The sequence below is a fragment of the Salvelinus alpinus genome, chromosome 30 (genome assembly GCF_045679555.1).
Source record: "Salvelinus alpinus chromosome 30, SLU_Salpinus.1, whole genome shotgun sequence".
Lineage (NCBI taxonomy): Eukaryota > Metazoa > Chordata > Actinopteri > Salmoniformes > Salmonidae > Salvelinus > Salvelinus alpinus.
In genome coordinates, this window is record NC_092115.1 from 27,571,475 (window position 1) to 27,715,653 (window position 144,179).

At 42.5% G+C, this 144,179-nt stretch overlaps 4 protein-coding genes and 2 long non-coding RNA genes across 7 annotated transcripts; 5 read left to right on the forward strand and 1 right to left on the reverse strand.

The window, feature by feature from the left end:
- Nucleotides 1–12,840: 12,840 nt before the first annotated feature.
- LOC139559624 (cullin-1) lies at nt 12,841–26,206 on the forward strand. The gene is made up of 22 exons (XM_071375774.1): nt 12,841–13,061; nt 15,063–15,414; nt 15,636–15,813; nt 16,014–16,181; nt 16,275–16,325; nt 16,450–16,540; nt 16,643–16,806; nt 16,938–17,100; nt 17,817–17,947; nt 18,092–18,199; nt 18,290–18,396; nt 18,588–18,636; nt 22,605–22,736; nt 22,960–23,077; nt 23,282–23,358; nt 23,477–23,608; nt 23,971–24,063; nt 24,358–24,405; nt 24,526–24,608; nt 24,836–24,941; nt 25,117–25,230; nt 25,489–26,206. Exons 2-22 carry the CDS (start codon nt 15,275–15,277, stop codon nt 25,567–25,569), a joined length of 2,334 nt encoding a protein of 777 aa, XP_071231875.1. The 5' UTR covers nt 12,841–13,061; nt 15,063–15,274; the 3' UTR covers nt 25,570–26,206.
- A 9,618-nt stretch (nt 26,207–35,824) lies between these two features.
- On the forward strand, nt 35,825–69,576 carry LOC139560004 (aryl hydrocarbon receptor repressor-like). The gene is made up of 8 exons (XM_071376514.1): nt 35,825–35,886; nt 36,855–37,036; nt 62,226–62,359; nt 63,848–63,937; nt 65,414–65,549; nt 65,865–65,998; nt 66,395–66,597; nt 67,088–69,576. The coding sequence occupies exons 1-8, from the start codon at nt 35,825–35,827 to the stop codon at nt 68,106–68,108; spliced, it is 1,962 nt and encodes a 653-aa protein (XP_071232615.1). The 3' UTR covers nt 68,109–69,576.
- Nucleotides 69,577–70,104: 528 nt separating this feature from the next.
- On the forward strand, nt 70,105–79,250 carry LOC139559694 (exocyst complex component 3-like). Its single transcript, XM_071375911.1, has 13 exons — nt 70,105–70,388; nt 70,995–71,159; nt 71,316–71,535; nt 72,909–73,590; nt 75,016–75,133; nt 75,317–75,442; nt 75,649–75,749; nt 75,892–76,002; nt 76,093–76,234; nt 76,359–76,481; nt 76,634–76,795; nt 77,007–77,128; nt 78,517–79,250. Exons 2-13 carry the CDS (start codon nt 71,016–71,018, stop codon nt 78,710–78,712), a joined length of 2,247 nt encoding a protein of 748 aa, XP_071232012.1. The 5' UTR covers nt 70,105–70,388; nt 70,995–71,015; the 3' UTR covers nt 78,713–79,250.
- Nucleotides 79,251–83,234: 3,984 nt separating this feature from the next.
- Nucleotides 83,235–104,486, reverse strand: LOC139559700 (zinc finger CCHC domain-containing protein 2-like). 2 transcript variants are annotated; one of them, XM_071375921.1, is made up of 13 exons: nt 103,438–104,486; nt 101,917–102,031; nt 101,287–101,354; nt 97,259–97,330; nt 90,615–90,715; nt 89,404–89,489; nt 88,633–88,716; nt 88,330–88,384; nt 88,121–88,244; nt 87,769–87,919; nt 87,531–87,653; nt 85,955–87,307; nt 83,235–85,574 (listed from the first exon to the last, which is right to left on the reverse strand). In XM_071375921.1, the coding sequence occupies exons 1-13, from the start codon at nt 104,227–104,229 to the stop codon at nt 85,516–85,518; spliced, it is 3,183 nt and encodes a 1,060-aa protein (XP_071232022.1). In that variant the 5' UTR covers nt 104,230–104,486; the 3' UTR covers nt 83,235–85,515. The 2 variants fall into 2 exon arrangements, with proteins under 2 accessions (XP_071232022.1, XP_071232021.1); XM_071375920.1 differs by having other exon boundaries at nt 101,287–101,357; nt 103,438–104,485.
- LOC139559701 (uncharacterized) lies at nt 103,537–115,509 on the forward strand. The gene is made up of 7 exons (XR_011671808.1): nt 103,537–103,673; nt 110,971–111,200; nt 111,355–111,742; nt 112,203–112,374; nt 112,548–112,625; nt 112,761–114,083; nt 114,197–115,509. It is a non-coding gene; the product is annotated as an uncharacterized lncRNA (long non-coding RNA).
- Nucleotides 115,510–132,680: 17,171 nt separating this feature from the next.
- On the forward strand, nt 132,681–143,914 carry LOC139559887 (uncharacterized). The gene is made up of 3 exons (XR_011671841.1): nt 132,681–133,706; nt 134,314–134,364; nt 142,556–143,914. It is a non-coding gene; the product is annotated as an uncharacterized lncRNA (long non-coding RNA).
- The last annotated feature ends 265 nt before the right edge of the window (nt 143,915–144,179 follow it).

Here is a 144,179-nt window from a genome sequence, read left to right on the forward strand (position 1 = left end):
CTGAAATCTCTGGAAAGACTTGAAAATAGCTGTGCAGTGACGCTCCCCATCCAACCTGACAGAGCTTGAGAGGATATGCAGAGAAGAATGGGAGAAAATCCCCAAACAAACTTGGCTATTATTGTTGGAAATAATTATTTTGTGCTAGCTAGCATACTAGCTAACCATAATAATGGGTTTGGTTAGCTAGCCAATTTAGCTAGCTAGTGTTGTCAACCAGATCAGCATCTGAATTGAATTATTTTGAGTGTAATGCGTTGATTGGTGACAATGGTATGATCATATATTGAGCATTATATGAGCATTATAACATGAATACAACCCCAAATAAATGTGGAATGGCATGTATATTTAGACTTTGGCTGGGCTTGCTAATTGCAAACTTTAGCCAGTGGAGCATTGCATGCTGGGATTTGTAGTGTAACTGGTTATATTCTAAAGCCGTGGAATTTTATTTTTCATATATTTAACACTTGACCTCAGAAAGCAGTTAGCCACGCTTGTAGAATATAAACTCTGTGGTGGCATTGTATTTGGTAGGCTTCCCAGCTGGCACCACGGATAGGGCCGAACTCAGTTGAGTGAAGGTACGATCTGCGTCAGCCAACGTTGTCAGGTCAACAGCGCGCCGACTTTGATGGTGTTGCAAGGGTTTGGGTTACAGCAAGGAAGGGAAATACACTGAAAAAAATATATAAACGTAACATGTAATGTTGGTCACATGTTTCATGAGCTGAAATAAAAGATCCCAGAATTTTTCCATATGCTAATTTCTCTAAAATGTGCAGTTTTGTTACACAACACAATGCCACAGATGTCTCAAGTTTTGAGGGAGCGTGCAATTGGCGTGCTGACTGCAGGAATGTCCACGAGAGCTGTTGCCAGATAATTTAATGTTAATTTCTCTACCCTACGCCACCTCCAATGACATTTTAGAAAATTTGGCAGTACATCCAACCAGCCTCACACCCGCAGACCACGTGTTACCACGGCAGCCCAGGACCTCCACATCCGGCTTCTTCACCTGCGGATCATCTGAGACCAGCCACCCAGACAGCTGATGAAATTATGGGTTTGCTCAAGCGAAGAATTTCTGCACAAACTGTCAGAAACCGTAACCGACTTCAGTGGGTAAATGCTCACCTTCGATGGCCACTGGCACATTGGAGAAGTGTGCTCTCACTAACGATGCCTTTTGCCTATTCCCTGCTTGTACCTATCGGATTTCCTGTTATCAACCTATTGCCTGATCTCCCGGACTACGTTACTAGCCTTTTCCCTGCCTGTACTGTTGCCCTTTTGGACCCTCTGTGTATGACCTTCTGCCTGCCCCTGGACCCAGCTACCTGCCTCCTCTTGCGCTCCCTTGCAATAAACACCTGCTGCGCCCTGCGCTTGAAACCAGCTCTCTGTCTCCCTTCGTGTTCGTTACAGAATACCTCACCAAAAACGACAGATGGATTCAGCAGAGCTGCAGCTACGTCTGACCCGACATGAGGAACGAATCGATGAACTCTGCGACCTCCTTCGCCAGTCCATTCCTGCTTCACCAATTTCAGGTGCCACAGCCTCCTCTCGTTCATCTCCCCCATATCCATGCCTAATAAATACGACGGCTCCCCAGGGAAATGTCAAGGATTTCTCATGCAGTGTAACCTGTACATAGACCATCACCCAGTTGACACCTCTGACGAAGACAGGGTGGACTTCGTAATCACCCTACTCACAGGCAAAACTCTGGATTGGGTCACAGCCTTGTGGGCCACTCAAAGTTCTGATCTGTCCTCTGAATCACGTTTCCACGCCCTCTTCAAGGAGGTGTTCGACCATTCAGTTTCAGGTCATTACACAGGGAACCTGTTATGTGAGCTGCGACAGGGCCGTCGCTCCACCACTGAGTATGTCCTTGAGTTCCGTACCATGGCTGCCGGCTGTGGATGGAGTGTACCAGCTCTCCTTACAGACTACCAGAGGGGTCTTAATTGGGAGTTACAGACCAAACTGGCCTGCAGAGGAGATTTAACGGACCTGAACCAATATATCCGGATGTCTATATACATTGGCAACCTACTGGTGGACCGCAGACCTATACAGTCGCTCATGGCCTGCGAGTCTTCCACTCCCTTCTCTCGTCCACCACGGTCCAATAGCCCCGAACCCATGCATCTCGGCCGCGGCACTTCTTTCTGTTAATGGGGTCACTCAGTTTGTGGAGGGACTAGTGGACTCGGGGGCTGCAGGAAATTTCATCGACAAACAATTGGCACAACAGTTAAGGGTCAAGCTAATCCCTGTTCATCCTCCCTTTAGAATGAGTGCGCTGGATGGACAACCTCTCGGAACTGGTCTTGTGACTAGCATGACCCGAAAGTATCACCCTTCTGATTGGCCTCTGATTGGCCTCCTTCACTCAGTTAATGGTGTTGTCTTCACCTATAGAACCCATCATCCTCGGTCACCCCTGGCTAAGCCTTCATGACCCTGCCATCTCCTGGTGGCAAGGGGAACTGCTGTCATGGTCTCCCGTCTGTTTAAGCACTGCTTCAGTCTACCATGTTGAGCCACCTCTACAGAAGGATCAGAGTCTGCCATTCCAACCCACATCCCAACTGTATATGCCCAGTTCCTGAGTGTCTTCAGCAAGAAAAAGGCGTCCATTCTGCCCCCTCATCGCCTGGAGGACTGCGAGATCAACCTCCTTCCTGGGCCATCGCCCTCTAATGGTCGGATCTACCCCTTGTCCATCCCAGAGAATGAGGCTATGGACACCTATATAGAAGAGGCTCTCGACATGGGATTCATCCGTCCATCCATGTCTTTGGCTGCATCCAGTTTATTTTTTGAAAAAAAAGGATGGTAGTCTCCGTCCCTGCATAGATTACCAACCCCTCAATGACCTTACCATCAAGAATCGCTTCCCTCCTCTTCTGATTCTGACTGCACTAGTCTACCATCTTCTCCAAACTGGACCTACGTAGTGCTTACAACCTGGTCCGTATCTGAAGTGATGATGAGTGGAAGACGGCGTTCATCACCGCTAGGGGTCACTACGAATACCTGGTTATGCCCTACGGTCTCACCAATGCTCCCGCAGTCTTCCAGTCCTTCACGAATGAAGTTTTCCTGGACATGATCAACCAGTTCCTCATTGTGTATATTGACGATATCTTGATCTTGATATGTCTCACTCCTTTGCAGAACACGTACAGCATGTGCAAAAGGTCCTCCAACAGCTACAGGACCAGCCTCTTTATGTCAAGGCTGAGAAGAGCACCTTTCACGTTACTACGGTAACCTTCCTAGGGTTCGTGCTGACACCAGGAAGGGTCAACATGGATGAAGGCGGGGCCTCCCGGGTTGCGCAGTGGTCTAAGGCACTGCATCGCAGTGCTAGCTGTGCCACCAGAGACTCTGGGTTCGAGCCCAGGCTCGCCATGGGGCGGCGCACAATTGGCCTAGCGTCATCCGGGTTAGGGAGGGTTTGGCCGGCAAGGATATCCTTGTCTCATCGCGCACTAGCGACTCCTGTGGCGGGCCGGGCGCAGTTCACGCTGACCAGGTTGCTAGGTGTACAGTGTTTCCTCCAACACATTGGTGCGGCTGGCTTCCGGGTTGGATGCGCGCTGTGTTAAGAAGCAGTGCGGCTAGGTTGGGTTGTGTTTCGGAGGACGCATGGATCTCAACCTTAGCCTCTCCCGAGTCCGTACGGGAGTTGTAGTGATGAGACAAGACAGTAACTACTAACAATTGGATACCATGAAATTGGGGAGAAAAAAGGGGGTACATTTCAAAATAAATTTTAAAAAAATAATAAAAATTTAAAAACATGGACGAAGGCAAAGTTATGGCCGTGCTTAACTGGCCCAAACCTACCACCGTAAAGGAACTACAACGTTTCCTAGGATTATCCAACTACTACCGCCCGTTCATCCAAAACTGCAGCAGCACAACCGCTCCTCTTTCAGCTCTCACCAGTCAAAAAACCTGTACCCTCCAATGGACCGACACCACCCTTACTGTATTTGAGACCTTGAAACGCCTCTTCACCTCCGCACCCATCCTTAGGCAGCCAGATCCTACCCTTCCTTTTGTTCTGGAGGTGGATGCATCCGAGGTTGGTGTGGGAGCAGTTCTCTCTCAGTGTGTCGGGACACCTTCCAAATTACACTCATGTGGCTTCTTTTCCAAGGAACTGTCACCCGCTGAGAGGAACTATGACGTCGGGAACCGAGAGCTCCTCGCCATTAAATTGGCTGTCGAAGAGTGGCGCCACTGGTTAGAGGGAGCTTATCACCCATTCCTTGTCCTTTCCGACCACCGCAATTTGGAGTACTTAAGAAGTGCTAAGAGGCTCAACCCCAGACATGCTCGCTGGGCACTCTTCTTCACCAGATTCAACTTCAACTTCACCGTCACCTATCTTCCAGGCAAGAAAAATGTGAAGGCTGATTCCGGCATCTTGCCTATGCTGTTCGGCCATCGCTCATCCATATATTTTTTTATGTACATATTCTTATTCATTCCTTTACACTTGTGTGTATAAGGTAGTTGTTGTGAAATTGTTAGATTACTTGTTAGATATTACTGCATGGTCGGAACTAGAAGAACAAGCATTTCGCTACACTCGCATTAACATCTGCTAACCATGTGTATGTGACAAATACAATTTGCTTTGATTTGATTTGAATGCTAAATTATGTTAGACCTTCTGAATATCTTTTCACCTAGACATGTATGTGACATAGGGTTTGTCCTCAATCTTCTAACAGGTTTTTCACTTATGTCAAAAATAGTTCGAGAGGTGTCTGTGACGAAGGGCAATATGTTGAGGTATCATATTGAGAATGACATTATAAGGGTTTAGGATGTTTAGTTCATTGATTTCATTGTTTACTATTTTTCTTGTATTCAACTGAGATAACCTCAGGTAAGGCTAAGAAATGCACATGCTTTAACACTATATGTACAAGGAGATGTTTGGTCCTGACTCACCAGTGTGAATGAGAAACTGGAGCCAAGGTTGTTGAAATGAATGAGAGGTAGATTACCTCAATAGCATTACAGAAGGTGCTCCCCTTCCTGGACATTTTTGTTGTGTGGAACTGTGACAGTTCCATAGTGGGGATTATGTGGGAGAATGTTCCAGTCATCTGGTGATTTTCAGTAACCTATACTGTTCTCTTTGAAGTAGAAAGAAGAATCGATATAAGTTTAAATACTAGACATGTGTTAACAGAATGAAGGCTGAGCCCATGTGAGTGTACAAAGCTGGATCAACATCAAATTGACCATTGGACATGTAAAAAACAGAACGTAAGCAGAATCTGTGTGGATGAGTGATAAGAGAATTATGTTCTCCAGGTACATAACCCAATTTAATTATATTACTCAGTCTCCAAACCAGAATTTGTAAGATCCTGGTCGAATGAAACAGACGGAGGCCCAGCTAGAATAGTCAAAAAGGTTTATTCACGGGAACGTTCTGCCGTCAAGAATACAAAACAATTCATTTTATACTGACTTCCCACGCACACACATTCACACAACCATATGCACACACATACACACAAACAGACGCACACAATGTCCTGCTACGCACACACTGTCTCACTACCCAGCCGACAGAGATTAGGGAGACCTTGTCCTTGAGACGTACTCCCCGTTCTCTCCCAAATCTCTAGTCAGGTCGGCACCGAGCTCAGACAGTCTGTGTTTAAAATACCATAAAGACATATTGTTTTACCCTAATTCTGACTAGGACTACACATTTATTGATTATGATTTTATACATTCTAATCAATTCCATACAATTATATGTTTCAGGGCGGAATATTCTAATCATTCAATTAACAGATAATTCTCAACTAACAATGAGGCAAGGTAAACCAACAAGACGTGTCTGGTCTGAGCCATATCTGATCTTGTGAAGGCTACTGGACACGCACATGGGTTAATCATACATGGACAACATGGCCTGAACTTATGAAGACCTTTGGACAGGAACATTAGCTAATCAGTGATAGGCACCAGTAGGAGTATGCATGTCACGCCACCAATAGAATCTATGCCCCAATGTCTGAGCCAATAAGAGAATGGAAACTAAGACAACAAGATTCATAAAGTGGAGTGACGATGTTATGTAAGGGTAAGACTGTATAAAAGCCAAGCACTAAGAATGAAGTGTTAGTTCTTCCATGGAATTGCTCGGCTTTGTTACTCTCTGTAATAAAGTCTATTTGAATTCACAAGCTCCAGTATCTGAGAAGTATTTGATTCAATATTTTCCACAACACACTCAGAATTAAAAAGGTTTTACCAGGTATTGTTCATCCTGATCAGACAGGTTTTTTACATGGCCGATAAATTTGAGATAATATACGACAACTACCAGAAATAATAGAACAACATGAAATTAAAAAGCCAGGCCTGGTGTTTATAGCGGATTTTGAAACGGCCTATGCTAAAGTAAAACAACATTTAATTATAAATGCCTGGATTTGTTCAATTTCGGTGATTCTCTTATAAAATGGGTAAAAGTAATGTATAGCAACCCCAGGTGTAAAATAGCAAATAGCGGCTACTTCTCAGAGAGTTTTGAATTGTCAAGAGGAGTTAAACAAGGGATTCCGCTGTCACCACATCTATTTGTTATGGCCAGCGAAATGCTAGCTATTAAAATCAGATCAAATAACAACATTAGAGGATTAGAAATCCTGGGGGGGATCTAGGAGGGGGTCCCTGTTGGGGGGGGATCTTAGAGGGCTGGTGGCCTGGCGGTTGGGAGCTTGGGCCGATGGCTGATGGGTCGCTGATTTGGGTTCCCGTTTTTGACCTTGTGGGAGATCTATCGACGTGCCCTTGAGCAGGGCGTTGACCCTGGTTGCTTCTGTGTGTTGCTCTGGATGGGGGTCTGTTAGATGACTGAATGTGATGTAGATGTTGAGTGGCTTCACTGCAAGTAGATTGTGTGTTTTAAATATTCAATGAAAAATATAAATAAAATGTACTCTTCTTTTTTTCTCTTTCCCCTCTTTTCTTCTATTTTATACCCACTTCTACCCACTGTTTTAAGTTAATTTAATGCTGACCTGCAGTTGGCCATGTGGAACCACTGTGTTCTTCTGGCTTTGGATGTTAGGTCTTATGACCGAACAAACATAACATTTTAAGGTTTTAGAGTATGGATTTCGTCTGCAGCATGCATGCTTCTTTAGATGCTTTGCCTGCATACATTCGAACACAGTCATTATATGTAACAACGTAGTTAAATAGATGGACATATTCCCATGACCAGTTATAATAACGATTAACAAAATGTAATGAATATTTACGGTTGAACATTTGGAACTGGCTCCAATATATAGTAGGCATTTGAGATTGATGAAGCTCTGATCTTCTATAGAGCTCTATACTGAGAATAAAGGTTCTGACAGAGACTGTAGTTTCTGACCTGTAGAGTTTCTGACTGAGGGCCCCTCTTGTTCAACCCCTCAGTGCGGATTATGAAAAGGAGTCGTCCTCCAGTGAAGATGATGATAGGGACAGGAGAAGGCTAAATGATGACCTCCTGACTAAAGTGGCTAGTTTTCAGAACGGAACATCCTGGTACCTGGCCCTGGTGAGTCACATCATGCACAGCCCACTCTGTGTCTGTCTGTTTCTCTCTCCTGACTGTATGTCTGTCTCTCTCTATCTCTCTTTGTCTAGTCTCTCTCATCTCTCTCCTCTCTCTCTGGCTCTCTCCCCGTCTCTCTCTCTCTTTGGCCCTCTCTCTCTCTGGCTCTCCCTCTCTGACTCTCTCTTTCTGGCTCTCTCTCTGTCTCTCTCTTTCTCTGGCTCTCAATTAAATGAAATTCAATTCAAGGGCTTTATTGGCATGGGAAACATATGTTAACATTGCAAAAGCAAGTGTTCTCCAAGCATGTCCTCTGTCTCTCTGTCTCTCTCTGTCCCTCTCTCTGGCTCTCTCTATCTCTCCGTCGCTCCTGCCTCCCCAAGAGCCAGACAGAATACCCACCAACATCACAACACCTCCACCCGTCCTCAACAAAAGGTCATTCCAACAGTAAATATAGGTCTAACTTTGCTAATTCCCTATCCAAGAAGACAACTAGACATCAGTTAACTGCACAAGACATCAACGCGTTACAGGTAATGATTACTGTAATATTGGATTGTACAACCTTGTAGCTAACTGGTTGTTGTCCTGTGTGGCTGTGTAAGCAGTGCCTGAGCCCCCTACAGGATAACCCCATCGCTGCAGACGGTTCAGACAGACCTGCTGCCCCCCTTCCACCTGTACCAGCTCCTCAAGTGCATTGTGAAAGTGACTGAGGGCAAGCTGAATAAACTGGGCCAGAGGATCTCAGCTAAAGAGAATAAGAATAAGATGATCCTCAATGAGCAGTTCACCAAAAACTACATAAAGGCCTGAAGGATGACCTGGGGAAGCCCCTGCAGGCCAGCTACGTGTCTTGGCCACCCAGCAGTCCAGACTTTAGTATGGCAGACTACCCCGACAGACTACCCTGAAACCCGACAGCTGATGGTGAGCCAGGAGCAGATGTTGGGGAAGAAGTTGACAGGCCTGGCAACCAGGCCCCCGACGGACTCATTGTGGCCTTCACCCCACAGGACAACATCATGGCAGGTAAGTGAGCAGTTAAGGTAGAAGCTGGTTCTTCACATTCCTTAATTCTTCTATTAACAAAACATAGCGACAGTGTTTGGTTTTCGGCAGACATAATGGGACCCATCTCGTCCAAAACGTTGACTCAAGTTTGCCAAAAAGCACCTGGAAGCATCTGGATGATTATTAAGACTCTTGGAAGAATGTTCTATGGGCAGATGAGTCAAAAGTACATTTGACATTTTAGTAATTTAATAGACACTCTTATTCAGAGCGACTTACAATAATGAGTGCATGGGTCCCATTATGACTGGCGAAAACCAAACACTGCATTCCACAGTAAGAACCTTATACCAACGATCAAGAATGGTGGTGGTAGTGTGATGGTTTGGGGATGCTTTGCTGCCTCAGGACTTGGGCGGCTTGCCTTAATAGAAGGAAGCCTGAATTCTGCTCTGTATCAGATAATTCTACAAGAGAATGTCAGGCCTTCCATCTCTGAGCTGAAGCTGAAGCACAGCTGGGTCGTGCATCAAGACAATGATCCAATACACACACTCAAGTCTACATGGAAATGTCTAAAAAGCAACACATTTGAAGTTTTGGAATGGTCTAGTCAAAGATGTTGTGACAGGACTTGAAACAAGCAGTTCATGCTTGAAAACCCACAAATGTCATTAAGTTAAAGTAGATCTGCATGCAAGAATAGGCCAAAATTCCTCCACAGCGATGTGAGAGACTGATCAACAAATACAGGAAGCATTTGGTTGCAGTCATTGCAGTAAAAGGTGGCACAATCAGTTATTGAGTGTAAGGGGGCAAATACCTTTTCACACAGGGGAATAGGGTGTTGCATAACTGTTAATTAAATAAATCAAATAAGCATATATTTTTTTGTAAACTCAGGTTTCCTTTATCTAATATTCGGGTTTGGTTGAAGATCTGATAACATTCAGTATCAAAAATATGCAAAAATACAGAAAATTAGAAATGTGGCAAATACTTTTTCACGGCACTGTATATCTGTGCCTTGACAATTAATTTTATGACATTCTCCACTGTGGCTTTATATTACTATTGAAATAAAACATACATAAAAAAACATACATGACAAATCATGACTCTTATTTTGAAATTGAAAATGCAGGACTTATTTTGGAATGAAATTTACTGTTATTTTGAAAAGAAAAAATGATATAACTTTTTTTTGATACGATAAATCAAGGTACTATTATTTTGACATTGGAAATTGCATTACTTATGTTAATGACAAAGCAAGGGACTCTTATTTTGAAATTGGAAATTGCACAAACTTTTATTTTGGCATGACAAATCGAGGGACTCTTATTTTGAAATAGGAAATTGCAGGATTTATTTTCACATTTCCAATTGAGGGACTCTTATTTTGAAACCTGAAATCGCAGGACTTATTTTCAAATTGGAAATGCAAGACTTTCATTTTTGCTTGACATATTTTAAAATCAGTAATGCTGGCATGACTTTTATTTTGGCATGATAAATTGGGGGACTCTTATTATGAAGTGCGTTACATCCGGCTCATAGTTACATCCTGCTGGATGTAACGCTGAGCTGGATGCTGGATGTACAGTTGAAGTCGGAAGTTTACATGCACTTAGGTTGAAGTCATTAAAACAAATTTTTCAACCACTCCACAAATTTCTTGTTAATAAACTATAGTTTTGGTAAGTCAGTTGGGACATCTACTTTCATCTACTTTCATGACTTTTTACTAAGTCATTTTTCCAACAATTGTTTACAGACAGATTATTTCACTTATCATTCACTGTATCACAATTCCAGTGGGTCAGAAGTTTACATACACTAAGTTGACTGTGCCTTTAAACAGCTTGGAAAATTCCAGAAAATGATGTCATGGCTTTAGAAACTTCTGATAGGCTAATTGACATAATTTGAGTCAATTGGAGGAGTACCTGTGGATGTATTTCAAGGGCTACCTTCAAAGTCAGTGCTCCTTCTGCTTGACATCATGGGAAAATCAAAAGAAATCAGCCAAGACCTCAGAAAAAATGTGTAGACCTCCACAAGTCTGGTTCATCCTTGTGAGCAATTTCCAAACACCTGAATGTACCACGTTCATCTGTACAAAGAATAGTACGCAAGTATAAACACCATGGGACCACGCAGCCGTCACACCGCTCAGGAAGGAGATGCGTTCTGTCTCCTAGAGATGAAGGTACTTTGGTGTGAAAAGTGCAAATCAATCCCAGAACAACAGCAAAGGACCGTGTGAAGATGCTGGAGGAAACAGGTACAAAAGTATCTATATCCACAGTAAAACGAGTCCTATATAGACATAATCTGAAAGGCCGCTCAGCAAGGAAGAAGCCAATGCTCCAAAACTGCCATAAAAAAGACAGACTGTGGTTTGCAACTGCACATGGGGGCAAGGATCTTACTTTTTTGGAGAAATATCCTCTGGTCTGATGAAACAAAAATAGAACTGTTTGGCCATAATGACCATCGTTATGTTTGGAGGAAAAATGGGGAGGCTTTCAAGCTGAAGAACACCATCCCAACCGTGAAGCACGGGGGTGGCAGCATTATGTTGTGGGGGTGCTTTGCTGCAGGAGGGACTGGTGCACTTCACAAAATCATGAGGAAGGAAAGTTATGTGGATATATTGAAGCAACATCTCAAGACATCAGTCAGGAAGTTAAAGCTTGGTCGCAAATAGGTCTTCCAAATGGACATTGACCCCAAGCATACTTCTAAAGTTGTGGCAAAATGGCTTAAGTACAACAAAGGCAAGGTATTGGAGTGGCCATCACAAAGCCCTGACCTCAATCCCATAGAACATGTGTGGGTAGAACTGAAAAAGCGCGTGCAGCAGCTCTGTCAGGAGGAATGGGCCAACTTATTGTGGGAAGCTTGTGGAAGGCTACCCCAAACATTTGACCCAAGTTAAACAATGTAAAGGCAATGCTACCAAATACTAATTGAGTGTATGTAAACTTCTGACCCATTGGGAATGTGATGAAAGAAATAAAAGCTGAAAGAAATCATTCTCTCTACGATTATTCTGACATTTCACATTCTTAAAATAAAGTGGTGATCCTAACTGACCTAAGACAGGGAACTCATTTTTACTAGGATTAAATGTCAGGAATTGTGAAAAACGTATTTGGCTAAGGTGTAGATAACCTTCTGACTTCAACTGTATCTCTGAGCTGGATGCTGGATGTAACGCTAAACTGGATGCTGGATGTAATTCTGAACCGGATGCTGGATGTAACTCTGAAACGGATGTTGAATGTAACTCTGTACAGGATGCTGGATGTAAGCATTTCCTGATAAGGTCTACAACTGTTGTATTCGGGCTCCCGAGTGGCGCAGTGGTCTAAGGCACTGCATCGCAGTGCTAGAGGCGTCACTACAGACCCTGGTTTGATCCCGGGCTGTATCACAACCGGCTGTCTTTGGGAGTCCCATAGGGCAGCGCACAATTGGCCCAGCGTCGTCCGGGTTAGGGCAAGGTTTGGCCAAGGTAGGCCGTCATTATAAATAAGAAATATTTCTAAACTGACTTGCCTAGTTAAAAAAAAAAAAAAAGTTTTTTTTAAATGTGACATAACTTTTTTGTTGAAGTCTGAGCCAGATGTAACTCTCAGCTGGTTGCTGTATGTAACTAACTCTGAGTCGGATGCTGGATATAACTGAGCTGGATGCTGAATGTTACTCTGAGCCGGACGTTGGATGCTGGATGTAACTGATCTGGATGCAACTCTGAGCTGGATGCTATGCAGAATGTTTTAACTCTGAGCTGGATGCTATACTGGATGTAACATCAAGCATCCAGACTTAGCTCAGTGTTACAGATCCTACTGCCAAAATCCATCTTACTCCATTTTCTCCTACTGCCAGTCTCATAATAATATTTGATGGTGAGTGGAAGGGGAACCATCTGGCTGATTGTTATACTTGTACCTGTAGCCTGGTTCATCAAACTATGCCAGAGCCGGACCCATAAAACCATATTAAAATTATAGGATGTTTTAGAATATGACGACACGAATTGTTTTCTGTTGTAGTAGGGGTATACATCATTATTAATCAGTTTTCCTTAGAAGTTTGACATTTTCACAAACCAGGCTGTGACATGGAACAAAATGGCCTTATTATCCGCCGACCGTATACGGAACGTTAAATTCCACACTCAAATTCCATGGGACATCTTTCTGTGAACGCAGATTTATGAAGTGTTATTTCTATACACTGCCGCAGCTATTGTTGTGGCAGTGAAAGTAAATAATTTAGAGGGAAAGGGGGATTTGTTTTAGAAAGGGGATTTTTCCAATACTCTACTCGGATTATAAACGTAATATTTGTGTCTAATTTGCACTGTTTTCTTTGATTTGGAGCCAAGAACGAGCACTACTGCTACTGGACGATGGTAAACTAACGTCAGCTAGCTACGTTCGCTTGTTAGCTAGCTAGTACAGTAGCTAAGCATAGCTAGCTACACATATCACCAGTGAACTTTGATATTTTTGTACCTATTTAGTTAACTGGTTATACAAAAACTGAACGCGCACTAGACTAGTTTGTGTTGTGTTTATACAGCGAACACCGACTGTCTGTCTTATCTCGGCTGCCTTCTGCGGACAGCTAACTTTGCTAACTAGCATTGCGCCCGAACAGCAGGCCTCATTTCTCGCGGTAACGTTAGTTAGCTTGCTAACGTTAGTTATCTATATATCATGTTAGTACTAGCCAGTGCCCTATGTTAGCTAAATAACAGTTGTCAATCAAAATGTACAGTTTGTCTTGTTATCGAGTAGTTATTTGATTTTACTAGCTAGCTACATACACCTAGCAAATAATGCTAGCGTCAGCTAGTCCAAACCATTATTATCTGCTATTGTTGCTTACGCTTCACTGACCAGGTTAATATTAACGTACAGGTTTAGCCATGGCATGATAAAGCTAGTTAGTCACAAACTCAGAAGTTTCCCTGGATAGCTAGATCGTGCCGGAAGACTGTACAGGTGTATATAGCCAGATAAAGTTACTGTAGCTAACGTTAGCTACAACGATGTTGCCTTTTGCTAGCTACCTAACGTTACTAGTTATCAATATTAACAGTTGTGCAACTGACAGTGAGCTATGGAGCTAGCTAACAATAGACAGAATAGATATGTGACGACGTATTGCAAGCCAGGCATTCCAAGATTGTTGTTAGCTACCAGCTAAGTGACAATCATTTTGCCCAAACATAACGTTATTATCCCTATGATCATGTAGCTACCTCTTTGCTGCCAACTGTCCGACGTTATATTTGTTTATTTGTTGAACTGGATTAGTGTCACTGTTTCAGAACTTTGTTATGCAGCAAGCTACCTTTACTGCACATATGCTAGTTCCCTCCATCCAAAGCACCCACACCACTTTGAGAGGTTAGGCTACCTCTTTCCAGTGAGTTTTCTGCGTTATCTGCATCTGTTGCCATGGTTACAGAGAGCCAACCCTGTCTCTGATAAGATTATGAATAATTGAGCCTTGACTGAAGGAGTAGCAAATTATCTTGAACAGTTGGTTATTAAACGATTAAGCCCAACACTTATGTTACCATCTCATGTTTGTCATTCATGCAAAGTGCATGCAGTTTTTCTGCATTCAAGACAAGTCATATTCTTATTAGATACATTTGTCTCTAGTAACCAAGGATATTATCAGATACACGTCTATGGTTGTATTCTAAGACTTAGTAGAATCTAAATTAAAATATTTGCATACATGAACACAGTAATGAAACAAGATCGGGTTAGGCCTACATAATCTTGAAATCATAATTCTGTGTGCTTGTCTCCTTTTAAATCATGGTTGTTCTTTTTCTTTGTAATTTCTCTACCTTCAATGTATTATTCAATTATACTTGAAGGATGTCCTTCTCCATGCCGGAAATCAGCCCCGCCATGCACATGGTAAACAGAAGCCGAGGGCAGCAGGGTTTAGGTTTCAAGCTGAAGGAAAGCCCAATCCAGTCAGCCATATTCCCCCCAGGCATCGCTGCACTGCGGTGGACAGGCACACTTACTGACACTGTATTAAAGTTACAATATTCAGGACCAGTGAAGGTCAGACCTCAAGCCCAGCTGCTAGGTCCTGATCAATGGGAGGCTGGAGTCAATATAACACTGACTAAGCTAATCTCTTACAATATGTCATACATTAGCACCTGTCTAGAGAGCAGCTTTGTGTGTCAGGGGACTTATTCCAATAATTTTTCTGTGTAGTGTAGTCTATAATGGAAGCAGTTTTGAAATAATGCATATATTGATGAGCTAATTGATTTTTCCAACATTTTATCTTACACTTCAGAGTGCACCATGTGACTTATACTAATGTGTGCTCCTTTCTTACAATGTTTTTTGTTGTGTGTGTGTGTTTGCAGGTCTCTTGGCAGGGTGCTCTCCTGATTGCTACTTGAAGGGGGTCTTCCAATAACGTCTGCCACTCTGAAGAGAAGACCCCACCTTGTCTTGTGTTGGATTGTGGCCTCTCTCATCACCTTATGGAGGAGTAGCTCTTGACAGTTTCATTACACGCGATAAAACAAAACGTGACACAGCAACTGAGAAGAGAGCAACAACAAGCAAAGAGACAATGTCATCCAACAGAAGCCAGAACCCTCATGGGCTCAAACAGATTGGCCTAGACCAGATCTGGGACGACCTGCGAGCAGGAATACAGCAGGTGTACACCAGACAGAGCATGGCCAAAGCACGATACATGGAACTCTACACGTATCCTTCCACATAGATGCACTGCAAGGCTTCTCTGACTAATGTACTTCCTAATGCGGTGTGTTTATTAAAGGGCATAGTTAACGGATGGTTTCTATGCCTGGTTAGTCAAACAAAATGGCAAAGCTGGAAAAAATCAGTTTGAAGCATAATTGGGGGAAATCCATTTGTCAGTATTTTCAGTTTCTACATTTATGTTGTTGCCTTAACCCACCACCCAGACATGTTTATAACTACTGTACCAGTGTGCACCAGTCCAATCAGGCCCGTGGGGCAGGGCCCCCGCCATCCAAGCCCTCTAAAAAGGCCCCCACCCCAGGAGGGGCCCAGTTTGTGGGCCTGGAGCTCTACAAGAGACTCAAGGAATTCCTCAAGAACTACCTGACCAACCTGCTCAAGGTAATGCTCTTTCCTGTACCTTTTTAAATGGACTGAGGTCAATGAAGTGACTGAATTAATTGAATACTGGTTAATTTTCCATAAGCCCTTTCAAAAGAGGTTAAAGGAAGCATATGAAATATCCTACTACATTTGCATGCTTATCTTTAACTAAATATCAGTCTCTTCTTCTCTTCCCTCTCTTTTCCCTTCATCTGCAGGATGGAGAAGACCTGATGGATGAGAGTGTATTAAAGTTCTACACACAGCAGTGGGAAGACTACAGATTCTCCAGCAAAGTGCTGAATGGTATCTGTGCCTACCTCAACCGGCACTGGGTCCGCCGCGAGTGTGATGAGGGGCGCAAAGGGATCTATGAAATCTACTCCGTAAGATGATAGACAATCATTTTATTAACCCACATCTCATCTTAAGGGTTTTCTCAACCGTATGCATCGCCCCATCCTTTCCTGTCCTTTCAGCTCGCTTTGGTGACATGGAGGGAATGCCTTTTCAGACCTTTGAATAAACAAGTGAGTATCCCCTCAGATCAGCTGTGGAAAAGTTATTCCCAGTCTTAGTTGATTAGTGAGTAGATTGTGATAATGTACATTTTGTTGAAGGCTTACCTTACATTTCTTCCCCCCCGCAACTAAGGTCACAAATGCTGTATTGAAGCTCATCGAGAAGGAACGTAACGGAGAGACCATCAACACCAGGCTTATCAGTGGAGTCGTCCAATCCTATGGTAGGTCCTGGCATATTTTAGTTGTGTGTTGGTCAACCAATATGAAACTATTGTGAAACATCTTATTTCATGGCTCTGACAGTGGAGTTGTGTGTCTTTTAGTTGAGTTGGGCCTCAATGAGGATGATGCCTTTGCCAAAGGCCCCACATTGTCGGTCTACAAAGAGTACTTTGAGACTCAGTTCTTGGCGGACACCGAGCGCTTCTACACACGAGAGAGCACAGAGTTCCTGCAACAAAACCCTGTTACTGAGTACATGAAGAAGGTAGGTTATCAAACCTGTGCATCGAGCGAAATAGTAGCTGTATCTGTGGCCTTTGTTTAGTGTAAAAATGTTAACCGAATCCTTCTTTCTATCCGTCTCCTTCTGCTCTCTTTTTCTCCTCTCTCTCTCAGGCGGAGGCACGTCTTTTGGAGGAGCAGCGGAGGGTGCAGGTGTACCTCCATGAGAGCACGCAGGACGAGCTGGCCCGCAAGTGTGAGCAGGTGCTCATCGAGAAGCACCTGGAGATTTTCCATACAGAGTTCCAAAATCTTCTGGACGCTGACAAAAATGAAGGTACAGAGGAGAGTCCAGATGGCAATTGCCAGACTTGCCTTTTTGCTTTGTGTACTTTCCATACATTTGTACACAATGTACAAAACATTAGGAACACCTGCTCATTCTATGACAGACTGACCAGGTGAAAGCTATGGTCCCTTACTGATGTCTTTTGTTAAATCCACTTCAATCGGTGTAGATGAAGGGGGAAAAAGCATTAAAGAAGGACTTTTAATGCTTGAGACAATTGAGACATGGATTGTGTATGTTTGCCATTCAGTTAGTGAATGGGCAAGACAAAATATTTAAGTTTCTTTGAACGGGGTATGGTAGTAGGTGCCAGGCCCACCGGTTTGAATGTGTCAAGAACTACAACGTTGCTGGGGTTTTCACACTCAACAGTTTCTGGTGTGTATCAGGAATTGTCCACCAACCAAAGAACATCCAGTCAACAACTTGACACAACTGTGGGAAGCATTGCAGTCAACATGGGCCAGCATTCCTGTGGAACGCTTTCGAAACCTTGTAGAGTCCATGCCCTGACGAATTGAGGCTTTCCTGAGGGCAAAACTCAATATTAGGAAGGTGTTTCTAATGCTTTGTACACTGTGTATGTACTTCTATATGTACATTTACTGTATATGTACGTTCCATGTGAGCTTTGGCTGTGTAAATGTATGTTTGTGGTTATCACCATTTATTCTCATATATATATATATTATATCTCTGTGTAGACCTTGGGCGGATGTACAATTTGGTGTCCCGAATCACTGATGGGTTGGGAGAGCTGAAGAAACTCCTGGAGACGCACATATACAACCAGGGCCTTGCTGCTATAGAGAAGTGTGGAGAAGCGGCTCTCAATGTAAGAACTACAGTGGATAAAATAGTGACATTTACGCATACTTTTTACCCAAAGGTTCACATCTTTATTGGATTCATCTGAGACACTCTCTCCAGTTCACTTGGGTTATCCTTGACTTTCTTGTTTTCGTTTACTTCACCACAGGATCCCAAAATGTATGTCCAGACCATCTTAGACGTCCACAAAAAGTATAATGCTTTAGTAATGTCAGCGTTCAACAACGACGCTGGTTTTGTTGCTGCTCTAGACAAGGTATGGTCAAATTTTACTATATTTTGTGGTGTAAGAGGTTTTCATATGTCACGCACACTGTTGCTGTTAAGTTTGAACTGATTTTTCCAGGCCTGTGGACGCTTCATAAACAACAATGCTGTGACCAAGATGGTGCAGTCGTCCAGCAAATCCCCAGAGCTGCTGGCTAGATACTGTGATTCTTTGTTGAAGAAGAGGTGTGTCACTCAGTCTCTCCTCTGATGCATTCACCCAATACATAACTCCAGACCCACAGTTTGATATTCAAGTCTACACACGCCTGAGAGCAGTGAGGGCAGTAGCCTGCACTCTAGTATTGCTATTGACTTTTGTTCTGAAATGGTTCACATTGACATTGATTTTAAATGAAATTCTTTATTTCGCACAGCTCAAAGAACCCAGAGGAGGCAGAGCTGGAAGACACACTAAACCAAGTGGTAAGTTGGGGGACTGCTTTTTCTCAAGTGTTCAGGTGTCACACTGGCATGTCTGAATACCCATACTAGCGTACTACATACTTAAACTGCATATTATGTACACATTGTTGCATACTATTCAGCACATACTGTTTAGTAAAAAAGTATGCAGTATGCCACGGCCGCCATGCAGTAGCGGCTCCTGACTGGCTGAGTAGGTGAGTCGGGGCCGAGTGCGGGTGGATTTTTGCAAATTCAACAGACATGAGGTGCGTTTGGTTAGCTTAAACGTTTGCCACATTGCGGAATGGTTGGTACTGAACGACACGTTTCCCAAAACGTTCTTGAATGGACCTTGAGGTACATTTGGTGGGTGGCGAGGTGTAGCTTGAAGCAATGAGTGACGTATTTAAAGGGCAGTGGCCAGGCTGACAGCGTTCCACAACCCAACTCCTCCCGATTTTTCAACTGGTCGTTCAGTACGGAATCTCGTTTCCGTTCAGTTGAATGTTCCAGAATGTAGAAACGTACTGACCGTGGCCCTGCATCGCATTAACAAGCCTGACAATAGCTAATTTCCAATTTGATTAATTTCTCTAAATGCTGAGTAGAGTAGGAATGGAGTTATAGGCCTACTCAAGCTGGTTAAAGGCAGACTATCACATTCAATCTTTACTGTAGCCCATATAGTCCATCTATCCTATTCATACTGAACAAAAATATAAATGCAACATGCAACAATTCCAAAGATTTTACTGTTACAGTTCATATCAGTCAATTTAAATAAATTAGGACCTAATCTATGGATTTTGCATGACTGGGAATTAGAGGCCGACCGATTAATCGGAATGGCCGATTAATTAGGGCCGATTTCAAGTTTTCATAACAATCGGTAATCGGCATTTTTGGACACCGATCGTGGCCGATTATATTGCACTCCACGAGGAGACTGCGTGGCAAGCTGTGATGTGACTACCTGTTATGCGAGTGCAGCAAGGAGCCACGGTAAGGTGCTAGCTAGCATTAAACCTATATTATAAAAAACAATCTTAACATAATCACTAGTTAACTACACATGGTTGATGATATTACTAGTTTATCTAGCTTGTCCTGCGTTGCATATAATTGATGCGGTGCCTGTTAATTTATCATTGAATCATAGCCTACTTCGCCAAACGGGCGAATGTACCTAACCATAAACATCAATGCCTTTCTTAAAATCAATACACAGAAGTATATATTTTTAAACCTGCATATTTAGTTAAAAGAAATTCAGGTTAGCAGGCAATATTAAACTAGGGAAATTGTGTCACTTCTCTTGCGTTCATTGCACGCAGAGTCAGGGTATATGCAACAGTTTGGGCCGCCTGCCTCGTTGCGAACTAATTAGCCAGAATTTTACGTAATTATGACATAATATTGAAGGTTGTGCAATGTAACAGCAATATTTAGACTTATGGATGCCACCCGTTAGATAAAATACGGAACGGTTCCGTATTTCACTGAAAGAATATACGTTTTGTTTTTGAAATGATAGTTTCCCGGATTTGACCATATTAATGAGCTAAGGCTCGTATTTCTGTGTGTTATTATATTATAATTAAGTCTATGATTTGATAGAGCAGTCTGACTGAGCGGTGGTAGGCAGCAGCAGGCTCGTAAGCATTCATTCAAACAGCACTTTACTGCGTTTGCCAGCAGCTCTTCTCAATGCTTCAAGCATTGTTCTATCAACTCCCGAGATTAGGCTGGCAATACTAAAGTACCTATTAGAACATCAAATAGTCAAAGGTATATGAAATACAAATGGTATAGAGAGAAATAGTCCTATAATAACTACAATCTAAAACGTCTTACCTGGGAATATTGAAGACTCATGTTAAAAGAAACCACCAGCTTTCATATGTTCTCATGTTCTGAGCAAGGAACTTAAACGTTAGCCTTTTTACATGGCACATATTGCACTTTTACTTTCTTCTCCAACACTTTGTTTTTGCATTATTTAAACCAAATTGAACATGTTTCATTATTTATTTGAGACTAAATTGATTTTATTGATGTATTATATTAAGTTAAAATAAGTATTGTTCAGTATTGTTCAGTATTGTTGTAATTGTCATTATTACAAATATATATATAAAAAAATCGGCCGATTAATCGGTATCGGCTTTTTTTGGGTCATCCAATAATCGGTATCGGCGTTGAAAAATCATAATCGGTCGACCTCTACTGGGAATACAGTTATGCATCTGTTGTTCACAGATACCTAAAAAAAACTGGGCCTCACAAGGAGCCTTAGGATCTCGTCATGGTATTTTTGTGCTTTCAAATTGCCAATTGATAAAACGCAATTGTGTTCGTTGTCCGTAGCTTATGCCTGCCCATACCATAACCCCACCACCACGGGGCACTCTGTTTAAAACGTTGACATTAGCAAACTGCTCACCCACACGACCCCATACACATGGTCTGTAGTTGTGAGGCTGGTTGGACGTACTGCCAAATTCTCTAAAACGATGTTGGAGGCGGCTTATGGTAGAGAAATGAACATTACATTCTCTGGCAACCGCTTTGGTGGACATTCCTGCAGTCAGCATGCCAATTGTACGCTCTCTCAAAACTTGAGACATCTGTGGCATTGTGTTGTGACAGAAATGCACATTTGAGTGTCTTTTTATTGTTATTGTTTATTGTATTTATCTTTTATTTCAGCTAATGAAAACATGGGATCAGCACTTTACATGTTGCGTTTCATTTTTTGTTCAGTGTATAAAGGACTGAAGACAAAAAACGATAATTTGGTTCCATTTCAGCATATTTATTAGTGAAACCATAGTGCTGTAACATATATAAATGAAATAAAATAGCCTATTACATGCACAAACCTTTCGGATGTTCAAATCAAAATGCTATTGCACAAAAAAACATGGACAGTCGGGTGCATCGCAAATTCAGAACCGCTGTACAGCAACATAATAAACTAAAGCACCGATCATTGGGAACAAGATCAGAATGACTGCTAAGGATTGATCCATAAATAGTTAATTAGGTAGCCTAGCCTACAAAACGAAAACAATCCATATGTTCAAATCAAAAGGCCTGATTAACATGACATCAACAACGCAGCCACATCCTGAGTCCCCGGTGCCATCACATTCAGAAATCAAAAGATGGTTTATTATTTAGTTTAAAAGCTCTGACGATAGCCAAGAGAACAAGAAACACTTTGAGAAAACAGAAATCCACTTTTGGTTAAAAAAAAGAAAGAGAAAAAGACTTCTGTTTTCAAAGATGTATCCTATGATGCAATACTCGTGATCATTTTAAGGAGAACAAAATGACTTAGCCTACATTTGAACACCACAGGAGAAGCTTCGCTATTAGGCATCTTCCCAAGTAAGTTTTGTTGTTTGGCTACTTGAAGAGAACTAGGTCCTATCACTCGCAGCCCACCTCTTCCAATGCATTGTGGGAAAATGTGCATCGAATTCTACTAGATGAAGAGACTAAATAAGTATAACATCCTGGCATTTTTATACCTGATTTTTGAAAAGTCACACATTATATTTTCGCATACTGAGAATGCGTCATGCGCGATTGCGTTATTTCCCACTATTTGTTGATTTCGGTAGCCCCTCCCAATATCTAATTGATCAGTTGTTGTCAAAGCCAAAATTAGTATGACATCAGTGCATTTAAAGTATACTTTATTTTTTAAACGTGGCATACTATTAAACTTTATTTTTTCGCATACTCGAACAGCCTACTATTTAGGACGCAAGGATGGGTATTCCTACACTGCCACTGGTACTTCATCTGGTTATCTGGAGTCGACAGGATGAAAACTGGGACTTCCACAACTGCCTGCCTTGCAGACCCAATCTCCTCCCCCTCCTTCAGCCTGATGTTGTATTTTAGTTTGTTTACAGTATGTGACGTGATCTCTATTCACAACTCTATATCTAACTGTTATGTGTTCTCTTCCCTAGATGGTGGTCTTTAAGTACATAGAGGACAAAGATGTGTTCCAGAAGTTCTACGCCAAGATGCTGGCTAAGCGGTTAGTCCATCAGAACAGCGCCAGTGACGATGCTGAAGCCAGTATGATCTCCAAACTGAAGGTAGTACACAACTGAAATCTTGTTCACCTCATGACAATGCCTTTAATTGCCTTGAAACACATTTTATCAGTTTGCAGTTTTTATTGTGACATTGCCATTGCATTTTGATTGGTTTGTTGAAATACAAATCCGTAAGATATTTTCTGGTTGCTCAGTGTTTGGACTGTGTTTTACCTGGGATCACCCCTGTTTTAATGGTATGTCCTGCCCTCTTTCCTAACAGCAAGCGTGTGGCTTCGAGTACACCTCTAAACTCCAGCGCATGTTCCAGGACATCGGCGTCAGCAAAGACCTAAATGAACAATTCAAAAAGCACCTCACCAACTCTGAGCCTTTGGACTGTGAGTATAATGTGACTAATGAGCAAAAGGAGAGTATCCAGATTCTGGGATTCATTATGACAGAAAGGAGTTTATTGGAAACTCGGCTACCGAGATGAATCTACAGCCCTGTGTATCCTAACCAAACTGTAAAACAAAGAATCACTTTGAAACAAAGAACTATGGTAAGAAGATTGCTGATCTGTTTGTGTGTCTATATCCCAGTGGACTTCAGCATCCAGGTCCTCAGTTCTGGTTCCTGGCCCTTCCAGCAGTCCTGTACATTCGCATTGCCCTCTGAGGTAAGACACACTAACGGATCCTCCACTGTGACCCAATTAACTGACATTGATCCCTGTTTACTCACCGTTCTCTGTTTACTCACCGTTCTCTCTTTTCTTCTCTCCTGCCCTCATTCAGCTGGAGAGGAGTTACCAAAGGTTCACGGCCTTCTACGCCAGCAGACACAGCGGGCGCAAGCTGACCTGGCTCTACCACCTGTCCAAAGGAGAGCTGGTCACCAACTGCTTTAAAAACAGATACACTCTACAGGCGAGTACAGCCGTTGTCTCTCTGGTCAAATAAAATGCAATAATGTCCTTTCAGACTCTCACGAGTTAGGAATATTCATTAATCAACCAACACTGTTGAAGAAACATACTGGAGCGTACTGTTGTGTGCTCACTGTCTACACCTGCATTGCTTGCTGTTGCTTGCTGTTTGGGGTTTTAGGCTGGGTTTCTGTACAGCACTTTGAGATATCAGCTGATGTACGAAGGGCTATATAAATAAATTTGATTTGAAACAAGCAAAAATTCCACAAATCAACCATATGCATGGAGCTGAGTTGCCATGGTATCCTGTACTGTAAGATGGTTTTGATGTGTTCCCTGTTGCTCTTCCTGTCCTCCCAGGCTTCTACCTTCCAGATGGCCATCTTGCTACAATACAACACTGAGGATGTCTACACAGTGCAGCAGCTCACTGACAGCACGCAGATCAAGATAGTGAGTACTGACAACTCTAACGGATCCAGTATACCATCGAGACCCACTTTGGAAATGAGCGTTTTAATGAATACTTTCAAGTGATATCCTCTGGGTCCACATTGTACATTTGTTGTATTTGTCTGTTACTCAAAATAAATGTAATTCAAAAGTTACTGTCAGACAGACCATTTTCTTTGATGGATGGTTTTTCAAGGGAAGATGTTATGCTGTGATGTGAAGATATAAGCTGAAAGCAACAGCCCACTAATTTGCTTCATACATTTTGATGAATGTTTGTTTTTTCCCCAACAGGACATTTTGGTGCAAGTGTTGCAAATCTTGTTGAAGTCCAAATTGCTGGTAAGTTTTGTGCCTCTTATTAGCAGATAGACAGAAACAACTCCAGTTGATAGGGAATCACCATTCAGCAATGTAGAGTCTCTTTGAAAGTTTTGACCTAAGCCATGTTCTTTTGTCCAGGTCCTGGAGGATGAGAACGCAAATGTGGATGAAGTGGAGTTCAAACCAGACACCTTAATAAAACTCTTCCTGGGATACAAAAAGTGAGTGATGACACACACCATGGCTGATTCCAAATGTCACCCTATTCCCTATATAGTGCACTACGTAGGGAATGGAGTGCCATTTGGGATGCAACCCATGTTATCAGTGTAGATCACAACTGTACAAATGGTGTAAAAAAGATATTCATAATTCCTATGATGTTACTGTACTGTAATCGATTCCATGAACTGTTGCTGATAGCAGGTTTTGATTTTAATCTTGACAGCAAGAAACTTCGGGTGAACATTAACGTGCCAATGAAGACAGAGCAAAAGCAGGAGCAGGAAACCACTCACAAGAACATAGAGGAGGACAGGAAACTGCTAATACAGGTACACTGTCCATTAGTCCATCATCATGCTCTTCTGTTCACTGAAATTTACACACTCTCAAGCACTCATTAACATTCACAAAAATCGATGTTTATCATCCATCGTGCACAAATGACTCTGGTCTAGAATATTGTTGTTTAAGGCTGTTCTGTTGTATTCCTCCACCCTACTGTAGGCAGCCATCGTGAGAATCATGAAGATGCGTAAAGTGCTGAAACATCAGCAGCTCCTGGCAGAGGTTCTGAACCAGCTGTCATCCAGGTTTAAACCAAGAGTCCCCGTCATCAAGGTAAATTATGCATTAGATTAGGGAACATTAGATGGCAATTTACCTTCCGACTCCAGAGGATTTCATGGAACCACATACTGTAAATGCAACACCTGCCATGGTAGGAACGGTCTTGTTTGTCTTTCAGAAATGTAACAAATCTATACTGTGTTTTTACATTACGGTTGTTTCCTGTAGGTTTATGGAAACCACTTTCTGTATGCAACATATGCCATGTTAGTAATGGTAATAATGGTCATGTGTGTTTGTGTCTTTCAGAAATGCATCGACATCCTGATAGAGAAGGAGTACCTGGAGCGTGTCGACGGAGAGAAAGACACTTACAGCTACTTGGCTTAAAACCTTTTCATTGTTCTCCACCCTTCCTCCTTTCTTTTTTTAAGTTGTTTCTTGAGTAATAAACATCATTCTTTTTGACATTTGGCCAATGTTGTCAGGAATGCGAGCACAGAAGGAGAAAAATAAAAAAACAAAGAAGAAAGAAAAGTCTTCTGAATCATCAAGGTGGTTGCTAAAGCTGGACTTCCCTTTAAACTCGGAGATTATGGGATAGCTGCTCGCCCAGTGTTTGTTTGAAGATCCCATCTGAACTGCTCAGGTTCGACAGATACATTTTGATATGTAAATATGGACAGAGACCTTTACCCCTTTATCTTGCAAAGTTAACATTACAAAAAACCCAATCAAAACCCTTCACACCGAGGGTTGCATGCTACTGCCTATCTGCATTTAAGGAGCAAAACAACGTAATAGGGGAGAAGCTGTTAAGACACTGCTGCGTTACGTGGCAGGAGCAAATTAAGAACGTGTTTTAAAAAAGATGAGCAATTTTAGCTGCACTTCCAGAGTGCGATCTGTGTGTTTGAAAAAGGCCCTTAGAAGTGTAATCTGCATTGCTACCTGCTACCAGAAAACCATTTGTATAGTGTGGTTCACTTTTTTTTAATGTGGTAAATAAAAGTTAAAGGTTTCTGTATGCCCTCTGATGGTCTTTATTCCTTCAAAACGGATGTAAAAGTTTGGATGATATGTTAGACATTAATGGATATATACTGTGCACTGAATTTATGCTCTGTGCTGCTTTCATTCCTGCAGGCTGTCACTTTGGGGGCCAGGGCCGTCATATAATTGGGGGTGTAGGCCTGCAGGAATGAAAAATGTCACCTGGAGATTTTAAGTCAGTGCTGGTTACTTGACATTACAATCCCGAAATGACATACTTAGCTGTTCATCACTAGTCATTTGTAAACTGTTAAGCTCAAATAAAGCTCGTTGTCAACAGGATAAATTGGGATTTTGTGGGTATTAGAACTGAATGTTGCTACATGATCAGCTTTCATCAGAATGTACATCAATGTCACTGCAAACTCGCAGTGATGTAAAGTACTTAAGTAAAAATACTTGAAAGTACTAATTAAGTGTTTTTTAGGGGGTATCTGTACTTTACTATTTATATTTTTGACAACTTTATACTTTTACTTCACTACATTCTTAAAGAAAATGATGTACTTTTTACTCCATACATTTTCTCTGACACCCAAAAGTACTCATTATGTTTTGAATACTTAGCAGGACAGGAAAATGGTCTAATTCACACACATATCAAGAGAACATCCCTGGTCATCCCTACTGCCTCTGATCTGGCGAACTTACTAAACACATGCTTCGTTTGTGAATTATGTGAGGGTTGGAGCGTGCCCCTGGCTATCCGTAAATTAAAAAAGACACGAAAATGGTGCTGTCTGGTTAGCTTAATATAATGAATTTGAAATGAATTATACTTTTGCTTTTGATACTTAAGTATATTTTAGCAATACTTTTAGACTTACCCAAGTAGGTTTTTACTGGGTGACTCACTTTTACTTGAGTCATTTTCCATTACGTATTTTTACTTTTACTCAAGTATGATAATTGGGTACTTTTTCCATAACTAGCTGCACTTCGTTTCATTTGACCTTTTTTTCAATTGTCATTTGTATATATCCATAAAAATTATACCAGCTGATTCATGATTTCGACTGGTTGAGAAACGCTGCCTTCCTGTCTGTCTCGTCCTGACACGTTCATTACTGGGTACCGATACAGAGTCAATGTTCGGGGGCACCGGTTATTTGAGGTACTATGCACATGTAGGTAGAGTTATTAAAGTGACTATGTATAGATGACAACAGAGAGTAGCAGTAGTTTAAAAAGGGGGTGAGGGGGGGGGGGGCACTGCAATAGTCTGGGTAGTCATTTGACTAGATTCAGTTCAGGAGTTTTATAGCTTGGGGGTACAAGCTGTTTAGAAGCCTCTTGTACCTAGACTTGGCGCTCCGCTGCCGTGCGGTAGCAGAGAGAACAGTCTATGACTAGGGTGGCTGGAGTCTTTGACAATTTTTAGGGCCTTCCTCTAACACCGCCTGGTATAGAGGTCCTGGATGGCAGGAAGCTTGACCCCAGTGTTGTACTGGGCCGTTCGCACTACCCTCTGTACTGACTTGCGGTCGGAGGCCGAGCGGTTGCCATTTCAGGCAGTGATAAAACCAGTCAGGATGGTCTCGATGGTGCAGCTGTAGAATCTTTTGAGGATCTGAGGACTCGTGCCAAAATCTTTTCAGTCTCCTGAGGGGAAATAGGTTTGGCGTGCCCTCTTCACGACGGTCTTGGTGTGCTTGGACCATGTCAGTTTGTTGGTGATGTGGACACCAAGGAACTTGAAGCTCTCAACCTGCTCCACTGCAGCCCCGTCGATGAGAATGGGGGCGTGCTCGGTCCTCTTTTTCCTGTAGTCCACAATCATCTCCTTTGTCTTGATCATGTTGGGGGAGAGGTTGTTGACCTGGCACCCCACCGCCAGGTCTCTGACCCCCTCCCTATAGGTTGTCTCATCGTTGTCAGTGATCAGGCCAACCACTGTTGTGTCATCGACAAATTTAATGATGGTGTTGGAGTCGTGCCTGGCCGTGCAGTCATGAGTGAAAAGGGAATACAGGAGCACGCACCCCTGAGGAACCCCTGTGTTGAGGATCAACATGGCAGAATTGTTGTTACCTACCCTTACCACCTGGGGTCGGCCCGTCAGGTAGTCCAGGATCCAGTTGCAGAGGGAGGTGTTTAGTCCCAGGGACCTTATCTTATTGATGAGCTTTGAGGGCACTATGGTGTTGAACACTGAGCTGTAGTCAATTAATAGCATTCTCACATAGGTGTTCCTTTTGTCCAGGTGGGAAAAGGCAGTGTGGAGTGCAATGGAGATTGCATCATCTGTGGATCTGTTGGGGCGGTATGCAAATTGGAGTGGGTCTAGGGTTTCTGGGATAATGGTGTTGATGTGAGCCATGACCAGCCTTTCAAAGCACTTCATGGCTACAGACGTGAGTGCTACGGGTCAGTAGTTGTTTCGGCAGGTTGCCTTAAGTGTTCATGGGCATAGGGACTATGGTGGTCTGCTTAAAACATGTTGGTATTACAGACTCAGACAGGGAGAGGTTGAAAATGTCAGTGAAGACACTTGCCAGTTGGTCAGCGCATGCTCGGATTACACGTCCTGGTCCTTCGGCCTTGTGAATGTTTACCTGTTTAAAGGTCTTACTCACATCGGCTGTGTAGAGCGTGATCACACAGTCTTCCGGAACAGCTGGTGCTCTCATGCATGTTACAGTGTTGCTTGCCTCGAAGCGAGCATATAAGTTTTTTTAGCTCGTCTGGTAGGCTCGTGTCACTGGGCAGCTCTCTGCTATGCTTCCCTTTGTAGTCTGTAATGGTTTGTAAGCCCTGCCACATCCGACGAGCGTCAGAGCCGGTGTAGTACGATTCGATCTTAGTCCTGTATTGCCGCTTTGCCTGTTTGATGGTTCGTCGGAGGGCATATCAGGATTCCTTATAAGCTTCCGGGTTAGAGTCCTGCTCCTTGAAAGCGGCAGCTCTAGCCTTTAGCTCAGTGCGGATGCTGCCTGTAATCCATGGCTTCTGGTTGTGGTATGTACGTACAGTCACTCTGGGGATGACGTCATCAATGCACTTATTGATGAAGCCAATGATAGATGTGGTGTTCTCCTCAATGCCATCGGAGGAATCCCGGAACATATTTCAGTCTGTGCTAGCAAAACAGTGTTAGCATCTGTTTCCTCTGACCACTTTTTTATTGATCTAGTCACTGGTGCTACCTGCTTAAGTTTTTGCTTGTAAGCAGGAATCAGGAGGGTACAATTATGGTCAGATTTGTCAAATGGAGGATGAGGGAGAGCTTTGTATGCGTCTCTCTGTGTGGAGTATAGGTGGTCCAGAGTTCTTTTTCCTTTGGTTGCACATTTAACATGCTGATAGAAATTTTGTAAAATGGATTTAAGTTTCCCTGCATTAAAGTCCCCGGCAACTAGGAGCGCCACCTCTGGGTGAGCATTTTCTTGTTTGCTTATGGCGGAATACTGCTCATTCAATGCTGTCTTGGGGGTGGAAGGTCCTATATATAGGGGCAACACTCAGTGACATTTTCCTGAAACAGGAGGTAAAAGATATATAACATAGGTTCACAATGTTAACATTCAATGTATGAAAATATATGATCATAAACAAGGAATGTGATCAATATTTACAATAATATAAAAAATAAATGTCCCTTTTTCAGGACCCTGTCTTTCAAAGATAATTTGTAAAAATCCAAATAACTTCACAGATCTTCATTGTAATGGGTTTAAACACTGTTTCCCATGCTTGTTCAATGAACCATAAACAATTAATGAACATGCACCTGTGGAACGGTCATTAAGACACTAACAGCTTACAGATGGTAGGCAATTAAGGTCACAGTTTTAAAACTTAGGACACTAAAGAGGCCTTTCTACTGACTCTGAAAAACACCAAAAGAAAGATGCTCAGGATCCCTGCTCATCTGTGTGAATGTGCCTTAGGCATGCTGCAAGGAGGCATGAGGACTGCAGATGTGTCCAGGGCAATACATTGCAATGTCCGTACTATAAGACGCCGAAGAGTGCACTACAGGGTGACAGGACGGACAGCTGATCGTCCTCGCAGTGGCAGACCACGTGTAACAACACCTACACAGGATCGGAACATCCGAACATCACACCCGCGGGACAGGTACACGGTGGCAACAACAACTGCCCGAGTTATAGCAGGAACGCACAATCCCTCCATCAGTGCTCAGACTGTCCGCAATAGGCTGAGAGAGGCTGAACTGAGGGCTTGTAGGCCTGTTGTAAGGCAGGTCCTCACCAGACATCACCGGCAACAACGTCACCTATGGGCACAAACCCACCGTCGCTGGACCAGACAGGACTGGAAAAGGTGCTCTTCACTGACGAGTCGTGGTTTTGTCTCACCAGGGGTGATGGTCGGATTCGCGTTTATCATTGAAGAGCGTTACACCGAGGCCTGTACTCTGGAGTGGGATCGATTTGGAGGTGGAGGGTCCGTCATGGTCTAGGGCGGTGTGTCACAGCATCATCGGACTGAGTTTGTTGTCATTGCAGGCAATCTCAACGCTGTGCGTTACAGGGAAGACATCCTCCTCCCTCATATGGTACCCTTCTTGCAGGCTCATCCTGACATGATCCTCCAGCATGACAATGCCACCAGCTATACTGCTCGTTCTGTGCGTGATTTCCTGCAAGACAGGAATGTCAGTGTTCTGCCATGGCCAGCGAAGAGCCTGGATCTCAATTCCATTGAGCACGTCCGGGACCTGTTGGATCAGAGGGTGAGGGCTAGGGCCATTCCCCACAGAAATGTCCGGGAACTTGCAGGTGCCTTGGTGGAAGAGTGGGGTAACATCTCACAGCAAGAACTGGCAAATCTAGTGCAGTCTATGAGGAGGAGATGCACTGCAGTACTTAATGCAGCTGGTGGCCACACCAGATACTGACTGTTACTTTTGATTTTGACCCCCCATTTGTTCAGGGACACATTATTCAATTTCTGTTAGTCACATGTCTATGGAACTTGTTTAGTTTATGTCTCAGTTGTTGAATCTTGTTATGTTCATACAAAAATGTACACGTTAAGTTTACTGAAAATAAATGCAGTTGACAGTGAGAGGATGTTTCTTTTTTTGTCTGAGTTTATATACATTTATATACATATATATCTAGCCAGCAGCATACCACCCTGCATACCACTGCTGGCTTGCTTCTGAAGCTAAGCAGGGTTGGTTCTGGTCAGTCCCTGGATGGGAGACCAGGTGCTGCTGGAAGTGGTGTTGGAGGGCCAGTAGGAGGCACTCTTTCCTCTGGTCTAAAGAATATGGGTCCTGTCTTTTGGATGGGACGTTAAATGGGTGTCCTGACTCTCTGAGGTCATTAAAGATCCCATGGCACTTGTTGTAAGAGTAGGGGTGTTAACCCTGGTCTCTTGGCTAAATTCCCAATCTGGCCCTCAACCCATCAAAGTCACCTAATAATCCCCAGTTTACAATTGGCTCATTCCTCTCCCCTGTAACTATTCCCCAGGTTGTTGATGTAAATGAGAACATATTCTTAGACCACTTAGCTGGTAAAATAATGGATAAATAAAAAAATGGACACAAAATATTCAACTAGGATAAAAAATATTGACATTTTTTAACTATTAAAACGGTTTCAAGTCGAACTCGTCATTAAGGCCAAGAGGACACATTGTGTTGAGCCTTTGCTAAATTAGCCATGGATGGAGATAGGGATTTGGACTTGCGTTTATACTTAATTCTCCATACTGGCCAATTCCTCATAGCAATGTAGCATGTTACATGTTTGGAGTAGTATCTAGTGAGAGACCAGCATTGCATGCTGTGGATGGCAGCTGCCAACCCCATTCATGGGAGATACAACCACTTTAAGTCTCTGAAACAGAACGTCAACATGTCAGAACACATCATTTTCAGATTTGACCTCTTCGTCAATTTGATTGATGAGTGCAATGAGGTAAAAGCAAAACCTTCCCTTTTCCCTAACTTTTTCAGCGCCTGCAGTAAGCCCTTATTGAATGGAAATGTTTATTTCAGAACCCTTTGAGACCTTTGCATATGCATTTCCACCTTTGTGTGACTTGTGGTATTATGTCATAGCCAGACGTAATGTAGACCTGCGCTGTAGAAACATGGAATCTGTAGAGCGAGTATACGCCACTGATAAGATCCAGAGATACATACTGTTTCCTCTACAGTTTCAACCAGAGGTAATAATTGCACTTGTTGTATTGGTGTTCCTTATGTGTTGGGCTGTTTAGATGCAGCGTTCAGTGAGATCTACCTACCATAACATGCTTTCTGTCCCGTTGTAGGTGTGGTGCACGTTGACCCCTGATCACCTCGGAGGCCAAGGAGTTGACGCACAAGCATCTGTGTCAGAGTGACAGCACCAAGCCAGCCTGGTGTATCATTGTCAGGCAGCTAGATAGCATGCTCCGACTGTCTGAGAGCATGGCCAGGCTCTACTGCTCAGATGTGGCTGGTCAGACACCTACTACTGAATTATACATCCCCATATGTATAGGCCCCTATACATTGTAGAGTAAACTCCTGTCTTTTTATGTGTCTTCATTGTTTGTCAAAATCTAATAATTATGGTTGTTGGTGTAACAGAGGTGGTTCAGTGAATTTGCTAACATAATGAGTAAGCTTACATGATATCTGAAGAGTTGCATTGACAGTACAACATACATCTTCACCCTTTTATTTTTACTTTTTAAAGGTGCATCCCAAACGCGTAGAGTAGGCCTTCTGACTTCTGAATAAGTCTGTCATCAGTGTCGACTCCAACTTCAACTTCGACCAGGAACAAGACGACAATGGGGAAATTAATGGTAAGAAACACAATGGGGGAATGAAGGGTAGGAAACACAATGGGGGAATGAATGGAAGGAAACAGTCACTTTCACCTTTTTGCAACAATATATTTATTGAAAATGATACATTTACACATAAACAATTGTCATCCTGTGTTCTCCGTATCAGAATGACTTGATAGATGAGTCTGTGAAGGGGACAAACAGCACTAATGGCCATCATGCAGAGGAGGCCATGGACATAGACCATGGGGCAGGCAGACCTGAGAAGACCAGCACTGCCAAGCCTGCTCTCAAAATGACCTTCGCTGAGTATAGGAGGGTCTCCAACCACTCATTCTGCACACGCAGAAGATGGATGATAGTAAGAGTTTAAACAAACTGAAAGGATCCTTATTCTCAATTTAGTTGAATTAAAAGCATACTAGTTTTGTCAACGTTTAACAAAATGTTTCATTCTTACAGTTGACGAAGAGTCCTCACTGAAGAAGTGCAAGCTGATTTAACTGGTACCTGAAAGAGATGAAGAGTGAGATCGAGTCAGAAGCTGAGATGGTTGCCAAGAAGTATCTGATTGAGAAAGTGCTTCAGAGACTAATCCATTATGTAAGTAAAGCATTGGAAAACACCATCTTAAATATTTGACTGTTTGAAGCATTTATGGTATTGACCTTTACATAATGCAGTGAGATTTGTACAATTTGTGAGTGAGTGACATGCTCTGTACATGTGTTCATTTCAGGACCACATCATCATAGAGTTAACGAAGACTGGGCTGAAGAAAGTTGGTGTTGAGGGAGAGGAACCTGTGGAGGAAGAGGACCCCTTCTTAGTGGTCAACGCCAATTACATCCTGGAAGACTAGGTACGGTCCACGTCCACCTCAGCCGTAGATATTGTAGAAAGGGTCATTTAATTCAGGCTTATCTGAAAGGAATTTGTGATCGGAGCTACAATAGCCTACTGTTCACTTGGTGTGCTGACATGTTACTATTGACTGTCAACGTACTGTCTCTAAAAAAAGTTATGTAGAATATGAAATGAATACACTTTTGTCATGCTGCTCATCTCCATGCATTTCAATAAATATATTTTTTGCAATGAGTTGCGCTCACCAGGTGGCGCACTTTTACCTATCATCGCACTGGTGCCTCAGAGTTCAGGGCAATGGTTCAGGGCATGTCAGTTGGACTATGGGGACATGGAGGGGACAGGTCATTTTTTTTATAGGGAAGAATATATGGTTTTTGTTTATCTCTGATATTCATGGAACATTGGTTCAAAAGAGGTATTACTACAAAATTCTGTATATATATTTTTTATCAACAGAATATGACACATTTAGTCTGTGGGCTCCCGAGTGGCGCAGCGGCGCTGCATCTCAGTGCTAGAGGCGTCACTACAGACCCTGGTTCGATCCCAGGTTGTATCACAACCAGTCGGGATCGGAGTCCCATAGGGCGGCGCACAATTGTTCGGGTTAGGGGAGGGTTTGGCCAGGGTAGGCCGTCATTGTAAAATACGAATTTGTTTTTAACTGACTTGCCTAGTTAAATTATAAATAAATATGAACTATTTTAGAATGGATTTGTCTTATTTCAAACCCAATGACCCTTCGTGATGTGTTAAATCATGCACTATCCCTCATCTGATTTTGACGATGCAATGAAATGGCTTATAGCATAGCCTAAATGCACAAAGATTCAATTTATTACAATAATATAGGCTATGTTTTACAGAAAAGTTCATTTAAGCTACAGTAGCACATCCAAGAAAATGTTTTATACTCAAACATTTATTTTAGAACCAAAATGGATACTCACCCTGTTTTAATTTGAATTCAGTGTCTTGTCCATTTCTCTCTGCAGGCAAGTAAAGATTTAGAAAAACATGTGAGAACATTAATAAAAATGTAGTCGAATGTCCTTCAGAAAAAGTACATTCTATTCCGCTTCCTTTCCAAACGTCAATGAATGGGAATAGTGCATATAACTATAACCTACATTCATACTATTTAATTTGTAGGTGACCAATTCCATTATATGTAAATATTAAATAATATCCATAATATTAAAGAGACCCTCGCTCCTTGCCTTCGCCGCGGAGAAGTGTGCCGTACGACCACCTGCGCACAACTGTTTTTGCGTCTCGTCCCAGATCCCATCGCAGAGAGTTGCGTGCGAAGGGCATGCCAGGTCATTGGGATAAATTCGCCACCTGAAATACGAGGAAGTTAACGGCACCCAATCGGGTCTATATAACATCAACCACATCCCTGCCAAGAGGACCGCGGACTGATAAACCATCTTTGTAGAGAGCTGTGTTGAACCGTATGCTATAGTTTAGGTTTTTATGCAACTTTATTTACTGAATAGTATAATTCAATTCTCTAGACTGTTGAGAACTACTACCGATTTCCTTTTGATTTGCAAATTGATTGGAACAGTCTTTAGGTGAGTTGTATGACATTTGAATACAGTGTGCAAGTTAGTAGATGTGTTAATATATATTTTTTGATCAGTCATACTAATTTCCCTTAAATCGATGGTTTACTGTACCTGAGCGCTTACTATGCATGCCACTTTTTCAAGCTATAGGCCATTGGTCCCTGAACGTAAACAAAGGCACGAATGTGAAGCGGATATAGTGAGATAACTGGGACGCTAAATTAGTTAGCAAATTGTAATGTTTATTGTGATAAATAAATGTGAAATCAAATTAATATTGTTGCTTGTAGAATTTTATTTTCATATAGAATTCTTTATTCATGATATGCCCTTTCTAAGTTTTGTCTTCTTGAGACGTGCAATTAATGATAATTGACTCACAGATGATGATTCCACCTGGGGACTGCTTATATGCGGGAAGGAAGAGAAGGAAGCCCATCCAAAAACAGTTGAGTACCGGATATTAATGAGTTAGTCTCACATGAAATGCCTGTTTGTTGCATGTGCAAATAAAATATAATTGTTCCCAGTCTGGCTTTCATGGATATTCAACACTTGTAAATTAATGGACAAACAAAAGCATTGTGATGTTTTAAAGTACGCTTCAATTAAAATCAGCATACCGTACTATGTGGGCATTTATTGTTACATTGTCTATATTTCTAAGGGTATTTGGTTACACTTTGCAAACAATTTGCAAAAAGAAATCCCTCACCATCTAATTCTAGTGCAGAAAGTTAAATTAATAATTTTCTGTTAATTTGCTAATTGAATGTCGTTATATATGTGCAATTACACAAACGACAAACATGTATTACAGTTGTAAGTACTTTGTAACAATCTGTACCCACACTAATTACATTGTGCCCGCCTATTTAAGTAGTAGTATGATGTACTGTAAATACATCGTTTTAGTATTATGTAGTTGTGCATTCAGTTGCACAACTGAATGCATTCAACCGAAATTAACCCAACCCCTCTGAATCCTTAATTGATGTCCACGTCATCTATCAAGCCATTGCAAGTTTCTTACAATTTCATGTCCAACTTGAGAAAAAATGTATATTCAGCATTATTCAGTTGAGGGACCTGCTGCTACTACATAGGCTTTCCCTCTTCATTATTTAGTCATTATTGGGCTATTTACTAAGTCATAGTTTTCTGAACCCACAGACAACACCTGACTTTCTCAAAATACCAGTTTAGACATAGTAAAGGTTCCAATGACTAATGAGACAAAATGGGATTTAAATTTCAGTAACGCATGCTTGCTTATTTAATAAACCAGTCATCATTGGGACAATAAATAGTACTGTATTTTGGTATCAGTAGATTGATGAAAAAAAGCCTAGATTGTAACTTTTATCATAACATCAATTAACATCAATCAATTACTTAACTCTCTATATTTGACAGAAAACAGACAGCGGCCACCCAGAAGACCAATCCATCTAAGAGGCACCGTGACCGTTTGAATACAGAGCTGGACCGGCTGGCCAGTCTCCTACCCTTCACCCCGGACATCATCTCCAAACTGGACAAGCTCTCCGTGCTGCGCCTCAGTGTCAGCTACCTCCGGGTCAAGAGCTTCTTCCAAGGTATAGACAGCACAGCGTCCCCATGTGGTGCAGTTACACCCTATATAGTCTCTCGTGACAGCAGTTACAAGCTATCGTGACGGCGCACATGCGAGATTTGGCCATGGATTTTGGTATTTTATTAGGATCCCAATTAGCTATTGCGAAAGCAGCAGCTACTCTTCTTGGGGTCCACACAACACATGAAACATGACATAATACAAAACATTAATAGACAAGAACAGCTCAAGGACAGAACTACATACTTAAAAAAGGCACACGTAGCCTACATATTAATACATACACACAAACTATCTAGGTCAAATAGGGGAGAGGCGTTGTGCCGTGAGGTGTTGCTGAATCTGTTTTTTGAAGCCAGTGTAACCGATGTGAAATGGCTAGCTAGTTAGTGGTGGGGCGCGCTAATAGCGTTTCAATCGGTGAGGTCACTCGCTTTGAGACCTTGAAGTAGTGGTTCCCCTTGCTCTGCAAGGGCCGCGGCTTTTGTGGAGCGATGGGTAATGATGCTTCGTGGGTGACTGTTGTTGATGTGTGCAGAGGGTCCCTGGTTCGCGCCCGGGTCGGGGCGAGGGGACGGACTAAAGTTAAACTGTTACATTGATGCTGTTGACCCGGATCACTGGTTGCTACGGAAAAGGAGGAGGTCGAAAGGGGGGTGAGTGTAACCGATGTGAAATGGCTAGCTAGTTAGCGGTGGTGCGCGCTAATAGCGTTTCAATCGGTGACATCACTCGCTTTGAGACATTGAAGTAGTGGTTCCCCTTGCTCTGCAAGGGCCGCGGCTCTCATGGAAGGATGTTTGACATGCTTTCACATTTGTATCACAGACATTATTAGACCTCTTTTAGACCTCCTGTAAGACCCTATGATCTGTGAACCGTACATGATACAGACAACATATTGGTGTCTTATCCTCCTTATAGTGTGCTCTAAAATATGGAGTATGTCTAGATTCTGAAATAAAAAGTCACATTAATTTATTAAACATTTAAAATATGTATTTATATATATTCATATCTCAGAAGTGCCCTTTTTGATTTTACTTATTTTTACTCTTTAAGCACATCACATTTCCAGAGTGGGCTTTCTGGTACCTTTGAAGATATGACCCATTGTATACATAGAAATTGACGTTACAGGCCATTAACCAATCACAGCCCTCCTTTAGGATTGTACATTCAGGAAATCACCAGCAGAGGGAGTTCCCTTTGAATCCATTTTCCCATTCACTGTGTTGGTGGTGCTCATAAAATGTATCATAACTTTAAAAGTAGAGGAGAGCCCACTCTGGAAATGTGAATTACTTGTAGAGTATATTGTTTAAAACAATATGTCTAAAAATGAACAAATCTAAAAGTGTACTTTTGAGATATTAATGTGAATATGTGTAATGTTGAATAAATTCTTGTGAAAAAAAATATTTCAGAAACTAGACATACTCCATATTTTAGAGAACACTGTAAGGAGTATAATGACACCAACACATTGTCTGTATCATGTAAGGTTAACGGATCATAAGGTCTTACAGGAGACATGTATAGGTCTAAAAAGGGCCTAAAATTTCATCAGGATTTTCTCAAAAATGGTTTGTGATACAAATGTAAAAAGCACATCAAACATCCATCCAAATACTAATTTATTTTCTATGTGAGAATTGCCAGAACAATCCAAGATATCAAAAATATTTTCAGGCCTTCCTGGGGTGGAATGGCCCATATAAGACATCATTACACTCAGAAAAGGGCTCTAGAAGGGTTCTTCAGCTGTCCCCATAAGAGAACCCTTTTTGGTTCCAGGTAGAACTCTTTTGGGTTCCACGTAGAACCCTCCACCTGGGACCAAAAAGGCTTCTTCAAAGAGCTTTCCTATGGGGACAGCCAAAGAACCCATTTAGGTTCTAGATAGTACCTTTTTGTTGTAACAGTGTAACCTACCTATTGACATTCTAACCATGCACACTCCTACTTTTCTATGTATTTGACAAGGTTTATCACTTTGAGAAAATGAAAATGGAAAACATTACCAAACAGCCTTGATAGTTTACCCATTCATGCATGACCCTACGCCTGCGTGATGTCGCTGTGGTAGCCTTGCTCATTCAGCCAATATGTGATGGATATACATGCTTGGTAGCTTATATGAACTTTTGAAATATACTGTTTTATACATTGGTCAAATGTGTCTAGCTGTGGCCTTGTTTTTTTTCTGTGTCATTTCCAATCCCTTCAACGTCTGTAATGAAACATGTTAGGTCAAGGTAGTGTTGCTGCATGTATTAACATCATTTGATTATCTGATTCTGGATTCAGATCAGGTTTTGACTGAATTGTCCACATGTGAAATAAGGTGTCAGTCATCACTTATTTATGCAGTCTTTGCAATATACTGTACATCTTCATAGCTTTGAAATACATCAAATACTAAGTTCATACTGGAAGTACCCAACCTGTTATGAATAGTGAAAAAGATAGATATGCTATCCAATGAAAGAAATTTGTAGCCGTTCTCTGTTCTCTGCTTCTACATCTCCATTGCTTGCTGTTTGGGGTTTTAGGTTAGGTTTCTGTATAGCACTTTGTTACATCGGCTGATGTAAAAAGGGCTTTATAAATACATTTGATTGATTGATTGACTAATATCAATATCTACAAACTTAAAGCAAGTGTATTGTCCAATTGAAACCTCCCATCTACAGTTACAGTACAACAGAAGAAAATATTAAAGCATTTTCCCTCATTAGTGATGTAATGACCTCGTCTCTTTCTGTGGCAGCGCCATGCTGGAGCTTGTGGGTGTCTTTGCTTGAATAGCCTCACGTCAATAATTGCATAGATTGGCCCTGCACAACAAAAGGCGTAAGTGACTGACCCCAAACCACTTCTGGTCTAGACGCCAAATATGTTGGTTCAACAAGAGCAAGCTGAGAACACAGCATGCAGCGGAAAGAAATCCTTTGTTTCCCCAACACTATTGTTGGACTGTTGTCGCTTACAATTACGCTCAAATTTGATCACCCAGAACTCAACTCCCTGCGTTGATCACCCTGTCTGATTTTATGACCCTTGGTTTTATGACCCTTGGTTGACCCTCGTCTGAAACTCTATGTATTCCAGTTTTAACAGATGGTTTATTTTTGATGGGTTTTCAGCAGCACCCTACAAACCTTCAAGTTTAGAGCAGATTTTATTTACAGCAACAGACTGAGTACTCCCATAGTTTACCACACTTATACCGGAGGTGTGCCCGGTATTTCTTGTTTTTCTGTCATCTCTTATTTTGTGTGCTATCTGCGCTGTACTTTTGTGAATCATATTGATGAGATAGTATCTCATCCAGGATACTGCATAATACAAGTGCTGTAACACCCTATAGCCTGAGGAATGAGTTTGCAGTACAAGTTGTGCCACGTGCTGGTCTTCCTCTTTGCCAGCAGTTGTGGTTCCCCTTGCCAGTTTCCAGTCATCAGACCCACTTAGATATCACGCATCCTCGTATGGTCCTCCCAGCAGCTCACAATGAGATCACAGAGAGGTTAATAGGATTGGAGCATGCACTTCACTTCTGCGTGGCTCAGTTGGTAGAGCATGGTGCTTGCAACGCCAGGGTTGTGAGTTTGATTTCCAAGGGCGACCAGTATGAAAATGTATATACTCTACTGTAAGTCGCTCTGGGTAAGAGCATCTGCTAAATGTCAAAAATGTAAAATTGCATTGACCTGAATTTTAAAAAGGCAGCTGAAGTGATAGAGCTTAAGAGACCTAGTACACACTGCACAGCTCACTGTGGTTTCAGGGGAGTGTCCTTACGGGGAGGATCAGTGTCAATGGTCTTTAATTTCATGGTCCTGAATACTGTTTGATTCTAAGCAGAGTTCTGATATTGCCTGTTGTACATTCAACATGAAAAGCTGCTCTTTGAAATGATCAGACAAGGAAAAAACAATAACAGGGTAACAGTCTTGAAGATGTGGTAATTTCTCCGCAGTACATTCATACGAACCATAAAAGTCCGTAGAAATGTCATTTTTTGTACAGGATACATCTCCAGTAAGGTGTCATGCTGCCTGTTCCCAGCGTGTTACCTGGAGAAAAATGTATGATCGTCTTGTCAGTGTTGACTAACTTGCCTGTTTGACTTGTATGAGCCTACATGACAGTGTATTTCTGTGGAATACAGAGTAATGGGGAAAGGAAAATGGTAGATATTAGGAAGCTATAATGTGCCCCAGCACATGAGGGAGTAATTGTGCACAAGTGAAAGTGGCAGTGAAGGAATAGTCAGATCAGAGAGGTAATGAATGCTCCACTTATTCCCTGAGTACATTGCGTGACTGCTCCCTGGCAAGGTCCGGACCGCCCTCAGGGCTCAGTGTAATGCACAAGAAAGGAAAGTATGTATCAAGTTGTCACGAACTTGGAAATGAGCGGACCAAGGCGCAGCGTGAGTATAGTTCCACATATTTACTTCAGTGAAACTAACAAAACCAAAATAACAAAACTTAAAAAGACCGTGAGGACATAGTGCCCAAACACACTAACAAACAATCAATATCCCACAAATGGAGGTGGGGGAAAAGCCTACCTAAATATGATCCCCAATTAGAGGAAACGATTACCAGCTGCCTCTAATTGGGAACCACACAAACCACCAACCTAGAAATCTAAATACTAGATAACCCCCCCAGTCACGCTCTGACCTAAACACCATAGAGAACCGAGGGCTCTCTATGGTCAGGGCGTGACACAAGTGCCACGACATTGGGTTTTATACATCCGTGCTTATTGGTGGGGATCTATTGACCTCTCATGACACAACGAGGATGCTGTGTGTGAATGTTAACAATTAATTTCTAAAGTGAGTTTGTAATCTATCACCTATTGTAAACCCAAATTGAATTTGTTATAATCAAATGAAACAGCCATTATATACTGTGCCTAAAATGTTGAATCAGAACAGAGATTTTCCTTAGAACAACTGTGTAGGTCCGTCCCCATGTCATTTTAAATCTGAATTTTAGGAAATTATATCCCAGATGTAGCCAAATTAAGTAATTCAAATGAAGCTAATCTGAGCTAATGTGTTTGAGGCGCTGCCAGTTGAGTGAATTGTACCATGTTAAAGCAAGCGAGGTAGACTGGATTATCGTCCATAACCTTAAAATGCTCTTCTGAAACTCACTGTATCAGTACAGTAGCGTGATAATCTTCAAACGGAAATGCAGAAGAGGTTATAGGTTTAGTATAATGATATTGAGAGGTGAGTGAAAAGGGTTCTGAAATGTTACAGAATTGGTACAAAGGGAGCCAAAGGCCCCACCAACTTATGAAGTACCACTAAGAAAGCATTACTTTAATGTAAAACCTTTGTAAGTGCTGTGTTGAATTGTGATGTTGCATACTCTGCAGTCTGGTCACAGTTCCATATTTCTAATTCCAGTTGTAGTGCTTATCATGTTGACCAGGGGGATCGAGGGGCTAGAATGGAATCAGTACACAGAAGAGGTCTTGGGTTCTACCTTCTCCTCCATGTTTAACTAGGTGCTCTGAGTATCATGTAATATCATTGGCTATCGGAGGGCAGAGTGTTTGGCAGCTGCACAACCTTCTCTGGCAGATTTCCTTCAGCTTGCGTGCAGAACGGGAAATTCCATTTCCCCCCGTGTTTGTTGTCATCATGTTTGAATAGACTGTTTGTCAATAAGGATAAGACATTTTCGTTCCAATGAATCCAAGCAATTAGCTCCAGAATTTAATATGGCCCAGGATAATTTAGGTTTTGATTATATAATTTTAGATTTTTTTCTCATAGAAATTCTCTTTGTTCTTCTTTCATCCTGATCTGTCGGCCATTGTTACACTTCATCCCATAATCTATTGTTCACTTCATTGTTATTTCCAGAAACAATGCCTCGATTGATCATGAAGAGTGTTTTTAGAAATAGTAAACAGTTTTGGCTTGTTCTGTTTCTACCAAATAGTTGTTATTATCAGCAACGATTCAAATCTTAGCAGATGTTATTCTGCTGTGATCCAACATGTAATTTACTTATGTTTTCTACTTTTCAGTGATATTCAGCTATCCAATATTGGTTGTGTTCAATCAGCCAAAGGCAACATTCATGGAAAATATTTTATTTTTTATTTGACCTTTATTTAACTAGGCAAGTCAGTTAAGAACAAATTCTTATTTACAGTATAGATAATGGAAAACTATTTGTCTGCTCGCAATAGCGTGAGGAAGTGACCTTAATATGTCATAAAGGAGGGGTACTAATCTTGGTCATATTGCATGATGACTGCAGTGCTAACTGATTTGGCACAAGCTCTTTTTGTCTAAACTGTGATTTTTAATTTGTTATCAGATCATAAAAAACATCTACTTAACAAGCATTTTCACAACACATGTTATTATCCATTTTGGCACGATAACAACAGCCACAAAACAACAAATGTATGTTAATGGAAATATATTGATTTATTGATGGATTAATGGTGTTCGTTTAATCAAGCCCAAAGATACATTTTCAAAAGTGAATATGACGGGAGAAATTATGATGAATTATCATGTGTAAATGCATAGTAATGTTTACATCTTTATTATTTTCATGACTGCTACAGCGACGACAGACATGCATTGTACTGGACAATGGACAATACAGGTGTTTAAAGCTCTTATGAGACTTTCCCAAGAAAACTCACAGCTGTAACCACTTCCAAAGGTGTTTCTAACATGTATTGGACCCTTCTCTAACGACAAATCCACCTGCTCTTCGGACTAGTCAATATACAAAACTATATCGACTCAAGAACCCCGACAAAGACTGTTGTCACCCAACATTTTTTAGTGTCAACTCGCACTCCAAGTTTTGTCTACAACACCACAGTCGTTGATCATCAATGCACTAGACAACATAGATCACGCAAGTCAATGAGAAACCCTGGGGATGGGGGCATTTAGACAGTAACAAATTAGTTTAATCCGTTAATTAAGCTTTTATTTTAGGTATATTATGCTACATTAATGTGTAAATAACAACAATGACATAATTTTATATAATATAGTTTCAACATGACTGTAAAAGTAAGTAGTCTTATTTAGATTTCATACTTGGCTCCTCAATTAACTTCATGATGTGTATTTAGGCTACTCTCCTCTCCTTGGCGTTTTTCCTATTTTGTTGCATTACAATCTGTAATTTAAATGGATTTTTATTTGTATTTCATGTAATGGGCATACACAAAATAGTCCAAATTGGTGAAGTGAAATGAAAAGAGTAGCTTGTTTAAAAAAATAATAATTTTAAACGGAAAAGTGGTGCGTGCATATGTATTCACCTCCTTCGCTATGAAGCCCCTAAATAAGATCTGGTGCAACCAATTACCTTCAGAAGTCACATAATTAGTTAAATAAAGTCCACCTGTGTGCAATCTATGTGTCACATGATCTGTCACATGATCTCAGTATATATACACCTGTTCTGAAAGGCCCCAGAGTCTGTAACACCGCTAAGCAAGGGGTACGACCAACCAAATGGCACCATGTAGACCAATGAGCTCTCCAAACAGGTCAGGGACAAAGTTGTAGAGAAGAACATAAGTACATAAGTACATGGGTTATAAAAAAATATCAGAAACTAATAAATCCATTATTAAAAAATGGAAAGAATATGGAGTATCTGTCCATAGGACTACTTTAAGCCGTACACTCCACAGAGCTGGGCTTTACGGAAGAGTGGCCAGAAGAAAGCCATTGCTTAAAGAAAAAAATAAGCAAACACGTTTGGTGTTCACCAAAAGGCATGTGGGAAACTCCCCAAACATATGGATGAAGGTACTCTGGTCAGATGAGACTAAAATTTAGCTTTTTGGCCATCAAGGAAACGCTATGTCTGGCGCAAACTCAACACCTCTCATCACCCCGAGAACACCATCCCCACAGTGAAGCATGGTGGTGGCAGCATCATGCTGTGGGGATGTTTTTCATTGGCAGGGACTGGGAAACTGGTCAGAATCGAAGGAATGATGGATGGCGCTAAATACAGGGAATTTTTTGAGGGAAACCTGTTTCAGTCTTCCAGAGATTTGAGACTGGGGTGGAGTTTCACCTCCCAGCAGGACAATGACCCTAAGCATACTGCTAAAGCAACACTCAAGTGGTTTAAGTGGAAACATTTAAATGTCATGGAATGACCTAGTCAAATCCCAGATGTCAATCCAATTGAGAATCTGTGGTATGACTTAAAGATTGCTGTACACCAGCGGAACCCATCCAACTTGGAGCTGGAGCAGTTTTGCCTTGAAGAATGGGCAAAATTCCCAGTGGCTAGATGTGCCAAGCTTATAGATACATACCCCAAGAGACTTGCAGCTGTAATTGCTGCAAAAAGTGGCTCTACAAAGTATTGACTGGGGGGGTGAATAGTTATGCACGCTCAAGTTTTCTGTCTTTTTTGTCTTATTTCTTGTTTGTTTCACAATAAAAAATATTTTGCATCTTCAAAATGGTAGGCATGTTGTGTAAATGAAATGATACAAACCCCCCCAAAAATCCGTTTTAATTCCAGGTTGTATGGCAACAAAATAGGAAAAATGCCAAATGGGGTGAATACTTTCGCAAGCCACTGTATACTATCCTCTGCACCTTACACTCACTGACCCCCCTTTCATTTGTCATTTTGTGTGCTGAACACTCACATTCCTGAAGTAGCTACTCACAGTCATTTCATTCAGCAAGGATGAAATCAGTCACAGAAATTAAAACCTCCTCCCTGTTTCTCATTCAGTTGGCCCCTGATCCCCCCCCCCCCCCCCCCTCCTTCCCCAGTGATTGATACCGAAGTATCACAAAAACAATTGAAGGATGAGAAGTGAAAACAGGAAAATCACAGTCACAGTAACAGTATGATGTCCTCCTCCTGATATGGGTACAGTGACTATAGAAAGTCTACACCCTCTTGAACTTTTTTCACATTTTGTTGTGTTACAAATTGGGATTGTAATAGATTTAATTGTAATTTTGTCATTGATCTACACAAAATACTCCCTAATGGAGTATATACAAATCTACACTGGAGTTGCTTACCAAGAAGACAGAATGTTCCTGAGTGGCCAAGTTACAGTTTTGACTTCAATCTGCTTGAAAACCTATGGCAAGACTTGAAAATTGCTATCTAGCCATGAACCCCAACACACCTAGACAGAGCTTGAATAATTTTGAAAAGAATAATGGACAATACAGGTGTTTAAAGCTCTTATGAGACTTACCCAAGAAGACTCACAGCTGTAATGACTTCCAAAGGTGTTTCTAACATGTATTGAACACTTCTCTAATCAAGGTATATTAGTGTTTATTTTCCTTTAATAAAAAAAGCTTTTATATTTTGACAGAAATCTTCATTTTTGACATTAGAGTATTTTGTGTAGGTTGTTGACAAAAATGACAATTAAATCAATTTTAATCCCACTTTGTAACATAATGAAATGTGAAGAAATCCAAGGGGGGGTGTAGACTTTCTGTAGGTACTGTACACTAACTACTTGTGATTGAGTAATGAGTTTTAGCCTCTTAGGAAATCAGCACAATGTCTCTTTAAGAGGCTCTTCGTGTTGTAGGCATGTAGTAAAGCTCACCAGGCGAGCAGTTGCGTGACTGCAGCAGACTGGGTTCTGACCTCAGAAATGGTTATGAAAACGATCTGTTGATCAGTGCAGCGTGTAGGAGACCAGCCCTGCAGAAATGAGTGGGGAGCCACCTCTTGCGCTTCAGAGTTGGGACTTATTGCCTTTACAGCACTAGACACGCACCAAGACATACAGTGTATTCGGAAAGTATTCAGACCCCTTGACTTTTTCCAAATGTTGTTACGTTACAGCCTTATTATAAAATTTATTAAATAAACATTTTCCTCATCAATCTACACACAATACCCCAAAATGACAAAGTGAAAACAGAAATACCTTATTTACATAAGTATTCAGACCCTTTGCTATGAAAATAGAAATTGAGCTCAGGTGCATCCTGTTTCCATTGATCATCCTTGAGATGTTTCTACAACTTGACTGGAGTCCACCTGTGGAAAGTTCAATTGATTTGACATGATTTGGAAAGGCACACACCTGTCTATGTAAGGTCCCACAGATGTCAGTGCAGGTCAGAGCGAGGAATTGTCCGTAGAGCTTTTTTTGTGGATAAAGTCAAGGGGTCTGAATACTTTCTGAATGCACTGTATATACAGATGTTAAGATTGATTTACATATACCCAGTCTAGAGGTGGTATGGAGCAGGAAGCTCAATTGACTTCCCTGAGAGTTATTATGCTGTTCCTTCCCTTAGAGCTTAGATAGGATTTCTGTGTCATTTATAGCATCGTTTAGAAGATTGATAGATTTATTTGGCGTTCATTGCTTGAGGGCCATCTCTGTTGTCTTGTCCTTGATGTCATTATTTACATATTCCCCCTCCATAGCCACCCAGGCCTTGTCACAGCCACTTTGTGTAGTACTACTGTATACATGCTCCAAGCCAATTAGCCCCATGCATTAAAGGCTCCGGGCTGATTACATTAGACATGACACTGCTTATCCTTCCTTGGCAGCTGGGCTCATATTCCTCTTGTCTCATTCACTTCTTTAGCTACCTTATTACTCTACTTGCAGAAGTGTTTTAGAGATAGTTCTATTTTCAGATCCTGGCTGCGTTGCTGTTTTCAGTTTTAACCTAGTTTTATACTTAAAATTGGATTTGACAATAGCTAATGGGGAAGTATGCATGAGTAAATCATGCCATCAGTTGATTTCTACAACCAGAGATTGTAAAGGTCAGTGGGTTTAGGTTGGATTAATTTAATGCAAGGAGAGACAAATACTTATTGAAAAGCCAACACATTCTCCTTGACCCCGGTTTGCATGCTCAGTTTTATTTTGCATGGAGACAGCCATTAGCCTGACTGAAGCGACCCATGTGACTCAGCGCAGGCAGAGCTGTGACCATACTGGTCTGGAAAGGAGGCCGTTTGTTAATGCAATATTTGATTGGCTCTCTCAAATGTTTTTTTCCCTCTGGGATTGAGACCTCTCGTTGGTCGTATTTGAAAATCCAACCATTATGGAAGGGGGCGGCACTCAAGTGTTGTGTGGCTGTGCTTGTGGGTGTGGCTGGGTGTCTGTGCTCAATACCCTCCAAGCTCATCATTAAACTTGAGGCCCTGGGTCTGAATCCCGCCATGTGCAACTGGTTCCTGGACTTCTTGATGGGCTGCCCCCCAGGTGGTGAAAGTAGTAAAAAACACCTCCACTTCGCTGATACTCAACAAGGTGGCCCCACAAGGATGCGTGCTCAGCCCCCTCCTGTACTCCTGGTCACCCATGACTGCGTGGCCTCGCACGCCTCCAACTCAATCATCAAGTTTGCAGACGACACAACAGTAGTAGGCCTGATTACCAACAATGACGAGACAGCCTACAGGGAGGAGATGAGGGCCCTGGAAGTGTGGTGCCAGGAAAATAACCTCTCACTCAACGTTAACAGAACAAAGGAGTTGATCGTGGACTTCAGGAAACAGCACCTATCCACATCGATGGGACCCCAGTGGAAAAGGTAGAAAGCTTCAAGTTCCTCTGCGTACATATCACTGACAAACTGAAATGTTCCACCCACACAGACAGTGTGGTGAAGGAGGCGCAACAGCGTCTCTTAAACCTCAGGAGGCTGAAGAAATTTGGCTTGGCACCAAAAACCCTTATAAACTTTTACAGGTGCACAATTGAGAGCATCCTTTCGGGCTGTATCACCGCCTGGTATGGCAACTGCACCGCCCGCAACCGCAGGGCTCTCCAGAGGGTGGTGCAGTCTGCTCAACGCATCACCGGGGGCACACTACCTTCCCTGCAGGACACCTACAGTACATGATGTCACAGGAAGGCCAAAAAGATCATCAAGGACAACAACAACCCGAGCCACTGCCTGTTCACCCCGCTATCATCCAGAAGGCGGTGGTCAGTACAGGTGCATCAAAGTTGGGACTGAGAGACTGAAAAACAGCTTCTCAAGGCCATCAAACTGTTAAATTCTGTTCACCAGGTAGGATAGTTGAGAACAAGTTCTCATTTGCAACTGCGACCTGGCCAAGATAAAGCAAAGCAGTTCGACACATACAACAACACAGAGTTACACATGGAATAAACAAACATACAATCAATAATACAGTAGAAAAATCGATATTCAGCATGTGCAAATGAGGTAGGATAAGAGAGGTAAGGCAATAAATAGGCCATGGTGGCAAAGTAATTACAATTTAGCAATTAAACACTGGAATGGTAGGATGTGCAGAAGATGAATGTGCAAGTTGAGATACTGGGGTGCAAAGGAGCAAGATAAATTAATTAATAAATACAGTATGGGGATGAGGTAGATTGGATGGGCTATTTACAGATGAGCTATGTACAGGTGCAGTGATCTGTGAGCTGCTCTGACAGCTGTTGCTTAAAGCTAGTGAGGGAGGTAAGAGTCTCCAGCTTCAGAGATTTTTGCAGTTCGTTCCAGTCATTGGCAGCAGAGAACTGGAAGAAGAGGCGGCCAAAGGAAGAATTGGCTTTGGGGGTGACCAGTGAGATATACTTGTTGGAGCGTGTGCTACGGGTGGGTGCTGCTATGGTAACTAGTGAGCTGAGATAAGGCTGGGCTTTACCTAGCAGAGACTTGTAGATGACCTTGTTTAGCATATTTTGTTTTGTCTACATTTGGAAAGATTACCGACACATTTTATGTTTCCGTCAGTCCTGTCATTATCCGACATGTACTTTAATTCCATAAAAAGGTTGGATGGAAACTTGGTTAATGTGGTTCCAAGGCAATAATTTTATTCCTTTGACATTGAATCAAGGAGAGCAACTGAAACCTGTCCCGAAATACTGCTGCTAACAAAAATATTCCTTTGTGGGTTTTGGAAGGATTAGTGATCTAATTTGCTTATGTAATCAGATTTTGAGCAATAGCCAAAATATCAACTATCCAAATGCAGAATTACCCAAATGATCTACCCTTAATTCCATTCCACTTTCAGAATCAGTTCTTTAGAATTCCGGATCAGCTGCACTTTAATTTCCCTCTGTGTTGTTCAATTAAACCCACAGACACTCGGAAGGCCGAGTGTCTGTGGGTTTTCGTTCCTCCTTTGTAATTGATTGATGAATTAAGGTCACACTTGGTTGTCTAGAGCTTAATTGAAAGGAAAAACAAAAAACAAAAAACCTACAGACACTAGGCCCTCTATGGAAAGGGTTTGACACCTCTGCATTACAGTGACGCTCAAGGCCTCCCGAATGGCGCAGCGGTCTAAGGCATCGTATCGCAGTGCTAGAGGCGTTACTACAGACCCGGGTCATTCCCTGCTGTGCCACTACCAGCCGTAGGCTTGAGTCCCATACGACGGCTCACAATTGGCCCAGCGTTGTCCGGGTTAGGGGAGGTTTGGCTGGGGGGGCTTTACTTGGCTCATCGCGCCCTAGCGTCTCCTTGTGGCGGGCTAGGTGCCTGATGGCACCTCCTCCGATTGGTGCAGCTGGCTTCCGGGTTAAGCTCCCGAGCCCGTTGGGGAGTTGCAGCGATTAGACAAGATCGTAAAATACAAAAGAAATGATACAAAAAACTAATAAAAGGGACGCTCCAGAACTTTTGTATCATTTTTGCCAGTCATTTTGAAAGTGATGCTCTTGAGCCAAAAGGGGTCCTCGTTTTTTGAGTGCTACGTCATCCAATTGTGCACTACATCCTCCATTTCGTATGACATGTTATGTCCTTTTTTTGGGCAATCTGTATGTTATGTTACAAATCCAATTTGTACAATATGTTATGAATTTGTTGTATTTAAGATCCCAAACAGCATCGATAATGAATGGGGCTCTGCTTTTACTGGTTGGCTCTTTTCTGTGTCTCACTCAAATCAAATCAAATTGGATTTGTCATATACACTTGTTTAGCAGATGTTATTGCGGGTGTAGCGAAATGCTTGTGTTTCTAGCTCTAACAGTGCAGTAATATCTAACAGTAATATCTTACAATTTCACAACAATACACACAAATCTAAAGTAAAGGAATGGAATTAAGAATATATAAATATTGGGTGAGCAATGTCAGAGTGGCATAGACTAAGATACAGTAGAATAGGATAGAATGCAGTATATACATACGAGATGAGCAATGCAAAATATGTCAACTTTCTTAAAGTGACTAGTGTTCCATTATTAAAGTGGCCAATGATTCCAAGTGTATGTATATGCAGCCTCTAATGTGCTAGTGATGGCTATTTAAATAAAGGTGAAATAAATAAATAAAAATTTAAAGGTTGCGTGTTTTTGTGTCAGTAACATTTATTATCCAATAAATGTCAGTGGGAATGCTTTTATGCGCAAATATTGATAGAAAACAATCATATTGAAGTACACTTGGAGTCACGCGATGATATGTTTTGTTGTCCTCCCTCTATGACTTGGGAAACCATAGCCTACAGTTTATTAGGCTACAGATTAAATAAATGATGATGAACTTCACAGGATGGTGAAAGTGCAAGGTGATGAGTTTGATGCTCTTTTCCAATAAATATTGAGTGTTCTATTCTGGCGACATGATCGTCGAATCTCGCTCTTTTGTCCATAATCATCTCATCGTGTAGGCCACAGGCTTTCTGCAATATTTAGAGGTAATGAGCCATTATGATGGTCAGTGTCAGTCCAATCACCATAGTTCCTAACGGGAGTGATTGACAGTTGTCATGGAGAGAAGAGGGCATTCCATCATGGCCAGCAGACCCCTGCGATGGCGAGAGATATTCTCCATGTCAGAGAGGTCCCATCCCTCATGCCCAGGGGGACAGTGTTACAAGGAGAGATATCCTGCAGGACTCTGGCCTTGACCCTCCCTGTCCCTGGGTCTCTGCATACAGTACTGAGGAATGACCTGCTGAACCTTTTCAATAGACCAGGAAGAGAGATGGTCCTCTAGAGCCAGTCAGTGACCTTCTTATAAACATTTTCAAATTGCCAATGATAATCATGAGTATGATATGGACCAAATCACTGTAGACATGCAGATACAGACAGTGTACATCTGAGATAGGGTTTGTAATTCTCATGTTTTTGATATTATGAAGAAAGAACATGAACCAGAATATTTGGCAGTGTTTTCATTCCATTCCCTAAGACACTATTTCCACGGCATAAGTACACATCTGGTTGTAAATGTAATGGTGTCTGTCTGGGTTTGATTAGCATCCATTCATCTATCAACAACAGCAAAACTGCATTAATTAGCAGATGCTCTTATCCAGAGCGATTTATAGGAGCAATTAGGGTTTACGTGCCTTGCTCAAGAGCACTTAGGCATATTTCTCACCTAGTTGACTCAGGGATTCAAACCAGCAACCTTTTTGATTACTGGCCCAACGCTCTAACCGCTAGGCTACCTGCCACCCCTAGGCTACCAAATGATAGAGTTAGTGTAGGTTTCATACTGCAGGTCTATCTATCATGTCAGACTGTTAGGTATTGCATCAGCCCAGACAGGAATGTGTATTTGGACAAACCTTATTCTGTGGGGGAAAAAATACTCTCTAAAACCACATATGAAATAAACAATTAACTATGCAAATGTGGCTCTTCAGTTCAGGAATATTACTTGAAGTGGTCCTCTATGTATTTTTACAATAACCTGTAGTAATTTCATTTGACAGTCCCTAAACTGAACTCACTTTTACAACAATTTTACAACAATGGCTGTATAACTGTAAACGTTGTCTTTGACTCTTTATCTAAAGAGATGAGGTAGTTGGATATGCAGCATTCCCCTATAGGAATGAAGCTTTGTTTATGGGGCTTTTATATGTTTTCATTTGTTCCATGCCAACACATGAAGAAGCAGACATCTGCTTTCATTATAGACCACAGTTTTAAGGATTCTCCCCTCCATGTTTTTCTAGTCAAGCGCTGAAGGCTGCACTGGATCCAGTCAGTGGATTTTGTTTGTAAATTATGGTATGTACAGTGTATATGTGTGTGTATATGAGCCATTGTCAGCTGTGAAAGTCTGTCCATTTGGGCTTGAAACACAGCACATGCGTTAAGTATAGAAGCTATGTGAGTGTGTGAGGATGACAGATTAAAATGTCTGAACACTATTGGGTCTGTCACACAGTAGGCTTTTAACCTGAAGTGTTCAGGCCTCATTGACCCTGTCAAGGCCTGATGTGGAGTGGTGCTGCACACCACAGAGCAGTGTTGGGATGCTAATGAGAGCGAGCACGCTCAGAGCCAGGAGGGAGGTGAGTGGGAGCCAGAGCCGCCTGCACACCCCGCACGCAACGGAGAAGGATTTACTCTTATATCACTAGGTAGCTTTGAAGTATCCTGGGGTGTTCACTCTGGTCAGCAATGACTCAGTCGAAGCTAGTGGGGAGGGGTCTCATTAAGGCTGCCTCTGCTACAGCAAACCACACAGAACAGAGAATCTTACAACAGCTTCAATGTTAAGATATAAAGAACGGTATTGTTTTTCAGACATACTGTAGTCAACGTGTCACCAAGGCCTGGCACAGAAACTGTGGGATCCAAACTGGTTTTGATCATCTTTTAAATGGGTTGTTTGTATTCTCACGTTTTTAGTTTGACCTCAACAGTCTCACCATGTTAACGTTCAATTGAATTAAGTCTGGTCCACTAATAACAATTCCTAAATTTCTATGGTCTGTGTACAATTGCCTTTGTCCTCTTTTGTTTTTGGTGAGAGTCTGACAGTGTAGCAGTGACCGCCCCAAGTCAATAGTCACCATATAGGGGCATCATTTTGGCAACTAAGAGCAGAACATCTGGTCATAGATACTGTACCTCTTAAGACTGTGTTCATACTGGCGATTCTTAACACAAGTGCCTCATTAGTTTTCCTGCTATGTCCTCCTAGGCAGCATCACATCCACATTAATGTAAACTGTACTACGCCATCTTGTTTATACACAAGGGAAGGTCCTCGGGACAAGTTTAAACACAGTTCTGTCAAATAAAGGACAGAGTTAACCATATAAACCAAGGTTTATTAAAGATAAGAGGCATTAAATATAATTCATACAGTTGAACAAATCAAATCAAATTGTGTTTGTCACATGCGCCGAATACCGTGAAATGCTTACTTGCAAGCCCTTAACCAACAATGCAGGTCAAGAAATAGAGTTAATAAATGATATACTAAATAAACGAAAGTAAAAAAAAAATTGAATCAATCAATAGGTAACACAAGAAATGTACATAACAATAACGAGGCTATATACAGGGGGTACCGGTACTGAGCCAATGTGTGGGGGTACAGGTTAATTGAGGTAATTTGTAAAGTGACTATGCATAGATAATAAACAGCGAGTAGCAGCAGTGCAAAAACAAATGGGGGACGGAGTTCAATGTAAATAGTCGAGGTGGCCATTTGATTAGTTTAGTTGTTCAGCCTTTTTGTCCTAGACTTGGCGCTCCGGTACCGCTTGCCGTTCGGTAGCAGAGAGAACAGTCTTTGACTTGGGTGACTGGTGTCATTGACAATTTTTCGGGCCTTCCTCTGACACCGCCTAGTATATAGGTCCTGAATGGCAGGAAGCTTGGCCCCAGGGATGTACTGGGCCGTACGCACTACCCTCTGTAGCACCTTTCGGTCAGATGCCGAGCAGTTGCCATACGAGGCGGTAATGCAACCGGTCAGGATCCTCTCGATGGTGCAGCTGTAGAACTTTTTGAGGATCTGGGGACCCATGCCAAATCTTTTCAGTCTCTTGAGCAGGAAATGGTGTTGTCGTGCCCTCTTCACAACTGTCTTGGTGTGTTTGGACCATGATAGTTTGTTGGTGATGTGGACACCAAGGAACTTGAAACTCTCGCTCCTCTTCAGTTCCGTCAATGTTAATGGGGGCCATACAGCCCTCCTTTTCCTATAGTCCATGATCAGCTCCTTTGTCTTGCTCACATTGAGAGGTTGTTGTCCTGGCACCACACTGCCAGGTCTCTGACCTCTTCCCCATAGGCTGTCTCATCATTGACGGTGATCAGGCCTACCACTGTTGTGTCGTCAGCAAACGTAATGATGGTGTTGGAGTCGTGCTTGGCCACGCAGTCATGGGTGAACAGGGAGTACAGGAGGGGACTAAGCACGCACCCCTGAGGGGCCCCAGTGTTGAGGATCAGCGTGGTGGATGTGTTGTTACCTACCCTTACCACCTGTGTGCGGCCGTCAGGAAGTCCAGGATCCAGTTGCAGAGGGAGGTGTTGAGTCCCAGGGTCCTTAGCTTAGTGATGAGCTTTGAAGGCACTATAGTGTTGAACGCAGAGCTGTAGTCAAGGAATAGCATTCTCACATAGGAGTTTGTTTAGTCCAGGTGTGAAAGGGCAGGGTGGAGTGCAATAGAGATTGGAGTGGATCTAGGGTTTTTAGCATGATGGTGTTGATGTGAGCCATGACCAGCCTTTCAAAGTACTTCATGGTTACGGACGTGAGTGCTACAGGGTGGTAATTATTTAGGCAGGTTACCTTCACTATCTTGGGCACAGGGACTATGGTGGTGTTTGAAACATGTAGGTATTACAGACTCGACCAGTGAGAGGTTGAAAATGTCAGTGAAGACATTTGCCAGTTGGTCTATGCATGCTTTGAGTGCACGTCCTGGTAATCCGTCTGGCCCACGGCTTTGTGAATGTTGACCTGTTTAAAGGTCTTGCTCACATCGGCTATGGAGAGCCTGATCACACAGTCATCCAGAACAGCTGGTGCTCTCATGGATGCTTCAGTGTTGCTTGCCTCAAAGCGAGCATAAAAGGCATTTCGCTCGTCTGGTAGGCTCGTGTCACTGGGCAGCTCGCTGCTGGGTTTCCCTTTGTAGTCCGTAATAATTGTCAAGCCCTGCCAGATCCGACGCATGTCAGAGCCGGGGGTAGTGGGATTCAATCTTAGTTCTGTATTTACGATTTGCCTGTTTGATGGTTTGTTGTCTGAGGGCATAGCGGAATTTCTTATAAGCGTCCAGATTAGTGGCCCGCTCCTTGAAAGCACAAGCTCTAGCCTTTAGTTCGGTGGGGATGTTGCTTGTAATCCATGGATTCTGGTTGGGAAATGTACGTACGGTCACTGTGGGGACGACGTTGTCAATGTACTTATTGATGAAGCCGGTGACTGAGGTGGTATACTCCTCAATGCCATTGGATGAATCCCGGAACATATTACAGTCTGTGCTAGCAAAACAGTCCTGTAGCATAGCATCCGCGTCATCTGACTACTTCTGTATTGAGCAAGTCATTGGTACTTCCTGCTGTAGTTTTTGCTTGTAAGCAGGAATCAGGAGGATAGAATTATGGTCAGATTTGCCAAATGGAGGGAGAGCTTTGTATGCGTTTCTGTGTGTGGAGTAAAGGTGGTCTAGAGTTTTTTTTCTCCTCTGGTTACACATGTGACATGCTGGTAGAAATAAGGTAAAACAGATTTAAGTTTGCCTGCATCATAGTCCCCGGCCACTAGGAGCGCCGCTTCTGGATGAGCATTTTCTTGTTTGCTTATGGCCTTATACAGCTCGTTGAGTGCAGTCTTAGTGCCAGCATCGGTTTGTGGTGGTAAATAGACGGCTACGACTGATATAGATGTGAACTCTCTTGGTAGATAGTGTGGTCTACAGCTGATCATGAGTTATTCTACCTCAGTCAAGCAATACCTCGAGACTTCTTTAATATTAGACATCGCGCACCACCAGTTATTGACAAATAGACACACACCCCCACCCCTCATCTTACCAGACGTAGCTGCTCTGTCCTGACGAAAAACAGAAATCTGCCAGCTCCATATTATCCGAGTCGTCGTTCAGCCAAGTCTTGGTGAAACACAAGATATTACAGTTTTTAATGTCCCATTGGTAGGATAGTCTTAATCGTAGATTGTCCAGGTTTTTTCCAATGATTGCACGTTGGCCAATAATACGGAGGGTAGTGGTGGTTTACTCAGTTGCCGACTAATTCTCACAAGGCACCCAGACCTCCGCACCCTGTATTTCCGTCTTTTCTTAACGCGAATGACGGGGATTTGGGCCTTGTCTTGACAAAGCAGTATATCCTTCGCATCAGACTCATTAAATACAAAATCTTAGTCCAGTTCAAGGTGAGTAATCGCTGTTCTGATGTCCAGAAGTTATTTTCGGTCATAAGAGACGGTAGCAGCAACGGTTGCAGCAACATTATGTACAAAATGAGTTGCAAAAAAATGGAAAAAACTAACTTAATAGCACAGTTGGTTAGGAGCCTGTTAAACGGCAACCATCCCCCTCTGCTGTCTAACTAAACAGTTCCCTCCTAAGAACAGCCAGCCGTGGAGGTCTATAGGGAAGTGGTAACAAAATAAACATGTAGACAAACAAACATTTAACATTTAAGATTTTTTTTTTACTAATCCGATCGATAAGGCAACCCAAAATCTTTTGCCTGAAATACCAGATCATTTGCTTGGGCGGAATAGACAAAATACCAAATCCTGCCTACTTAATGTAAGGGACACAAACAAATGACACAGTAAGTGCAGCCAAAGGCTTCTCCGGATCACATACAAACAATTATAACCCCGGCTCATTTACAAAATATCAATATCAAAACTTGTATACTTTATTAAATATTCAACATTTTCAAATAGACTCGATTCACATTACAATGTTAAAAGCGCATACCTTTTAAAGTTGGTAGGACATACCCTTCCTAAGTCCACACAACCAAAATACTGCGTCAAAGCCGCCTCTCCCAAAACAGCATTGAACACATCATAAAAGGTTGACAGACTTTCACAAACCGCCAACAGCGTGAAGAGGAAATATGTACTGTTCCCTGTTCTCCAGGGCGGAAGCAAGGCTGCTATCTGAAAGTTCAGTTTCAGGTATTTATTTAAATTGATCACCTCACCTCGTCTCGTACCAGTCACTAGATGCCACTGGCTACATTAACATGGATGCTATTGCCAGCTACAGTGGTTTGACTTAAATGCCACGCTATTCTAAAGTCCTAAGTAGTAGTTGTTTGTCAGTACGTACTCCCCACAGCCTGGGAGTGAATGACAGAACAGAAGGAAGGACTGGTGATGTAACTGGTGGTAGACAGTTGATGGCTCCATCTCCAGTTGGTCATTCCTTTCCCTCCACAGCGCCACATCCCTCCTTCCCTCTCTCTCCCCCTCCCCCGCTAGAAGGTGTATGCCTCTGCGTGATTGCTGGCTGGATGGGATCTTCTCTGTTTTGTGACCTCAGAGGTGATATATAGTGGTGGTGGATCCATCCAGCAGCAACCGCACCCCCCACGCACCATTCCCAGACCCCCCCCCCCCCCCCCCTTCAGGCTTGCGTGATGAAAGCTGCTGTTTGTGTTGAGGATGGAGGGCCACAACTCCAACTGGAGCATGTGATAGTGACATCATGGTATGGATTAGCGTGCTGATTCGCCCTGCAGCCGATCTCATGATGAATCACTGCGATGAGTCGGATAACCATGGACTCTGGAGGGAACATTCACTAGAAATACCGTGTCACAGGCAGACTGATGGAGTCAACTCTATCTACTTCAATCATGCCAAATAGAGAGAATAGACTATGCGGAGTAGAGAAAATAGCATCCAGGAGATTCAATGAATGTAACAGTCAATCTGGATGTACTGTAAAAGCTTCAGTCTTGTGAGAGTAATTGGTGCTGTGATGTGGTTATAAACCAGAGCCCCTTTAGTGGATTCCATTGTAAAACACATTGGTGTGTTGAATTGAGTCTGTGTATTGTCACAGGTGACATGGCTTATCTTGAACTTCGAGTGAACACCCCATGTACTATCCAGTTGATGATAATAGGCATACCTAGTTAACTATACTGAACAAAAATATAAACGCAACATGTAACGTGTTGGTTCAATGTTTCATGAGCTAAAATAAAAGATCACAGAAATGTTCCATATGCACATATGCTCTAAAATGTTGTTTACAAATTTGTTTACATCCCTGTTAGTGAGCATTTCTCATTTGCCAAGATAATCCATCCACCTGATAGGTGAAGCTGAAGCTGACCATTACGAAGGTGCACCTTGTGCTGGGGACAATAAAAGGCCACTGTAAAATGTGCAGTTTTGTCACACAACACAATATCACAGATGTCTGAAGTTTTGAGGGAGCGTGCAATTGGCATGCTGATTGCAGGAATGTCCACCAGAGCTGTGGCCAGAGAATTTAGTGTTCATTTCTCTACCATAAGCCGCCTCCAACATCGTTTTAGAGAATTTGGAAGTACGTCCAACCGATCTGTACACAATTCCTGAAAGCTGAAATTGTCCCAGTTCTTCCATGGCCTGCATACTCACCAGACATGTCACCCATTGAGCATGTTAGGGATGCTCTGGATCGACATGTATGACAGCGTGTTCCAGTTCTGCCAATATTCAGCAACTTCGCACAGCCATTGAGTGGGACAACATTCTACAGGCCACAATCAGCAGCCTGATCAACTCTATGAGGCAGATGGTGGTCACACCAGATACTGACTGGTTTTCTGATCCACACCTCTACCTTTTCTTTAAGGTATTTGTGACCAACATGTGCATATCTGTATTCCCAGTCATGTGAAATCCATAGACTATGGCATCATTTATTTCAATTGACTGATTGCCATATATAAACTGTAACTCAGTAAAATCTTAATTGTTTTTGCATATTGCGTTTATATTTTTGTTCGGTGTGGTGGCAACAGTCACAAGCAGGACTCATTCAGTTTATTTGAGGGCAAGTCAATTAAAGGAAGCTTTTTTACATTTCACTGGATCCGCTGTGACTGAGGCATACCAGTATCATTGACTGTAACAAAGGCACTTCTCCCTATTGTGTTCTTATGGTCAAACTGTCAACCAGTTTGTCTAAATGTGGAAATGTCCAGCCACTTGTAATCGAACTAGACATACTCTTACATTTTTAAAATCTTGTTTTCACTGGTTCTCCCAGTTGAGGCTCAGATGCTTTGTGTGTTATAATTATCTTAGGTAGGGCAAAGATGTACGTTCCCTTCATAATAGCCCTTACAGCAGTTGTGACGTCTTTGTTGTATGTGTGAGCCTCAACATACAGTACATTGTGAGTGGGAGTGATATTGGATGTGCTTTCTATTAAAAATACCAAGTTGTCAGTAGTAATCCCCAGAAAATGATTTTCTGGATGTTTCTGACCAGTAGGGATTGGCTGGAAGTGCGTGACCACAAGAGGAGTTGTTGGCACGATTTTCAAAAGCTTGATTGCTTTTACTACTGTTTCAGGTTCTTTTCATACCACCCCCAGAGGTCTTTTACTACAGCTATGCATTCATTGTGTGTGCCTGCCACCGTGCGTGTGTGTGTGTGCTCATGTCTGTGTGTGCTTGCGTGTGTGTTTGTGGGTCTCTCCATGAACTCGCTCCTAAAAGTGGAAATAATAACATTGATGGAGTGCATTTCCATGTTATCCATGCTGTTACCAATGCATTTGTCATGGCATTCAGTAAAGACGGGCGATGCAATAAGGTATATCAACGTAAGGACATCATTTTTGTACAATTCTATTGGGAATATTGCCCTGGATATCACACAGTCATAGTTATTACCTTGACAATCTATGTTTGTATGTAATACTATGCAGATGTACTCTATTTATATTGTTTCAATTGCATTGTGGGCCTAATGTTCAGGGAGAGAATTCTGTGTTGGCCAGCAGTCATCAATATGTAACAGCTGTTATTATGAAATTCTTTACAGGCTAATGTAGCTTGCCATCCTGCACGCAATGGATTGAACAGACGCCAGGCCACTGTTAGGGATATGGAGGAGATTGACAGATGGTTTAGTTGCGTGACAGTGTCGTCTCAGCCAGCCAACTCCTACTCCCTCTCTCTCCTTCTCCATCCCTGCTTCCCTCTGGTAATCCTGACATGGATTTCCTTGTTTAGTCATGTAGGGGGTGGCCAGGAAGCCGCTGGTGAATATAATTTGTGCTGTGAACACGCAAAGGCTGTCAGACATCAGGGACCGGGCACAGTCCCTTCTGCTCTGTGCTCTCGCTCCCTGGCCAACCAGGTGATACCACAACACAGGGAAGCAGTGGGGTAGGAGCAGCCTAGTACTGTACTGTCTCTCTTTCGTCTGTGGTTCCCAGGGAGACGAGTGTAAACACGGCCTCTCTCCAGACACAGAATGTAGGGTCTATACCATTTAATAATAGCTTGAAGAAAAAGGTAGATTGGAAATACTGTAAAAAATTGGAAATGCTTAATAAACTGAAAATATGAGCCCTTTAGGAACATATCACCACAGCATGTGTGTCTACACAGGCTGGTCTCATAGACTAGACGTAACATAGTAAATTAAAAATACGGGAAACTCCAATGAGTATGATATGTTATGTTTGGTATAGTTACATTAGACAGAAGGTTATTTAAGGCAAAAGGAGGGTGGATGGGTGTGCGTATAACGGGAACGTCTAACAACCCAAAGGTGTCGTGTTCAAATCTCATCACGGAAAATGTAGCATTTTAGTTCATTAGCAACTTTGCAACTACTTACTACTTTTTAGATACTTTGCAACTACTTTCCATTTTAGCTAACCCTTCCCGTTAACCCTAACATTAATGAACCTTTTAACCTAACTCTTAACCCTAACATTAACTCTAACCGTAACCCCTAGTCTAGCTAACGTTAGCCACCTAGCCACCTAGCTAACGTTAGCCACAACAAAAAGGAATTCCTATTGTTAGTGTCGTATTGTATTGTATGAATTGCAGTTCGTAACATACCATACGAAATAGATGACATGTACAAATTAATACATACCATATGTAACATATCATACTAATTTGAGTGTCCCAGATTTACTATGTAACGTCTACCTGTGAGTCCAGGTTGGTGTACAACACTGTTTGTCTCTCTCTCTATCCCTCTCGCTCTCTGTGTGTGAGAGAAAGAGAGAGCGCTCCAGGACATGTTGTGGCATGTAATGAGAAATGAGTTCATGTTAGTGTGCATAGTATGAGACAACTTTGAGAATTTGTATTATTATTGTGGACCCTAATCGACTGATTACTCATCATACATCTAATAAACCTGTTAGTCCCCTCACTGAGAAAGTTTTGTCCTTTTTCCTCTTATCCAGCCATCCAGGAGAAGCCATGCAGAAAGCACATCATGAAGCCGCCTTTGAACCACCAGGATACCAGGAAAGAGAGCCTGCCCATTGGAACCCCGAGGACCAGCATCAGCGTGGTAGAGAGTGACCTCTTACTGGAGGTGAGACAGAGTGGAGCAGAAGGGTCAGGCTGTGGTTTGTCCTCCCAAGAGAGCACTGATGAGCGATGACTGGGTCATCAGTCTACCATGCCGTGATTGTGTTATTTCTTTAAAATTAAGGAGTGCAAAAATGGCAAATAAAAGCTTGAATGAAATAAATCCACAAAGTTGAACTTAGCCGCATTTAGTATTTGAGGTTTAGAATATGTATTGATGATATCGTGGCACAGCGGAGCTGCTGGGAGGATGGGTGTAGGAACAGAACATTGCGTCCCTTAAACCCCACCTTCTCCATCCCAGAACCCTGCCCTCCCCTCGCCACAAACGGCTAGAAAATCTCCCTCCCTCAGTAGCGTGAGACTAAACAACCGATCATGATGCTGCTCAATGAAGATCGTGACACTGTTAAGTCAGTATTACACCAGAGAGTGGGAAAAGGGGGCCCAGCTGACCTGGGCTGACTCGAATTAGACCAGAGGTGACAAGGCCTAGCAAGGAGCATGCCAGAGTCACGCAAATGTCAAGCACAACAGCTCCAGCCAACACAGGAAGTTAATGAGGAACCCTGCATGGTGTTTCCTCCACTTTTCTCCCTGTTTTACTCTTCATATCAGGAGGCACGAAAACACATTTTTTTGTAATGTTTTGTTCTAACGTCCATTCATTATCAGAAATAGAGATGTTGTATGAAAGCATTTACCTATGAATTACTCATCAATCAAGTGCAATTGAAGTTGGTCCCCTGTGCTCTTAGCACATTCAGGTCCAAAATGATTGTAACCCTTGATAAAGAAATGCAAAAAAGACTGTATAAATGGAAAAAGTATTTGAAAATTACAATACAATTGCTCAGAGAAAGTTTTATTTAACAAGTAATAAAATACAATTTAGTAATAAAATACATTCTTAAACAATAGGTGTAAAATATTATTGGCACCCCTTTTTTCAAAACCTTTCAATACCTCACCTTGCGAGGATAACAACACTGAGCCTTTTTCTAAAATGTTTTATGAGATTGGGGAACACTCTGGGAGGGATCTTAGACCATTCCTCCATACATAATCTTTCCAGATCCTTGATATCGTTCATCTGCGCTTATCGACTGCCCTCTTTTTTTACGTGTTTTTAGATAATGGCATAATTTATGAATTTTTTTTGTAAGAAATTATAAAATGGTTTGGTAACCCTGTTTGTAAGCTTTTAAATTATATCAAACTTAACCGTTTATTTTTTCCAGTGATTAAGACGGGATGTCTCATAGTAGGGTGGGGTATGCAAAATTGATCAAATTTGATTACCTCTATCTCCTAAATGTTTTGGAATTCCGGTCAAAAAAGTTACTTTCTGATCAATTCTACCATGGGCAAATATGTTTAGACATTTTAGTTCAAATCAAAAGGGGTGCGGTCAAAAAGTTATTAAAATCAAATGGAACGACCCTATGCTGTTTCCGTGTATAAAGATGTATCCATGTCTCTTGTCTCCTAGTCCTTGACTGGTTTAGCCTTGGTGGTGAGCACAGATGGGTTGATATTCTACGTCTCCACCTCCATTGTTGACTACCTGGGCTTTCATCAGGTATGTTATAATCACAACACTTTGTATTCTCAAATTGTGTATTATTACTCATAAAATGGTCCTAATTATTGAGGGTAAAAGATAAATAATTAAAGTAAATTAGTTGAAATACAGTGCCATTGTACAAGCCTTTAATAAAAAATTACATTCTGAGGAAAAATTGTACAGCATTGTAAAACGGGTTTAAAGTAAAACCACCAACGATAGAAAACGCAACAAAATGTATACATTGTTTTTAGTGCAAAACCATGCCCTTTTAGTCATTAAACTAAACAAAACAGAAATCTAAATATGGTTGTATAAAACAGATGACCAACCATGTCAATAGTTGAAAATAGCCAGTTGTGTAATTCACAGGATTTTAATGATAGTATGAGTTGTAAGTAAACAGAGCTTACTTTGTTTACTTCACACATTTGTAACTGTCCTTTTTGAGTGAATAGCTTTCTATTGGGCCTCATTAAACTTTGGGTTTTAACATGGGAAGGAGACAAAAGAGACTGTTGATCGCTTCTCTGATGGGAATTGAGATGGTGTTGCTGTGTGTTCAACAATAGTGGCGTTTCAGAAGGCAAGCGTTGCGTGCAACAGAAGCAGATATATTTGGGACGATTGAATACTTTAGTTGGGAGTCTGTCGTTTTATGAACAGTGGGTATAGCTGGAGATGAAAGAAAACAAGAGGAGTTACGAGTGTGGGCTGGGATTTCATCAGGGTAGCGTTGCATCTGTCCTCATGCAAGCAGCTCTGGTGTCACGCAAAGCACAAACAAGGCAGCGAGGAGGGCTTCCCACTATCCCACCGACCGAGGAGACTGCATGTTATAAATGCAAACTGTAGGGAGTCATAACTCATTACTCACTGTTTCAACTGTTGTCACCAATTACCCATCTGTGTTACAAATTGTAGAGAAGTCATTAGTAATTACTCAACATTTTCACTATCTACTTCTCAGTTTTACTGATTTAAGTTACTATTTATAGATCTTTGACTGTCATACAGTCAAACAAAGCAGTTTGATATTACTGGATGCACTCAGTAATGATCCAACAGTTAAACTCTTCATACATTCAGACTTTTTCCCCCCCAGTTGTAAGCTTTTCTGTTACAAAAAAAATATCTTAAAAAGATGGAAAACGTGTACAGAACCCAGATCTCCCGTGTAGATCTAACTGGTGGGGAGGAATGCCGAGTGAACTCCGTCAGTCACAGAAGGCCCTCCGGAGGCTTCCTCCTGGTCAGTGGGGGGAAACAGAAAAACAGAAGCGTTAAGTTCTCAGTGGGCTCACGGCAGGCTGACACTTACGGTGTCTGTCCAGATACCACCATGGCGTGTAACCATAGACTCGCTTCACTCGACCGTGACACAGGTTAAGTGGGGAGGTCACTGTGTTGGCCAAACACAATCGACAGTCCTAATGTGGGGGTTAATTGGTTGTTTGGTGACTTGTTCCCCCTTCTCATCCCCTCCCATAGACGGATGTGATGCACCAGAATGTATTTGATTATGTACATGTGGAGGAGCGGCAGGAGTTCAGAAGACAGCTCCACTGGGCCATGAACCCCGGGCCCCAGGGGGCATCCCTGAACCAGCACTCGGCCACAGTAACTGGTGTGTAGATAATTACCTCTGTCACTCTGTGGAGCCGATAAACACTGCAGGAAAGCCCCTCATCTTCACATGCAACTTGTCATTTAGATTAGTTTCCATTTATTACCATTTTGAAGAGGGACACAAGGGTTAGTACATTAGTTATTGTATACAAGACACAGACAGAAAGAAAAGATACTGTATTTAATTTGTACTTTGTAATACTATCCTAAAACCTCTCACAGTAATATTGGTGGTTAGAAGACCAAAACAAATATAATGGATTGTATTTGTTACATGGGTTGTACTAACAGAAATGCTGTGGCTGTCCTGTAGATGATGATTTTGTGATGAGCAGTCTCTTTAACGCCCTGGAGCCTGACGGTGTTCCTCTAGAGCTCACCTCTTTCCTGACTCGCTGTTTCATCGCCCGGGTCCGCTGCCTATTGGACAGCACCTCAGGCTTTCTGGTGAGTGAGTACCGCGGCTCACACAAGTATCTGGCAATATCAACTCTTACTATCGTCATTTACCATTGTGCTCAACACAGTATAAAGTCAGTTCTGTTTTGTGGGAGATATCTTGAATGTGTCGGTGCTTTACAGTAACACTAACCTTGCCTCAGCACCCAAAGAGCAGGTGCACATACATAACTGAATATATTGTAATTTACCATTGTGCTCAACACAGTATGAAGTCAGTTCTGTTTTGTGGGAGTTCTATTCAGTTATGTACGTGCACCTGCTCTTTGAGTGTCGAGGCAAGGTTACAGTTACTGTAAAGCACCGACACATTCAAGATATCTGTTCATGTAAAAAGTGTTTTATAGATAACTTTGATTGATTGATTGATGGATGTTTTGGCAGAGCATGCAGTTCCAGGGCAGCCTGAAGTTCCTGCAGGGCCAGAAGAAGAAGACAGAGTCCGGGGCACTGCTGCCCCCCCAGCTGGCCCTGTTCTGTGTGGCCGTGCCCCTCATGATACCCTCCATCACAGAGCTGAAGATGAAGAACATGACGGCCAGGAGCAAGAACAAGGGCCCCGTCATCACCACACCGGATAAGCACAGGTAAGCACTGTGGGAGTGGTGTGCATGGGGAGAGCTGAGTAGTGAGCACTCTTCCTCAAATAATGTGTGTCTATATCAGGGTTTCCCAAACTCGGTCCTCGGGACCCCAACGGGTGCACGTTTTGGTTTTTGCCCTAGCACTACACAGCTGAATTCAAATAATCAACTAATCATCAAGCATTGATCATTTGAATCAGCTGTGTAGTGTTAGGGCGAAACCCAAAATGTGCACCCGTTGGGGTCCCAAGGACTAAGTTTGGGAAACGCTGGTCTATATCATGTTTTAACTAAACTTGATAAAGGAGCCAGGTATGGACACCATTTCGTTTACTATCAATTTACAATTCAAGACATGTTTATTACACCATCAATTTCAGAATCAAATCACTGGGTATGCTGAATTTGGTCAAATGAGTACTTCATACTGTACACAACTAGCAGATTATATAATGCATACATGACCATTTATACATTTTGTCACGGTTCCCAGTGACAAGAGGTATTGCTCCTCCAGAGGCTCATATGACAGCAGTGACTTACTGTTTCTGAATTGGTCCAGCAGCACTACCAGAGAACCCTGCCACTACACCCCATGGACACCCCTCTCCAAAGACGGCACCAGGTACAAGAACGACAGCTACTACACCCAGGAGGAGCCCCTGAACTTCTGCCTATCCTCCATGAGTGGTGGTCCCAAAGCTCAGAGCATGGATCATCCATGGGACATTCGCACAGGGTCCGCCATGCGAAAGGGCCCAAGCGGCACCTACACACCAGGCAGACAAAGCAAGTACAATCACCTGGGGAAGACTAGATCCTACAGGATGTCTCCAGGATATCACGCTAACAGACAGGACGCATCTCAGAACAAGCTGTACGGAGGCCTCCACAGCCCTGAGGTGGAGAGCTACTGCGAAGATGGCATGAAGACAGACAACAGGTACATGGGCAACCATCTTGACTGTTACAATGGCATGGTGTTGCCTGAGACGGTCATAAAAACAGAGCAGGACTCTGACTCAGAAAACGGTTGCAATATCTACGGCATGACCCAAAATAGAGCCTGGGTGGGGAACGAAAAGCGCTACATGGGCTACTCAGAAGAACCACAGGTGAAGTCAGAGGCTGACTACTATGAACAATACACCACCTGCCAAAAGAACAAGACCAACATGAGCCCAACGCTCAATGGACACCATAAATACTTATATACAGCGGGGAACAGGGCTCAGAAGGATCATAGGATACCACACTCAGACACTCTGTGTAGCAGTCAGGGAGAAAACTGTACGGACATCAGTGTATATGGCTACATGCAGCAAGACAACAAACTGAACTACGAGTTCAGGAATCACCTGGTCCACGCTATAAAGAGGGAACCCATGGACTCACCTCCATGGTCTGACAATGGCCATGACATTAGCCAAATACCCATGCAGAGAAGTATGATTCCCAACTCATCAATGAATGCTATTGTATACAAACCAAACCCATATATCTACATGCAATGAGCTCAAGGGACAATCTTAAAAACCATCTGGACTCCACCTTGCTTCTTTATTGTATTGATTCTTAAAACAGCAGGGTGGGTGGTTATTTATACTCAACTCAGGTAATCAACAGTGTTACAAAGCAGAAAGATATGGAAGCAATGGAGAGATGTTTTTATATGACATGAATATGACATGCAGAACCTACTGCAATTCACATGAGTTCTACATTTGTTTTTAAACACATTTCATAACTTCTCGTTTTTAAACCAAGCCATGTCACCTGTCATGTCAAATTAACTGTATTTCTATTCAATGCATTTTACCGCAAATGGAACAGAAAATACATGCATTGATTAATTAAATTGGGGGCTCCTGAGTTGCGCAGCGGTCTATGGCACTGCATCGCAGTTCTAGAGGCATCACTACAGACCCTGGTTCGATCCCGGGCTGTATCACAACCGGCTGAGATTGAGAGTCCCATAGGGCGGCGCACAATTGGCACAGGGTCGTCCGGGTTAGGGGAGGGTTTGGCCAGGGTAGGCTGTCATTGTAAATAAGAATTTGTTCTTAACTGACTTGCCTAGTTAAATAAAGGATTAAAAATAAAAAATGTAATGTAGTTTATTTTTCATTGATTATTCAGATGAACATAAAAATCCTACTAATTTCTTTGCTTTGATTTATAATGTGATTGATTGTTCAATGTCCATTGAGTCATGAACCTTTATGAATGAGATACTGTATCTTCATTGTTTTTATTCATGACAGGTTGAATTAATGTATTATTTTAACAGTGAGTTTGGCAGTTTTGTCTTATAAAACAGTGTTGCAAATGTAAATTAAACAAAGCTTCACCTAACAGCCATTTACAAACATTAATGTCTAAGATGGTCTCTGAGCATAATAATGTAAAAATGTATTACACAGAAATACTGTTAATTTAAGTTTGTGGTCCAATGTAATATTATTTGTCAATGTTTGTAAAATTGTAGTACATTCAAAAGAAATGTTAGAAACTGTAACTCTGTTTTATGAAGCCAATTTGTTATTATATTTTGAAAAGGAAAAAATATTTGAAACTATGACATGTCCCCTTATGCATTCCATAGCTGCATGCAGCAGTCTCTACGGCATTCTTTTATGGCGTTCGTTTTTTTAAAGAAAGCTTTCCGAGCTCTTTCGCTTGCATTTGTCTTTATTTAAAACTATTATGCAAATGTAAATAATGAAATTCCAGCTCTTTTTTTTAACAACTGTTGGTAATGCTTTTTATTGTGTATTTATTGTAAGTACTTTACACTGAACAAGAGAGAAACATAAGGTTTATCGTAATATATTGAACCAATAAATAAATAGAACAACCTGCGTGTTGCACTATAGCACATTTTACAGGAAGGATTACAGGCATACTAGTTTAAGATATCAATTGAATTCAATAGGCATCTAACATGTTTTGTTATTTAGCACAATAAAATCATAAAACAAGTGCAGATTATTATCTTATTTATTTGAACACTGAAAATAGTAATAAAATGCTGGATACAGACCTCCAAACAAAAAGAAAGCTATGATATTTATGAGGATTTATTTTCAAATAAACACTACATTTAGTGCTCAGTACAGTTAGGGAATTAAAACCAAATTGTTACGTTCCTACACATTTTAGCCAAAGACGTTACAGTATGAAGATAGGCTAAAACTGCTTCTCCAATAGAAATCCCTGATCACGCGATGTCATGGCTATGCTCATGCGTAGGACTGCATATGCGCAGCCCAAACTGCGCATATGCAGACCGTAAAATCAAAGCCACTACTTCGATATAAAGTTGTTTTGGACGAAAATGAAAATGTATCAGTTTCTCACTCTCACGAGCTTGTAGTTATAACAAGGTCAACTACTTAAGACATTGTCTCGAATCTAGATTGGGCATTCAGATTTTGAGAAAATTAACAACTAAGGTCTCATTGACTTCTTATACCCCAAACCCCGACCCGGTCTCTTTCCCCAGCGTTCCCGGAAGTCTTGCGATGTTATGCCTCTGGGTTTAGAAACTGTGTTGTAGCTAATGACTTGTATTTATAGAAATCAACGGTAACATAAAATACAGTTGTGAGAAATTGCATACTCTTTCAAAAGTCGCGCACACATGATCATCTAAAGCGCGCTGTGCTGTCAGCTGCTACTGGGGCGGCGCATGAGAAAGGTCAACCAGGAACTGAACCAGGAGAAGCAGTGTTGGATTTGAAATGAGATAATTTGAACGACAGTTTACCTATTCAAACGTATTATTAGAGTTGGTAAGATATTGGATTTGTTCATATTACATTTCAAATGTGTCTTGTACACGGGCTAGCGTTGTGTTTACTGATTGGGCTGTGTGTGTGTCCTTCCTCTCGCCAACCTAGGCTGCTAGCTGTCTAGCTTACCATTAACATGGGCTGCTTTCTAGTTAGTCAATATGGGAGAGACTTTAAGCACACAGATGACGCTTAAACCGACTAGCAAAAACCTAAAACTGACTCTAACCAAATGTTTATAGATTATGAAATAAATTAAAGATCGGTTTGGGCGTCAGGCTTGTCCTTATAAGGTTAGTCTTTTCCAGTCAATATAGCTAGCTACTGTACTCCAGTAAAATGCATTTGAGAGACATTTGTGTTTGCTTGCCAGATAGTAGTAGTAGTAGTAGTAGTAGTAGCAAGCTAGCTAGCTAACGTTATGCCAGCAAGTAGCATTAGCCAAGGCAAACGTTAACGTTACCCAATGCAGTGGGCACTCACCTCACACAGGCACTGTCAGTATTAATGGTTTAATAACGCAATCGACCTGATATAGTGCCTTGCAACATTTTCGTCGTAATCACGTGTAACGTTCAGTTTCGTGAGCATCTTGATCTTTGACAGACCCAGCTTGGCGTTGTTGTCATGGAGGAGACGAACAGGGAGGCTGTTGCTACCGCCGTGCAGAGGGTGGCAGGGATGCTGCAGCGCTCGGACCAGTTGGACAAAGTAGAGCAGTACCGCCGGCGAGAGGCTCGCAAGAAAGCTTCAGTAGAAGCCCGACTGAAGGTAGAAAATGATGACGCTAAGAAGACATGAGATACATTCTGTACTTCCCTATTGTTCATAGAGCTTTCGTCTGAATGAGAGCTGTAACGTTATATATATTGTAAATACATGGCCCAGGCCTGAAACACCTTACCTGGTCTCTTTCCCTCTCCCCAGGCTGCCATCCAGTCCCAGTTGGACGGTGTCCGCACAGGGCTCAGTCAGCTGCATAATGCCCTGCGCGATGTCAAGGACATACAGAACTCCCTGGCAGACGTCAGTAAGGACTGGAGGCAGAGTATCAACACTATTGAGAACCTCAAAGATGTGAAAGACGCCGTTGTCCAACACAGTCAGCTTGCCTCAGCCGTCGAGAATTTAAAGAATATCTTCTCAGGTATGCTGCACAACTACTACATGTGCCTCAGAGATCAATTGGGAACTGTTATTGTTGTCTCTCTTTGCATTTGTGTACATGGAATGTACTGTTACAAAGTATTAATGAGTTAATATACAGTCAGGTACATAATTATTGGCACTGTGATAAAGATGAGCAAAACATACTGTATAAAATAAAGAATATAAATTCTGAGCTATATTGTGTGCTAAAAACAAAAGGGAAATTATATTATTTTATAGTAATACAATTGCTTAGAGAAAGAACATTTGTTTAACAAGTAATAAAAAACTATCTCAAAGATGGAGGCCAAATTTATTGGCACCCCTGTTTTCAATACTCTAGCATCCTCCCCTTGAACACATTGGGAGGACCATTCTTCCATAGAGAATCTTTCCAGATCCTTGATATCCTTCGTCTGCCCTTATGGACTGCCCTCTTCAATTCAAACCACAGGTTTTCAATGGGGTTCAAGTTCTGAGACTGAGATGGCCATTTCTTTGTGGATTTTGATTAGCGCTCGGGGTTATTGTCTTGCTGGAAGATCCAGTTGCGGCCAAGTGTCAAGAGGCAACCAGGTTTGGTACTTGGTAAAGTTCATGATGGCGTTGACCCCAGGACCAGTGGAAGTAAAATAGCCCAATAACATAAAAGATGCGCCACCATAATTTACCGTAGGTATGAGGTACGTTACTGCATATGCTTCTGTTTTTCATGGCCAAACCCTGACCATCTGACCATAGCACCAGATTCAATCCAAGTGCCAATGCTGTTTTACAAACTCTAGGCAGTGCTATGGTCAGATGACATGAAAATAGATAGAGCTCTTTTGCCCTGCACACAATTGGTGGGTTTGGCGTAGAAAAGTACCTCATACCTACGGTTAACATTTGGTGGTGCATCATTAACTATATCAAATACCATGACATTTTAGCCCAAAACCTGATTGCCTCTGCCAGAAGGCCGACACTTGGCCGCAAGTGGATCTTTCAGCAAGACAACCCCAAGCACGCATCAAAATCCACAAAGAAATGGTTAATTGGCCACAAAATCTGTCTCCGGACTTGAACCACTCCAATCTCATAAAATATTTTAGAAAAAGGCTGTGTCGTCATCTTCACGAAGGTGCTGGAGTACTGAAAATAGAAGCCAATCATTTTGACCCCAGTCTTTTTAGATGTTTTTAATTATTTGTTAAACTAACTCTCCTTCTCTGGGCAATTTTATTAGTATAATATCATTAGCACATTCTTTAGAGCATGCAATATAGCTCAGTACTTGTATTATTTATTTTATACAGTCTTTTTTGCTCATCTTTATCAAGGGTGCCAATAATGATCTACCTTGCTGTATACCATTCCCCTTCTGTGCAGTGCCTGAGATAGTGGCAGACACCCAGGTGCTGATTGAGCAGGCTGAGCTGCTGGAGGCCCACCGTAAACTCATGGATCTGGAATGCTCGCGGGACGACCTCATGTATGAGCAGTACCGAATGGACAGCAAAAACACTCACGACATGAACCTGATCCGCAACTACTTTGGCGCGGTGCAGGGCCTGTCTGACGACCTGGCCAAGCAGCTGTGGATGGTGCTGCAGCGCGCCATGGGCACGGTGCGCCGCGACCCCACCATGCTGGTTTCAGTGGTGCGTATCATTGAGCGTGAGGAGAAGATTGACCGGCGCATGCTGGACCGCAAGAAGCAGACGGGCTTTATCCCCCCAAGTCGGCCCAAGCGCTGGAAAGAGAAGATGTTTGAGGTGCTGGAGGGCACGGTCACCACACGCATCGAGGGCAGCCAGTCAGTGACGCGCGAGGCAGACAAGATGTGGATGGTGAGGCTCCTGGAGATCACCAGGAAGTACGTGCTGGACGACCTGATTGTGGTGAAGAACCTGATGGTGCAGTGCTTCCCGCCACACTACAACACCTTTGACAGGTTTTTTAAGCTGTACCACAACGCCGCGTCCATGCGGGTGCAGGAGCTGGCTGCAGAAGACCTGGAGGCCAACGAGATTGTGTCCCTCCTCACCTGGGTCCTCAACACATACAAAAGGTATCTTTTCTCAGCCCGTATTCACAAAAGAGGCTCAAAGTAGGAGGGCTGATATAGGATCAGTTTTGTCTTTTAGATAATATTGATTATGATCAAATTTTATTTGTCACATACACATGGTTAGCAGATGTTAATGCGAGTGTAGCGAAATGCTTGTGCTTCTAGTTCCGACAATGCAGTAATAACCAACAAGTAATCTAACCTAACAATTCCACGACAGGCTATGGACATGGAGGACCTGAGCCTAGATCGTCTCTCTTACTTTGAGATACTTTTTGAATACAGGTCAGGTTCTGATCTGCTCTCTCTGTGGCTCATGTAGCATCAGTGATAACTGGGCACCAGTCCAATCAAAGCTCAGTGGAATATGCAGGAGTTTCCTTACCCTGCAAGCAGTTATTGACAAGGTATGACAGAAATCCATGCTTTGGTGTGTAGTTTCCCTGACACTATTTCCAAATACTAACGTTTTAGCATTTGTGGCACAAATCCCATTAAAGTCATGAATCCAATATATTAATATTTTAGTGACTTTGCTGAGCTTAGCATTTAATGTTAGATATTTTCAGATGAATAATGCTAATATCGGTACCATGACTTGAATGGGATTTGTGCCGCAAATGCTAAAACATTAGCATTTGGAAACATTTCCAGGGAAATAAAACCAATGCATGGATTGCTGTCATGCCTTGTCCATAGACTGCTTACAGGGTTTGGAGACCAATGTAATTTGGGTGAACTATCCCTTTAACCTCTCCTCATTTGTGTGTGGAGTGTTTCTCAAAATCATTAAATTGATGTAGGAAGAACATAGGCACGGAAATACTTTTGTACTCTCCATATATGGGACGGACTTGTAAGTGCTGCAAAGAGCAATTAACTCAATATTTAAAGCTAAACAGTCCCTAGGCACGAGAGGGAGGGCATAGCATGCGATCTAAGCAAAATTGGTGTGGATAATCCAATGAATGCACATACTACTGCACATTGCGTGCACCGACAGGATTGACAGGATTGAACGGAGAAAGATGAATGTACTAATGCATTCAAAACACAAAGAACTAGCCTTATATCCAATTCAGACACAAGCATCAGCCAACAGCTACCGTGGAAACCACAACCACTGATTGGATGAGACTGTGTAATTATAGAATTATAGATCACTTATATTCACAATGATTTTCTGAGTGTTGTTTACGTGCGACTGCTTGTGAGAAGCCTGTGTTTATAGGTATCTGTGTGTATAATATGGATTCAGGCATTGCTGTGTGTGCAGGTGCGCGAGCATGCCATATTGTGTGTCTCTCTGTAGCTGTCTGTCTGTTACGTTCAAATACATGAAATATATAAATTCCCACAGACAGTATAGTACAGGCTGGGCTGTGTTGCCATGTTCTCACGCCCTACTGTGTTTATGTGTTCCAGTGTGGAGATGATGGGTCACCAAGAGCTGGTGACAGAGTATGACATCCACCTGATGGATCCTCTGCTGCCTCAGAAGGTGGTGGATGAGCTTCTCAGCAAATACGTCCAGACCTTCACTGTGAGTCCAGCCAACACACACTCTGTGATAGCAGCGACATACTCTATGGCGGCTCTTGTCAGATATACAACTCTCTCTCGGCATCAGTAGACAAAGATGAAGCCGCCACTAATTAAATGTTTCATGAATTATTAAAGACAAAGGTCACATGGCTCTGGCTGACTCTCTCTCTCTCTTCCACAGTCTAACATCACTGGCTGGCTTCGCAAGGCTCTGGAGACAGACAAGAAGGACTGGGTTAAAGAGACTGAACCAGAGGCGGATCAAGACGGATACTACCAGACCACCCTCCCCGCCATCGTCTTCCAGGTATAACCAGTCACCTCTGGCATCAGCCAGAATCTCTTTAACCCACTGGACTAAGTGGACTAGTTGCTACTACAGTAGCGTTACTATACTAGACAATGTGTATGTGATAAAATTAGGATCTGAGAATTACAGTGAGTCACTAGTGTGTACTGTAAGTCTATTGGAAGGGGGACCATCATCTGACATGTTTGTTTTTCTCTCATCAGATGTTTGAGCAGAATCTCCAAGTGGCAGCTCAGATCGACGAGACCTTCAAAGAGGAGGTCCTGAAGCTCTGTTTAAAACAGATGAATTCATTCCTCATCAGGTAACATGGATTTCATAATGTTGTGTTAATAATTGTGTAGTGATTAGTCGTTTACATTGATGGCAGTAAATGTGTGTTACAGAATATCAGGGATGGATTGCTATGTATATGACATCTACAATTGTCTTCTATTGCTGTTCAGGTACAGGGAAGAGGCGATCGCCTACAAGGAGGACCACTTGAGAGACCGGCAGCTCCCTCAGTGCTACGTCCAATACATGATCGCCATTATAAACAACTGTCATACATTCAAGTGATTCCCATTTGACAATTCCCTGTAAATAAGAATGTCTTCTCTAACCTAATGCGGCTAATGTATATCTAACCGTACCTCTGCTCCTAGGGAGTCTATTAACAGTCTAAAGAAGAAATACTTAAAATCTACGGAGCCCACCCAGAATGATGCTGCCATAGAGAGGACCCTGAACGACGTGGCCAAAGATGGATGCCAGTTTCTACTGGATGAAGTTTTCCTGGATTTGGAGGTTAGAACAAAGTGTTTGGACATATATTTTAAGCTCATTCGTTACTGTTCTAGTGTAATATTTGACAGAATGTTGCCATGAACACGGTTCTGTTGTATTTGATTGGTGATTTTGCTCTCCACAGCATCATCTCAGTGAGTTGCTGACCAGGAAGTGGTTGACGGGGACCCATGCAGTGGACACTATCTGTGTGACCGTCGAGGATTACTTCAATGACTTCGCCAAGATCAAGAAGCCTTTCAATACGGTACATGGAGAAATCAATCAATTGATATAATCATATCAAATGAAAGGCTTGGACAATTGATTGATCTGGAGAAATCCACACATTTTGCATGTACAAATTGATAGTGGTCATCCTGTGTGTGTGACTGAGTATGTTGTATGTGATGTGTTTAGGAGATGACCAGTGAGGCCCATCGCAGGGTGGTGGTGGAGTATATCAAGGCAGTGATGCAGAAACGGATCACCTTCAAGAATGCAGATGAGAGGAGGGAGGGAGCGGACAGGATGATTAAAGAGGCTGAGCAGTTCAAGTTCCTCTTCAGGAAACTCACTGCTGTGAGTGTTTATTTCCTGTTACAGGAGTGTTCTCTTTTCCAAGGAGATGCTCAGTAGAAACTACATGCATCTTGATCTAGTCTTTCAGCAAATAGTTAGTCACGATTCATCATTTTTGATGTAAGGAAGACTGCCTTTCTCTGATAAGTCCATACGCTGATACTGTTGCTGATTTTTACAGTTTGTTTGTTCTGTCTCTGTTCTGCTCCAGGGTGAGGAGACTGACCGGCTGTGTGATGCCATCGCTGCTATAGCTGAGGTGTTTAAACTCACAGACCCCACCCTGCTGTACCTGGAGGTCTCCACGCTGGTGTCCAAATACCCTGACATCAGGTCAGATCATACACCACTTAACACATAGGCTACACAGAGAATGAATGTTAGTGGGGTATCATGGTTTTCAATAGAATAACCTTGGCTGTAGGAGAAGTTACTTCAGATGTACTGTATAAGACATTACATAACCAAAAGTATATGTGGACACCTGCTTGTTGAACATCTCATTCCAAAATCATGGGCATTAATATGGAGTTGGTCCCCCCTTTGCTGTTATAACAGCCTCTCCACTCTTCTGGGAAGGCTTTCTACTAGATGTTGGAACATTGCTGCGGGGACTTGCTTCCATTCAGCCACAAGAGCATTAGTGAGATCGGGCGCTGATGTTGGGTGGTTAGGCCTGGCTCGCAGTCGGTGTTCCAATTCACCGATCTCGACAAACCATTTCTGTGTAGACCTAGCTTTGCACGGGGGCGTTGTCATGCTGAAACAGGAAAGGGCCTTCCTTTGTTGCCACAAAGATGGAAGCACAGAATCATCTAGAATGTCATTGTATGCTGTAGCGTTTAGGATTTCCTTTTACTGGAACTAAGGGGCCTCGCCCGAACCATGAAAAATAGCCCCAGACCATTATTCCTCCTCCACCAAACTTGACAGTTGGCACTATGCATTGGGGCAGGTCGCTTTCTCCTGGCATCCGCCAAACCCAGATTCGTCCGTCGGACTACCAGATGGAGAAGCATGATTCAACACTCCAGAGAACGTGTTTCCATGGCTCCAGAGTCCAATGGCAGCAAGCTTTACAACCACTCCAGCTAATGCTTGGCATTACGCATGGTGATCTTAGGCTTGTGTGCGGCTGCTTGACCATGGAAACCTATTTCATGAAGCTCCCGACGAACAGTTCTTGTGCTGACGTTGCTTCCAGAGGCAGTTTGGAACTTGGTAGTGAGTGTTGCAACCGAGGACTGATGATTTTTATGCGCATACAGCACTCGGCGGTCCCGATCTGTGTGCTTGTGTGGCCTACCACTTCACGGCTGAGCCGTTGTTGCTCCTACACATTTCCACTTCACAATAACAGCACTTACAGTTGACCAGGGCAGCTCTAGCAGGGCAGAAATTTGACAAACTTACTTGTTGGAAAGGTGGCATCCTATGACAGTTCCATGTTGAAAGTCACTGAGCTCTTCAGTATGGGCCATTCTACTGCCAATGTTTGTCTATAGAGGTTGCATGGCTGTGTGCTCTATTTTATACACCTGTCAGCAACACGTGTGGCTGAAATAGCCAAATCCACTCATTTGAAGGGGTGTCCACATACTTGTGTATATATAGTGTATGTGCTATCTACTCAAATTATTATGTGATGGCCATTGAATTTACCATTGTAGGCTTGATTGATTGTCCTTCAGTAAAAAGGTGTCTGTCCTCTGTCCCCATAGGGAAGAGCACATCGTGGCCTTACTAGCGGTGAGAGGGGACGCTAGCCGAGAAATGAAGCAGATGATCATTGAGACGCTGAACCAGAACAAGCCTTCCTACGCCGGCAACACCCAGCCCATCTTCAAGGACATCACCGTCCCCACCGTGACCATGTCCTCCTCTATGGCCGCCACTGCCAACAAACTGCTGAAATAACTAGATTCTGGAGAGAGATGGAGACACCTGGGTCGTATTCATTCATGCATAAGGTAGCAAATCAATTTAATGGAAAATAAAAAACAAGCGTTCATTATTGCAGGGTTTCCCAAACACTATCCAAACGTTCCCAAACTCGGTCCTGGGAAACCCTGCCTTATTGGACAAGTTTGGATAGTCCCTCCCTGTCTTAGTGCCTAGTGATTACGACCCTGTCACACAAAAAAAACTATTGCAAAAAATCATCACGAATCATGGTTTTTCTTTTCTTTTGCACTTTTGAAACATATTCCACGACCTCCGATGAAAGGCTTGGACTGTAGTCCTTGAGGATCTGTAAGCGTATGATACTTGATGAATGAACCGTCGAACACTACCAAGTGGTTTTGTTACTGAAATGAGACCTTGCTCACACCACCCACCCCTCTATGCTTGCCTTATACAATTAACAGTTTGAAATTGTTTCAGTAAAACTTTTTCAGTGTGTGATGCTGAATGTCTGTCAGAAAATCTATTAAAGAAATCCTTTCCCCTGTCAGTCTGTACATCTGTTTTCCTAATTTACTCTGCTGTCAGGGAGAGGTGTTGACACGCTGAAACATGCCAAACTACTGCAAAGTGTACCCACACTCGCATGGAATCATTTCATTGGTTGGCTCATTTGGTGGTTGCTGCGAAAGTTGACATTAATTTGCAGAAGCCGTCTGCTTACTGCATCTTTCCTCAACAATACCATCAAGATCTCTCTCTGTCTGTGTGACTCCACTGCAGCATGCTGCCTTTTGACTTAAAGCAATGGGTACTATGCTCTCCTACTGCTCTGTGTAATACCTCTAAATGTTTAATCTGGCTGCACGCTATTTGTTATACTGCTCTGTGTAATACCTCTAAATGTTTAATCTGGCTGCACGCTATTTGTTATGTGAGCAGCTGAAGAGGTAGGAAGGCACAAACAGCCAGAGGGGACAGTTATCACCCTGGCTAGGGTAGCACAGCCTAGTGGAAGGAGAGGAACCAATGATGCAGTGACAGCTGCAGGGGAGGTGTGGGGCCAGCATTCCCATGGTGAAAGTAATCCCTTTTCCAGGAAGTTGTGACCATTCATAATTGTTATGGGGCATTTTACCATTGGCTCTCTGCGACCTTAGAAACACCCACTCCAAGCTGTGATTGGTGTCCGTTTTGAAACGGGGTAGTCCTGTGATATTGATATTTAATTGCAATTTGTATACTTTCATCAAAGCTATGAAATTAGGTATGATGGGGGTACTAAACATGTCTTTCCAAGTTTTCCATATGCTTCAGTGTGGTCCAATGAGAGGGCTGCATTTGCCATGCTGTGACTGAAAACAAGGCCATGCAGGGCTGTAGCGGACTAGAGCACGCAAGGCTGTGCTCTTGCATGGCACACACACGTCAGCAGCTCAAAACCCTGGATTACACACACACGCCACGGGGCGGCGCCTAGGTATTAGGCCCCGAGACTTCTGGCAGCTCCATCACAGAATTATCAGTCACTCAACAACTGATCCTCCACTCCTCCTGGTCTTACACACCGCTCTAATGGCTGGCTACTAAAAAGTTGCTTTGACTGGAGTATTCCAAGAAAACCTAGTGCTAACAGTGACATACTGTCTGTGTTCAACATGATTTCACTGGCTTCAGTGGCCACTAAAATGTACAGTTTTGTCACACAACAGAATGCCACAGATGTCTCAGGTTTTGAGGGAGTGTGCAATTGGCATGCTGACTGCAGGTATGTCCACAAGAGCTGTTGCCAGAGGATTAAATGTTCATTTCTCTACCATAAGCCGCCTCCAACTTATTTTTAGGGAATTTGGCAGTACGTCAAAACGGCCTCACAACCGCAGACCACGTGTAACCACGCCACCCCAGGACCTCCACATTCGGCTTCTTCACCTGCGGGATTGTCTGAGACCAGCCACCTGGACAGCTGATGAAACTGCGTGTTTGCACAACCGAAGAATTTCTGCACAAATGTTAAAAACCGTCTCAGGGAAGCTCATCTGTATGCTCGTTGTCCTCACCAGGGTCTTTATCTGACTGCAGTTTGGCGTTGTAACCAACTTCAGTCGGCAAATGCTCACTTTCAATGGCCACTGGCACTCTGGAAAAGTGTGCTCTTCACAGATGAATCCTGGTTTCAGCTGTACTGGGCAGATGGAATGCTTGGAATGCTCTGGATTGATGTTTACGACAGCGTTCCAGTTCCCACCAACATCTAGCAACTTTGCACAGCCATTGGAGAGTGGGACAACATTCCACAGGCCACAATGAACAGCCTGATCAACTCTATGCGAAGGAGATGTGTCGAGCTTTGAGGCAAATAGTGGTCACATTTCAATTGACTGATTTTATTTTAAGCTATAGCATGCTTCCTCTGTGACTTGAGTTAATCTACACTGAATAAAAATATAAACGCAACGTCAACAATTTAAAAAATGTACTCAGTAAAAAAGTTACAAATGTTGAACGTTGCGTTTATATTTTTATTCAGTGTAGATGAACTCAAGCCACAGAGGAAGTATGCTCAATGCATTTGGTATGTACATTTTCAATGGGTGGCAGGTTGATTCCCTTTTCTGATATCTTATTGTTGCAAATGAAGTGAAAGAGGTAATAGGCCTACATTTAGAGGTCTCTGGCGTACACATTTTACTATGCTTCATAAACCTGCACAGAATACTGAACATATAAGATCGTGGATAACACTCTACTTGACACCCAGCGTCATAACATTATGGACACATAACAGCTGACATAACTTGTCATAATATGGTCATAACACTGTCAGGACAAGTATATTTAGACGTAACATATATTACACTATTTTATGGCTGTTATGACACCTACATAAGAATGTCAAAACCCACAAAACCTACCACACAAGGCAAAACATTCCATTACACCATAAACAAACTGTTGACAAGTTGGCTATGTTTAATAACATTTTCTGAAATAACTCATTAAATTATCATTGTAATTGTACCCAAATTTGCATCAGACATTCAGCTACCCCAATGTTCTGTTGCTGATGACTGGGATGAATGCAGGAGCAGATTTAAGGAGCAGGACAAGACACCCTCTTTTTGACTGATGTTTGACATAAGGGCATGCACGTGAAATGCTAATCTGGTTTATATTATTATGATTGTCATAATGCTTCTTGAGTGTCAAAGTGCACTTTCTTAGTCCAAGTTAAGTAGCACAGGATGGTCATAATGCTTCATGACAGTGTCATAGCGTACTTTCTGCAAGTTATTTAAAATATGAAAAAAACATGACTAAAGAATTCATTAGAACAACAAAGGACTTAAGCTTTAAAATGAAAGGAAATTTCTTGGCTGGGAAAAAACACATTTAAATAAATGTGAGTTTTGACACCTATGGTGTCATAACCAGCCATAAAATAACACAATATATGTCACAACAGGTGTAAATATCGGTCATGACAGTGTTATGACAAGTTGTGTAAGCTGTTATGACATGGTTATGTATGTGTCATAACGTGTTGATGCTGGATGTGAAGTAAAGTGTTCCCGGATTGTGTTCCAAGATTAAACCAGATTTTTTCCTCTAGACATTGACTATTTTATATACTGTAATTCTATTCAGTGTTGAAATACCGTCAACCTATTTGTTAAAAAAAAATTATATATTTTTTTTAACTTATTCTAAGACAACTCTGTCTGATCATCCACAGAGAACAGTAGTATTCTATTCTTTTCAACTTGGACTCAATACCCCAAACACTTCCTGTATGAGTCTTCTCATCAACTACAGGTTCTTTCACGTACAACATTGAGAACTACACTTGACATACACTGCCACCTTCTGGCCGGTGAATGTACAGTTAGGAATTCATCTGACCCTGAACAGTGAAAAACAATAATAGTACAATATTGTACTATAGTAAATAGTAATTTAATGCTGAGATCCGCAAAAAGGTGAAACAGTGACACTTGTCGCCCCAGGTGCATTTGTTATTGTTTTTCCTAATACATACTATGCTGTTCTATCGCGCAGGCAAAGACGTCAAAGGGGGAAAAAAACAGTGTTCGTTGTTTGAATTAACGTCGTTGTTGTAATATCGCAAACAGACCTGGCAGTTTACCTGCTACGGATTTAAACTTTAATAATGGTGAAAACATTGTTCAATGGAAATAAAAGAGAAGACCTTAGATATTCAATGTCTATTGTATATATTTTTTATGGAAGAATAAACCATTTAGAATGCATTTCGCATTCTGATATAGCATGGGGATCTCCATATTAAAACTTGTGTTGGTTGTTTTTTCATTGATTGCTACCAACTTCCCCGAAAAAAAGTATGTTTGCTTAATTTTGCACAGGAAGGAACTATTGTATAATTACATATTTCAGTTGATACATTAACATTAATCAATAGATTAATTGCACCAGAGGTAACACTACCTCAACCTACAGCACTGCATCTTTAACAACATAAAAGTTCAACAAATACATCAAACAGGCTTGATAGTTCATGTTTTTTTCTCTTTCAATTTTAATTTGAAACATCAAAATAAAGATATTAATCAAAATAAAGTCAACAACTAGGCCTCTTAAATCCAATACAAAACGTTTAAAACGAATTGAAAAGCTGCTTACAGATACATTCCACTTTACCTGCGTGTCAATTTCAGATAGCTTACATGTTGCGTGCCTGTGTGTTGGTATGCTGGAAAACACAAAACAATCCACCTCAACAGCAGACAGTGAAAGAGAAAGGTGGGTTTCAATCCCACAAACAGGCGATTGTCTTTAACAACAGTGAGTGTTTTACCTTTTTTCTAATACAGAAGTTCTCATCTGAGTACAGTAAGTGTGTGTAGTTAGCCTCTTACAGATGTGCACAAATATACACCTACATGCATAATACAATCTCATTGCTGCATGAGAAAGGAGGAATAGGGCACATAAAGTTCTGGCAACAAAGAGCTTGACACAAGCCTACACAAACAGGCAGGAGCCAAACGTTCAATATCTTCAACAGGTACAGTACATGCATGGCGGTAGGATAAGGGACAGTGATTCTGTAGCCCAATCCAAAGATCGACCACTAGCCCCTAACCTTTGCACTTGTGCAGATCAGAAAGGATTGTATAGATGAGAGCAATATGGCAAGAATTCCAGCAATCTTATCAGAAGGCAAGCTCAAGCGAAGATTTTACCATTGATTACATCTATCTAATTCTTTCAGATCTACTGAAGTGCCGAGGGGTTGACTTTGGATCGACCCAAGTGCCTAGGGGGTAGGGATGGGGGGGTTGATTTGGGTCTCAGTAAATCACCTCCTAGAGGAGAGGCTTAGAGGATACATTAACCACAAGAGTCCTCTCATTGCCTGAGAGCATTTGGGACATGACCCACAAAGAACCAAACATAGATATACACACACACACCCGCACAGACCTGCAAGGATTAGTGCGATTTTGCCCCCAGGTGACAGTTACAAACAAAACAGCAGCATTAGGGTTATAATGTTACTTCAGGATTTTGGCAATGAGGCTCTTTATCTACTTCCCCAGTCAGATGAACTCCTGGATACCATTGTTATGTTAAGAGGTGGTTTCATGAGCCAATGCTAACTAGCATTAGCGCAATGACTGGAAGTCTAGCATGCTAGCAGATACCGTAGACTTCTAGTCATTGCTCTAACGCTAGTTAGCAATTGCACTAGCGCTAGTAAGCAGCTTCCTTCAAACTGCACGCAAAGACATAAAAATGGTATCCACAAATTAATCTGTCTCTGCGGAAGTAGATTGCCAAAAATCCCGAAGTATCCTTTTAACATCATGAATGACAGACATGATTAAGTTAATACATGCTTCACATTAAATCAAGTGGCAACAAATAACAATAAAACGTTCCTTTTTCGCACAAAGATTTTCCTTAAATGGAATACCGTTAGCTTGTAAAACAAATGAAATACAGGGTATTTATTGTACATTCAGAATATTCTGTCAAAAAACAAATTACATAAATATTTTATCTCATAAACCATACATCTTTCCTCCACTTTATGACAATCCAAAAAATAAAAGACCATGTGACGTTTTTGAATATTCACCCCCCCATTTTTTACAATTCACTAATTTTGTTTTTTCAAATAGATTTTTTAAAAATGAAATGAGCTGGTAGGCTTAACTACTAGCTGCTTTTTAACGGTATTTTTCTTTTGAACACCTATGCGATAATACAACCCTCTCCATCTTTTCTCTGAGGCACTAAGGCATTGTACTACTCACTACCTTCCCTCCCATTACAAGTGCTAGCATATGAAAGAACTGACAGGGAGAACAGAGACTTGAAGTCATGACATGCTCTAGTTGATATAGGCTACTTAGTCTAACATATAACGACTTGAACCAAAGGCAGATTCTGGAAGAATTTAAATGTTCTAAAAAGACCCACATTAAAATCAGAATAGAACAATCTTTCTCTCCAAATCTATCAATCCTTATTGAATGCAAGTTTACCACCACACCATGTAAATATGTGGTTTTCTTTCTTTAAAGTAAGAGACTAGTCTGTAAATGTGAGCTTGTCTCATGCCGGTCTCCAGTGCAAAATACCATCCTCTGAAAAGTCTGGATTCCATTCTTTGCTGAGAAACTAGTCAGGATATTTGCGCGGGTTCTCAAACCCCTAAAGGACATTTGGAAGGTATTACAAATTGGTGAAAAACTCAACCCTTTGGATTTCTGGAATCTTTACTGTAGTGAGATAAACAAAGCATTGTCTTGGTCCTCTCTGTCATGTCAGTCAGTTTTGTCTGCTTCAGAGGAGTGGGGGGCTGCGTACTTCAGCCGAAAGCCACCTGAAACACACACACAGGAGTGCGTCAGTGTCGCATGCCAAACTAGCCAACAAGTAACCTAAAGAAATGTGATGTCCATAGTCATTATGCTAGCCTTCCAGATTCAGTGTCCTATCAAAAGATGATTTAACACTTGGTTGGGTGTTTAATAGAGCTCTGTAGCGTGTTCAGACAATCCAGGATTTGCTACAGAGAGCGTCAGACATAAAAATGGTGGACAGTGCAAAACACGGTGGGGGAAAAAAAGTTACAAAAGAAAGCTCTGCCTTCCTATACAACATTTTATTTTGCTGAAACAAAAGAGGAATCCTTCTTTTCTCTGCTCTATCACTATGAGAGACTTCACCTCCTCTCTCTGCCACTAGCCTGGCCAGTATTACCTTGCTGCCCGGCGTCCATTGAGGGCTGCTTGCAGTCCTGGGCATAGTGCCCGCTGAGCCCACAGTTATAGCAGGAGACGTTGGCACTACTCTTCTTCATGCCCGTGCCCAGTCCCACCGAGGAGAACATGGGTGTGTAGAAACGGTTGAAGGAAGCAGCTGCCATCTGCTGCAGGTTGTATCCAGCCTGGGTGGCCAGCATGTGGTCTGAGTGGGAGGTGTGGAGCAGGGGTCCACTGACGTATTGCGTTGGCGTGGCTGTGTGAGGAGGAGGGGGATAGAAGGGTAGCTGTGTGGTGCCGTTGCTCTGGTGTTGGACCTGACTGCGGTGGCTGGGGTATCCAGTGCTGCACATGGACGAGAGATGGAAGAGAGGGAGGTGGGTGGCGCTGAAGACCTGGCGCCCCAGCTGGGGAGGGAAGTAGAAGTTGGCGTTGGGGGAGTGGCTACTACCACAGCTGCCACGGCAACCGCAGGTGTTGCAGCTCATCTGCTGTTGCTGTGGAGGTTGGGCCTGCTGCTGGGGTTGCAGCTTTTGCTGGGTCTGCTCTGCTGCCACCCCCGAGCTGCTGCAAGAAGAGGTGCCGTCTCCCTGGGCCGTGCTGTGGGTGAGGGTCAGGGCTTGGCTGGACACGGGGCTGTGGGTGTGAGTGGGGACGGCTGGGAGCAGAGTGGCCTGAACCTGACTGATGGCAGCTGGGGTCACAGTTGCCCCTGAGGAGGGTGTCACGTAGTTAGGGGTGGGTAGGCTGGTGGGTACAGCCAGGGCTTGAGGCCTGGTGTTAGGGTCAGGGAGAGAGGCTGCTCGGGGTAGGGTGGCAGTGGAGGCTGAGTCAGTGGTGATGTATGTTTCCTGCAGGGGGGACATGTGGGAGGTCGGGGGGATGACACCGATTGCACCAATGTGGGGCTGGTGCTGGGGGTTAGTGCTTCTACTGTCTGGGCTAGTGTGGGTTTTATAACACTGGAGTATGGGGTGACTGCTGGAGCCTGGGGTGGCTGGCTGTGAGTTCAGGGGTGCAGACACAGACACATGCCTCTGTCTCTCAGGGTCTCCCAGGGAAGCTTGGCTTGGGATGGACTCCTGAGGAACCATGGAGGTGGTCCCAGTCAGTACCCCCTCTGCTGGTGAACCGTCCCCCGGCTGTGAAGTGACAAAGGCCATAACGTCTGGCATGGTGGGCCCATTCTGGACCGTCAGTGGTAGAGGATGTACACTTCGGGGACTGTCAGTGTAGGATGGCTCTTCCTTGTGGGGTACAGGGACCATAGGGTGTACAGTAGCCACAACTTTCCCCCTGCTGTGACCACTCACCCTCTTCTGCTGGACAGAACAGTAACTCTCAGTAGTGTCTGGGAGAGAGAGAAGCGATCATTAAAGACATCTTGAGGTTCAACAGCACTATTTCACATTAGGACTAAAGACTGAGACATCATGGGCCGGTTTCCAGACCCAGATAAAGCTTTGTCCTGGACTAAATGGAGACTCCACTGAAAGTGCTCTTTAGTCCAGGATTAATCTGGCCCCGGGAAATCTGCCCCATTCGTTCCCCACAGGGGTAGAGGAGCCACTCACCTCTCTCTTCCTCCAGGTCTTCAAGGTCCTCACTCTCCAGACTCTCACGGGCCTCATGCTGGGGGCTGGAGGGGGTACTGGAGCTCTCAGACCACGTGTCTCCATACCTGTCCTGGACTGGCTCTACAGGGGTGGAGGAATGCACTTAGAAAACCACCAATCACAAACATGCATGTTGTTAAAATGTTAACCGTTAAATTGGGGGGGGAATAGGCTATTGCCAGACATGGTTACTTACTCTCACTGATACCCTGTCTAATCACGTTTGTTGACAGCGGTCTGATGATGCCGTTGGGGATGTAGGCTTTGGCCCCCTCACTTCTCCTAACTTCATCAGGTCTTCTTCTACTCTTTAGTTCTGGAGTGAAAGCCCATTTCTCATCTACCTTCTGAAGAGAGAGCAGAACATTTAACACGCTAAACAAATGTAAATTATCATGATCTAATCAAACAAAAAAGTCAAAAATACAAAAGACATGCTTTTACTGTTAGAACAGATGCCAGTCAGCGTTACACAGCAGCATATTGACAGTCCTGCTGTTTCTACCAGTTTCTCTAGTGGCCAGGTCAGGGAGAGATGTGTGACTGACCTGATGTGGGTCTGGCCAACAGGACATAACGTCTGCTTTTCCCCTCCCCTCCACCACTCCGTTGTGCTCTAAGTGGACAGCAGGCCTCTGGCTCTCACTCCGGCTGCTCTTTGTCATCTGTATGCTGTAAAGAGAAGGAAAGGATCCTCTTAGTACAACCCATCAGCCACAAGGTCACATGTGTTGGACTGAACAGATAGAGCTCTTACCTCTGGCCTAAGCTGCTGCACTCCGTCTGATGCCCAAGGTGGTGAGACTCTAAGTCTGGGTGAGGGAGAGCAGAATGATGATCGAGAAAGAGAGAGAAGTACGAGTGAACATCAACTATCGATCAATTAAATTCAACTGGCCTTAAATCACATAGGGTGACAGGCAACAAATATCTGTCTGTATGAAATAGCCATTTCCACACACTGTCAGATCAACACCACAAAGAACGACAGACAGGCAGAGTAAATGGTTTATATGAGACAGCGATAATAGAAACTACACCATACAGCGCACACACACACCTTCGTCCTGACTAGATGGCTCTGTGCAGTCTTCTTTAAAGTGCTCGGCTGCCTTGCAGGTCTTTCCCAGAGTTATTGTATTATCTGGGTAGGAGAGACCAGATGGTGAGATATTAGGGAATGGCCGACAAGATCCTTCCAGCCTACCTAACATTACAGCTTTGCAGACCTTGAGGCGGTGGAAGTGTGTTAATATTAAACGCTTTACATTTGCAGCCTAGACATCAAAAATACATTCCTGGTTTATGAATGTCTGTGGTCAATTTGATGCAGCTGTGTGAAACCAATGAGCTATGGATTCCCTTGAATGGTCAGAGGTTTGAGGAAACTTTCCCAAAAATGAATTTAATTTAGTCAATTGATAATGGCTCGGGGTTAATGTGGTGAAACAGCCACCTGGTCCTGCAGCTATGCTGTGAGCTGTTCACTCTGAAGCTGGGTTTATTTCTCTAAGCTGGCCACCAAGCAGTATGGTGTTATTTCTGGAGGATTTACCGGTCCTCTGGGAGCACTATTGAAACTGGGCTCAGGGCGTTACTTTCAAAGTCCATAAAAATGTTTTGTTTTTAAAGTGGAGTTAAGTTGACTGAGAAGTTGTTTATTGGTACGATTAGTCAACATGGACCGACCACATCAATCCACATACAAAATCATTCTAGAAGATAAAGGGGTAATTGTGGTCTGTGTTCCAAGGTATCCCTAACCAATCAGGTGGATGGTTTGTGTAGACATGCATTCCTGTACACGTCAGCGGAGCGGGTGATATCTCACCTCCCTGGAGGCTGAGGCATGGGACAAGGAACCTGCAGACCTCTCTTCTCTGCCTGAAGGCTGCTGGGGCTGACAGAAGCATGTCCCTGTCACAGTGGAGAGAGAGAAGAAAGGGAGTTAAAGATAGAAATTACACAGAGGGAGAGAGAAAGTGACTTAGAAATTATAATTGAATGTGTCCTCCATCACCTGTTCTATACTAGAATATCTAATAGCAAGATACAGTAGGTGCACTGTGTAAGAGATCACAAAGTGCTGGTGTGACCTTGGATGGTAGTGAAAAAGAGAAGGGGGAAAAGTGATCCCATCCATATCTGCAATGGAGAAACCACGTCTCCATTGATGGTTTTAGGGACTGACCACCCGCCCGCAGGTGGGCGTCTGACTGACGACATTTTTGCCTGTTTCTACAAATTATGTCCGGAACTCTGTTCAGAGGTGTTAAGTACTCTTGGGCGTGTCAATGCCTTCAGACAGTGTTTCCCAACTCCAGTCCTCAAGACCCCCAACAGTACTCATTTTTAGTGTAGCCCTGGGCAAGCACACCTGATTCAACTTGTCAACTAATCATCAAGCCCTAATTGAGTTGAATGAGCTCTTTGTCCCGGGCTACAACAAACATTTGTTCTGTTGGGAGTACTGGGGAATTGGAGTTGGGAAACACTGCCTTAAGGAATGGCTAGTAATGGTAATGACACAGTTGACCTAGATATCAAAGCCTGGGTTCTGACACATGTAATGCCTGGAGGTTATTCACCATAACCATAACTGACAACACTGGAGCTTATGGCAGTGTTGGTGACAGTAACTAGAGGGTAGTCTACTCTACTCTCCACAATATGATACGTTGAGGTTTGTGAATAAAACACAGCTCAAGTAGACAGTTTTAGCCATCTCATACAGCAATGTTATTTTATGCCACAGAAGCAAGTCATAAAAGATAAATAGATCTTGAATATCGAGGGAAAAAAATAACAGCTGGAGTGTAAAACAACAAGAAAGTGTGAACTAGTAGAAAGAGGAGGAAGGAAAGCACTACTAAGGTACACAATAGTACATTTTGGTAGATAGAAGGTGCTCTTTGGAAAAAGGGGTAAATTGGTCAAAGTGTGAACTTCAAGAAATCAATTTATTTGACTGACAATATGAAAACCCTTGAGATGTCGCATCATTCTGTGTGCTGCAACAAAGAGCAAAAGAGGGAGACTCACTGTAGCGTCCTCTCCAGGTCCCTGGGTTCATACTGGTCTCTCTGGGCCAGTAACCTCACCAGTCCCTTCTCAAAGGGCTCAGAGGACCTCTCACATGGAAGCTGGAATGCAGGGAATCGTACAAGGGGTTATCATAGACATACAGTGCCATCTGAAAGTATTCAGACCCCTTGACTTTTTCCACATTTTGTTACGTTTCAGCCTTATTCTAAAATGGATTCGCTTTTCCCCCCTAAACAATCAACACAAAATACCCCACAACGACAAAGAAAAAACATGACCAAATTTATATAAATAAAATACAACGGAAATATCACATTTACATAAGTATTCAGACCCTTTACTCAGTACTTTGTTGAAGCACCCCAGTCTGAGGTCCTGAGCGCTCTGGAGCAGGTTTTCATCAAGGATCTCTGTACTTTGCTCCGTTCATCTTTCCCTCGATCCTGACTAGTCCATGCCGCTGAAAAACATCCCCACAGCATGATGCTGCCACCACCATGCTTCACCGTAGGGATGGTGCCAGGTTTCCTCCAGACGTGACGCTTGGCATTCAGGCCAAAGAGTTGAATCCTGGTTTCATCAGACCAGAGAATCTTGTTTCTCATGGTCTGAGAGTCTTTAGATGCCTTTTGGCAAACTCAAAGCGGGTTGTCATGTGCCTTTTACTGAAGAGTGGCTTCGTTCTGGCCACTCTACCATAAAGGCCTGATTGGTGGAATGCTGCAGAGATGGTTGTCCTTCTGGATTCTTGGTCACCTCCCTGACCAAAGCCCTTCTCACCCAATTGCTCAGTTTGGCCGGGCAGCCAGCTCTAAGAAGAGTCTTGGTGGTTCCAAACTCCTTCCATTTAAGAATGATGGAGGCCACTGTGTTCTTGGGGACCTTCAATACTGCAGAAATGTTATGGTACCCTTCCCCAGATCTGTGCCTTGACACAATCCTGTCTCGGAGCTCTACTCACAATTTCTTGGACCTAATTTCTTGATCTTTTTGCTCTGACATACACTGTCAACAGTGGGACCTTATATAGACAGGTGTGTGCCTTTCCAAATCATGTCCAATCAATTGAGTTTACCATAGGTGGTCTTCAGTCACGATGATCAATGGAAACAGGATGCACCGGAACTCAACTTCGAGTATCATAGCAAAGGGTCTAAATACTTACACAAATAAGCTATGTTTAAAAAAATGTTTATACATTTGCAAAAAATGTCTAAAAACCTGTTTTCACTTTGTCATTATGGAGTATTCTGTGTAGAGGCCTGATGATTTTTTTTTATTTAATCAATTTTTGAATAAGGCTGTAACGTAACAAAATGTTGAAAAAGTCAAAGGGTCTGAATACTTTCCGAAGGCAATGTACATACAGTATATTCATAAAGTTTATATATAACATTTAGGGGTATAAAAAAATAGCAAGATGTAGAAATACATTTGAATATACAGTACCAGTTAAAAGTTTGGACACACCTACTCATTCCAGGGTTTTTCTTTATTTTTACTATTCTCTACATTGTAGAATAATAGTGAAGACATTAAAAATATGAAATAACACACATGGAATAATGTAGTAACCAAAAACATGTTAATCAATATATATTTTATATTTGAGATTCTTCAAAGTAGCCACCCTTTGCCTTGATGACAGCTTTGCACACTCTGGGCATTCTCTCAATCAGCTTCATGAGGTAGTCAGCTGGAATGCCTTTCCAACAGTCTTAAAAGAGTTCCCACATATGCTGAGCACTTGTTGGCTGCGTTTCCTTTACTCTGCGGTTCAACTCATCTCAAACCATCTTAATTGGGTTGAGGTCGAGTGATTGTGGAGGCCAGGTCATCTGATGCAGCACTCCATCACTCTCCTTCTTGGTCAAATAGCCCTTACACAGTCTGGAGGTGTGCTTTTGGTTCAAATCAAATCAAACTTTGTCACATGCGCCGAATACAACAGGTGTAGTAGACCTTACAGTGAAATTCTTACTTACAAGCCCTTAACCAACAATGCAGTAAAGGAAAATACCAAAATAAGAAATAAAAGTTATAAATATTTAAAGAGCAGCAGTAAAATAACAATAGCGAGGCTATATACAGGGGGTACCGGTACAGAGTCAATGTGCGGGGGCACCGGTTAGTCGAAGGTAATTGAGGTAATATGTACATGTAAACTCAGCAAAAAAAGAAACGTCCCTTTTTCAGGCCACTCTCTTTCAAAGATAATTCATAAAAATACAAATAACTTCACAGATCTTCATTGTAAATGGTTTAAACACTGTTTCCCATGCTTGTTCAATGAACCATAAACAATTAATGAACATGCACCTGTGGAACAGTCGTTAAGACCCGAACAGCTTACAGACGGTAGGCAATTAAGGTCACAGTTATGAAAACTTAGGACATTAAAGAGACCTTTCTACTGACTCTGAAAAACACCAAAAGAAAGATGCCCAGGGTCCCTGCTCATCTGCGTGAACGTGCCTTAGGCATGCAGTAAGGCGGCATGAGGACTGCAGATGTGGCCAGGGCAATAAATTGCAATGTCCGTACTGTGAGACGCCTAAGACAGCGCTACAGAGAGACAGGACAGACATCTGATCATCCTCGCAGTGGCAGACCACGTGTAACAACACCTGCACAGGATCGGTACATCCGAACATCACACCTGCGGGACAGGATGGCAACAACAACTGTCCTAGTCACACCAGGAACGCACAATCCCTCCATCAGTGCTCAGAGTGTCCGCAATAGGCTGAGAGAGGCTGGACTGAGGGCTTGTAGGCTTGTTGTAAGGCAGGTCCTCACCAGACATCACCGGCAACAACTTCGCCTATGGGTACAAACCGACAGTCGCTGGACCAGACAGGACTTGCAAAAAGTGCTCTTCACTGACGAGTCGCGGTTTTGTCTCACCAGGGGTGATGGTCGGATTCGCGTTAATCGTCGAAGGAATGAGCGTTACACCGAGGCCTGTACTCTGGAGCGGGATCGATTTGGAGGGTCCGTCATGGTCTGGGGCGGTGTGTCACAGCATCATCGGACTGAGTTTGTTGTCATTGCAGGCAATCTCAACGCTGTGCATTACAGGGAAGACATCCTTCTCCCTCATATGGTACCCTTCCTGCCACCAGCCATACTGCTCGTTCTGTGTGTGATTTCCTGCAAGACATGAATGTAAGTGTTCTGCCATGGCCAGCGAAGAGCCCGGATCTCAATCCCATTGAGCACATCTGGGACCTGTTGGATCAGAGGGTGAGGGCTAGGGCCATTCCCCCCAGAAATGTCCGGGAACTTGCAGATGCCTTGGTGGAAGAGTGGGGTAACATGTCACAGCAAGAACTGGCAAATCTGATTTTGAACCCCCCCCCTTAGTTCAGGGACACATTATTCAATTTCCGTTGGTCACATGTCTGTGGAACTTGTTCAGTTTATGTCTCAGTTGTTGAATCTTATTATGTTCATTCAAATATTTGCACATGTTAAGTTTGCTGAAAATAAACGCATTTGACAGTGAAAGGACGTTTCTTTTTTGCTGAGTTTAGGTAGAGTTATTAAAGTGACTATGCATAGATAATAAACAGTAGCAGCAGTGTAAAAGAGAGGGGGGGTGCAAATAGTCTGGGTAGCCATTTATTAGATGTTCAGGAGTCTTATGGCTTGAGGGTAGAAGCTGTTTAAAAGCCTCTTTGACCTATACGCTCCGGTACCGCTTGCCGTGCCGTAGCAGAGAGGACAGTCTATGAATAGGGTGTTTGGAGTATTTGACAATTTTTAGGGCCTTCCTCTGATACCACCTGGTATAGAGGTCCTGGGTGGCAGGAAGCTTGGCCCCAGTGATGTACTGGGCCGTACGCACTACCCTCTGTAGTGCCTTGCGGTCTGAGGCCGAGCAGTTGCCATACCAGGCAGTGATGCAACCAGTCAGGATGAACCTTTTGAGGATCTGAGGACCCATGCCAAATCTTTTCAGTCTCCTGAGAGGGAATAGGTGTTGTTGTGCCCTCTTCACGACTGTATTGGTGTGCTTGGACCATGTTAGTTTGTTGGTGATGTGGACACAAAGGAACTTGAAGCTCTCAACCTGCTCCGCTACAGCCCCGTCGATGAGAATGGGGGCGTGCTTGGTCCTCCTTTTCCTATACTCCACAATCATCTCCTTGGTCTTGATCACGTTGAGGGAGAGGTTGTTGTCCTGGCACCACAACCCTATAGGCTGTCTCGTCGTTGATCAGGCCTACCACTGTTGTGTCATCTGCAAACTTAATGATAGTGTTGGAGTCGTGCCTGGGCATGCAGTCATGAGTGAACAGGAGGGGACTGAGCACGCACACCTGAGGGGCCCCCATGTTGAGGATCAGTGTGGTGGATGTGTTGTTACCTACCCTTACCACCTGTGTGCAGCCGTCAGGAAGTCCAGGATCCAGTTGCAGAGGGAGGTGTTTAGTCCCAGGGTCCTCAGCTTAGTGATGAGCTTTGTCGGCACTATAGTGTTGAACGCAGAGCTGTAGTCAAGGAATAGCATTCTCACATAGGTGTTCCTTTTGTCCAGGTGTGAAAGGGCAGGGAGAGATTGGAGATAGAGATTGGAGTGGGTCTAGGTTGGAGTGGGTCTAGGTTTTCTGGGATAATGGTGTTGTGAGCCATGACCAGCCTTTCAAAGCACTTCATGGCTACAGACGTGAGTGCTACGGGTCGGTAGTCATGTTACCTTGGTGTTCTTGGGCACAGGGTCTATGGTGGTCTGCTTTAAACATGTTGGTATGACAGACTCTGACAGGGAGAGGTTGAAAATGTCAGTGAAGACACTTGCCAGTTGGTCAGCGCATGCTCGGAGTACACATGCTGGTAATCCATCTGGCCCTGCGGCTTTGTGAATGCTGACCTGTTTAAAGGTTGGCTACGGAGAGCGTGATCGCACAGTCATCCGGAACAGCTGATTCTCTCATGCATGTTTCAGTGTTACTTGCTTCGAAGCGAGCATAGAAGTTTTTTAGCTCGTCTGATAGGCTTGTGTCACCGGGCAGCTTGCGGCTGTGCTTCCCTTTGTAGTCTAATAGTTAGCAAGCCCTGCCATATCTGACGAGCGTCGGAGCCGGTGTAGTATGATTTGATCATAATCCTGTATTGATGCTTTGCCTGTTTGTTGGAGGGCATAGAGTGATTTCTTATAAACTTCTGGGTTAGAGTCCCGCTCCTTAAAGCAGCAGCTCTACCAATTAGCACAGTGCGGATGTTGCCTGTAATCCATGGCTTCTGGTTGGGGTATGTACGTACAGTCACTCTGTGGACGACGTCATTGATGCACGTATTGATGAAGCCAGTAACTGATGTGGTGTACTCAATGTCATCGGAAGAATCCCAGAACATATTCCAGTCTGTGCTAGCAAAACAGTCCTGTAGCTCAGCATCTGCTTCATCTGACCACTTTTTTATTGACCGAGTCACTGGTTCTTCCTGCTTTAGTTTTTGCTGGTAAGCAGGAATCAGGAGGATAGAATTATGGTCAGATTTGCCAAATGGAGGGTGAGGGAGAGCTTTGTACACGCCTCTGTGTGTGGAGTAAAGGTGGTCTAGAGTTTTTTCGCCCTCTGATTGCACATTTAACATGCTGGTAGAAGTTATTGTCCTTAAAAAACGAATTATAGTCCCACTATGCACAAACCAGATGGCATGGCATATTGCTGCAGAATGCTGTGGTAGCCATGCTGGTTAAGCGTGCCTTGAATTCTAAATAAATCACTGACAAGTGTCACCAGCAAAGCACCCCCACACTATCACACCTCCATAATTCACGGTGGGAACCACACCTACGGAGATCATCCGTTCACCTACTCACAAAGATACAGCGGTTGGAACCAAAAATGTCAAATTTGGAATCATCAGACCAAAGGACAGATTTCCACCAGTCTAATGTCCATTGCTCGTGTTTCTTGGCCCAAGCAAGTCTCTTCTTCTTATTGGCGTCCTTTAGTAGCGGTTTCTTTGCAGCAATTCAGCCATGAAGGCCTGATTCACACAGTCTCCTCTGAACAGGTGATGTTGGAAATAAAAGGGTGGCTACTTTGAAGAATCTCAAATATAAAACATATATTTACTTTTTTGGTTACTACATGATTCCATATGTGTTATTTCATAGTGTTGATGTCTTCACTATTATTCTACAATAAAGAAAATAGTAAAAATAAAGAAAAACCCTGGAATTAGTAGGTGTGTCCAAACTTTTGACTGGTACTGTATGTTACAATATTAGTATTAGCATGCACATAGAGCATTGAGTGACTAGAAAGCACATGCATACATTTGGAAAGTAAACACTGCATCTGTGTTGGCAGATGGCTGTGGAGCTAGCTAATTAAACAGAAGTTAATCCCCCAAAATCAAAGCCCTAACAGCACTAAAATGAATATGATCTGATTGCATACGACAAGATCTATACAGGAATCCAAAAAACCTCCTGGTCTGTGGAGCAACAATATACTGTGTGCGAAGTGTGCAGACCTCTCATCTATTTATCCGTAAGACAACATCCACATATCATCAGACCTCTTATACAGACGGCAGATAGTGTGACTTTATTTCACCAGACATTAAATCCAGTATCTTCTAGGCCTATAATCTATTGATGGGGATATGATTTTCTCTCATACCTTGGACAGAAAGTCATACAGCTCATGGTGAGTCTTGTTCACTGTGCTCCACGTTGAGTCAGACCACTGGACCTGGAAGAGGGGAGGAAGACATCATTCATCAGTATGCTTTACCAAACACACATCATATACATTGCTTTAGACAGCATGTCATTCACCTGAAATATGCAGATGAAACAAAGTATGGTATTATTTGATACTTGGCAGTCAACCACTTAACTACATTCTGGAATCTGGACGACACCACACTCCATTTGGTGATGTAGTTTAGTATTTAGATCGTCCGATGTATCCTCATAAGTCACTTTGAATTAAACACGCACAGACAAGGTGACGTCAGCTCCACTCTAAACTCCTGCTCAGAATGTTTGAGGTATTTGATTTTGTAGCCAAAGCGGGTCATTGCATACCTTAGTTATGGAAGTAAATAATGATCTTAGAAAGAGCTAGGTTGGAATTTCTCCTTACATGTTTTGAGCAGAAAAACATAACAAGCTCCCTTACGTACCCTGATAGTCGTTCCCTTGAAAGGATGTTTTCCCATTGGGAAGAAGAACAAAAACTCACCCTGGACTACTCTTGACAAGTTTGCATACCAATAGAGGGCCTTTGATAATTTACACTAAGATTGAGTTAGTGTACTAAGAAAAAAACTGATGTTAAACATTTCAACCATCTTGTATCAACACTTATCTAGACCTGCTCTGAAGGGAGTGGTGACATACTGTCCTTTCAAAACATTACCCCGCTGACCCTAAATATTCACAAATCATCTGAATCTTTAGAAAAACATACCAAGAGGTGCTTTCTGTTGCCTCTCAAAGCAGACTAAATAATGAATGGTGACAGATTGAGTAGTAGGTTTTAGTCTCAGCCGCTCACCTCACTCAGACGGTTAGAGTGAACTGATGTTCTCTCATGCTTTGGAGGCCAAGAGAATAGGAAGGATTTTATTGGGCTCTGATCTGATTCAGTTAGGCTACTAGCCTCAATTTATTTTTTTCATTTTTTGGGTTGCTCTGATAGTTGTATGTGTATGTAGCCTAGCATTTCAGAAACAATTGTTGACTGTGAGACTTTTAGGCTATAGTGCTCAAACACAGACAAGCACATACTTTTTCTTGTTTTTTTTATCTGATGCTTATACCGTGTGTGGAAGGCTATATGAAAATATTATACTCTGTAAATAGTACATTTTTTGAATGTGACATTCCATCATCACTGGGACCAATAATCTGCTCCGCAGGGGGATCTGAACACAACAAGCTCTTTCACAGCCTGGCAGTCTACTCCACTCTGTCCATCACAGAGTTAACCTGTGGAGTCTGGTAGTTGGTGCTCCCCTACTGAACGCCTATCAGTCCCAAATGGCACCCTATTCCCTTTGTAGTGCACTACTTTTGACCAGGGTCCAGCTCTGGTTAAAAGTAGTGTACAACACAGGGAATAGGGTACCATTTGGGAAACAGATCTTCACCTTGATCCCTGACCTGACAAAGGTGAATGAAAATGCACTCATCAACTTGAAGTGGGATACAAAAAATTCTGTTGCTCTTTGAATACAATGTACATTTCGCTAATATGTTTATACCCAAATAAATTCAATTTAACTCCCAAACTGTTTCTTTCAACACTTGAGCTGCTTCCAACCTTGACTAGTGTAAATACCTCAGACACTGAAGGGACTGATAGCGAGAGTCGTTTTGGCGTTAGCAGCCAAGCTAGGCTCCTTATAAACATCTGAATAATAATGTCTGATTTGTAGGCCCAGTTCAAGCTGGACACAGGAAGTAGTGGTTTGTCTAGTATGTCTGCCCTTCACAAAAGGAGAGACAAAAGGAAAACAGTGAGCTTTGAAAACCAATGATTAATGAGTGTTTTAAACCCCAAGTCCTCTTTGATCAGGGTGACAAGATAACCAACATTTTTGTTATTTAGTTTAGAACAAATAAAGGAGCCAAGGATGTAATTCCCATCGCCTTAGTGGAAAAGTGAATAACGCTGAATGAATGTGAAACAATTCAGCAAGTAATATGCTAGGCCTACTTCTCAAAGCATTGTTTTACACTGAACTCAGCACAGGCCTACCCTAGTATTACAGGCTGTGTTGTGTTGTTTATAGCCTAGAGTAGACAGAGTGAAATTCCTCCTGTGCTGAAGATGATGGATGTTCTCCCCTATTTAACTCACTAACACCCTCTTTCATATACCATGCCCAGCGGAGCAGATGGCACAGCCCAGCAAGCCACTTTCTCTTCCGTGTGTGTGTGTGTGTGTGTGTGTGTGTGTGTGTGTGTGTGTGTGTGTGTGTGTGTGTGTGTGTGTGTGTGTGTGTGTGTGTGTGTGTGTGTGTGTGTGGGTGTGTGTGTGTGTGTGTGTGTTGGTTCTTCTATCCTTGTGGGGACCTAAAATCCCTAAGTCCCCACAAGGATAGTAAAACAATAAATTCTCCCTCATGGGAACATTTTCCACATCCCCATATGGACAAAGGCTATTTTAAGCTTAGGGGTTAGGTTTAGGGTTACAATTAAGGTTAGAACTAGGGTAAGGGGTTTTTGGTTAGGTTTAGGGTTACGGGTTAAGGTTAGGGAAAATAGGATTTTTTAATGGAAATTAACTTTAGGTCCCCACGAGGAAAGAAGAACAAAATGTGTGTGTGTGCGCGTCAGTTTCCAGCTCTGGCTAGCAGCAACATTTTATCACGGTCCCCCTCCACATTTCAGCCAAGAGGGTTTCAACTGCCAGTTGATTCCTTACACAGTCTGTACAGTGCCTCTTAACTTAGGCTACATTGGTGCATCCTTTTCAAGTAGGCTATAAGACAGCAGGGTTCAATAACAGATAAACCCTTCTCCAGCACCAAAAAAGCCTGGAGAGCAGGTTTCAGAAACCTGTTGGACCAAACACAATCCTCTCACTGAGATATCTCCCTTAGACCAAGGGAATTCTAGCCTGGTCAAGCAAACTTAACCTGTTAGGCTAACCGAAGACTTCATTCTGCCCAGCCACACAGATGATGAGGATGGGTATTGGGTCAAGGCCAGGACGGCCATTCCTTCCATTCATGAGTGTCACACACACCTCCACGCAGTCACACACTGTCAGTACCCCTGTCTCTGTAGAGCAGACTACGCAGAAACAGGTAAGGGTAGAAGTCTCCTCAATGAAGCTCTTCTTGTTATCCATATAACTCTGAGCCGATGTTAACTGTTAAGTGACCAACACAACACTCATTATCGTTAGCATGTGTTGGCAGTATGTTCTAGTTACTTAGCTAAGTAGCCTTCATGGTTTTGGTCAATTTCAGTAGATCACAGATAAGGACAGCATTAGTCAGAAATACGTCTATTCTATTACTACTTCAGCTATCTGAGCAAAAGCATCAGCAATGTTGTGGTGAGGACATCATCTCATGATCTCAGTGTTGTGAAATCTTGGAGCTACCCTCAAGTCTTTCAACCCTCTAGTCTAAATGGAAGAATATCCGTTTTTTACAGGCTGATATGATGCCGCAGCAAGCTTGTAAAAACCGTCACGGTAGATGTTATGGGGTCGCGAACAATCAAGGACATATTTCCACCAGATTGTGTTCTCTTGCAAAGGAGGACAGCATGTGAATAGGAGGGAGCAATCCTTCCTGCTGTCCTATTTAACCTGGCTCTCTCCGTCTTGCTCTCCTCCTCCCCCTCAGACTCCTCAGCACAGTGCTGCTTGTCATAATGCCTAGCTGATGCCTGGCCATAGAGGACGGACTGTTGAGTCAGGGCCAGGCAAAGTCTTAGATCTCTGCCTGGCCAGATGTTGTAAGAGAACATTGCATGATTTACAGATTTTTAAAAAAAATATTGCATGGACAATCTGAAGCTCAGGATAAACGTTTTTTTTTTTGTGACATAATTTGAATGTGAGGAAGCGCAAATCAATCTGGTGGTCAACAATATATAGGCCTAATAAAAATATGTATACCTACACACTACAGGGGTATGCTTCAAAAGTCATGAAAAATTAGAGTCCAAACATGAACATACCTCAATACTGTATTCCCTGTTTCCTCGGTTCCAAAAGATCTTCTTTAGCTCAATCTTGTCAATGTGAACTGCTACAGGAAGAAAGAAGACCAGGGTTATTCTTTTGAGAAATTAATTGCTGTTCACCCAAATGTAATATTGATTACCACAGAATACATTGAACACTGTTAAAGGAATGGCATTGCTCTCCTTACCCAGAGTCAGAAGAACTCATGGGACACCATTTTTATGTCTCTGCATGCAGTATGAAGGAAGTTAGCAGTAGTTTCACAAGCATTGCTACTGTACCTGTAGACTTCCAGTCATTGCGCTAACACTAGTTAGCATTGGCTTGGGAAACTACCGCAAACCTCCTTCATAGTGCATGAAGAGACATAAAAATGGTATCAACGAGTTCATCTGCCTCTGTGTAAGTAGAACATGGGCATCAATGCAAGAATCTCACAGTATCAGTTTTAAACTACAGATAATTGGAATATATCCCATCTATTGAGCCATATTTTACCATTTGTTTGGGTCTCTTGTTTTACCTCAAACACACTAGGCTAAAATACTTCTTGTTTGAACACTCCTCTCGACATGTGAATGAGAGACCTCAGAGGATGCAATAACAAACAGGATTGAGACTACCTTCTCTCTGAGATAAGGTCCTGTTTGGGAGCTGATTGGGGATACAGCAGGCCGACTGACCCATGTCAGTGCTCCTGAGGCTGAGGTCCTCCTTTCGCAGGGTATGTTGCTTCTGCTGCAACCAAGAAAGTGAAGAGATTGGTGCTTTTGTAAAAAAAGAAATGTGCGTTCTCCCCCAATAATAGTCCCACTAAACAACTTCCCCCTTACAACACTTAACTGGAACCAATACTAATTTCCTACTCTCCACATGCTTTGAAAAGTACATTTTTTCTCCTTTTTCAGTTTAATTTATATTCATAAGTCAGCGCCGTTTTGATTAGAAATACCACCTATCCGCAGGAAAGTGTAGGCTAACTGTCTTAATGAGACATATAATTATGCTGAGAGACAGCCAAGAGGGCATGACAGAGTGCTCCTATAAGAGAGCAGTCAGTCAGACAGATGAGAGAGAGAGGGTGTTTGTCTCATTCAAACTCCTGGGCTTTTCATTGGATGCCAGAGAGAAAGAGGGGGGGGGGGGGGAGAGAGAGAGAGAAAGAAAGAAAGAGGGGGAGAGAGAGAAAGAGGGGGAGAGAGAAAGTGAAAGACAAATAGAGAGGGGAGAGAAAAAGGTTTCTCCAACACAATGCAAAGTAAGATCACAATGCAACCATTCACAAGAATGCTGGGTGTTCCCATTCATAATAGCTAGCTACTGTGGAGAAGATGACAGAAGACACAGTAGCCGTGGCCAGCATGTCTGCTGAAACCAGATAAGCGGTCTCTCTCTCTATTCTCCTGATTGAAAAAGTGATCTTCATTCTATGACGTCTGTCATTTTGTGACAGTACAATGAACTCGGCTTGTAGTCATATGGCCATGCACTCAAGACTGTTCTTGGAAATGAAACTGCTTTAAGCAATACTTGGTATGAAAGGGTTGAACCTCTTTCCTCTCTTTTTAGGCTAACTCCACAAGTCTATTCACATCAGTACATGCTACGGTTATTACAGTCTATCCCTACAGCAATTATTTGGTCCCACTTTACCAGAAATAAAGTGCTACATTGCGTCATCTGAACTAAAATCTTATTCCATATAGATTTTGTATAAAAAAGTAATCTGTTCATTCCTATGATCTAGGTGGCCAGTAACATTTTAGAAAAACAGGTTATTCTTGTTTAAGTAGTACCTACCTAATTAATTATTGTCAAAGTAAAAGTCAGGTGAAAGTCTTACTGGGGAACGCCCCCTGTGCACTTGTCAACGTCATATGTACCAGGGCCCCCCAAGGGGATGGGTGCATTTCAATAGTCAACAGTAGCAAAGCCTTCGCTGGCTTTCTTCTCGTTTCCTCACCTGCACTGATCTAACGGCACAGGATAATAAATGTGATGGGAGCCTTTCACCTGCTCAGTTCAATCAGGTCAGTGACAATAAGAAGTGAGGTAATGAGTTGAGCTAAGGAGACGAGGTAAGGTGAGGAGGCCCCTTTGGATTCACTCTTGAGACGCACTTAAGTTGTCAATGTGATGCTTACCTGGACGCTCGGGCGGTTGTGGCAATACCTTCTCTCCTCTATGGCCCGTTCCACATTGTCCAACTGGTGCCTGGCAGTGTCCCTCTGGTGAAAAGAGAACGCCGGGTGCAGCGAGGCCATGGTGAAAAGCAGCGCCAAGTGCTCCAGGGAACCCGACTCTGCCTCCAGTGGAGGCCCACTGGGATGCTCCAATCTCCCGGACTTCATTCCACCATCGCGAGGGGAATGTTGATCAGGTACATTCTGAGTGCTCCCACGTGGAGATACTGGAACGCCATGATAAGTATTCAAGTACAGCGCTGGATCCATATGGTTCAAAGCACGATAAAGTGTGCCCGCGCATTCTCTGTTTTCAGATCTCAAAAGTGACAGGCAGACAAGTAGTTTGGCACGAACGACAGGGTCGGCGACGTCCATAAGGAGGCCCAAGTCAGTTTGACTGTTCGCCCTTATCTCAAAGTCTCGGAAGACGTGGAAATCTTTCCGTGCAAGGTCCTCAAGGCAGGATCCGAAAAAGCGAAGCTCAAGCGGTTGACACATATGAAGTATTCCGTACATAAACTCTATCCGCTTTGCTGGGTTGAGGTGCAAGCCGAACCACTCAAACACCGTCTCCTTGTCAATTTGCGACAGGCGACACGATTCCCTCGTTGAATCCTTGAACCGGTGGCTCACACCACGGTACGGAATCGAATCAATAGTGAGACTGTTGTAATCGGTATTTTCCTGCTCGTCTTCGACGGTATGGTATTCTTCCTCCGGCGTTCGCATGGGCAGCTTAATTTTCAGCATGATCAACTCTGACAGGACTTGTTAGCGATTATCAATTGATTCAAATGTATCGGAGCATTACATACTCGCTCCGTTCGCATCTGTACACTACCGCGGAGTTGTATTTATGTGATATTAGAAGGAAATTAAATAGTGAGATTATGTATAGCTGGCTCAGTAACTCATTTTCATGCACTGACTGTACCACTCGAAAATCCCATTGTTGACTCCTCCCATCTTTCATCAAACTGCTGGGTCCTAACTTCATCCGACCCTGAACCGGGTCGTGACAAGGGTGCATTTACCAGAGGTCACCGAAGCCACTTTCTCTCATTAATGAAAAACATAAAACATTTTAACTAAACGTGTCACAATGGATTGTTATTCGATTTCATTCGATATTCGATATATAATTGCATGAAACTGTGAAGTGCAGTTCACTGAAACATATTTACACAATAGAGAGAGTAATGGCGTCGTTTTGTAGGTACCAACTCGGTCATGGCTAGAAGGGATCCAGCTTCTGTTCTGAGATTTAAAAAACATGTTTTTACCTTTATTTAACTAGGCAAGTCAGTGAAGAACAAATTCTTATTTACAATGACGACCTAGGAACAGTGGGTTAACTGTCTTGTTCAGGGGCAGTACTACAGATTATTAGCATGTCAGCTCGGGGATTCGTTCTAACAACCTTTCGGTTACTGGCCCAACGCTCTAACCCCTAGTCTACCTGCCGTCCCGATCGTCACTTTTTTAATTTTTAAGCATTTATGAAAAAATACATAAAGGCTTCATAATTTATAATGTTCAGGTTAACTGGCTGATTGTTTTATAGAACAATTCCTATAAAATCTAATAAACCTGTGTTAACCTCAGATGTTATTTTCAGCGTTTATTCCAAACCCCTATTCTTTCCCCATTAATTTTGCCGATAGGATTTTCTGAACGAACCAGAGGTAAATCATTGACGTTTTTTAGGACTACAAGCTGGCTAGCTCTATATTGCACAAGATATAGTCAAATATTTTTTATAACTAACCCATGAAAGATGTTTCCAATGTGATGAAATTAATCATTGTGGGCAGAACAAGTGAGGAGGTAAAGCCAAACAGGAGCTACTAGTGAGATCCTATTGGCGCGTTCTAACATTTACTTACATATTCCCGTTAGGGAACGCCTACTCTGTGAAGTGCGTGTGTGCAATAACTCCATTCGCGTGTACTCTTTCTAAACAACGTAATTTAAAAAAACTTTGGCAAAGGGTAAGTCTACAAAAAGCCGTCCACTCTGTTACAGATTCTAGTTTTGGAAACAGAACACTGTATGGGGATCAAATGTTTCATTGATGATACAATTAGCAGAATGTCGGCAAAATCCATCTCACTCCATCTTCTCACACTGCCAGCCACTGGGATTCATCTCATCACCATATTTCGTAGTTAGTGGAAACGCCAACCAGATGCTACATTACATCCGTTTTTAATATCTGTCTCATTGTTCTATCTGTGATATAGTTGCCATATACTGTAGCTAAATTAATTAATGTAAAGAAATTGAGTTGTATTATGCACGAGTTTTCTTATCTTTGTCAACAGATGGCAGTATTTCATTACAATCCACTAGGGGCCTGTACTCTGCCACAGACAGTAGATTACAGAAAACACAGTGAATACCAGGGATGGGCAACTTTGATGAGGATGGGGGCCACAAAAATATCTGAACTCATCATGAGGGGCCACAATGGCTCGCAGGTCTGCATACCCACATACTGTACATACCCACACATGCAGTCAGTGCCATCCCTAGCCTTTTGGGGGCCTGTCATGCCAGATAATGTCCCCTAGCCAAATAGTGTCCCCCTCTACTTCACAATGGGATTCAATAAACTATTAGCGTCTGTTGCTATATTAACGGTGTGATGTCCTAATGATTAGAATTGTGGATATCATTACAGCCTAAATGACGTTCTTTTCATCATCGCTATGCAACAAGTTTTGTTAAGCTAATAAAATGAAAACATCAATTCTAACTACTTTTTGGTACCTTGTTAACATTACAACATGAAATCCATGTCTAAATGTTGCTAAATGGCAAAGAAAATGTGTAATCTACTTGACACATTAAAGTTACTTACCTTACAGATCACGAAGTCAACTAATTTCCACTCAATTCATATGAAAATCCATTTGATTCATACACTGGCTTGTCTGGCTGTCATGTTTTTATTTTAATCTGCCCTTCCCTTGTCTACACTGAAATAATATAATTCCAGTAGTCCTCTATTATGATTCATTGTTTTCTATCTCACATTGCTCATTAGTACCCCCTCGTGGTTGAATATATATGTATCTGTTAGGTCCTAGGATACAACAATGAATAATGTGGAACAAATAAATACCATCAAATGATACCTTACAACTTACAATAATGAACACCTTATGAAACAGCTGTGAAAACCACCCTGCCAATATTTAAGATTTTAATACATAAACAATGATAATTTTTTGGTACAGTTGTCATTTAAATTTATTTTTATTTTATTTCACCTTTATTTAACCAGGTAGGCTAGTTGAGAACAAGTTCTCATTTACAACTGCGACCTGGCCAAGATAAAGCAAAGCAGTGCGACACAAACAACAACACAGAGTTACACATGGAATAAACAAGCGTACAGTCAATAACACAATAGAAAAAAATAAAGTCTATATACAGTGTGTGCAAATGGCATGAGGAGGTAAGGCAATAAATAGGCCATAGTAGCGGAGTAATTACAATTTAGCAAATTAACACTGGAGTGATAGATAAGCAGATGATGATGTGCAAGTAGAGATACTGGTGTGCAAAAGAGCAGAAAGTAAATAAAAACAATATGGGGATGAGGTAGGTAGATTGGGTGGGCTATTTACAGATGGGCTATGTACAGCTGCAGTGATCGGTTTGCTGCTCAGATAGCTGATGTTTAAAGTTGGTGAGGGAAATATAAGTCTCCAGCTTCAGTGATTTTTGCAAATCATTCCAGTCATTGGCAACAGAGAACTGGAAGGAAAGGCGGCCAAAGAGGTGTTGGCTTTGGGGGTGACCAGTGAGATATACCTGCTGGAGCGCGTGCTACGGGTGGGTGTTGTTATCGTGACCAGTGAGCTGAGATAAGGCGGAGCTTTACCTAGCATAGACTTATAGATGACCTGGAGCCAGTGGGTCTGGCGACGAATATGTAGCGAGGGCCAGCCGACTAGAGCATACAGGTCGCAGTGGTGGATGGTATAAGGGGCTTTGGTGACAAAACGGATGTCACTGTGATAGACTACATCCAGTTTGCTGAGTAGAGTATTAATTTAATTTCACAGATTATTTTTTGTACACACACATGGCAATCAGACTGCAATACTTAATTCTGGTGTGTGGAATAAAGAGGTCGGTGCTATGTGATTGGGAGGTTCTGCCTGTCATTTGTTCTCAACAGGCAGTCTCGGAAGGGGGACTTGAAGAGGAAGACTGCGAAGTCCAGGCAGTGCTGCTTTCTTTGTTCTGAGTGTTTGCAGTGCTAGTGTTTTTAGTTCATCTGTGTATCTCGCATATTATATGCCCAGTATGATACGGCTAGCAAACTTTATTAGCAGATAATGACACCATGACAATAATAGCAGCTTTATAGGATGCAATGAGATGGAGGAGGGGATGGGATGAGTGGGCAAATTATTGGGTAATCAGAAGTCACTAGATGCAGAATTTCATCTGGAGGGAGATGAGAGAAAGAGTTAAAGGATGAGGAAAGAGAATCAGAATCAAGAAATGCTTGATCAGGTGCTGCGGCTAGTTCTTCCTGTCATTTGTCCTCGACAGGCAGCCAGTCTCAGTCAGGGGTTCAATAACATGGGCTTGGTTTAGTTGGAGCCCTCTCACCACGTCAAGGTACAGGCCAAGATTAATTAAGGCATTTAACCCCCTATTCTATCTTTGTAGTGTTTGACCTGATGGGGCTTGGATAGGTGTAGCAATATGGTGATGACTCAACCCTGCTGTGTAATGGACTCCAGGAGACTTCTGCCATATTACAGACACAAATCTAGAACCTTCAGTTATGCAAACACTAACTAGAAACCAATGTCCAATTCCATACCAACCCTGGCCTAAAATTTGATTTAATTCAGATTGGTCAAAAGACAAATTAGTGGGAAAAAAATATCCAAATTGGTCTGCCTGTCTAAACGCATCCCACTTATCCTGAATAAATAATTGCTATAATAAGACTAATAATGGCTTAAAAAGTGTGTTACAATGAGGACAACTCAAACTGATGTCCCAAGTATGTCAGTTATATGTTTTTATATCACCAGAATAGTGGTAAAAATATGCCAAAAAAGCTGTCAGAATTACTGGGTTTTGTAGCTGTTTCAAATATTTTGCATTAAAACACTTAGATAATATGTTAGAAGCATTCATTGATGTCTTTTGATTAAAACATTATGCAATATGATTCTAAATATAACATATATGTCTTGAATACTGTCATATACACAGCATTTTAACATAATGTTCTAACAAACCACCTAAAGATGCAGGAATCAATGCTATTTGTGACATTATTGTTTCATTGATGAGTCAGTCTAGATAAATCATTAGATCTGATAGCAAAAATGTACCGATTAAATGGGTCCACCCAATAGAATGCACCATTGTTGTTTGATAGTAATTTTCCATGAGCATGTGAACATTCCAACTTGTTTCAACATTATTTTATTAGCCTGCATACGCTTTTGTATAGACTCCCTTAATATAACAAGATGTAAAGGTGTGAAAAACATAGAAAGCTACTTTTTTGGAGACATTATCATGTAACAATTTGATCAGGGGCTTGTGGGGAACAATTTAATAACATCAAACCTTTGCCACCTCAAAGTGGACACATTTTCCCACAGACTATTATGCCATTTAGCAGATGCTTTTTTTATCCAAAGCAGTTTACAGTCATGCGTACATACATTTTATGTATGGCTGGCCCCAGAAGGAATCAAACTATCAACCCTTGGCATTGTAAGCGTCATGCTTTACCAACTGAACCACCTGGCCCATACAGCTCGAAGATGGCCCTGTTGAATACGCCAGCAGCAGGTGGTGAGGGAAGGAGAAGGTAGCTAATCAATAGGTATCGTTTCAATGTTGTATGAATGATCATTTTCATTTATATATGATCTACTAACTGCAGTAAAGAGGGAGCTTCAGATTCAGCAGCAATGGCATAACGTGGAAGGGTATTGGACCATCTGTTCCACAAAATGAAACCAAATAAACAAGTATAGCTATGTTTGTTTGTTTGTCTTTTTGTTGAAAGTTTGACCTTTGACTATGCCTCTCACAGGTGGCTGCAAGCAGGCAGGCTTCAGAGGCTGGGTGTAACCCCTCCCCTATAATCCACTTCCAAACCCACTAGGCCCTCATTGAGAAGTCTCAGGTCTACATCACAGGTTTATGTGGTATAAAAAGGCTTCTAGAAACATCTATTCATGTCTGCTAGCTACATTACAGCCTGTCATCATGTACAGCAGGGAGTAGCCTATTGGAGTAGATTTATATACAGTATATGCTTTGTGTTACTGCAGAACTGTTTGCATTTACACTGATGAATGGCATATTGGCATTCGAGGAGTAAAGAGTGGAGGTAAGAGAAGGATAACTCATAACTTGTCTGAACAATTTTTTTCCTGATTTTCCTGTAAAACATGTACAATCATGTTCACTTCTTCAAAGTGTAGTTTTTGTTACAAATGTGATTTATCACATATAACTTTGAAAGTAATTTGATATGTTTTGCTTTCATTAGTTTAATGCATGTTTTTCTGGCTTATTACATCTTTACTAAAATATATAGTTTGCCTTTACATTTATGTCTTTTAGCAGACGCTCTTACAGTACCAATTAGGGTTAAGTGCCTTGCTCAAGGGCACATTGGCAGATTTTTCACCAAGTTGGCTCAATGCTCTTAACTGCTAGACTACCTGCTGCCCCATTCACAGGGTGTGTGCTTTCTGTGTATAAAAATGTATCCCCTATCTTCATTTAATTCAAGGAGGACTTTGCACTATGGTTGCTTGCTCAACAATGAAGACATTAATATTATTAGGATCAGTATTAACATGGATGTTCCTTCCTCATCTGAGGGGAGACAATTTAGTGGAAGATATTGACGTTCAAGCGGGTAAATTCATTTGATTCATTTTTATGTATTGAACTAATGACAATTAATCAACATTGTGCGTGCAATTTCTAGCTAATATCACTACTGTACACAGACCTATAATGTCACTATTGTCATTATGGGTGTTTTAAATAATTTCACTATTCGAATAGTATCATGAATTTTTGTTAGATATCCGGATATTCAAAATAGTTGTGTTTTTTTAAACATACGTTTTTAACCTACGCGAAACAGACAGGCTGGCGCTCTATTGCTGCAGCTGTGGAGGGTAAGGGGCGGTGTGTGTATGTAGCAAGCAGATGGAGGGAGAGATTTGATTGGCCAACATCAGCAACAAGCTACACAGGTGACACTGTTGTCAGCTACCAGTCTTTTTATTGGGCTCACCATGCATGTCATAAAAACTACATTGAAATGTCATGGTATATCCTTGTATGTAACAATGTCACATGGATATTTTAATTTAATTTAGAAAAGCCTTATCAGTGTTAAATACTCACGTCTGTTCGGGTATTCAAATAACTGTGCACATTCCTAATTGTCACATTACTCATCTCACACACAAGTGGGCGTCTGGAGATCCCATTGGGCAAACACCTGAGCAGCCATCGACTACCTGGGGGGCAACCGCACACCTGTAACTACCCATCCTCCAACCGCACGCAGCCTGCCAGAAACCGCATTGCCGTGGTGCTGACAGACGGCCGTAGCCAGGATGACGTGGTGAGGACTACAGCGCCATCGCTACCATCTGAGACACCATGGAGCAGAAGCTGTGTGATTATGGGATCCTGAGGTTAAGGATAGCTTATTTTGAGACATTTCCATAATGCACAGCGCATGTATCATAAACATCTAACCTCCTAGATGAAATAGCTGTGGTCTCTCTCTCTCTCTCTCTCTCTCTCTCTCTCTCTCTCTCTCTCTCTCTCTCTCTCTCTCACATGCAGATCCCTGGAACAGCCAATGTGAAGGGACTTGAGCTGCTCTTTAGAATGCAGATAGACATGAAAGCAAAGAAAGTCCAGGGCTCTCTGATGTCAGAGGCTGCCTACCTGCTCAGTCCTCGATTGTACTTCACAGACAGCACCCGGTAACCCATTTTATTGTTCCTCGAGAGCCATCTTCCCTGAGGGTCTGCCTCCCTCCTATGTGTTTGTGGCCAAGAGCCCCACCGACCGTGTGAAGTTGGACCTGATCAGAGTGCTCTCTCAGGACAGGCTGAAACAGTTCGTTGTGACATTCAATGGGCTGGAGAAGTCTGCTACCTTCACCATCACAACCAGCAGTGTCATCAAGAAAGAACAGTGTGTCATATTCAATGACCGAGGCATTAAGGTCTGTAGAAACACACTGAAATAATGACCCCAAAACCTTAGGACTGGTTTCCTGGACACATATTAATCCTAGTACTGGGCTAAAAAGCATATTAAATGGATGGTTTGAAACTTCTTAGGGCTTGGCGTTCCACCAGCGGGACACCTGTCGACAACTTCTGGTGAAATTGGAGGGCGCGCAATTCAAATAAATAATCATAGAAATTATGGATATTAAACATTTAGGTACATACAAGTGTCTTATATCGGTTAAAATCTTTAAGTCTTGTTCATCTAACTGCATTGTCCGATTTACAATAGGCTTTACAGCGAAAGCATGCCATGCGATTGTTTGAGGAAGGCGCACCATATCAAAATATTTTTCAACCAGCACAGGCTTCATAAAATCACAATTAGCGATTAGATTAATCTCTCTGGGGAAACCAGCTCTTAATGTTACATATTACATCATTTTTTTACAGAGACTCTTCGACTCAGTGGCACCAGCTGAAGCTGCTCGTTAAACCCAAGTGTATCATCTGTTACCTGGACAACATGTAGATACAGGAGCAGCTACTAGAACCTGTAGTCCACATCTACATTAACGGAAAGATACAGGTTGCCAGGAAGGTCAAGATGGAAGCAACTATTCCTGTGAGTAACAGAGGGTGATGATGTGCAAACTTGCTGAACTGCAACAACGATACATGTACAGTACAAGTAATGGTCGGCTTTCATTTTAAGGGTGCTTCTATATTTACCACCTCCTTTGTTTTACTATAATGACACAGTAACATGGCTATGTTGGTCTTTTAATCCTTCTTTAGATCGAGATACGAAAATTGAGGCTTTACTGCGATCCTGAGCAAATTGAGGAAGAGATGGCGTGTGATATATACTCTGTGGTGAGTGTAATGATACTGTAACTACGATACTCATCGTTTACTTCCATATGTCACTGAAGGTTGAGGTTTAATGCAGGGAGCCAAAGATACAATTATCATCTTCATATCATTATCTCTCTGTTTATTTCTATACAGGAGGATGGCAGGGTGAGTATGCTTGTTGGTTGTCTATGTGTTGCTCAGTTTTTACAGTACATTTGTACACTTGTTGCGTTGCTCCTGTTATGTTAAACTGTTTTCTGCCCCCAGTGTCCCCTGGACAGACAACCTGTAGCAGTGGAGAGCTGTAACTGCCCCAGGGGAAACCTGGGCCTCCTGGTCTTCCTGGGCCTATTGTGATTAAGTAATACCATGTTCGACTAGAAAAGTACATTTCCAGAAGAAAATGTGGTGTGCTTGCTAGCTTGTTTTAAAGTATTTTATGGTTATGAGGTAAGTTATAGTAGTGGTAGTGACTGCAATAGAAATGGTAGTGACTGGTTATAGTTGAAAAAGTAGGCAGATGAAGAGATTGGTTGGTTGTTTGATTTATTTGGATGGGATAAGATAGGATAGCGTGAACATTTGAAAGTTGTTTTTTTTGTGTCTAGCTTGAACGGCTCAATAATTACTGTTGGTGAGTTATTTTATGCACGTTTATATAGTTCTAGTTGAATACATTTTTAAAGAATTTAAAGTTAGGATAGCCTGAACATGTGAAAGTTGATTTGGTTTATTTCCATTGAAATGGATTTGATTTTAAATATTGTTGTAGTTCAAAAAGTAAAAATACTATCAAAAATGTTTTCTGAAACAATCTAAGTTGGAGACGTATGCACATCTGAAAGTTTGTTTCGTGGTAATATCTTAAAGCGTTTAAGCGCAAGAGTGAGCCGAATAAATAAAACAATTATTTGACTATGTAAGAAATTTAAAGTTGCGCTTTGCCTTCAGCAAGCACACCAATGTAATTTTTTTTAGCCCTTTTTCTCCCCAATTTCGTGTCTCATTGCTGCAACTCCCATATGGACCCGGGAGAGGCGAAGGTCGAGAGCCATGTGTCCTCTGAAACACAACCCAACCAAGCCGCACTGCTTCTTGACACAATGCCCACTTAACCCGGAAGCCAACCGCACCAATGTGTCGGAGGAAACACCGTACACCTGGTAACTGTGTCAGTGTGCCCTGCGCCTGGCCCGACACAGGAGTCGCTAGTGCGCAATGGGACAAGGATATACCTGCCGGCCAAACCTTCCCGTAACCCGGACGACGCTGGTCGATTGCATGATGGATTAATTGATTGGTGGATGTATTGATTGAGAAAATTGATGGATGATTTATTGAGATTTAAAAAAAAATGCCTCTACAAAATGCAAACTCTTTTATGAGATGGGTACAGCTACTTCATAGCCTGTCTGTTTGACCCCTGTAGGGCTTCCAAGGTGAGAATGGGAGGGGGGGGCCCCCTGGCACCTCACGGTAAGCCTGTGGGTACTGGCAATCTCTCTTACATTATACAATATATCTGATTTCAAAACTGTCTTTTCCATATTAAATTTATACCAAGAGAATCATATACTATTATACTGTAGGGCCAAGCTTCCAGACATCCAGGATCTCTGTATCAGGCGGTGTGAAAGGAAGGCCCGGAAAATCGTTAGAGACTCCAGCCACCCAAGCCATTGACTGCTCTCTCTGCTTCCGCACGGCAAGTGGTACCGGTGCATCAAGTCTGACCCCAACAGGCTTTTGAACAGCTTCGATCCCCAAGCCATAAGACAACTAAATAGTTATTTTTGCACTGTCTCTATGCACACTTACAGGATGCTACACACTCAAACACACACACACACACACACACACACACACTCACTTTATTTGCTTACACACACATATGTACACACATTTATACACACACTCAAATACAATCATCATATACGCTGCTGCTACTCTTTTTATCATATATCCTGATGCCAATTCACCTTACCCCTATACATATCTACCTCTATCACTCCAGTATCCCTGCACATTGTAAATATGATATTGGAACTGACCCTGCATATAGCTTACTTACTTCTCGTGTTCTTCTTATTTTTATTTTGTTTGTTTTTGTTCTACCTTATTTTACTTTTAGTGCTACATTGATATTGATTACTGCATTGTTGGGTTTAGAGTTTACAAGATAGGCATTTCACTGCACTTGTGCCTGTGAAATTAAAACTTGAAACGTGAAACTACAGTATAGTGTTTTTGATAATGAAATCAATTGTTGCTAATTTCGATTGTGAAGGGGAAGCCAGGTTAACGTGGAGTACCAGGAGAACCAGGGAGGAATGTGACCAAAGTGAGTGAATACATGTCACCATTTAGATGTTTAAACAACCATTTCAGCATATGTTTGATTATTCTCTTTGCCACTTGTGACAGAAAAATTATGTATTCACCTTATTTGTTGGATATGTAACAATTATTTACTTAAACAATGAGATATTTCTGTCCTGCTAAGGCTGAGTTTTATGGTGTCCACTCTAGCTTCCTGGTGATAAAATCTACAGCTGGCATTCCAGTGACAGGATGTGGGTTGGTTGTAACTGGGATAGAGAGGAGTAGAACAAAGGTCTCAATGGTTCTTAGACATCCTGGCCTGGGAAATTAGGCCAGGGTCGGGGGTTAAGATAACGCCAGGGGCAGATAAAGACAGGATGAGCCCAAAGTGGCTTATGGTGCCCCCAGTCTATATGGGAGGGGTGGAACCAAGCATTCTGGGTGTTAGCTATATAAACTGTGTATTGTCTGTATGATTCAGAGTCTCAGCCTAACAGTCAGAACAAGACTGTTGGGCTGACGGATTAATTATTGCAATAATTCATCGATATTAAATAAGTATGATTGTTTAAAGACATGACCAAGTCTCTCTAAGTACTGAATTTCCACAACACACTGTCTTAATGCGTTTTAACTCTCCTTCCGTGGCCTCCAACTGTTCTTAAATGCAAGTAAAACTAAATGCATGCTCTTCAACCGATCTCTGCCCGCACCAGCCCGCTCGCCCAGCATCACTACTCTGGACAGTTCTGACTTAGAATATGTGGACAACTACAAATACCTAGGTGTCTGGTTAGACTGTAAACTCTCCTTCCAGACTCACATTAAGCATCTCCAATCCAAAATTAAATCTAGAATCGGCTTCCTAATTCGCAACAAAGCATCCTTCACTCATGCTGCCAAACATACCCTCGTAAAACTGACTATCCTGCCGATCCTTGACTTCGGCAATGTAATTTACAAAATAGCCTCTAACACTCTACTCAGCAAATTGGATGCAGTCTATCACAGTGCCATCCGTTTTGTCACCAAAGCCCCATATACTACCCACCACTGCGACCTGTATGCTCTCGTTGGCTGGCCCTCGCTTCCTATTCGTCGCCAAACCCACTGGCTCCAGGTCATCTATAAGTCTCTGCTAGGTAAAGCCCTGCCTTATCTCAGCTCACTGGTCACCATAGCAGCACCCACCCGTAGCACGCGCTCCAGCAGGTATATTTCACTGGTCACCCTCAAAGCCAATTCCTCCTTTGGCCACCTTTCCTTCCAGTTCTCTGCTGCAAATGACTGGAACAAATTGCAAAAATCACTGAAGCTGGAGACCCATATCTCCCTTACTAACTTTAAGATCCAGCTGTCAGAGCAGCTCACAGATCACTGCACCTGTACATAGCCCATCCAACTACCTCATCCCTGTCACGGTCGTGAGGAGAGACGGACCAAGGCGCAGCGTGATTGGAGTTCCACATCTTTGTTTTTGTGAAACTTAAACAAACCAAGAAACAAACAACGGCCGTGAAGTACCGTAGTGCTACATGCACTCACTCAAAACAATATCCCACAAAGCAGGTGGGAGAAAGGGCTTCCTAAATATGATCCCCAATTAGAGGCAACGATGACCCGCTGCCTCTAATTGGGAACCATACAAACCAGCCACATAGAAAATAAATGACTAGAACACCCCCCTAGTCACGCTCTGACCTAAACAGAACCGAGGGCTCTCTATGGTCAGGGCGTGACAGTCCCCCCCCCCAAAGGTGCGGACTCCGGCCGCAAAACCTGAAACCAAATGGGGAGGGTACGGGGGTGACTAGTGTTGGTATCAGCTCCGGTGCGGGTCATAGCCCCCGCCCTGCCCACGGATCCGGCCATGGAGCTGGGTTGGACGCCGCGCCCGTACTGGGCACCGGCGCCGAGGAAGGCTCCGGCCATGGAGCTGGGTTGGACGCCGTGCCTGGACTGGGCACTGGCGCAGAGGAAGGCTCCGGCCATGGAGCTGGGTTGGACGCCGCGCCCGGACTGTGCACCGGCACAGAGGAGAGCTCCGGCCATGGAGCTGGGTTGGACGCTGTGCCTGGACTGGGCACCGGCGCAGAGGAAGGCTCCTGCCAGGGAGCGGGACTAGACACTGTGCCTTGACTGGGCACCGGCGCAGAGGAAGGCTCCGGCCTTGGAGCGGGACTGGACGCCGTGCCTGGATTGGGCACCGGCGCAGAGGAAGGCTCCGGCCTAGGAGCTGGACTGGGGAGGCGCACTGGAGGCCTGGTGCGTGGAGCCGGCACAGGTGGCACCGGACTGGTGACACACACTTCAGGGCGGGTGCGGGGAACTGGCACCGGACGTACCGGGCTGGGGAGACGCACTGGAGGCCTGGTGCGTGGAGCCGGCACAGGTGGCACCCGACTGGTGACACGCACTTCAAGGCGAGTGTGGGGAGCTGGCACAGGACGTACCGGACTGGGAAGGCGCACTGGAGGCCAGATGCGTGAAGCTGGCACAGACTTCACCAGACTGCTGACAGGCTCTTCAGGTCGAATGTTGAGCAGAACACACTTGACCAACATCTCTCTCATCTCTCTCTCTCTCAACTTCTCCATCGCCTCCCTGACGGTCTCTGGCTCTTCAGGGTGAGTACGGGGAGCTGGCACAGATGGCACCGGACTGATGACCCGCTCTTCCACTCTCCGCTGCTGCGCCGACCACCCCTCTTGGTGTTTCTGTGGCCACGGTCCCCGGCGTCGTCGCTGTCCTTTCACCTTCCTTGGTGTCTCCTTCCAAGGAAGGGTCTCACATCCGGACATGATTTCCTCCCATGTCCAAAACTCCTTAACCTCCATAACACGCTGCTTGGTCCTGCGTTGGTGGGATATTCTGTCACGTTTGTTGAAATGGACGGACCAAGGCGCAGCGTGATTAGAGTTCCACATCTTTATTTTAAGTGAAACTACTCAACAAAACATTAAACAAGCAACGAAACGTGACTTACGTAGTGCAACAAGCACAAGCACAAACAATATCCCACAACCCAGGTGGGAACAATGGATAACTTAAGTATGGTCCCCAATTAGAGACAACGACAATCAGCTGCCTCTAATTGGGAACCATACAACAAAATAAACATATAAATAGGAAAACTAGAACACCCCCCCTAATCACGCTCTCTATGGTCAAGACGTGACAATCCCCATACTGTTATTTATTTGTGTAGACATGAATGATAACGTTGTCCGGTATCCAGTTTAATTCAGTGTTTGTTTTTACTAATGTAGTGTTTGAGTGTATTGTACTGTAGTCCCCCAGGGACACAAATGTTCCTTTCAGGTTCCAGTAGTTAGAACAGTATGTGTAACCTGGTGCCCTGCCTGGCGTGAGTCTGGTGTGTCATAAGGAAGTGCGAACGCTGCTGAATGGAGCGTGGCTTCTGTTCCTCCAGTCTATTTTCAGAGCTTTGCATCTGCCCCAGCATCTGTTTACCCCCGCGGACTATCTCCCGTACTGTTGGGATTGCTGAAAATTAGTGACACCCTACCATGTACCGGCTTATTAAACTAAGCACACTTGCCCGTATAGGAGCTTTGATAAAGGTCTTAGCCCAGTAAGATGTTTGCTCTCGTCTGATAATTGGATATGGGAATAGTTTGTGAGGGATGTGACATTTGCGAATTGTAACCATGAAACGTACATGTGAAACCTCAAACTGTTTTACTGAAATTTTAAAACACCAGGGATGCCACTATTGATTTAACTTTGCAAATCTGCTGTACACAGACAATACTTCCCTTGGTGGAGTGACAACAATTATTTTAAGTGTACGCTATAAGTGCAGTGAAAGTCACTATGCAGGTGATCCTGGGAAATGGTCATCATCTGACTCATTCATTGATGTAAATTAAAAAAATTTAGAGAACAACATAATGCTTTCAATCTAGCAGCTCCAGTCTGCTGGTCTCATGCCTAGGTTGCAGTTTAAATCTACATATTTATTTATAACATCTTATCACATGCAGGAGAAAGGTTGAATGCATAACTCTTGTTCTGATCATTGCAGGGATGCAGTACACTGAGTGGAGTAATCGTAGGTAACATGGATAAAGCTGAAGAGCAGTCAATAAATTGTGGATGTGACTGCACAGAGGATGTATCTTAATTTGATCATGTTGTTGCAAGAACTTTCCCGCACGGCAGGAAATGCAAGCTTGTAGTATAGTTTGTAATTTCCACTTGGAAATGTAAAACTTGATTTGCCTTAATGAAAAAAATGATCAACCCCTACAAAAATTATAATTATAATATACATTATAAATTCACATTTCCTGTTGCTGCAGGATTATTTTCCTGCTGTGAGAAACTGGGTCAAATTAAGACACATCATCTGTAGGTATATATCACACACTTTGGTGGTTACACATTTTAAAGCCATAATCAACACATCCTCAATATTTACAGTGTTAGGTTCTTATTTTTCAGAGTAAATAACCCACGGACACTAGAGAAGCTTTAACCAAGTTTAATTCTTCAAAGGTTCTGTACAGCTGTAATCAGACAGCAAAACATTTCTCTCCATTGGTTATATACATCCTACTTAAGACACTCCCTCTCTCCAATCCTTAGTTTATGCCCAAGAGAAAGAAGGTAACCAGACACTAACCCTGATTACTCCCTTAAGGGGAACTGACCTCACCACTCACCTCCTGATCCACAGATATCCATCTGTCTTCCCTATATCAACACGGGGCTCTGCTCCTGTCCCCCAAAACATTCCAACTCATTCCACAGATATCTGTCCTTCTACAGAGAACCCTTATCTTTCTCCTTTAATTCTATGCTTCTTTCTCTATCATTTATTTAATATCTCAATGTTCAAAATGTCGAACCCAACAACAGCCATTACAGTATTACCATGTATTTTTACAAGATCATACAGACCTTATGTTTCTAATGATAGGCTCTGTTTCACACGTGTGTCTGCTAGTTCTTCAGGAAGGCAAAGCATTTCAAAAGCAGTCATCCATGTGTCAAGACTCAAGACCTATAAACACACAGCTTCCCCTGTTTATCTTCTTTATTGGTGAAAACCTGACAGCCTTCTCCCTTGTGAGCTCTGTGTACAGTCGTGGCCAAAAGTTTTGAGAATGACACAAATAATAATTTATTTGGGATCGGGGCACCACCAGTACAGACCTTGCTCAGGAATGGCAGCAGGCAGGTGTGAGTGCATCTGCACGCACAGTGAGGCAAAGACTTTTGGAGGATGGCCTGGTGTCAAGAAGGTAGCAAAGAAGCCACTTCTCTCCAGGAAAAACATCAGGGACAGACTGATATTCTGCAATAGGTACAGGGATTGGATTGCTGAGGACTGGGGTAAAGTTATTTTCTCTGATGAATCCCCTTTCCGATTGTTTGGGGCATCTGGAAAAAAGCCTGTCCGGAGAAGACAAGGTGAGCGCTACCATCAGTCCTGTGTCATGCCAACAGTAAAGCATCCTGAGACCATTCATGTGTGGGGTTTCTTCTCAGCCAAAGGAGTGGGCTCACTCACAATTTTGCCTAAGAACACAGCCATAAATAAAGAATGGTACCAACACATCCTCCGAGAGCAACTTCTCCCAACCATCCAGGAGCAGTTTGGGGACGAACAATGCCTTTTCCAGCATAATGGAGCACCTTGCCATAAGGCAAAAGTGATAACTAAGTGGTTCGGGGAACAAAACATCGATATTTTGGGTCCATGGTCAGGAAACTCCCCAGACCTTAATCCCATTGAGAACTTGTGGTCAATCCTCAAGAGGCGGGTGCAAACAAAAACCCACAAATTCTGACAAACTCCAAGCATTGATTATGCAAGAATGGGCTGTCATCAGTCAGAATGTGGCCCAGAAGTTAATTGACAGCATGCCAGGGCGGATTGCAGAGGTCTTGAAAAAGAAGGGTCCTACACTGCAAATATTGACTCTTTGCATTAACTTCATGTAATTGTCAATAAAAGACTTTGACACTTATGAAATGTTTGTAATTATACTTCAGTATTCCATAGTAACATCTGACAAAAATATATAAAGACACTGAAGCAGCAAACTTTGTGGAACTTAATATTTGTGTCATTCTCAGAACTTTTGGCCACGACTGTACTACCACTGCACTCTATACTCACCTTGATGAAATATGATCACCATAATAGTACAGTATGTATGTATGTTGTGTTTGTGAGGAGTTTGAACCAATTTCTTTTTAAGAGGGACTGTTAGAGTGCTGTTGTTTTTACCTTTTACTGCAGTGGGCTAAGTCAGGGTTACACCGAGTGATTCTTGGTTGTCTTAAACAAATCTACTTTGAAACAACAGTATACACCTCACACACATAGTTATGGGCTTAAAAGAAAGAAGACACCTGTACCATGTCAGATATAGAGTTGAAAAGTATTCCATGTTGAGTTTACATCACAATATTACACTTTATATACATCACAGAAGACTGACATAGAAACACCAGATTTTCATGGCATTTTTGTTTTGATTTTCTATTAATTATGAAAAATATTAATAACATTCCACCCCTGAGGCCAGAGAAGGCACTTTTGGTAATTGACTGCCCGGAAAGGGCTACCCTCAGTGACTGGGTCTGACAGGTGATCAAACTAAGTCAATCCCCTGTCTCAAACCTTTACACTTCCTGGGGCTTATAAATGAGCTGTTTCTGGGGAAGAAGTCTTGTATCACATCCATATCTGCAGGTTGTGAATATCATACTTCTGTTTTAAGGTGAGAAATTAGAAGTTGGGGTTGCAGGTGCTGATGGGCAGATATGAGTTGCGGCGAGTCATCCTTGTTCAAATCAAACTTTATTTCTAAATATCTTAATGGACAATATACAAATCTGCCGAGCTGGACACATTATTCAATTAACACTATCTGTGTTGTTTGTAACTTGTGTTTTTACAATTTTTTGTTCATAATGTTGCCGCTACCGTCTCTTATGACCGAAAATAACTTCTAGACATCAGGACTGCGATTACTCACCACAGACTAGCAGAATCCCTTTTCTTCTTTCACGACTCTGACGAGCACGAGACGGAGGATATACGGCTCCCTCGGGAACAGGCCCCGACCCAAGTCAAGTAATCTGTGTGAAGAGAAGGCGGAGAAAGAGAGGCCGGAGGGCGGGCTGCCTTCTGAGGAGTCGGAGCCGATCGAATAAACCCCCAATCCCCTCAATTCTGCTAGCAACCATGCAGTCTTTGGACAATAAAATGGACGAGTTATTGGGAAGATTAAACTACCAACGGGACATTAAAAACTATAAAATCTGATACTAAACAACGATAATATCAACATACAGCTGGCTGGTTATACGATGTACCGGCAGGACAGAACAGCGGCGTCTGGTAAGACATGGGGCGGCGGTCTATGTATTTTTGTAAACAACAGCTGGTGCACGATAGGAAGTTTCAAGCTATTGCTCGCCTGAGGTAGAGTTTCTCATGATAAGCTGCAGACCACATTACCTACCGAGAGAGTTTTCATCTATATTCTTTGTAGCTGTTTACATCCCACCACAATCAGAGGCCGGCACTAAGATAGCATTGAATGAGCTGTATTCCGCCATAAGCAGACAAGAAAACGCTCACCCAGAGGCGGCGCTCCTAGTAACCGGGGACTTTAATGCAGGGAAACTTAAATCACTTTTACCAAATTTCTATCAGCATGTTAAATGTGCAACCAGAGGGAAAAGTACTCTGGACCACCTATACTCCACACACAGAGATGCATACAAAGCTCTCCCTCGTCCTCCATTTGGCAAATCTGACCATAATTCCATCCTCCTGATTCCTACTTACAAGCAAAAAATAAAGCAGGAAGCACCAGTGACTAGATCAATAAAAAAGTGGTCAGATGAAGCAGATGCTGAGCAACTAGCAAGTGTCTTCACTAACATTTTCAACCTCTCCCTGTCAGAGTCAGTAATACCAACATGTTTTAAGCAGACCACCATAGTGCCTGTGCCCAAGAACACTAAGGTAACCTGCCTAAACGACTACCGACCCGTAGCACTCACGTCTGTAGCCATGAAGTGCTTTGAAAGGCTGGTCATGGCTCACATCAACACCATCATCCCAGAAACCCTAGACCCACTCCAATTTTCATACCGCCCCAACAGATCCACAGATGATGCAATCTCTATTGCACTCCACACTGCCCTTTCCCACCTGGACAAAAGGAACACCTATGTGAGAATGCTATTCATTGACTACAGCTCAGCGTTCAACACCATAGTGCCCTCAAAGCTCATTACTAAGCTAAGGACCCTGGGACTAAACACATGTTTTGCTGATAATAATGTTTACTGGTCAAATCTGGCATCTGTGTGCACTGACGGCGCCCCAAACATGCGAGGGAAGGAGAAGGGACTCATAGACCTGATGAGAATGAGAAAGGACATTCCCAAATTTGTTATGTTTCATTGTATCATTGATCAGGAAGCACTCGTGGCTAAACTCAAAGACTGTGACTTACATAATGTGATGCAGCAAGTCATGAGCGTGGTGAACATTATTATTGCGAGGGCACTGAATCACCGGCAATTCCGAGATTTGCTGGAGGAATACCAGACAGAATACGGCGACTTGATATTTCACAATGAGGTGAGATGGCTGTCTCGTGACAGAATTTTGGAAAGATTTCTCTCTCCTCCCTCAAATCCGTGAATTTGTTGCAAGCAAGGGGAAAGAGGAGCCAGAGCTGGATGATCCACAGTGGATATTAAAGCTGGCTTTTTGAACTGACATCACCTGCCACCTGAACACGGTGAAGCTCCAGCTCCAAGGGAAGGCTAAAACTCCGGTCAAAATGCTGTGTGTGGTCACAACATTTCCAAATAAATCACCACACTGTTCATACCTGACAGACAGTTTGTTCATTTCCCAAAACTCAGAGCAGTCACCACATCCAACCCAGACATACTGCAACATTTTAGCCATGATGCATGTGTGCGTGTGTTGGAAGAGTTGAAGTTTGAGTCAAGATTCAAGGATATCATGGAGTACAAGGAGTTTTTCAACTTCATTGAGAACCCCTTTCGTGTCATCTCTTACCCCAGTCATCACAGCCCCCTGTCCTGACCGTGCTGGAATAGAGAGTGAGATATTGGAACTGCAGGTAAATGACACATTGCAAGGGGAACTAAGATCAGGTGTTTCCCATTTCTGGAGCCTTGTCTCAGACACAGAGTATCCACTTCTCAAGCAGTGTGTGCAAAAGGTGACATAATTTTTTGTCAGCACTTATTCATGTGAAGCAACATTTTCAATAATGAACATTGTAAAACAAAAACAGAGAAACAGACTGACCAATGCACACCTGGTTTGCCTCACAAGGCTAGCAACAACAGACTATACATTTAGAATGAATTCAGTCAAGGAGCAGAAGGGACATTTTCGCTCATCCAACTACTGAGGTAATCCTTCATATTAGTCTTATACATGTGATGTAGCCTATTTGATGTGTGTATGTATATATTTGTGATGTGCTGTACATCAAATCAATTGCCTGTGCTAAATTGCTCTGAAATTGCTCCCAATTGATAATTGATAATATTGGAAGAAAAAGTTAAACAAATGAAAGATGTGTGCAGCCCTATGAATGATTGTCTCAACCCAAAGTGGCCCCCTTACAAAAAAATGTTTTAAGACATTTGTTTTAAGACGTGAACGTTTCTTCAAGTGCAGTCGCAAAAACCATCAAACGCTATGATGAAACTGGCCCTCATGAGGACCACCACAGGAAAGGAAGACCCAGAGTTACCTCTGCTGTAAATGATAAGTTTATTAGAGGTATGTCAAAGGAATTTCATAATTCCTTTATGTGCTCATTAATTAAAATCACTCTGTCTGTTTCTAAGAATTTGTAAGATCCTTATTAACATAAAATAGACAGGGAACAGTCTTATTAAAAATAGATAATAGTATTTATTCTCGGAGCACGCTCCCATTTAACCATAAACAACAGTTTATATACAAAATATGACGTCATTGGTTACAGAATAAAGCTCCTCCTCTTGACCAAGATAAAACAGGTTTGAAAGTTCATTCCAACTCACCAGCGCACACACATGACACACAATATCATTTATTCTCCTGAAGGCTCACTATATTTATTACCACTTTAGCAGACAACTCAAGATAAAGGAAGACCTAAGAAGTTACTCATTGCCTTATCTTAACATCTCAGGGCTAAGTTGGGTCAGTTCAACCATAGTTTAACGATCCTTTTTGCTTACTTTATAACCCACAGCACAAATCTCTCTAACTAAGTTGGAATGGTGTTTATTATGTTTTAATTCCTCCTTGTTCATACTACATAATCCCTTCCTTATGAATTAACATTATTAATCAGATATAATAATACAGGGTATAGTTTAAATTAGATATAGTTTTATCTAAATGTAGAAATTGTTTAGTCATTATTCATAAAATTCCTAACAAGGTACCAGCCTCAGAAATCGGCAATTAACTGCACCTCAGATTGCGGCCCAAATAAATGCTTCACAGAGTTCAAGTAACAGAGACATCTCAACATCAACTGTTCTGATGAAACTGCGTGAATCAGGCCTTCATGGTCGAATTGCTGCAAAGAAACCAATACTAAAGGACAGCAATAAGAAGAAGAGACTTGCTTGGGCCAAGAAACACAAGTAATGGATATTAGACCGGTTGAAATCTGTCCTTTGGTCTGATGAGTCCAAATTTGAGATTTTTGGTTCCAACCGCAGTGTCTTGTGAGACGCAGAGTAGGTGAATGCATGATCTTGGCATGAAGGAGGAGATGTAATGGTGTGGGGGTGCTTTGCAGGTGACACTGTCTGTGATTTATTTAGAATTCAAGGCACTCTTAACCAGCATGGCTACCACAGTATTCTGCAGCAATACGCCATCCATCTGGTTTGCGCTTACTGGGACAATAATTTGTTTTTCAACAGGACAATGACCCAAAACACACCTTCCGGCTGTGGAAGGGCTATTTGACCAAGGAGAGTGATGGAGTGCTGCATCAGATGACCTGGCCTCCACAATCACCCAACCTCAACCCAAATGAGATGGTTTGGGATGAATTGGACTGCAGAGTGAAGGAAAAGCAGCCAACAAGTGCTCAGCATATGTTGGAACTCCTTCAAGAGTTCCCACATATGTTGGAAAAGCATTCCAGGTGACTACCTCATGAAGCTGGTTGAGAGAATTCCAAGAGTGTGCAAAGCTGTCATCAAGGCAAAGGGTGGCTACTTTGAAGAATCTCAAATATAAAATATACACTTTTTTGGTTGCTACATGATTCCATATGTGCTCTTTCATAGTTTTGATATCTTCACGTTATTCTACAATGTAGAAAATAGTAAAAATAAAGAAAAACCCTTGAATGAGTAGCTGTGTCCAAACTTTTAACTGGTAATGTATATCTTTAAAAAAAAGTTTTTTAAATTATTTTAAATAATGTTGTCCATTATTTAAACTAATGGACAACAACTCTCACGTCTACTCCCACTCCCCCACTCCAGTGCTCGAAGTCACTGGTCTACCAACCACCGGTCCTGGCAACCCATTATTACACACACCTGACAACCATCATTACCCACACCTGCGCCCCATCATTAGGCACACCTGGACTTCATCGCTACCCTGATTACTTCCCCTTTATCTAGCATTCCATTGTTTTATCCATCAGGCAGTATTGTTTCTGTTTTCATGTTCAGACGCTACTCCTGTTTTTGTATTCACTCTAAACTCACTGACTCCCCTGCGTCTTCATTACCACAACACTTAGGCTTCTACTTCCAGCTTATACATACTACATACATTTTCGGACACAATGTATTTTACAATAGTTATCTTTTGTTTGTTTTTAATCCTATCCTTCAGCTACCCTCAACCCCTCCCGTCTATCTCTGAAGAACATCCAGTCTGATTTCTATTTGCCATATATTTTTAACTGTGCTGTTTAACAAAAGTTCTGAACCAATATACATTTTACGGACACAGTATATTTTACATTAGTTATCTTATTGTTTTTGGTCCCACCCTCCAGCTCCACTCTCCTATCTATCACTCGGGACTCCCGAGTGGCGCAGCGGTCTCACATGGAACCCAAACCGGCTGTGCGCGTGCACCATCGTGCATACATTTATTTTGTCCCCCCACACCAAATGCGATCACGACACGCAGGTTAAAATATCAAAACAAACTCTGAACCAATTACATTAATTTGGGGACAGGTCGAAAAGCATTAAACCTTTATGGCAATTTAGCTAGCTAGCTTGCTCTTGCTAGCTAATTTGTCCTATTTAGCTAGCTTGCTGTTGCTAGCTAATTTGTCCTGGGATATAAACATTGAGTTGTTATTTTATCCGAAATGCACAAGGTCCTCTACTCTGACAATTAATCCACACATAAAACGGTCAACCGAATCGTTTCTAGTCATCTCTCCTTCTTCTAGGCTTTTTCTTCTCTTGACTTTATATTGCGATTGGCAACTTTCATAACTTAGGTGCATTACCGCCACCAACCTCATTTGTCTTTCAGTTACCCACGTGGGTGTAACCAATGAGGAGATGGCACATGGGTACCTGCTTCTATAAACCAATGAGGAGATGGGAGAGGCAGGACTTGCAACGCAATATGCGTCAGAAATAGAACTGACTTCTGTTTTAGCCCTTGGCAACGCAGACGCTCGTTGGCGCGCGCGAGCAGTGTAGGTGCAATAATTGAATAATATTAGATTTCAAAATGTATTTTGCAATGCTTGCGCACGTGACACGAGCGGTGTAGTCAGCCTGTAAGGCACTGCATCTCGGTGCTAGAGGTGTCACTACAGACCTTGGTTCGATTCCAGGCTGTATCACAACCGGCCGTGATTGGGAGTCCCATAGGGCGGCGCACAATTGGCCCAGCGTCGTCGGGTTAGGGTTTAGCCGTTCTCAGTTCTCAACTGACTTGCCTAGTTAAGGTTAAACTTTTTTTTTGATCTCTTAACACCACCCATTTTTTTATTTCTATTTGCCTTATATTTTTCAACTGTGCTGTGATGTTTCACAAAAGTTCTGCACCGTTCTATTCTCTTAGTTTCTACAGATTGTAAATTAAAGATCAAATGTTTTGCTAAAAGTATTATTATATTATTGATCAATTGACTATGACTTTTCAAATCACCCAGCAGTGCTATTTGCAGAGTTAGCTCCAGGTAAATGTTGCAATTCATCAGCCATTCCTGGACCTGCAACCAAAAACAAGCTACATATGGACAGAACCAAAACAAATAATCTAATAATCTATCTTTCACTTGCCTCTTCCATTTTTTTTGCAGAAATTCAACAATTCATATATTTTTGTCAGCTGCATTTGTGACACCTCCCCCAGTCCTATTTTTGATATTGTTTACAAAGATTATACTTTTTTATTTATTATTCCCCCCAAAATATTTTTTTTATCAGTTAGTATATTTGAGTTTAACCATAATATTTATTGTATTATTTGTTCTCTCTTCTCCGGTGGATTAAACTGAAATTGAAACAAACTTTCTATAGCTTGTTTTAAAAATAGTGATATTTTAGAGATTTTTTCATTTTCAAATAACCAAAAGTGAGAGGTTGTAATTTGAATAAAAGAATAAAACAACCTTGTTTTACTCCTTTTGACAGTTTAAAACTTTCTGAGAAGTAGCCATTATTTACTATTTTACACATAGGGTTACTATACATAACTTTAACCCATTTTATAAGAGCTTCTTCCATTTGAAAGTTATCCAGGCATTTATATACAGTTGAAGTTGGAAGTTTACATACACTTAGGTTGGAGTCATTAAAACTCGTTTTTCAACCACTCCACAAATTTCTTGTTAACAAACTATAGTTTTGGCAAGTCGGTTAGGACATCTACTTTGTGCATGACACAAGTCATTTTTCCAACAATTGTTTACAGACAGATTATTTCACTTATAATTCGCTGTATCACAATTCCAATGGGTCAGAAGTTTACATACATTAAGTTGACTGTGCCTTTAAACAGCTTAGAAAATTCCAGAAAATGATGTCATGGCTTTAGAAGCTTCTGATAGGCTAATTGACATCATTTGAGTCAATTGGAGGTGTACCTGTGGATGTATTTCAAGGCCTACCTTCAAACGCAGTGCCTCTTTGCTTGACATTATGGGAAAATCAAAAGAAATCAGCCAAGACCTCAGAAACAAATTTGTAGACCTCCACAAGTCTGGTTCATCCTTGGGAGCGATTTCCAAACGCCTTAAGGTACCACGTTCATCTGTAAAAACAATAGTACACAAGTAAAAACACCATGGGACCATGCAGCCATCATACCGCTCAGGAAGGAGACGCGTTCTGTCTCCTAGAGATGAACGTACTTTGGTGCGATAAGTGCAAATCAATCCCAGAACAACAGCAAAGGACCATGTGAAGATGCTGGAGGAAACAGGTATAAAAGTATCTATATCCACAGTAAAACCAGTCCTATATCGACATAACCTGAAAGGCCGCTCAGCAAGGAAGGAGCCACTGCTCCAAAACCGTCATTAAAAAGCCAGACTACGGTTTGCAACAAAGATTGTACTTTTTGGAGAAATGCCCTCTGGTCTGATGAAACAAAAATAGAACTGTTTGGCCATAATGACCATCGTTATGTTTGGAGGAAAAAGGGGGAGGCTTGCAAGCCGAAGAACACCATCCAAACCGTGAAGCACGGGGGTGGCAGCATCATGTTGTGGGGGTGCTTTGTGCAGGAGGGACTGGTGCACGTCACAAAATAGATGGCACATGAGAAAGGAAAATTACGTGGATATATTGAAGCAACATCTCAAGACATCAGTCAGGAAGTTAAAGCTTGGGCGCAAATGGGTCTTCCAAATGGACAATGACCCCAAGCATACTTCCAAAGTTGTGGCAAAATGGCTTAAGGACAACAAAGTCAAGGAGTGACCATCACAAAGCCCTGACCTCAATCCTATAGAAAATTTGTGGGCATAACTGAAAAAGCGTGTGTGAGCAAGGAGGCCTACAAACTTGACTCAGTTACACCAGCTCTGTCAGGAGGAATGGGCCAGAATTCACCCAACTTATTGTGGGAAGGTTGTGGAAGGCTACCCGAAATGTTTCACCCAAGTTAAACAATTTAAAGGCACTGCTACTAAATACTAATTGAGTGTATGTAGACTTCTGACCCACTGGGAATGTGATGACAGAAATAAAAGCTGAATAAATAATTCTCTACTATTATTCTGACATTTCACATTCTTGAAATAAAGTTGTGATCCTAACTGACCTAAGACAGGGAATTTTTACTAGGATGTCAGGAATGTCAGGAATTGTGAAAAACTGAGTTTAAATGTATTTGGCTAAGGTGTATGTAAACTTCCGACAAATACTGTATTAACTCCAGTCATACTTTATCAAATGCCTTTCAAAGTCAGCTATGAATACCAGGCCTGATTTACCAGATGTTTCATAGTGTTCAATTGTTTCCAGATTGAACTATTTGGCCTGAATGCCAAGCGTCACGTCTGGAGGGAACCTGGAACCATCCCTGCGGTGAAGCATAGTTGTGGCAGCATCATGCTGTAGGGATGTTCTTCAACGACAGAGACTGGAAGACTAGTCAGGATCGAGGGAAAGATGAACGGACCACAGTACAGAGAGATCATTGACGAAAACCTGCTCCAAAGTGCTCTGGAGCTCAGACTGGGGCGAAGGTTCACCTTCCAACAAGCACACAGCCAAGACAACGCAGGAGTGGCTTTGGGACAAGTCTCTGAATGTCCTCGAGTGGCCCAGCTAGAGCCCAGACTTAAACCCGATTGAACATCTCTGGAGAGACCTGAAAATAGCTGTGCAGTGACGCTCCCCATTCAACCTGACAGAGCTTGAGAGCATCTGCAGAGAAGAATGGGAAAAACTCCCCAAATATAGGTGTGCCAAGCTTGTAGCATCATACCCAAGAAGACTCGAGGCTGTAATTGCTGCCAAGGGTGCTTCAACAAAGTACTGAGTAAAAGGTCTGAATACTTACGTAAATGTGATATTAAATTTGTATTTTTTTGTATATATTTGCAAACATTTCTAAAAAACAATTTTTGCTTTGTCATTATGGGGTTTTGTGTGTAGATTGATAAGGGGAAACAACTATTTAATCCATTTAGAAGGCTGTAAAGTAACAACATTTGGAAAAAGTCAAGGGGTCTGAATACTTTCTGAATGCACTGTATATTGTCCCTAACATCATTACCCCATAGTAACAACCACACACACACACACACACACACACACACACACACACACACACACACACACACACACACACACACACACACACACACACACACACACACACACACACACACACACACACACACACACACACACACACACTCCCCACCCTTCCCCCACAAACAACCACAAGCTCAGATGTTCAACAATTGTTCCATTCCCGTTTTAGTGTGGTAGTGTGGCCCCAGGCCAGAATCTGAACCAGCTGGCTGAGGGACCACCAATAACCACCCCTATCGGTGTAGAATTTGTCTTCAGGTTAAACCTTTCACTAAAAAATGTTTTTACCAAGTGCTGAAGAGACCTCATAGCATCTGTCTATAATCCATACGCAACCTACATCCACTAACTACCGTATTTCTACTAAAGAACCTTTAGCGGTGATCCCTAACAACCTTAATTAATTTCCTCTAAACCATAGAAAACCACCATGTTGTAGTAATCCATCAGTCTCCTCTTCATAGTCGTTGGAAGTACTGGGTGCATCACTTAAATGAGATGAGGGTGATTAATTTTTGTCTCTCTCCATCAAGTAAACAAGATGTATATGAGATCAAATGAATGATTAGTGCAAAAGTACCTAGAGGCTAATAAAATAAACTTTATGTTGGCAGCTACTCCAGTTCTCACAGTTAGATGGTTGAGGTAAACCTCGGGAGGTTCTTTCCTCTTTTCAACCTCTTTAAAGAGACCACTAAAATGCCACCAGGGGGAGACAGACTGAAATATAAACTGATTTATTTGTCTATCTGGTCTCTGTATATACAAATGCAGGCCTTGGTTTTTGGGAGCTCATCAAAGACAACATATTGAACATATTTGAATGAAGCAGGACTGTTGGAGCATGGATACAGCAACTAATATGTGTTTGCCAAAAATAGTAAGAGGAGTTTGCTAAAAATTTGACCATAAAATTTGACCAAAAAAACATTGCGATGAATCTGTGGTTTGGGTCTGGCACAACTTAAAACCCTGTGGCTCAACATGTAGGTAATGTAGACAGTGCCCTCACATGCCCTCAGCCATTCTCCAATCAAGCTCAATCAAAGGATTTGAAAGAAAACAAATACAAACACTAACACTAACAGCGCCTCTTCAACCTCAGGGGGCTGAAGAAAGACCCTCACAAACTTTTAAAGATGCACAATTGAGAACATCCTGTCAGGATGTATCACCACCTGGTACGGCAACTGCACCGTCCACAACCGCAGGGCTCTCCAGAGGGTGGTGCGATCTCCCCAAAAATGTACAGTATATATTTATTTTCCATTCTTTTACTTTTAGATTTGTGTGTATTGTTGTGAATTGTTAGATACTACTGCAGTGTTGGAGCTAGGAACACAAGCATTTCGCTACATCCGCAATAATATCTGCTAAATATGTGTATGTGACCAATAAAATTTGATTTGATTTATTTTAACTTAGGTCTGGCTGCCAGTGCTCTTCAGGTATTCTGCTGTGTCACTCTGCCCATAATTACAATGGTCCAGTTTATGGGGAAATCAATTCAATCAAACTGGTTAGTAAAATGAATTAAAGTCCTAATGAGCCTTTTCAGCCAGGCCATCCTACAGCTGTGACTTAAAAGCTTGCAATGTGTCATGAGGAGTGGAACTAACAGTTTTATGTTTGGCTTTGGGATAGTTTAAAGGCCAGTGCCAGAGGACCTGAGGGACCTACTGGGTACATAACTTAAAAGCATGTCTGACATGTATTGGGCTGCACAATCATGGAACCAAAACCAATAGATGAAGCTTAAAAGTAATTATAAAACTCACCAGTGCAGAGACCTTTAAAACCGGTGTAATGTGTGCGCTCCATCTGGTCTTGGTCAGTACCCATGCTGCAGCATTCTGTGTGTTTTGCAGTTGACCAAAGGCTTTCTTGGGTAGACCAGACAGGAGAGCATTACAGGAGTCAAGCCTGCTTGCAATAAAAGCATGGATGAGTCTCTGTGTATCAGCCTGAGAGAGAAACGGCCGCACCATAGCAATGTTCCTCGTGGTAAAAAGCTATTTAGGTCACATTCCTAATGTGTGATTCGAAATTGTGTTCAGAATCTAAAATAACACCTAGGTTTTTTATCTTTATTGCCCATGAATTAAAATGTGCGGCCAGATTCTCTCTCTGTGCTTTGGCTCCAACAATCTCTGTGCTTTTGGCTTCAACAATAAAACATGTTTGATTATTTTTAGAGGTAAATATAAAGTGGGCCTCTTATTTCATGTGTACAACATCATGATACTGGTCGTTTCTTTCCAGTTTCCAGGATATTTCAAGAGCAGTAGGAACCTCTCAGCTGTGCTTAAATAGCGCTGTAGAAATGACACATGTTTATTGATATACAGTAGATATTTGCCTTTGTTTTTTCATATGTGTCCTGAGTGGGATATCTCTGTTTTTTCATCACCTTAATGGGGAATCCGAGGCCTCCTTGGGCAGATGGGGCCTGCTGGACCTCAGGTAATAATACATTGATAAAACTTGCAATTTATCATTTTAGACAATAATCAAGTAGAAGGCAAAGTAGTCGCCATCAATGACTTGGTTGGCTCATCTTCTGTGTCATCATGACCTTGCCTTGCCTGCTGAGATCCATTCTGTGAAAGATTAACTTAAAACCTTAAAGTGTTTTGAGAACCATGTAAAATGCTATATTTTCTTCTCTCACCCTTTTCATGTTCAGTCTCATTAAAATTAAATTGTTTATGTGCTGCTCCATAATGCTATATCTGACTTACGCAATGAGGCTTACGCCCAACTATACATAACCACTTTAGAAGAACTGACAGGCCAATGAGGAAATAGCTGCAACTGTATTGTCATGTGATTTCAAATTATTCTCACATTCTCGCCATTTTATTCTCCAGTGTTTTCTGTTTATCTTTCAATTTGTCTTTCTCCCTATATCATTTTGTGTGATAAAAGAAGCCTTTTGCCTCAGCTTTTTGATCTATAATAAAGTGTAGTCCTCAGAATTTCACATGATGAAAATCACAGTATTTTCACGAGGTTAATTTTACAATGCCAGATGATTATGCCGTTGTTTAAATGTTTAATCATCATTCAGGGTCATGGTCCGATGGGTCCACCTGGAACTTATGGATGTGAAGGTTCAAAGGTAACCAGTGAGCTCTTGCTCTTACTATAATTCCCCTACCCTTAGTAAGTGTGTGTGTATGAGCTGCATGTACTGTGTGTGGGCATGTAAGTATGTATTATCGTATGTACACTGAACAAAAATATAAACACAACATGTAAAGTGTTGGTCCCATGTTTCATGAACTGAAATACAGTGCATTCGGAAAGTATTCAGACACCTTGACTTTTTCCACATTTTGTTACGTTACAGCCTTATTCTAAAATGGATGAAAATAGTTTTTTCCCCTCATCAATCTACACACAATACCCCATAATGACAAAGCAAAAACATATTTTTCGTCATTTCTGCAATTGTATTAAACCCCAAAAAACTGAAATATCACATTTACATAAGTATTCAGACCCTTTACTCTGTACTTTGTTGAAGCACCTTTGGCAGCAATTACAGCCTTGAGTCTTCTTGGGTATGACGCTACAAGCTTGGCACACCTTTATTTGGAGAGTTTCTCCCACTCTTCTCTGCAGATCCTCTCAAGCTCTGTCAGGTTGGATGGGGTGTCAATGCACATCTATTTTCAGGTCTCTGGCTGGGCCACTCAAGGACATTCAGAGACTTGTCCCGAAGCCACTCCTGCATTGTCTTGGCTGTGTGCTTAGGGTCATTGTCATGTTCAAAGGTGAACCTTGACCCCAGTCTGAGGTCCTGAGTGCTCTGGAGCAGGTTTTCATAAAGGATATCTCTGTACTTTGCTCCGTTCACTTTAGCCTCGATCCTGATTAGTCTGCCAGTCCCTGCTGCTGAAAAACATCTCCACAGCATGATGCTTCCACCACCATGCTTCACCGCAGGGATGGTGCCAGGTTTCCTCCAGACGTAACGCTTTCATTCAGGCCAAGCATTCAGGCCAGATAATCTTGTTTCTCATGGTCAGAGTCCTTTAGGTGCCTTTTGGCAAACTCCAAGCTGGCTGTCATGTGCCTTTTACTGAGGAGTGGCTTCCGTCTGGCAACTCTACCATAAAGGCCTGATTGGTGGAGTGCTGCAGAGATGGTTGTCCTTCTAGAAGGTTCTCCCATCTCCACAGAGGAACACTGGAGCTCTGTTAGAGTGACCATCAGATTCTTGTTCACCTTCCTGCCCAAGGCCCTTCTCCCCCGATTGCTCAGTTTGACTTGGCGGGCAGCTCTAGGAAGAGTCTTGATGGTTGCTAACGTCTTCCATTTAAGAATGATGGAGGCCACTGTGTTCTTGGGGACCTTCAATGCTGCAGAAATGTTTTGGTACCCTTCCCCATATCTGTGCCTCAACACAATCCTGTCTCCGAGCTCTAGGACAATTATTTTGACCTCATGGCCTGGTTTTTGCTCTGACATGCATTGTCAACTGTGGGACCTTATACAGACATGTGTGTGCCCTTCCAAATCATGTCTACCCAATTGAATTTACCGCAGGTGGACTCCAATCAAGTTGTAGAAACATCTCAAGGATGATCAATGGAAACAGTATTAACCTGAGCTCAATTTTGAGTCTCATAGCAAAAGGTCTGAATACTTATGTAAATAAGGTATTTAAGTTTTTTATTTGTAATACATTTGCAAAAATTGTTCAAAACCTGTTTTCGCTTTTTCATTATGGGATATTCTGTGTAGATTGATGAGAAAAAATATATTTAATTAATTTTAGAAAAAGGCTGTAATGTAAGAAAATTTGGAAAAAGGGAGGGGACTCTGAATACTTTCCGAATGCACTGTAAAAGATCCCAGAAATATTACATACACACAAAAAGCAGATGTTCTGAAAGAGCCTCAAAACCTGGACCCGTACAAATCAGCTGGTTTAGACAATCTGGACCCTCTCTTTCTAAAACTATCCGCCGCCATTGTTGCAACCCCTATTACCAGCCTGTTCAATCTCTCTTTCGTATCGTCCGAGATCCCTAAAGATTGGAAAGCTGCCGCGGTCATCCCCCTCTTCAAAGGGGGTGACACTCTAGACCCAAACTGCTATATACCTATATCTATCCTGCCCTGCCTCTCTAAAGTCTTCGAAAGCCAAGTTAACTTCTTATGGCTGCGGGGCAGTATTGAGTAGCTTGGATGAATAAGGTACCCAGAGTAAACTGCCTGCTACTCAGGCCCGGAAGCTAAGATATGCATATTATTATTAGATTTGGATAGAAAACACTCTGACGTTTCTAAAACTGTTTGAATGATGTCTGTGAGTATAACAGAACTCATATGGCAGGCAAAAACCTGAGAGAAAATCCAACAAGGAAGTGTGTGAACAAGGAAATCGGTGAACAGACCGTTTTCAAGTAATTGCCTATCCAAGATACAGTGTAAATTTGGTCCGATTGCACTTCCTAAGGCTTCCACTAGATGTCACCAGTCTTTAGAACCTTGTTTCAGGCTTCTACTGTGAAGGGGGAGCGAATAAGAGCTGTTTGACTAAGGGGTCTGGCAGAATGCCATGAGCTAAGTCACGCGCGCAGCCGTGAGAGCGAGCTGCGTTCCCTTTCATTTCTAAAGACAAAGGAATTGTCCGGTTGGAATATTATTGAAGATTTATGATAAAAACATCCTAAAGATTGATTCTATACATCGTTTGACATGTTTCTACGAACTGTAATGGAACTGTTTTGACTTTTCGTCTGGACTAAGTGCCTGCGCCTTGTGAATTTGGATTTGTGAACTAAACACGTGAACAAAAAGGAGGTATTTGGACATAAATGATGGACTTTATCGAACAAAACAAACATTTATTGTGGAACTGGGATTCCTGGGAGTGCATTCCGATGAAGATCATCAAAGGTAAGTGAATATTTATAATGCTATTTCTGAATTCTGTTGACTCCACAACATGGCGGGTATCTGTATCGCTTCTTTTGATGGCTGAGCGCTGTACTCAGATTATTCCATGGTGTGCTTTCACTGTAAAGCTTTTTTGAAATCTGACACAGCGGTTGCATTAATAAGGAGAAGTATATCTTTAATTCCATGCATAACACTTGTATTTTCATCACAATTTATGATGAGTATTTCTGTAAATTGATGTGGCTCTGCAAAATCACCGGATGTTTTGGAAGCAAAACATTACTGAAAATAACGCGCCAATATAAACTGAGATTTTTGGATATAAATATGAACTTTATCGAACAAAACATACATGTATTGTGTAACATGAAGTCCTATGAGTACCATCTCATGAAGATCATCAAAGGTTAGTGATTAATTTTATCTCTATTTCTGCTTTTTGTGACTCCTCTCTTTAGCTGGAAAAATGGCTGTGTTTTTTGTGACGAGGCACTGACCTAACATAATGGTATGCTTTCGTCATAAAGCCTTTTTGAAATCGGACACTGTGGTGGGATTAACAACAAGTTTATCTTTAAAATGGTGTATAATACTTGTATGTTTGAGGAATTTTAATTATGAGATTTCTGTTGTTTGAATTTGGCGCCCTGCACTTTCACTGGCTGTTGTCAAATCAATCCCGTTAACGGGATTTCAGCCGTAAGAAGTTAATAAACAGATCACTGACCATTTAGAATCCCACCGTACCTTCTCCCCTGTGCAATTCGGTTTCCGAGCCGGTCACGGGTGCGCCTCAGCCACGCTCAAGGTACTAAACGATATCATAACCGACATCGATAAAAGACAGTACTGTGCAGCCGTCTTCATCGACCTGGCCAAGGCTTTCGACTCTGTCAATCACCGTATTCTTATCGGCAGACTCAATAGCCTTGGTTTCTCTAATGACTGCCTCGCCTGGTTCACCAACTACTTTGCAGACAGAGTTCAGTGTGTCAAATCGGAGGGCCTGTTGTCCGGACCTCTGGCAGTCTCTATGGGGGTACCTCAGGGTTAAATTCTCGGGCCGACTCTTTTCTCTGTATACAGTGAGGGAAAAAAGTATTTGATCCCCTGCTGATTTTGTACGTTTGCCCACTGACAAAGAAATGATCAGTCTATAATTTTAATGGTAGGTTTATTTGAACAGTGAGAGACAGAATATCAACAAAAAAATCCAGAAAAACGCATGTCAAAAATGTTATGAATTGATTTGCATTTTAATGAGGGAAATAAGTATTTGACCCCTCTGCAAAACATGACTTAGTACTTGGTGGCAAAACCCTTGTTGGCAATCACAGAGGTCAGACGTTTCTTGTAGTTGGCCACCAGGTTTGCACACATCTCAGGAGGGATTTTGTCCCACTCCTCTTTGCAGATCTTCTTCAAGTCATTAAGGTTTCGAGGCTGACGTTTGGCAACTCGAACCTTCAGCTCCCTCCACAGATTTTCTATGGGATTAAGGTCTGGAGACTGGCTAGGCCACTCCAGGACCTTAATGTGCTTCTTCTTGAGCCACTCCTTTGTTGCCTTGGCTGTGTGTTTTGGGTCATTGTCATGCTGGAATACCCATCCACGACCCATTTTCAATACCCTGGCTGAGGGAAGGAGGTTTTCACCCAAGATTTGACGGTACATGGCCCCGTCCATCGTCCCTTTGATGCGGTGAAGTTGTCCTGTCCCTTTAGCAGAAAAACACCCCCAAAGCATAATGTTTCCACCTCCATGTTTGACGGTGGGGATGGTTTCTTGGGGTCATAGGCAGCATTCCTCCTCCTCCAAACACGGCAAGTTGGGTTGATGCCAAAGAACTCCATTTTGGTCTCATCTGACCACAACACGTTCACCCAGTTGTCCTCTGAATCATTCAGATGTTCATTGGCAAACTTCAGACGGGCATGTATATGTGCTTTCTTGAGCAGGGGGACCTTGCGGGCGCTGCAGGATTTCAGTCCTTCACGGCATAGTGTGTTACCAATTGTTTTCTTGATGACTATGGTCCCAGCTGCCTTGAGATCATTGACAAGATCCTCCTGTGTAGTTCTGGGCTGATTCCTCACCGTTCTCATGATCATTGCAACTCCACGAGGTGAGATCTTGCATGGAGCCCCAGGCTGAGGGAGATTGACAGTTCTTTTGTGTTTCTTCCATTTGCGAATAATCACAGAAACTGTTGTCACCTTCTCACCAAGCTGCTTGGCGATGGTCTTGTAGCCCATTCCAGCCTTGTGTAGGTCTACAATCTTGTCCCTGACATCCTTGGAGAGCTCTTTGGTCTTGGCCATGGTGGAGAGTTTGGAATCTGATTGATTGATTGATTGATTCTGTGGACAGGTATCTTTTATACAGGTAAGAAACTGAGATTAGGAGCACTCCCTTTAAGAGTGTGCTCCTAATCTCAGCTCGTTACCTGTATGAAAGACACCTGGGAGCCAGAAATCTTTTTGATTGAGAAGGGGTCAAATACTTATTTCCCTCATTAAAATGCAAATCAATTTATAACATTTTTGACATGCATTTTTCTGGATATTTTTGTTGTTATTCTGTCTCTCACTGTTCAAATAAACCTACCATTAAAATTATAGACTGATCATTTCTTTGTCAGTGGGCAAACGTACAAAATCAGCAGGGGATCAAATACTTTTTTCCCTCACTGTATATCAATGATGTTGCTCTTGCTGCGGGTGATTCCCTGATCCACCTCTACGCAGACGACACCATTCTGTATACTTCTGGCCCTTCCTTGGACACTGTGCTAACTAACCTCCAAACGAGCTTCAATGCCATACAACACTCCTTCCGTGGCCTCCAACTGCTCTTAAACGCTAGCAAAACTTTTTTACATGCTTTTCAACCGTTCGCTGCCCACACCCGCCCGCTCGACTAGCATCACCACCCTGGACGGTTCTGACCTAGAATATGTGGACAACTATAAATACCTAGGTGTCTGGCTAGATTGTAAACTCTCCTTCCAGACTCATATTAAACATCTCCAATCCAAAATCAAATCTAGAATCGGCTTTCTATTTCGCAACAAAGCCTCCTTCACTCATGCCGCAAAACTAACCCGAGTAAAACTGACTATCCTACCGATCCTCGACTTCGGCGATGTCATCTACGAAATAGCTTCCAATACTCTACTCAGCAAACTGGATGATGTCTATCACAGTGCCATCCGTTTTGTTACCAAATCACCTTATACCACCCACCACTGCGACCTGTATGCTCTAGTCGGCTGGCCCTCGCTACATATTCGTCGCCAGACCCACTGGCTCCAAGTCATCTATAAGTCTATGCTGGGTCACTGGCTTACTGGTGCTCTTCCATGCCGTTCCTAGGAGGGGTGCGTCACTTGAGTGGGTTGAGTCACTGACGTGATCTTCCTGTCTGGGTTGGCGCCCCCCTTGGGTTGTGCCATGGCGGAGATCTTTGTGGGCTATACTCGGCCTTGTCTCAGGATGGTAAGTTGGTGGTTGAAGATATCCCTCTAGTGGTGTGGGGGCTGTGCTTTGGCAAAGTGGGTGGGGTTATATCCTGCCTGTTTGGCCCTGTCCGGGGGTATCATCGGATGGGGCCACAGTGTCTCCTGACCCCTCCTGTCTCAGCCTCCAGTATTTGTGCTGCAGTAGTTTATGTGTCGGGGGGCTAGGGTCAGTCTGTTACAGTGAGGGAAAAAAGTATTTGATCCCCTGCTGATTTTGTACGTTTGCCCACTGACAAAGAAATGATCAGTCTATAATTTTAATGGTAGGTTTATTTGAACAGTGAGAGACAGAATAACAACAAAAAAATCCAGAAAAACGCATGTCAAAAACGTTATAAATTGATTTGCATTTTAATGAGGGAAATAAGTATTTGACCCCTCTGTAAAACATGACTTAGTACTTGGTGGCAAAACCCTTGTTGGCAATCACAGAGGTCAGATGTTTCTTGTAGTTGGCCACCAGGTTTGCACACATCTCAGGAGAGATTTTGTCCCACTCCTCTTTGCAGATCTTCTTCAAGTCATTAAGGTTTCGAGACTGACGTTTGGCAACTCGAACCTTCAGCTCCCTCCACAGATTTTCTATGGGATTAAGGTCTGGAGACTGGCTAGGCCACTCCAGGACCTTAATGTGCTTTTTCTTGAGCCACTCCTTTGTTGCCTTGGCCGTGTGTTTTGGGTCATTGTCATGCTGGAATACCCATCCACGACCCATTTTCAATACCCTGGCTGAGGGAAGGAGGTTTTCACCCAAGATTTGACGGTACATGGCCCCGTCCATCGTCCCTTTGATGCGGTGAAGTTGTCCTGTCCCCTTAGCAGAAAAACACCCCCAAAGCATAATGTTTCCACCGCCATGTTTGACGGTGGGGATGGTTTCTTGGGGTCATAGGCAGCATTCCTCCTCCTCCAAACACGGCAAGTTGAGTTGATGCCAAAGAACTCCATTTTGGTCTCATCTGACCACAACACGTTCACCCAGTTGTCCTCTGAATCATTCAGATGTTCATTGGCAAACTTCAGACGGGCATGTATATGTGCTTTCTTGAGCAGGGGGACCTTGCGGGCGCTGCAGGATTTCAGTCCTTCACGGCGTAGTGTGTTACCAATTGTTTTCTTGGTGACTATGGTCCCAGCTGCCTTGAGATCATTGACAAGATCCTCCTGTGTAGTTCTGGGCTGATTCCTCACCATTCTCATTATCATTGCAACTCCACGAGGTGAGATCTTGCATGGAGCCCTAGGCCAAGGGAGTTTGACAGTTCTTTTGTGTTTCTTCCATTTGCGAATAATCGCACCAACTGTTGTCACCTTCTCACCAAGCTGCTTGGCAATGGTCTTGTAGCCCATTCCAGCCTTGTGTAGATCTACAATCTTGTCCCTGACATCCTTGGAGAGCTCTTTGGTCTTGGCCATGGTGGAGAGTTTGGAATCTGATTGATTGATTGCTTCTGTGGACAGGTGTCTTTTATACAGGTAAGAAACTGAGATTAGGAGCACTCCCTTTAAGAGTGTGCTCCTAATCTCAGCTCGTTACCTGTATGAAAGACACCTGGGAGCCAGAAATCTTTCTGATTGAGAGGGGGTCAAATACTTATTTCCCTCATTAAAATGCAAATCAATTTATAAAATTTTTGACATGCGTTTTTCTGGATTTTTTTGTTGATATTCTGTCTCTCACTGTTCAAATAAACCTACCATTAAAATTACAGACTGATAATTTCTTTGTCAGTGGGCAAACGTACAAAATCAGCAGGGGATCAAATACTTTTTTCCCTCACTGTATATCTGGAGTACTTCTCCTGTCTTATCCGGTGTCCTGTGTGAATTTAAGTATGCTCTCTCTAATTCTCTCTTTCTTTCTTTCTCTCGGAAGACCTGAGCCCTAGGACCATGCCTCAGGACTACCTGGCATGATGACTCCTTGCTGTCCCCAGTCCACCTGGCCGTGCTGCTGCTCCAGTTTCAACTGTTCTGCCTGCGGCTATGGAACACTGACCTGTTCACTGGACGTGCTACCTGTCCCAGACCTGCTGTTTTCAACTCTCTAGAGACAGCAGGAGCGGTAGAGATACTCTTAATGATCGGCTATGAAAAGCCAACTGACATTTACTCCTGAGGTGCTGACTTGTTGCACCCTCAACAACTACTGTGATTATTATTATTTGACCATGCTGGTCATTTATGAACATTTGAACATCTTGGCCATGTTCTGTTATAATCTCCACCCGGCACAGCCAGAAGAGAACTGGCCACCCCTCATAGCCTGGTTCCTCTCTAGGTTTCTTCCTAGGTTTTGGCCTTTCTAGGGAGTTTTTCCTAGCCACCGTGCTTCTACACCTGCATTGCTTGCTGTTTGGGGTTTTAGGCTGGGTTTCTGTACAGCACTTTGAGATATCAGCTGATGTAAGAAGGGCTATATAAATACATTTGATTTGATTTGATATGCTAGGTAAAGCTCCGCCTTATCTCAGTTCACTGGTCACGATAACAACACCCACCCGTAGTACACGTTCCAGCAGGTATATCTCACTGATCATCCCCAAAGCCAACACCTCATTTGGCCGCCTTTCCTTCCAGTTCTCTGCTGCCAGTGACTGGAACGAATTGCAAAAATCGCTGAAGCTGGAGACTTATATTTCCCTCACCAACTTTAAACATCAGCTATCTGAGCAGCTAACTGATCGCTGCAGATGTATATAGTCCATCTGTAAATAGCCCACCCAATCTACCTACCTCATCCCCATACTGTTTTTATTTACTTTTCTGCTCTTTTGCACACCAGTATCTCTACTTGCACATCATCATCTGCTCATTTATCACTCCAGTGTTAATCTGCTAAATTGTAATTCTTCGCTCCTATGGCCTGTTTATTGCCTACCTCCTCATGCATTTTGCACGCACTGTATATAGACTTTCTTTTTTTCTACTGTGTCATTGACTTGTTTATTGTGCTATTGGCTTGTTTATTGTTTATTCTATGTTATTCCATGTGTAACTCTGTGTGGTTGTCTGTGTCACACTGCTTTGCTTTATCTTGGCCAGGTCACAATTGTAAATGAGAACTTGTTCTCAACTAGCCTACCTGGTTAAATAAAGGTGAAATTAAAAATAAATAAAAAAACTTCCCTGTTCATGAGCATTTCTTCTTTGCCAAGATAATCCATCCACCTGACCGGTGTGGCATTTCAAGAAGCTGATTAAACAGCATGATCATTACAGAGGTGCACCTTGTGCTGGGGACAATAAAAGGCCCCTCTTAAATGTGGAGTTTTGTCACACAACACAATGCCACAGATGTCTCATATTTTGAGGGAGCATGCAATTGGCATGCTGACTGCAAGAATTTCCACCAGAGCTGTTGCCAGAGAATTTAATGTACATTTCTCTACCATAAACCGCCTCCAATGTTATTTTAGAGAATTTGGCATTTACACGTCCAACCAGCCTCACAATCGCAGACCACATGTATAGTGTCGTGTGGGCGAGCGGTTTGCTGA

Excerpts from the sequence above, each read along its gene's own strand:
- LOC139559624 (XM_071375774.1), top strand. The coding sequence starts at position 15,275 with ATGTCATCCAACAGAAGCCAGAACCCTCATGGGCTCAAACAGATTGGC. Across the intron at positions 15,814-16,013 it reads ACCTGACCAACCTGCTCAAG|GATGGAGAAGACCTGATGGA; the intron begins GTAATGCTCTTT and ends CTTCATCTGCAG. Across the intron at positions 16,182-16,274 it reads GGATCTATGAAATCTACTCC|CTCGCTTTGGTGACATGGAG; the intron begins GTAAGATGATAG and ends CTGTCCTTTCAG.
- LOC139560004 (XM_071376514.1), top strand. The coding sequence starts at position 35,825 with ATGATTCCACCTGGGGACTGCTTATATGCGGGAAGGAAGAGAAGGAAG. Across the intron at positions 63,938-65,413 it reads ACTACCTGGGCTTTCATCAG|ACGGATGTGATGCACCAGAA; the intron begins GTATGTTATAAT and ends CCCCTCCCATAG. Across the intron at positions 66,598-67,087 it reads ACCACACCGGATAAGCACAG|TGACAAGAGGTATTGCTCCT; the intron begins GTAAGCACTGTG and ends CACGGTTCCCAG.
- LOC139559694 (XM_071375911.1), top strand. The coding sequence starts at position 71,016 with ATGGAGGAGACGAACAGGGAGGCTGTTGCTACCGCCGTGCAGAGGGTG. Across the intron at positions 71,536-72,908 it reads TTTAAAGAATATCTTCTCAG|TGCCTGAGATAGTGGCAGAC; the intron begins GTATGCTGCACA and ends CCTTCTGTGCAG. Across the intron at positions 76,796-77,006 it reads TCTTCAGGAAACTCACTGCT|GGTGAGGAGACTGACCGGCT; the intron begins GTGAGTGTTTAT and ends GTTCTGCTCCAG.
- LOC139559700 (XM_071375920.1), bottom strand. The coding sequence starts at position 104,229 with ATGCTGAAAATTAAGCTGCCCATGCGAACGCCGGAGGAAGAATACCAT. Across the intron at positions 97,331-101,286 it reads ACAGGGAATACAGTATTGAG|GTCCAGTGGTCTGACTCAAC; the intron begins GTATGTTCATGT and ends CCCCTCTTCCAG. Across the intron at positions 87,654-87,768 it reads TAGACAGGGTATCAGTGAGA|AGCCAGTCCAGGACAGGTAT; the intron begins GTAAGTAACCAT and ends CCACCCCTGTAG.